We start from the raw sequence: 144,179 nt of genomic DNA, 5'->3' as shown, positions 1-144,179 counted from the left end.
CAGACTTCGTCGAAAGAGACCACTGTATAAGAGAAGGCTTACTTGTATGGGCTGGATAGCAACGAACGGCCGTATTGATCTCTACGTGATTTCGAGTGGTTCTGTCACACCTGTTCAATTCTACACCCTCTTGTGCGTTCTTTTATCGTTACAATGGGTCTTCACTGGACCTAAATCCCATAGAGCATGTATTGGACATGTTAAGAGGAAGGCTAGCAGGCTGCAATATGCTCTCAGGCACCCTCCGTGAGTTCAAACAGGCATTACTACAGGAATGGGTCCTACTGTAATAATAAGCAATCAGCAAAACTACTGCCAGTTTTCTGCGCCATTATCAAGCATGCATTTCAGTTAGAGAGTATCATACCCGTTATTAGCGAGATATTTCCATTTCAGACTCTTCCTCCTCATCTAGTCTTTTACAATGTGATGCTCGTAATACATATGTTTTTGGTTCTTTGCTTTATTGTTTGCTGTGCGGTCTAGTAATGCTCACCAACCTATTGGATGAGTTTCAGGCAAATCATTAAATGTTTTTTTGTTTTATTCTATATTTTGTCTTTGTTGCTTATTTTTGAAGCAGGAGCCAAATTTTGAAATTAGAATATATCCATTATTATAATAAACATGCATGCGTAAATTAATTTTATCAGTTTCATTGGATGGCAGCAGATTTCATTGGATGGAAAGTTCAAGTCACATTGGTGTACCACCTTCAAAGATTTACTTTTGTATAATAATTAAAATGACTAATGCTCAGAAATCTCTGTTTATAAATAAGAAAACTCGAAATGTATTTCCAAAGGTTTAAATGAACTTTCTTTATCATTGTTACTAATCAAGAAATTTAAATAAAGAAAGCTCGTTTTGTCATTTTACTGAAATATAAAAATCTGATATGGACACCACATGACTTATTTACATAGACACATGTACGACTTATTAAATTATGCAACATTTTTGTTTCAGTTGACTTAAACTCTATTCCTGAATTATTCTAACTTAGTTAATCGATCCATCAATGCAAATTGAAAATGATCTCAAAAACGGCAAATTTTGGAATAAAATATCCCGGCCAGTTTTTTCCGTGCGAGAATCATTATAATTTTATTTTTTCATACCGAGTATGAAATTTTCCTAAATATGAATACAGAAACTGCGAGATTGCATAAAAATTAGATTTCGTTATTTGTAGAAAATTCATTTCTTTTTAAATTTAGCATTGCCAGAACTTAAATATTTTCGTCAGTTAAAACACTTCTGTAACTGGAAGTGTATGACTACTACCGACGATTGCAAAAATAAAGGTTAGGCACTTTTAACCTCGACAAGAATTTGGGTATATTTCTTTATATATATAATGTTTGGTACTGCCGAATGCAATAAAGAAAGGAAGGTGCACAGCTAGATGTTATTGCAGTCCCATATATAAAATTTCAATGTTCTACGACTAATCGTTTTTTAATTATGCGAGATACGTACATACATATATGCATGCAGACAGACGTCCATGGAAATAAAGAATCGTTTATTCTGTTCGTACGTGCAAGTGTCACCAAAAAACTCATCTATATGGATTCGGTGAATGTCAAAATGGATATTTCCATTAAAGTGTGATGCCGAAATTTTCCGCGACTATAATACTTCCTTTGCATAGTAAAGAAAGTAAAGAGTGAACGAATAATTACCATTTAATATTATTTTTATATTTTGCCAAACTTACTTTCGAATTAATAAATAGTTTAAATTAAACATTATTATAAAATAATGCTTTACTCCAAATTTAAAAGCAGAATCTGTTTTCAATGCCTGTAAATTTTTTTTTCTGTTATTTTTAGACATTTAGACTCTTTTGGCTAGAAGTTAGACAAAAGTCGAGAGTTCGTATCTCGTATTAATAAAACTATGTTTAAATAATTACATCGTTAAAAATTTTAAGCACTTTCTAGTTTCAGTTATTGATTTTTAACTTCTAAAGTTTTATTTTCTAAAGGTTGTTTTCATAATAAAGGTTACATTTATTTCGCTATTGACGTATTTCGTTATGACTGTTACTGATTGCATTAATATTTTCGATTCATCGATATGTATCGGTCCATATGATTTGTTAATAAATGAATCTGAAAAGCAATTTGATTGGAGCATATTTAGCAGGATATTTTTTCCCTTTCTCTTGGAGAGCTGTAGTGTTTAAGTGATTAACTCGACATTTTGATTATTGCTGTTCTTCCCTACAATTGCTGTTAATAATTCATGAAAGGTTTAAGACAGCTCATAGCAGAAGAAGATATATATTTACTATTTCAAGTTAAATATAATATTCTGTTATTATTAATGACTAACACCAAAAATAAGAAACAAAGTCTTTGTATTTCACTTTATATAGGAAAAGGTATTATGAATTAAAATCTATATACATTCTTAAAGGAACGTTTAAAAGGAACCTCAAAAGAAAATCTAGAGGAAATTAAAAATTCCCTTTTGATGAATGACTCGTAGCATAGCGCATGAGTGTTTCTGATAATAAAAATTTAGGAGTTTTATAAGGCTAATAAATAAACTGCGTTATCACCATTTGCCTTCCTTCCAAATTGCGATATATACTATATTTTTTTCAGATAGCGATCTGAAGTGATACCTTATGATATTTCCTATTATAGCTATTTAAATATTCTATGGTTAGGTATAATGAACTTTTACCAAAGAAAAAACATTATGACCACTTTTTGCGACTAGCTCACATATAATTTATTTAAAAACAAATTTAAAACTTTCATTGAAGAAAATTTGCCTTCCTAGCAAATGTAAAGTGAAAAACATATTCATGGTAGAATCAATGAAATGAAAGAAAGTAGCGTTATTACTGAATTGATATGAGAATAGGGCAAAACAAATGAGAGTTTATGAGTGCAGTATCCCATTTTAAAATTTCTGAGGTAAATATCTTTTGTTCATTTTATTGCCTTCAGAGGTTTTTTAAAGAAGTAAACTATACGAAACGAAAAATGTATTAAAAGACATTTTAATTGATGTTTTCAGACTTAGTGTTGTCATCATTAATTAAGTATCAATGTAATCAATTGCAATGATAACTAAATGTGCAAACTATTAACGATTTTCTGTTCATTCTATTGCCTTCAGAGATTTTTTAATGAATTAAACTAACAATGTAATCAATTATATGGATAACTAAATGTGCAAAATATTAAAACTATTAAGACTCTTTATTCATTCTATTGCCTTCTTCTTTAATGAGATTATTTAATGAAGTAAACTATACGGAAAGAACTACGTATTAAATTTAAAGATTCTTTTTTATTTACGTTCGCAAGCTTAGCGTTGTTATCATTAACTAAGTAACAATGTAATCACTAATAATGATAACTAAATGTAACTACGAACTACTAAAACTAGATACACGAAACAACATCTAGATTCATACGCTTTCATTAAATTAATGAAATGTAATATTTTCTTTTTTTTTATTAATGCTATATTCGTATGATGTCGCTCTTTCAATACTCAAAATTTACTTAAGAAGGAAGCCGTACAAAAAGTCTTTGAATCATTTCAAAATTACATATTTATGGCTTGTTAAATTTTTATTGCTTTCAAAGTTAGAGGCAAAAAGTTTGTAGGGCACTGGAATTAAAAAAACCTTTTAAAATATACTTCTTATTAAAAATTTAATTAACGTACCAAATGTTTTATCCATAAATAGAACATCAAACAATGGATATTTCTTGCTCCTTTACTCATAGAGTCAAAGTAGAGACATTTCGCTTGAATTCACTCTATGAATAAACATTTTAGTTTTTAATTCATTTAAAACATGTTTCAAAAGGGTAAATTATTAAAAAATAGAAAACAGCATTTTAACCAGATTTTTTTTATGCCCAAAACTTCTGGTGTTGTATTAAGATTGATTGAACATTTAAGAAATCACCAGAAGTAATATTAAAAACAGATCAATCATTGTTATTTTCTGTAACAAAATTCTATTAAAATATTGCTCTACTCGGAATTTCAATCAGTTAGTATTACAAATATTAATTGATTTTTAAGCTCTTCAATATTTTTAAGTGTTTGGCAATGGAAACAGAGACGTCGCTAATGGCAACCTCTCATGGAAGCAATACTTGCAAAAAGCTTATATTAGAGCTTCGTGCAGGCTATCAAGTATAAATTAAATTTCAGAGTAAAAGGGACATATGCTCTTCACAACAATCGATTTAGTATTTAAAATTACTGTCTGTGATTTCATATGATACAAAGTGTTGATGATCTGGAAATTTATAAAATACATATGTTGTTTAATGGTAAGATTTGAAAACTAGATACATTTACCAACATTTCACGCTTATCACACTGTTCGAAATGCATTGTTAGTACCGATGTTAATTCAAAGAAAGCAGTGAAATTTTATCATTAATACTGTATTGTGAAACTTCTAAGGCCAAAATTGTGCTGTGAGATTTCCAAATCCAATGCGTGTTAAAGTTACACAGAATGTGTAACAAAGATTCAAACTGGTTTCAAAAGAAATTTTAAACGTATGCCAAATGAAAATTTTAATTAATTGAATAATAGATCTTATGGTTTAGTGTTTTCGAATAACAAGACTATTTAAAACTTGTAACATTCATTAAGCAAATTTAAATTATTTCGCAACTGCTTGATTTGATTATAGCCACGACTCAATCTGTTTTCAGTAAAATGTTATCATTTTTCTTTTGTAAACTTTACAACTTTTATGTGGAACTTAGTTTCTTAATTTAGAAGTGAACGAAGTCAACTATAGATTGAAAATAGGCAAGATATTTCAGTCACTTTTCTGTATGTAGCTTGCAATATGTTATTTCAAAATTTAAATATTTAAAAAATTGGTGGCAATATTTTCCTTGAAGCAAATATAAAGTGAGGATACGCGATAACGAAGGCCACGAAAACAGCATAAAAGTAGCCTCATGAGCAATAAATTATATTTTGAAACTTCTTGGTAAATTCGTTATTTCTTTCCTTCAAATATTCTAGCATCACACAAAAATTAACTGAAAGCAAGAAAAATATTTATTTTGAAATACCTTTGTAGTACTAAGAAGAAAGCATAGAAAACGACCATACATGGTATGATAATAAAGTTTACCGTTCAGAAGCGAATTAATTTGTTTTGACATAATGGAAATGCTTAATCACGGTAATGAATTTTGTCACGATTTTGATGTAATAACAAGATTACTTTGGCAACATACTTTTCTACTAAAAATACTAAGAATTTTAGGAGTTGACGTTCAAAGAACTGTTTCAATGAAATGCTTAAAGAGAAAAGTACAGCCAGTAAGTGTTTATTTACACTTCGTTTTCTTGTATGGCACATTGCTTTTCTTACGCGCAGTATTTTTCAGCCGTTCTGAAGTTACCAAATCCACTCTTTCAGGAATTACCTATAATTGCCTTTCATTGTTTCTGCTGTACGCTATGAGATCGAGATCTAAATTCTTGCGCAGACTACTTCGAAGATTAAATTATTTGAATTATACATATAAAGGACAGAATATTGTGAGATATCGTTTAATTAATATAAGTCTGCTTGTTACTGTGGCAGTACCATTGATTTTTACTGCTTCTTTGATAGTTTTTCACCATTTGGAAAGACATTCAAGAACGAGTTATTTTTGGTTGCTTGGATATAGTTTTTCTTCAAATACAGTTCTGGAGAAAATGCTGATATCTTTAAGCGCGGTGTTGTATTATAGTATTTACTGTAACATATAATGTTTTTTGCTGCATATTAAGCAAGAGCATAGAGTTTCATCTGAACATTATATCGTTAACTCCCCAAGATCTGGTTAATAGAATAAAATCATATAATGAAATATTACAGAGTTGTAGGCAACTGGAGGAATGTTGCTCATTCCCTCTCTTCTTAGTTTTATCTCTTTTCTTTATGACTATATTCACTGCTCTCAATTTGGCTCTTGGATATGTAAACCTTCCTTTACTTATTAGCTTCCAAGAATCAGTTTTAATGTTAACTATGTGCATAGTTAACATTTCTACAATATTTGTCAATGCATCTAAAATTCCAGAGTCTCTTGAAAAAGAGAAAGTCAAATATAAATGCACGTATCGTATTCTTTGCATGGAGAATTACTTAGGAAATCCTGTTCAGAAAAATATACTTCATCCTTTGAAGATTTTATCAGAAATACCAATAGCGCATCTTACAGTTTTCAATATAGTTCGAATTAATAGAAGTTTAATACTTAGTACAGTCGGATGTATCTTGACTTACGGTTTATTGATGATACAGTTTCATTCAGGTAAGAATTAATCGCCTTGAAATTTGTCGATGAAGGCTGGACGGAATATAATCTGCGATAGTAAAACTGTTCCATTTCTCTTTAAACTTGAAGAAAAGCTAAAAATGAGGTGTTTATTTCCTTAAGTATGTACAGATAAAATTCTTATACATTCAAATGACTGCACCAAAACGGAATTTTATCTTCAGTTCACGACTTAAGACTGCTGCACGGTTTGTAGTTTTTCCTTTTGAACACATTTCAAGATCATTGATGTGAATGATTATGCGAAGCTTAAGCTGCAGTTTATACAATAATCTATATTAAGTGATATATAATAGTCAGAAGTGTGCTGTTCACTTATACTGAATGGTGGATGAGTACTCTTTCTAATTTTATAATTTTAAACATTAAATTTGCTGAAAACTCAGCATAAGTAAGCTTAATTACGTTAAAAAGCAAAAAGAAAGCTAAGAGTGAAAATGTGGCTTTTGATATTGTCAGAAAACTTTTATTAGTCTTCAAATGTATCTGGTATTGAACAAAATCTTAAACCTATTGCGTTGTAGTTATTTAACACTGGAAAAAATAGCAAAAGCTCACAGTCATGTTCTACATAACGTATAATATTAAAACTATTACCTTAAAATTGTTTAAATACATTACACCTTCAGTGTTATATTCTCATCATTTAAGGAGTTAATTTCCAAAAATCTGTAGAATGTCTACCAATAGATAACCAAGATGTGGCTTTTAATGACGAAATAAACAACGAAATCTTTGAAAATACCTGATATGTTAACTCTTACGAGATCGACAAACTAGGTATTAAAATAATTTGAAATAAAAAAGTAGCTAAAATATTCAGACGATTAGATTTTTAAAAATTGAGAGACTTCGAGTTTAAATTCCAAGAAACGTACCTGATCCGAGAGAAATAGCTATCAGTTTTATCTTCAAATACTAAATATATGGACATTGTGGAGTCTTATACCATTAATACACATAAGCTGGGACTAAGTTATATATAAAAATAAGGAGATGGAATGTGAAAGTTCAAAACAAAGCCCATCCTGAGATTTAAAAAAACTTAACTTCGCACTTAGAAGTTACGATTTCGAGTGTAAAAAGAAAAGGAAAAATTTAAACATGATTTTTAAGTCGGCATATTCTTCTAATTGTTTGCAATATTGTTATATCTCATTTATTTCACTTACGGTTTACATAAAATAAAAACGTTGAGCTTTCTTTTATACACTTTTATTTTATTATGTATAACTGTTAAGTATGTAAGAAGAACACTTTTGTGAATTGGCTTATGCTTTTCTATAACTATAAAAAACTTCAGAAAAATTATTCCATTTGAAAGGTACATTTAGTGTTCATTCTGTTTCTAATTTATTGCAATGCGTGTTTCATGTTTATTACATTAGTTATTTTTAATTTGGTAGTATTACGGTTATAGAATCATTAAGTTTTTTGAAGCAGAAGACATGAAAAATTAATTACGCTTTCGCTGGGACTCGAGCCTCGAACTTTCCGTTTGTCAGCCGGACAGGCTTACTAGTAGTTATATCACAAATGCATTAGGTAAAGAAGGAGAAAAACTTTATATTCTCCCTCTCCGCCCATCTTTCAGTTTGGAAACCACTTGTAAAGTCAAGTTATCAGCCCAAATGGCGTTAACCCAGAAGAGCTGTTAATTTCCTGTTGGCATTTTGTGGCGTTTCACTTTTCAGATTGATGAGAAAAAGATTAATTAAAAAAATATTTTACGCATAAAGAGACGAAACAAAACAGAAAACTTATAAAATATAAATTCTTTTAGCAACTGCAAAATTTCATACTACTCTATTCATCCAATCAAGTTTGTCTGCTTGGTTTTGTCTTTTATTTAATGACTTCTTTTTGTAAAAGAAGAATGATCATAAATGATCATCTCATAGACTTGCGAGTAATATTGGTAATCTGTGACATTTCTCATTTATTAAAGAAAATTTGCCTAATCTCCGCGTCCTTGTTGAGTAAACTTATAGCTGTTATTTTTCACTGTGTAATTTTGTTAACTGCATTAAATTATCAGTTTTATTCATTTGAATAATTACTTGAATGAGATTTCAGCTAGCAAGTAGCTTGCAAAAGTATGGTTTGCTCAGTTTTTTTCGAAGCTTTGGGAAAAAATCGTTCCTAGAAATTCAAAAAAATGCATTTCCCCGAAGCCTCAAAAATATCACCCAGTTGAAAAAAAAAAAAAAAAAAAAAAAAAAAAAAAAAAAAACATCATGTATTGATAATTTGGCTATGAAAATTGTCATTAAGGCTTGGTAAAACGGTTTCTGCTGGCTAAGATTCCATTGGAGCTATTTTCACAATTTAATCTTTGCTGAATACTGTATCGCGATATCTATAATTCTGTACAAGAAATAAGCTCATATATACAAAATAAATGATATATACACTGAAATAAAATGGATAAAATATTTATAGAATTTTACAATATCGGTGCCTCTTTAGGGAACTGCACGTCGTGGGAGTGGAGTCTCCAAGACCTAAGACCAGTAACACTCATTATCATAAATAAGCGAAAATTTATCGTAGAATGCTACTTTAAAAGAGAGAGAGTTATTTGTATACGCATCATCTAGTCGTCCAGTTTCTGGATGACACAAAAGGAAGAGTAGAAAAATATAAGAAAGAAATTGATTAGAAAAAGGATCAGTAACGCCGTAAAAGTAGAAGATTTTTATTTACTTCACTGATTTTCCAATACTTCTGGCTTTAGAAATAACTATTGCTCTAACAATATCAAAGAAACATTTGGAAAAACACCAAAAGTAAAACACATTATAAGGTATTAACATAGTTTCACCTCACAGTAAGTTTTGCATATTTATATTATTAATGAAGAAAAATATAGAAAGAGATTTCATTGAATGTAGGCTGAATCCGCATACTTTTGTGGGAGAAGTCTGAGCTACATCAGGCGGAGCTATCTATACGTAGAATCGAAGATTATTCCAAAGTCACGAACGGAGGAAATTGTAATTCTCTGACAGTTATTTTCAACATTGCAGAATTCTGACTTCTTAATTAAAAATCTCTCAAATATGAAATTCAAAGGTGTTGCTCAGAATGGATGTAACCACTATTTGATTTCGGTTTGAGTTAAAATATATTGCTCAAGTTTTAGAGATCTGTGAATGGATTATGAAAGTATGAAAAAAAAATGAAAATAAATTTGATCAAATATCATTGAGAAAAAAAATGTATGCAAAACGAAATTTCTAGCACCATACAAAAGTTTCTGCTTATGATCCCTCAAGATATTTACTTAAATTCCGATATCTGATCATCCACAGCGTCGGGCCAAAGATATAATATGATATATCATTTATATAGTGATAAATGTAAGAAGTAGTTTTTTAAATGTTCGATCTAATAACCTTTTTCTAGACTATAAATTCTCATCGTGATTTCCATGACAGAAAGGGCTTTTCATAAAATTTCTAAGGATCTCCATTCCTCTTCCACTACTTACAACAGTCCATCAGTCGTGGTGGGTGTGCGCTTAGAAATAGCTTAAAGAGCTCTTTTCAAGAATTCAAAGACATAATAGTCCATAGGTGAAACTTCTAAAGTACTTCGTAAGAGCACGTTGAAAAGGTATACATGAAGTACCTATATCATTCTTTATTTTTTCAAGGAGTGCAGGGATACTTTACGAAGTACGTCTTATTGCTTTGTCTTGATAAAGTTTTCAGTCTTTGAATTGGACGAAACCGTTGGGACAAATCCGTCGGGATAACGAAATCGAATTTCTTCTATAACGTAAAACATTCTCTTGAGTTGATTTTGAACACTTCCTTTCCCCTCTCTTCTTATTTTTAATTTCCCGTTATAAGAGAATCATAAACCCCTTACTGAAATCAATTACTGCGACAATCATAAACCCCTTACTGAAGCTTTCTTTGCATTGACGGAAACAGGTTTCTACAGTTTTTATCTTGGGTTTCGATGATAAATGGACCTTTTGATGTTACAGTCATTTAGGTAAACTTATGTTTTATCAAGAATCATAATACTATACCAATTTATATTCTCCTAAATAGTTTCATACAAGGTGCTACAAATTGTTCTGAGTTGCCTTGGCAAAAACTAGTGAACATTACGTTTTTAGCGTTCATTATTTGTAAACTCTGGTTTATTATTTTATTCATTGTTAGTTCAGAAATATTTGAAGACTTTGAAACTGATTTGAGTAGGAGAGTTTTCTTTTGTTATCAACGCTTTAAATTTATAAACATCAGAAACAACAGGTACCTTTTTTGGGTATTCCTTTTTCGTATTTTCTTAGTCTTCTTTCTGCTTGGAAGAAATGAATGACGGTTTCTTCCTTTCCAATTAATATTATTGCTAATTTTGTGCTTAAAAATTTTAATACCATGCATTTCACAACATTTTTATCTATGGAATAGGAATATTGCTGTTGGAAAGTTAAAAAAATATCCTTCAACACACGGCTTGTTTAGATATGACATTTTCAAAGAAGAATACATTTAAAAATAGCAGAAGATATTTCCCATTTCGAATAATAGGCTGTTGACAGAAGTTTTTATTCCAGAACATTTGCTTTTTTAAAATTCTTAATTAAAATCGTTCTTAAAGAGTGTAAACACCATTAAAAAAATCTACAAATTTAGTAATAAAGAGTAAAAATGTAAGCGAAAGAATTAAATCTATTAAGATATATTCATCAATAAAAATTATTTCATTATTTTATTTTAGTGGATAGAATACTTTGTTAAAAAACATGTTCCTTTTCATACTATAAAAGATAATTCTTTGCCTTTTAAGGTAAGTGGGCGAGTGTGTAAAGGGGAAAATTTGCTTGAAGTTGAATACTTAGATATTGAATAGGATTGCTGCATACAGATTTGTCATATGCAACATAAATACATTGCAGATTTACTTAAAATGTCTTCCATGCAGACATCTTTCTTCACACGTTGATAGTTCTAGTGCGTTTTGAGCAATTAACACGTTGAACCCGGGGGACTGGCAGTGAACTTTCAGTGTGGCCGGCGTCGGTCCCTGGGGATCGGCAGTGAATTTTCCGTGTGGCCGGCGTCGGTCCCTGGAGACCGGCACTGGAATTTTCGTTTGGCTGGCGTCGGTCCGAGGGACCGACAGTATTAACATTCGCGACCACGAGCTTTATCACTCACAAACAGGGCTCGTATGTCGGTAGCCGGCAAAGCTCACCAACAGATAAGCTCTACTCAGTGCATGAAGTCGCGGATCACCCTGCAACATTGCACCGCTTCATCACTCGCGCCGGCTGAACGGAAAGGACAGCAAATTCGGCCCGGACTCAACGTGTTAAATAATCCATTAGAGATAAGTAAAAGTCTTGGAGAAAAGCCAATATTTCTTGCTTCCTTTCAAACAAAAAGAAGTTACTTGATGTTTAATGTTTCAGTATTAGTAAATTATGTATTTTGCAGTAACCAGACAATTACTTTTTAATTAAATCCTGCTCTAAAGAGATTATTTACTAAAATCTTACTACTTAAAACTGGTACTAAATTTGATATATCTTTTCATGCTTGCGAAAGTGTTTTTTTTTTTATCAAACTTAACATCTATTAAGAAAAATACAGCTACCAGTAGAAGTTCTTAACAGTAATCATTCATATTCATAAAATAGACAAATAATCCGGATCTTTCATTGTGATGTTTAAACGGTAATAATGCTTTGCTCTGAAGTGCATGTACTTTTTCTTGAACAAAAATTTCTAAATTTACAAATTTGCTTTTAGGTTCCTGGCAATGAAAACAGAGATTGCTGCTATTGACACGAATTCTAGAAGAGACTGATGCTTGCAGAACTTCGCTTTTAATTCTATGACATAGTGCTAAAGTGCGGTTAAGTCTCCAGGAGGAAAACCTTACCTATTCTGAACCTAGCTGACATTTAACTGTTGAGAAGGGAAAACAACTGAGATCCATATCTTGCTGGGAAGAAAGAAATAATCTATTTGCCCTTGAAACTAAATTATGACAGCACTTTGTTTAGACAAGGATCAGTATCCCCTTCGTGATATTATTAACATATCAGTTGTAAGATCTCATCTGCAGCACACTTGGTTATTGAAAGCATTGAGAATTTTAGAAATTAATGTGCAAATGAAAAATACATCAAAATGGTGCCTGAAACAACACATACAACCCGCTTGTATTTACCTGCACCTTATCTTCTTTCACATTTTATTGCTTTTAACAGTAGCTCGGGAAATTTCCAAAAGCATTGTTTCAGGCATTATCTGTAACTGTCTTTCATTATACTTATGGTACATCATTAAGCTAAGATCTAAATTCCTCTGTAGACTACTTCATAACTTGAACGACTTGAGCTATTCCATAGCAGGGCACAATTTCCTAAGGTACAAATTGATTAATGTAAGTCTGTTTGTTGTTTTCGTTATACCGTTAATATTTTCAGTACAGTTGATAACATTTCACTATTATGGTAGATATCTAGATCATATTCAATTTTGGTTGATGGGACATAGTTTACCATCAAATCAAATTCTGGAAAAAACTCTTATATTCATAAGTGCCGCGTTGTATTACAGCGTTCATATAGTACCTTGTATATTTGTAGTGACATATAGCGTCCTTTGCTGCATATTGAACAAGATCATACTATTTCATTTCAGGAAAATAAAAGTTACTTCTAAAGATCTGATTCATCAACTGAAGTCATACAATGCAATATTAAACTGCTGCAAATTATTTGAAAAGTGTTACTCCTTCCCTCTCTTATTAGACTTATGCTATTTCTTGATGACTACCTTTACAGCTCTAACATTGGCTCTTGGATACGCAAGCTTTTCTAGGCATATTAGGATACAAGAGTCAATTTTGATATTACTTGTCTCTGCAATTTCAATTTTCAGCATATTTGTGTGCGCTTCTAAAATTCCGGAATCTCTTGAAAATGTGAAAGCCAGATATCAATATATTTACCGAATTCTTTCAATAGAAAATTGTCAAGGAAAACTGTATGAGAAAAATATTCTTCGTCTTCTGAAAATTCTTTGCGAAATAGAAACTGTGCATCTTACAGTTTATAACGTGATTCGAGTTAATAGAAATTTAATGCTTAGTACAGTTGGTTGCATTTTGACTTACAGTTTATTGGTATTACAGTTGCAGTTAAATGATAAGTAGTCACGTTGAAGGTTTCGCTATAGATTAAACCTTGCTTTTGTTATTTAGACCTAACGACAGTAAAATATATTCATTTAATTTCGAGAAAAGAGTAAACTCCGCTGTAATATTTTTAAATAGTGCGTATCAGACTGGAGGCCTGCAAGTTACAGGATTTTTGCGGTTTCACATTGAGGCTAAAAAAGCGTTATTTTCATTACTGATTATGGATTATCTAATGTGTGTATTTTTATAGCTTTCTTCTGAGAGTATACACATTGCACACTTAGATTTCTGACAATAGCTAAAAAGTGATTTTAACTGCAGATTGCTGCTATTTGATGCTGTTGTTTGATTTACTGCTTTGTATGTGTGCCTACAGTGTTCTCATTAATTTAAATATCATTCTTTAATTCTAACACTCTCATTAACTTATACTAGGAAATCAGGAAATGTTACGAGGAAATATGTTAAAATAGCATTTACATTTTCTCATGTGCGTTACGTAAATGTTTCTGGGTGCTGTTTCATCTATAATATCAAAGGTAATTCATATTAAATGTTATAATTATTTTGAAACAATCCATGTCCGTTTACTGTTGAAGAAAACAATTTTTGCTATAAGTGGTATAAATAAACACCCTAAACTGGTCCTATTATGTACCGAAGCCGATCTATACTGTTTCAAAAAATATACAGAATGTGTATAAAATATTAAAAAGAACCCGACTTAGAAAACGTAATTTTTTTCTTCTCAGAAAATGTTTAAAAGCACTCACCAAATATTTTGAGTAATTCCAATACTTATAATTTGTAAAAGTATGTTTGAATACATTCTAACTCGAGATGCACAAAATGTAGCTCAACGAGAAGACAAAATGAAGGATCTTCTAGAGCTCCTGAAAAGGCAAATTGTAAGCGTCCAGCTAATTGGTGGCCGGTGACATCAGCTGCAATGTTATAGTGAGTTTAGAGAGATATTAGCTGAAATCATGGTAGCATTCATATTTGACAAAGCATTGTTTTAGAGGCTAAATTGTAGAAGGAAAACGAATGTCGTTGGTAATTAAGGAAACTATTAAAGAGAATTATTATCTCAAACAGAAAGATCAGTGTGATAAATATAGCAGCTAACCTTAATATGTATCTACAGAATTCTCTTTCAATTTAAGCATTCTGAAAGAAACTTCATAAGCGAAATATTAAAGCATGATGGCTACAACAAGATCTCTGTGTCAGAAATAACAGCAAAACTGGATATATATGTTTATGACAAATCACAAAAATAAGAATGTTAATCAATAAAAACTATATCAATGAAATGAAATATACGAAAATATATGAAATAAACTTTAGATCACTTTCCCCCTTAAGACGTGTATATATACTTGTACGTAGAAAGATAACACGAACAAGAGAGACCTTCGTGGTAAAAAATTTTGCGCATTGTGCTGCAAAATTTTAAATTACTTGCAAAGAAGAGGAAAGTTCAAAAGCTAGAGAGAGAAAGAGAGCTATTATGTTTACTATAAATTATGTTTATTATTATATTATATTCTTTAATTATTATACTTTATAATATTAGATAACATTATTATGGAATGTAATATTTAGTGTGCTATTCTTTTGCCTAAAAAGCGCGACCAAGCAAAGAGATAATCTTTAGCAATTAAACTGGACTGCTGATTTATCACGTGAGTAATGAAAAACTGGCCCGCGTTTCTTAAAATGACTTCTTGGAATATACCTCACAGTCAGATTATCTTAATGCATTTGCCATAATTATGTAGTTAAGAACGTACAGAAGAAGTAACCATTCAATCTAGGCGAACTGGATGTTACTTGTTATATTAATAATGAAAGAAGTTTAAATATTTGGACATATTGCTAAATGTTACATATATTTTCAGTATTTGGTAAATTACATCTTACGGATAAACTGTTTGTAGTTCTACTGTTCTAATAAAACACATCCACTTTTAATAAAACAATTTTTAAAATTTTTGCATGATTAATCCATATAATAAAATAACTGCGTAATAAAAACTTGCAGTATAACGCTGTTTCAGGTAGATCATCTGGTAAGTTTAGTAAATCCTCTACAGCTAGCTTAAATTTTAATAGTAAACAAAGATATCAGTAGACATTATCAAATGAAACGCTTTCTTTATATCTTTTTTTATCAAACACTGATGACAGAATTGTTTTGTTGGAGAATTTCAAGCATGTTACTAATTTAATAATTTAATAACGATTTTCTTATTATATACATTTGATTTGAAGTATCTAGCAAGGGAAAGAAAGGTTGCTAATGGTAGCCTCCACTCCGAATTCCTTGACACTTTGAACTCAGAGGAACGGAATTCATTTTCACCGAGACTATGCAAGAAGCCTTGAAAGAGACTGTTCAAATAATTGCTAGTGTCGTAATTTTGCATACCTCAAAGTATACTCCATAACCTTATCAATCTCAAAATTATCCTGAAAAACCAAGCTCAGTTGAAATCCCAGCACTCAATGAAGTCAGTCCTGTATCCCAGAACCTTCGGAACAGAATTTTAATCGAAACACAAGTTCAAGGTAAATTAATGAATTTACTTTCACAAAGTTAAATAAATTAGTTCAAAATAAATTAGTGAATTTACTTTGAACAGGTGCCACGAAGTGATTTATGATCAGTCCCTATGTCGTATGCCTATGTTAAGAAAGAAACGTGAGCTCCCAACATTACTTATCTACTCAAAGAAGTTGGAAAAGTTGCTTTCAGACAACTTGGAAACTGCAATCCCCGCTCTACAAAATAAGAACTAAAATTAAGAAGATCTCACCAATTTGGAATTAAGGACTTGCCGTAACATGCTAAACAGCAAAAGACCTAGAGTCCCTCACAAAATCCCTTAAGGAGTCAAAGCAAATCAACAAAAATATAGACTTGAAATTTTCAACAAAAAGAACCCCGAAATCATAATTGATAAAGTTTCAGGTTACTTGTTCGAAGATGACATAAAACAAAAACTAATGACAATTTTTTAGCTTTCCAAAATGACATAGGAACAAAATTCCGCCTATCGAATAAAACCAAAGACCTTGTGGGATGGATTATTGAATGCTCGCCACAAACATTCAAAAATATATTGAGACAATATCCTTAAACATGGGCTGAAGAACACATTCAGAGAAGGAATTCACAGAAATTCGTCCCTGCTTTATCAGTACTTTACCCACCAGCACAAACAGTGTCGAAACAAACATTACTGTGCTTTTTGTGGTCCATGGCACTCGGCTGAGGAATGACGTGCAGAATGTAGTCGTGTAGCCCTGTATTAACTGATGCCTTCACAACAACATCAACAAGATCAACCTGAATACAGTACATCCTGCATTGTCATCGCAATGCCCTTGTTGTCAAAAAGAGGTAGCTAAGGTCTAGACTCGAACAGACTATGGATCTGACTAAGAACTCAGTGCCACGGAATGATTCTATAATACTTACAAAAATGCATTCCAAGTCAGACTCAAATAAAATTTCACAAATATATCTGCAACGAGCATATGTATCTAATGTTATATTAGAAATATTCCTGTCAAAGAACCCAACATGTATTCTGCTACTCCAAGAACCATATTGTGTCCAGGGAAAAATAGGCACCATTCCAAGCAACTGGAACATTTTCCAACATACGGAAGCTCGACAAAATACAGTAAACGCGGCAATTATATGCCGCAACGATAACTGGTCCTCAGTAATCATCTTTTTCTCCAAAGACATTATAAAAATCGCTCCTTACACAAGAGAGAAAATTCTTTTCATATCATTTTACTCCTCCCCCAACTAAGAGATCTTTCAAAACCTTGACTTCTGTGCGAAATTTTGCAAAAAATTCCCAGTTCTCCCCATATGATTAGCGGGGATTTCAACGCACATAACTCAGTCTGAGGCTACTCTCGCACAGATTCAAGAGGCACAGAAGTCGAAGATCTTATCAACAGCTTCAACCTAATTGTAATCAAAGATAACACCACTGCTCCGACCTTTCAAACAATTAACGGATCAGGATGGCCAGATATTACTCTTGTAAAAAATCCAATATCCCAAAAAATAAATCAGTGGACTGTCCTACAAGATGAGAATATATCAGCTTATAAAATTATCTCATTTGAGATCGATTTTTTGCCTTCAACAGCAAAATTCAAGTAACAAAATCTTAGAATCTGCACTCGGCGTTACTCTGCGTCGATCTTAAAATCATTTGATTCTCTGCGGTGGCCTGAAGTCTTAGGCACACTTAGGGACATCAAATGCCCGAAAAATATCTACGAAACCTTACTTTGGAAAGTTTCGTAAATATTAAAAAAAGCAGGAAAAAAAGATTATTATTTTCAAAAATAAGACTATTTAAAAAGAAGTAAGAAAGAGCTCGTCCGTAGGGCTTTTGTTTTAGCGCGGACTTCTGGAATCTAGCATTCGAAAACATTATCCAACACAAATGGGCATCACACACCAAATGCATCGCCTTCGCCGATGATACGCCCTTTGTTAATGGCAGAAATCGAGACGTGCTTGAAAATAATGTAAACAGCATATTAAACATCTTTAACGAATTATACAAGCAGCAAATATTAATCATATTTCATGAAAAGTCACAAAGATCTGTTTTCACAAACTTTCACAGAAAATTTCTAGCCTCCCAAAATTCCATATAGAAAATAAAAAGGTCAGAATTGTCAAATTTATAAAATATCTTGGCATTTGGATTATCTTGGCACTTAACTTTTTTGGCTATCTAGATTATGTCAAAAACAAAATATCTAAAACAGCAACAAACGTACGGAGAATTCAGGAAATTGGATGTGGCATAAACACGAAAATACAAAACGCGATTTATTTTTCTGTCATCGAAAAATCGCTCTATACGGGAGCAAACGTTTGAGCAAACCCAATGTCTACCTTAAACGAAAAAACTGCAAGCAATTCAAAGGGCTTTTCTTCTCAATTACACCAGAGGATAAAAGACAACATAGAACGCTGCATTGTCCTAGATTTTTTAAATTTCCATACCCTTCATAGCAGCAGAAAAAGAGTGTACAAAAGCACCCGTACTGCACTTCAGAAAGAATTTCACCCATAATGGAAAAAAATTAAAAGCAGAATGATACTCAACTCCCTCACATCTGTATGAGCAACATCCTACAGTAAAGAACAATATAACTCTCCGCGTCAACAAGGAGACAATCATGAACGAATTCCTACAAATTTACACAGATGGCTCCGGCCTGGAATGTAGAAAGGAATGTGCACTAAAAATATATTTCAACAGACAGACAACAGAAGAGCGAAAGTTTCAACTAAATGTAGAAAATAGTGTTTTTCAAAGAAATTGCAATATTAGAAGCCATCAAATACAATATTAACCATTCCGTCAAAATCTTTCATTTTTTTTTTTCAAATAGCTTATCCGCTATACTCGCAAAAGCTTTCTCAACGAATAAATCCTCAATAATACAGGAAATCCTCAACAGTGCCTCTAAAACAACAAAACAGTATTTCATAATATTATGTAGGGCAACAAGGAAACAAATGCCCTAGCAAAAGAAGCAGCTAGAGGCATTAATGTAACGAAACTGACCGTTCTATGGACAGGCTCTCTCACCTTAAGGTGCAACTCAAAAATACATTATAAAACGCATGGAAACACTGGTAGATACCGATGAAGAGTAAAAGCGCACATACGACCAATATTAAAAAAAAAAAAAAAGAAAAGAAAAAAAAAACACCATCTTAGACATCATAAATAGAAAAATAACATGGCTGATCTCAGGGCCACGGCCCTACCCTAACATACTTCTATAGCAGGTTGATTTGGTTGAGTGTATTATGGTAAAGCATACTAGGGATATGGAGGTAAAGCATACTAAGGCATACTAGGGCTAGGAGTGATGCGCTCGTGGAGAAATTCTAAGAGAAACTGGCTCGTATATATGATACGCATGGGAAAAACCACGAAAACGCCCATGCAGACAGCCAGTTCGCCTGGATCTGAACCCAAGTCGGAATTACCAGCGTTCAGCTATTTTACCGCTCAGCCGCTGGTGGGCATTCTACAAGAAGAATCTCCCACTTTCAGATCTATGCTCATGTGAGAACAGGGACAAACCAGAGCATTACTTTTTCATATGCATCATAACAAAAAGTCTGCACCTGAGAAGTCTAAGACTAAAACAAGATGTAAATCCGTACCTCAGTGTGCATTCAATAATATACACATAAGGAAGCGTATAACCCAAATAAGGGAAATAAGGGATATTCTAGCATCAAGGGGTCTAGATATGTGCAACACAGAGTGATCCCGCCCAAATCAACATGCAAAGAAAAGCCCCAATGATTGTTGTGTAAATTCCTAGTTAAAAGCGGTCACATCAGATAATGAAAGCATTTCAAATCACGCCTAGTCTCCATATAAATGGTATGAAGCACTTAAGCCCACCAGCAAGTCAATGAATCAATATGTAAATTGCATTTTCTCTAAAAAGTATCAAAGTGCTCATTAATAACCAAAGTGTGTAAAGGAACTAAGTACATGGATTGTATCTGTAAGCAATGAATCCTTAGGTATGCTGAACATGCAAGATATCGCATGCAATCAAATACCTCACCAGCCAAAGTAGGTCCAGATATAAGACGGGACAACCGGTGACACCGTCAGTGGTGGCAGAGCTTGCGATGCCGGTTGCACCAGACAATAGTTGCCCCTCGGTACCAGAACGTTAACGTGGGGTCCAGGAAGGCGTTGCTAATCTGGATAGCTAGTATAAAGGGCCGTAGCCCCTGGACTTGCACCTCCCTCCCTAACTCCCATTCTAGAGAAGCCTTTTTTTTATTTGCGTGCATATATGTTTGAAGTTCTGTATTTTTTCATGCTCCTTCTAATTTTAATATTACTGATAATGACATTTTTAATAGAGGAAATTAAAATTAAATTTATAAATGGTAATATTTATAAATTATCAAAGAAATAGAAATAGAGGTAGGTAGATAATTAGATATCTTAATTGCTTTTGTAAATTTGTCAACTAATAAATTTGATTCTGTATACGTTTAATTTAAAAACTGAATTTCAGCTTAAATAAATTTATTGAAAAAAGATTGTATCTATATTCATAAATATATTCATAAATATATTCATAAATATAATTTCATAAATATATTCTACGCATTTTTTGATGTAATAAACATTTAAATTTCTTTCTTTAATTATTATTTGATAAATATATTCTTTACAAATTTTACATTAAATACATTCTTCACAAATTTTCTTTCATTTTAATATTTGACCTGATATTTGCACGATATAAACCTCAGTACTTTCCATCCTTCTATTATTTACAGTAAAATAGCGACTATCCGCAGAACTCGGACAATTTGGATAAGTGAAAATTTTGAATAGCAGAGTGTATAGAAAGCGCAACTCACTGTAGAAAAGAAAACTTATTGAAAAACCCGTTTCTAATCTAAAAATCAATAAAGCATCCTATTTGCTATTAATTGGAATTCAAAACCCCTAATCTAAAATTTGGAACATACGGCATACAGAACATGCCATAAATAGGAAATGTGTTCAATTTAATATGTCTAACATTAAATATTTTTGAATTAATTTTATGTGGATATTACATTAAATTTCTTTATTTTCTTTCTTCTTCTATCCAAGTCTTTTGTAGTGGGCTGTAGTTGGTAATGTACTATAACAGAGCAGTAATATTTTTTAATCAAAAGCAAGGATTTATTAATGATTAAATAAAATACGAGCTATTTGAAATTTAGTAGTATGATTTAATACCTGTCATTTATTACAAATTTATTTGAAGAAATTATTTTAGCATTACGCTTGGACTGTTTAATGATTTTAGATTTGTCTGTTATAGGCTTAGGTAACGCAGTCGCATGGAAACAGGCAAATAGACAAAAGTCCCATCCTGCGAATAGGAAGATAATTTCTGTTTCTCATAACATCATAGCACTGATGTTATGAGATTGTACCAGAAAACCACGAAATGGAGCTCCTATTACTTCAGCGGCATTATGACGTGAGAATGTACGAAGTCAAGAAGCGCTGTGCTTGGCTGGCAGATGATCCAAAATTGGGGGTTGGAAGAGAAGGTTAGTGAATATGCAACATAAATCAGGCTTAGAGGTGGGGAGGAAGCTCTGAAATTCAGAACTATAACTAAATCAGAAGGGTAAAACAAAACAGAAATCAGGGAGATAGGGAGATGACTAGGAAAGATTATTGTTACTATAAATAGGTAATGTTTAACCTAACAAAATTATGTGAAGTTATGCACGATAGAAATTAAAAATAAAACACATATGAAATAACTAGGTCAGGTATAGTGAGTAAGGTAAAGCTGCAAAAGAGAATAATCAAATTATAAAATTAATTAAGTCTGAGGAGTACAGTTCCCCGCCTTCTACTGTGAGAACTGGAGTTATAGAGTAGTCTAAGCTTTGAATAGACGGACGTTTGATAATGCTGATATAATTAAATAATTTTTTTGGTTTGCCATATACTTTTTAGTGTTATGAATTTTAAATTCTCATGAATTGAAATGTTGCTATGAACCACTTGCATATAGTGATTTGCCTCAGAGTGGTGTTTTGCAGCATTTGCAATATTTTAACATGAGTTTCACAACGTAAACTCAGGCAGTCCCAACGCGTTATCCTAGCCGGTGTACCTCAGGGATCGCTTTTGTGACCTGCAGTTTCCAATTTGTACGTGAACGACATTCCGCAGGAAGCCAGCACCACACTAGCGCCTTACGTTGACGACACTGAGATCTCCTCACTAAATGCTTTTTCGTCGTCTAGCATTACAAAACTACATCCATGCACTTATGGCTTAGGTAATTAGATGGAAAGTGGAAATCAATATAGGCAAATCTACAACGCTTCTCTTTGCAAAGAAAAAGGAAGATTAATGGAAATATAAAACTGTATGATTTCTCTTTGCACTAGGTTAAGCGTGTCGCCTATCTCGAGATAATCGTAGACAAAAATTTCACATGGTTCCCACACATACAATCTATTATCCAGAAGTTTCAAATCCATAAAGCTCAAATTTTCTCCTTATTACTGGTACTTATAAACAAAGCTGTAATCACTCTTGTGCTGCCGCTTTGAAAGGGTCAAAAAACGATCCTCATTCATCGTTGTGGATTTTGGTAGACCTTCTCTATATGGGTCTAGTGTCCTGAAACTGTTTCCAAAAATTGCAGATGACACTTAGCTTACACTGAGCTTTGTAGCCAAGTGCGCTCGTTATTGGCCTGCCTCCAATATACCGACAATTCTTCATCTCATTCCGTCATTCGCACGTTCGTGGCTACTCATTTTACCTCATACCTCGTAAAATTTACCCAGCTCTTGGGAGAAACAAGGAGAATGTCATAAGGGGCTACGAGCTGCAAGTTTTCGGCTTTGTGGTTTCTTACTGCCAACACTTTAACGTCTGACGTTCCGGTCGAGTTAATCAGTCAACTTCTAGTAGTATTTAATTGTATAGTCCTTAACGATTGCTTAACATTTAATTTAAATTCGACTGTTCAGTTCATTTGCATCATCACAATTTGTGGAAATTGTATCAGAAGAGATTGCTGTTATGTTCTAAATTCTGTTTAAATAAAAAGGGTTATTTTAACCTTCTCGAGACTTTGTCATTGTTTTCAGACATAGCGATAATTCGCTTCATGTTTGTTATAGTTATTGGACTAAATTAGCATTACCAGATCAATTATAATCCTATCAGCTAAGCAAACAATCAAATTCAAAATGATACATAAAGTGATCGGTAATACTCTTTTGATTTTAGTTTTGCATTCAGTGTCTAGCAAATGTCAGCTTAATGCAGAAAAAACAGCAAAATGTGATCGGGGGAAAAAACATTCCTTTTACAACAATGAGGATAACAAATTTCACATTCATTGCAAGTATACTGTGCATCTGCACATTAGGAATATAATTTTATGCACCATACAGAACTTTGTACCTCGTGTCGGAATACAGCCTAAGTCATTACCAACTAAATTGGAAGATTATTTTAGAGATGTTCTCGTATGAGATATGCTTGATTTTAAATGAAAATTTATCACCTAAAATTATGTTTTTACTAAATAAGTGTGATACATCTTTCATAACTGATCTTTTGTTGATTTAAGAAATTTGGGAAGCAGAAGAATCCTCATTTGAAGACAATTTGTGAAGCAACATGATGTGCATTCTTAGTAGAAAAAAATTGCTCATGAATTAAAAAGTGTTCATCTGTCAAAAGTGACTGCCACTAGAAGAACCATTTATCAAATAAATAACTATAAAATGACAGATTCTAGTTTTCATTAACTCTGAAGAAATTTGTTGATGAAACACTTATAAGTTTATTAATCGCTCAACTTCTAACTATATCCACGATTTTGCTATTAAAGAGCGATGCGTTAGTGACGCTGCATAATTTAACTTAAAGCCCCGATATTTATGATGGAGTTATGAGAGTTTCAAAAACTGAAGAATTTTTGAGCTATTGCAGAATATGGTGTAAAATGAGTGACTGGAACTAAAATAGTTTTAATTGGTTTACTATGAAAACCTGGAGTCAGTTGTGGGTAACTGAAATGTACAGTACTGCACTGCATCTCCTATTAAGAAACTCTTTGCGGCAACTTATTTAAACATGGATAACGTTATGAAAAACAAATATAGCTTCTGCAAAAAATTATTTAAGGAAGGAATATATGATCGACTCCTCAACAGTTTCTTTCTTTTCTGATATAAGTGGCTGAAGGATATGAAAATATAATGTAATATAAACTATACTGGAGAGGCATATAGGACTGTTTGAAAGGAGTTTTATTTTTAAGTTAAGAAGTAGCAGAATTTCTTGATGATCTCGAGAAGTATAGAAAAATCATCTGGTTTCCATTTTAACAAATCACTTATTTTTCTAACGAATATTTCTCTCATGTGAATCAGATGATAGAAATCAGTTTCAGGTTCTGAAATAATATCAAATTATCGCAAATCCGACGTTCACAAACCGTATAAATATTTTTAAATCCAGTTGGCAGTGGAAACGTTTTAAGTCTTCTTTTGCTTGCAGAGAATTAATGAAGATAAGTTGTAACTTAATGATTTTAACTCCCATGAGTCAATATTGAACGTGTTTCGGAAACAATTCCAAGAATGATTTTCTAATTTAAATATCATACACCACAACTGATGGTGGGCGTCATTTCAAAGTAATGAAGTGGAAAACTATACATTTGAGAACATGCGACGTACGTGAATTTATTTTCAATCAAAACTTGAGTCGAGCATTAATTTTTTAAAAATGATAACACCCCAAAATTTACTGAATTAAATAATATTAACAGATGACGTGTAGATATGTTTGTAAACAAATACATGCTGGTTGAATGAATTTTCGATTGCGAGTGCATTAAAATTGTTGCAGAGAAATTGGCTAACGCCCATCTATCAGAAACTCGTTGAAAATAACAGTACTTTCACTGAATTATTTCCTTTAATGAGCTTACTGCTTCTTAAAAATGAACACAGAGTTCTCAATAAAATGAATATATTTAAAGGTATTTAATCTAAATTAAAATTTTACATTACAAGTGTGGTATAAATATTAAATGGTTCCTTTGTTTTGACTTTGGTCCTATTATGGAGCGAAATATTATGGGAGAATGGATGATTTCCATAAAGACCTTCTTAAAGAAAACTGGTTCTGTTCATGTCACACATGCGGAAACCCGGATAAAGCCCTCTAGTAGCACGTTCGTCAAGATTTGAACACATGGAACTAACTGTATTCCACGATCTTATCCGCTCGGCCACATTTGATCCTAAAATGTTAAATATTTAACTGAAAATACATCAAATTGAAGGTTTGATTTTTATGTCTGTAATTTAACATATAATGTTTGCGTTTTTAATGAAAGAAATTGCTTAAGATCATTTGATATAACTATAATGAATATATTGATAACTCAGATATATATAATATATGTAACAAATTATTATATACACATTGGGATAATCAGCACATCCAAATAATTCCATATACATTAATAAAACTTGAATTAACTAGAACGTGTCAGAGCACTATATGTTCAGAATAAATATAATTTCAGGGCATATCTTCAGTATTGACATATCTTCAAAGTACATTGTTCGATCACTGGAGCCAGGCTGCATTTTCAATTCACGTTGTAAATGCCCACATCGGCCGTCACTGAATTAAATGAACGAAACTTCTTCTGTGTTAATGTTTAAGATAATAAATGTATTTCATGATGAAATCGATGATCTATTTAATCAAGATTTTCAAGAATCTTCTGGTTTCGGAAGTCTTTGCAAAATACCCTTGTTGCCATCCAATAATACGTAGTCACCTGAAAAACAAATTTCATTTGCATTCCGTTATTTTTATTAGTTACAAAAGACGATATTTCTAATAATTAAAACAACAGGAATGAAATCTGACCTGTTCTGAACTCTCTTGTTGCACCATGAAGCCCAGCAATGCAAGGTAGACCATATTCTCGACTAACTACAGCACCTGCATGAAAAACATTAACATTGGATCATAGAGTTTATCTTTAGTGAACATTGGATCATTGACCTTAGAGTTTATCTTTAGTGAATTCATAAATTTCTGACTGAAATTCCGCTACTAATCTCAGAAAAAATGACAATCTTTCTGATACTGTTACATTAAGTAATAATGAAAATAATGAACTGTAATAATGAAAGCTCGTATAATAGATTACATTTTCTTTTTACGTTAATGAAATCAAACAATGAATGTTCAAGTATTTTAGCATTAATGTTTAATAATACTAAAACAGTAACATATCTTAAAACTTCTTACTATATTATTTTAATATAAAGAATCTGTATGTGAATTCATCGTAAAGTGCAGAGACAAAATAATTTGCAACATGTTTCTCGAGCAATAAATTTGTAGGCCTAAAGCATTTTTTTATTTTACAAAATTGCATTTACCTTTTTTATGTTGGAACGGTCTTCTGCTGATTTTTTACAAGCAAACGAACAAATTAAAATTCTTAGAATGTTATGTTTTCAGTCATCGGATAGAATAGAGGAAATATTTTAAGCAAAGATTAAATTAAGCAAAGATTAATATTTTAAGCAAAATAATAATCTTTGCTTAATATAATATTTTAATATAATATTTTAAGCAAAGATTAAATTAAATTAAAATTTTAACTTAATTTATTAATTTTTACGACTTTTTGAAAATCATTCTGCTTTTTTATGAAGCTTTCGTGTGCATTATGTTAAAATTCCAATATTGAGAAATGCACCAGTTATAAAGTTTTTACAGGCTATAAACCTAACTCTGCGCCCTGTTTTAAAACGTTTTTCTAATATGCTACAATATGACTTTAAATCAGAAAAGGAAATTATCATTCTTTCTTTGACATCATGCGATTTCCCTTGGATACATGATTTGGAGAATATGGCATCATTATACATCACAGTATATTTTCCTAATTTCGTATATACTTATTTAGTACCTTACTTCTTTATGTAAAGTGCGTATAGAGAGAGACAGATAGATAAGTAGATAGAATTTGCATTTAGTACTCATTTTCTTTTATTTTAATCTGAAGTTTTCTTTCAGATTTATTATATAAAACATTATCAGTGGTATTTAAAATTACTTGTAAAGAAATTCGTTGCGTCATTTATAATATTTTCAATTCACACACATTTTTCTTTGCGTTTCATTTCGCTAAAATTAATATTTAAAACGAAATAAACATTTCGTTTTAAATATTAATTTTCTTAATTTCATTGTGAGATGTAATAATACATCCTAGATCAGAAAATTTAAGGTTTCCAAACATGTATCTATTATGTAGTATTCAAATTTTCATTAGTTATATAAACTCTTTTCTAAACACGAATAATCAAAATGCATTAATTAAGCGATTTCATAAAATTTTCCAACCTATCCGTTTGTGAAGCCAAACTTCAGTCTGGCATGCATAACTTGCGACACCAAACCTGAACACGCAAGTGTTTAATTTAAAAATTCATAAAAATGAGACATTCTGAAATAACTGAAAATGTGCAGAATTCAATTACCGTGTGATATTAGACCACCCAGTTCTGTGACGACTCCAACTAATGCTGGGAAATAAGGAGTCCAGCCTATATCTGTACTATAAGTCAAGAGAATCTCTCCAGGCTGAAATGAAAAGTTTTACAGTAAGTAAAAGTGAACTGAAAAACTACAGAACTGCTATTAGCTTTTCCATATTCCAGTTTTAAAATGGAAATTTAAACAGAACATTACCGCTCTATAACTTTCTAAATTTGAAGCAGTGCCAAATCAGGGGGACAGAATGTAGTTAAAACTAACTGGTTCGCTACTAAGTGAGTTCTAGGAATTCTTAAGAAAGGCAAAATGAAAAGAACTTGTGGCTTCACCATGATAATACTCCATCTCATTCAGCAAAGATTTAAAATCGAATTTCTTGAGCAAAAGTATATTAAAAGAATAGAATTATCAAGCGTGCTATTTCTTCTAATTGCCTTTGCAAACATAACTGGAGTCTTGAGTAGGAACAGTGAGTTTACTAAAAACTATGTTCGTGCGTGTGGGGGTAGAAGATACGACACAAAAAGGAAGGGTTGAATTACCCTTTATTCTTCACAATTTACAGCCGTTCCCGCACTTCGGGATTCAAAGACCAGCACTTTTGCTCTCAAACGTAAAAAAATAAGAAATAAACTAACTAAACTCAGATACTTTACAAAGACTAGTAACGCGAAGATTGGACATTTAAACTTTACGTATATAGTGAGCAGATTGCGAGAAACTACAATACGTCTTCAAGTATCAAAGAGAACTAAGTTTTGGACTTAAAGGCAGACAGGAACTGACTGAAAAGCGCGCGCGAGGTAAGGTAGCGAGAAATCTCTCTCTAACTCTTGGCTAAAACTTTCACAACTGAAATACTTAACAGTTTGCATAACCAAAACTAACCTCGCTTATTCTGGCTGGAAGTGGAAAATAAGAGATGACAGCAAAGTTTTAAAATAAAATAAACGTTAGTAAATCTTACAATCCTTACAGAACATCCACCTTATTCTTCTGATCTTGCTATGTGTGATATTTGACTGTTTTTTAATCTAAAACAAAATTTACTTGACAGTCGTTTTTATTCAGAAGATGATATTGAGAAGGCTATTAAAACATATCTTTCATCCATTCAAGGAAAAGAATGGCTTGAAGTACTTAATCTTTGGAATGTTCTCCTACGAAAGAGCACTGGAGAACTCAAGTACTATGGAAACTTCTATGATTCGGTAAGTTTAACTTGTACCGTTTGGTTGTATCTCAAATATTTCAGAGTGATACTCGTATAAAGATAAGACTTCATCAAATAAAGCATATTAAAATCCATAATGATTTCTATAATAAATAACAAATGCTAGCCCTGAAATATTATTTCCGCTGTAGAAAGAAAAGGCAAGTAAAAAGACATACACAGAGACGGGAAAATATTGTACCTTTAATTTCGATGCTTCTTCTAATGTTAACGCAACTCGGACAAATCCCTTAGTGACGCCTTGGCTAACAGGTATACCTGGTGACAAAAAGAATTTTTATTAATTCTTAAAATTATTTGCTTAAAATACACTATAAATAAAAAATATTCAAGAATGAATACAAGCTAAGATATTATCTAAATGAATCTTGTAATCAGGGTATAATATACTATATAAGGAGAAAATATTCTTCTTTATATCTTGTAGAAATACCTTGTAGAAAAAGACTGGGTGAAATAAAGTCAAATATATTTGGGCTAAGATATACGAGAAAGCTTCGTGGTGCAGCAAGAGCGAGATAGTGCGTTATTCGTGAAGAAAATGTCAGAATTATCTCCCTAAGACAAAAGCGAGCATAATTCGTTACTCATCAAATATACACCTATAATAAGACTTGAATCGATATGGAAATCCTTATAATTGTAAAAAACTAAAAGAAAAATACAATCTAATTATTTGAAGCTTTCAGAAATAACTAACTTTTCTTTCAGTATGATTAAAAATCTCACCTTTCATTGAAAAACCTTCACCGCTAGATGATTCTGTTGGAGAACTGTCCAAATTTACCTGAAAATTTAGATGGTAATGAATGCAGCAATTTAAAATAAACGTTTTAATAATTAAGAAATGCATTTAAAAGCGAAATTATAAAAACCAATTTCATCAATAAATTTATTCTCTACAGTTATAAGTTACTACAATCTGATAACATCAATAAACCCACGCATTAAAATTTATTTCTAAGGGTAACACATGCAGAATACTTTTAATTAAATTTACTGTCCTATAATAATTCAAATAGGTTTGAAATACATAAGCATTATGATAATCTCCTCAAATTTAGCTTCACTATATAGAAACGAAAAGGGATAGGATAACATGGTTAACGGTAATAGAAAACAATGCTTAAATTCTTAAAGTGAGAAAATTCTCTCTTTCCTTCTCGCGCAGATACTTGTCTTATAATTAGGAAAATACGTCCTTACCCTATATTCCATTTGTACCTATGCTTATTCCACTGTCGCCAGATCAGTTTGATTAATAGTTGTATTAATGCTTCACTTCCGTTAAATATTCCAGCAATTAGATCCAACTCCAATTCATTTTCAAGCAAGAGTTTCTCTTTCTCAGTGAGAAATAACGTAACAGTTGAATTGGCAGTTCAGTGGCCGAACTGTGGGCAATATATTAACTGGCCGGCATTCGATCGCCAAACTTAATGCCGTATGATAAGTACGCCATCTTTATCGAGTAATTCCTTTTTCTTTAACGTTTTATTGAACACATTTATATCACTACAATTAAATTAAACTCCTGTTATTTCAGACTGTTTGATCAGTTTACATACCCTTAATATTAATAATAACCTTTAGATATAAGATACTACTCCACTATCAGAATAAAAAAAGTCTATACTTCTTATGCTATGGAAAAAAGGCATCAGAAAAATACAATAGTCGCAAATAGCTCTGCTGCCTGTAGCATAACAAACATGCAAAGATGTACGTTAAATTTTTAAAACAACACATCATTAAATACTTCCAAACTCTTCTTTCAATTTGAGCCATAAAAAACAATCCAGCGAAAATTTGTCTTTTGTTGCTGTTGTGTTGTGACTTGTTCTCACTTGTTTGAAGAACAAGCCCACGAAATTCATCATGGCAAGAAGTGCAAGATTGGGCCTGTCACTGGCAGGAACTTGAGTCCCATACAGGTGATGGTAATACTTTGCTGAGTTACTCCCCGAATTTTGATGGAAAGCATCCCGGAAGAACGGGTCCGAGGTTCTTACACCCCTTCTCCCCTACCAGGACCTACTTCTACCTCTCGACAGGACATTCGGCTCGCCACATATTTAGAATGTCCCCCATGCCGCACAGGTACTATACATTTACGAACATCCATACCATTCCCAGGATTCCAATCCGGGCCCGATGGTAGGGTAATCAGCGTCGCTAACCACTACTCCGGTTGGGCGGCATCTAGTCTTTTCTTCTGGCAAAGGATATTACTTACGTTGGAAGTATTCCAAAGCAGTGTTTTCTCAACAAAAATAAAAATATGTTGATGTTGTAATTTAAAATTTCATTAAATCATATTCGGATATTAATAAACATTATTATGAGATTACAGTTGTATGATTATTAATACGGCTATCCATAAGCTCTATCTTTGATAGAGCAGTATCTAACAGAACCGCCAAAAAGAAATTTCGCCAAAATATATGTTTTAAATATTTTACATCAATTATATAATAAATGAAATTCTTTGGAAGAAACTACTACTATAATGTTCAGATAGAATTCGTAATTGTCAAATTCAGTCAGTCCTACCAAATGCTTGGAAAACGTTTTCTAAGAATAATCCTAAACTTTTCAGTTTGAATGATCAATATAATCTGATCCGAGTTTAAATGAACAAACCACACAATTTAATTTTTGCAGAAAATTTTGGGTTTTACATCCCATCAAGTGTTAAGATCGTAGAATTTATCAATGATTATTAAACCATAAAAATTATGGCAGACATCTTCCTTAACACCTAACTGACGTAAATGGTTAAAACACTGTAACTGACTGAAAAAAAAAGGCGGAGAAACACTCATATGTCTCCCGTTCTATTTGGCAGACTAACAAAATTCAAGTTTGGGTTTCAGGCTTCGAAAGCGCCACTTGGGATACTGTAACGAATTTTGTATACATGTAATGGTATTTTTAAATCAATTTATTAAATTAAATTCTAATCATATTGCTTAATAATGTGTTGGCCATTCTCTACCTAAATTGCATCCCTGTTCCTAAATTTTGGCAAAATCCTTTCCTTATTATAAATTATATTAACCTGTTGGCGCCCGACAAATCGCCAAACTCATAAATCTGTCATATTACATAAAGTCCTTAAGAACACTCCTGATGAGAAGATAGCGTCACCTCGTGATTTTAATTAATATCGCTGATTGGATGAGCACCATGACGCACACATATCTATAAATAGGGCTTCTCTCCCTCGAGGTACAGAAGGAACGCTTGTGAGATAGTAGATGCTAAAATAAACGTATCACTTTATTATATTCCAAAATTTGTCTCAGTCCTGTTGCCCCGGCTGCACAATGTATGGGATTCTACATTTCATACACGTATATAATTCCAGCACTATATGTAAAATTGTAGCCGCATTTTTGCAATATAATAGAAAAGGCGTGAAGAGAGTTTGGCTCTCCGCCAAACAGGCGATGGTTTCGGCGATTAATTTTTGTCCCCAAATTTGGCGAGAAATCGCGAAACTTAGTTACCATTTGACGACATTTAGTTCGATCCCTGCATAATTGCAATCGATTCTATCCATATATAACTGTAACTGCATCCGGCCGTGTGTAACTACAACTATGTATGCAGTACAACTTTCAACAATTTCAAGAAATGAAGGTGCTGGAAATTTCTCGGTGGTCGCGGTTAAAACTATATAACTATATAACACTGGTTAAAACTATATAACACTGGCGGGAGCATGAGTTCTCAGTTCAGTTCAGGGTTGAGTTCCAATTTTATTTTAGGGTACTGAGTGATTGTTCTGCGAGCAATGAGACTTTTTTATATTTTGTTGTGTTTAAAATTCTTAGTAGTTTCAAGTGGTGGTAACTACTCTTTATTCTCTGTCATACTGAAAACAGATGCACGAGTACTTTTGTGAAAAGTTCCAGAACTGTAAAGTGTTTCTTTTGGGAAAACAAATTTTATCAAGTTGTTATGGGTTCTGTGTGTATTCAAACTTTTAAGAACCTGTACGCAAGTAACAATATTTTATGTCAGATATGGGACTGAATGCTGATGACAAGAGCGTTGGAAGAACAACTAAGGTAATTTGTGGCAGTGTTCGCCGCATTTAAAAAAAGAGACCAAAGAGCACCAAGGAAAGAGGAAAGGGGCCGTCAAGTTCGTTGATGAAGTACTGGAGACTCAGTTAAAGAGTTGAACAGCCGTTATGACTTTTCAGCTTTATTGCTTAACTGAGGGAACCATCTGCCATCCGCTACATTTATTAATGAATTTTGAAAAATATACATGAATAACAAGTACATAAAGTTGTAACATAGTAATAGCCTTAAAACAAAAAATTCGTAATTTTATAAAAGTAAAGATTAATTAAGAAATTAAAAATAATGACAATAGAGAAGTTTTAGGAAAATTTTGAAAAATCAAAAGTCAAACAGTCTTTAGTCTATAGTCAAGAGTTAATAATAAAAGGTATAGTCTGAATTTGAGGTATCTGATGAATGTAGTCTTTTAGTGTCAAATAACTGAAGTCTTTGATAATCGTAATTCTTGACAGTATTGGAGCTATGCATTGCTTGATGAAGAAGACGATGTAGAAGAAGGACTGAGAAGAGGAAAGGGAGTGATGTTGTAGACCAACAATAAAGGTAGATGGCAGTTGCTGATGATATACTATATATATGATATAGGAAATCCATGATGATGTAGATGATGGATGAAAAAAAAGACATGATTAATGAGGATGGGTGACATAGAAGTGATATGCAGGAAGATGGTAAGATAAGATATGAAGTGCTATGCAGGACGATGATAGATGATGAATGTGTTGATAAATAACGATGACAGAAGACTGATGAAGATGGATGATGATGATAGATGATGACAGAAGACAAAGATGGATGATGATAGTTTCTTGACATTATTGCATTGCATGATGATCAAGACGATGAAGAAGAAGGACTGAAAAGATGGTGAAGGGTAGCTGGATGATGATAGATGGTAATCGTTGACAAATAATGTTGATGGGTGATGATCGTTGAGAGAAGACAAACGTTGACAGATGATGTTGAAGGAGTATGACGATAATTAATTTTTGTGAAAGAATTAAGTAGCTTTTAGACCATCGCAATTAGTCGAAATATTATAACTGATGATTTTTAGCTTTATTTCGAAGCAAATAATTTTTAAGGAATTGTTGAAACCAAAACGTGGCTTGAAGTATATTTATAAAGTGAATATCTTTAGTTATTTCACAGTCAAACATATAATGGTAGATTGATCCTGTATTTACGCAGATGCATTGATATGTGTGATGAAGGCCAAATCTATGGAGATAGTCAATAAAAGGCCCATGTGCTGTAAGGAAGATATTTACTCATATATTTATAGATATTAGGTTTCTGGAAACTTTAGGAAAAAATTTTAAAGTTCCGCGACAGGTATTTTGCTTTTTCCAGCAATGCTGCCAGATGGAAAAAAGATCTTCTTCAAGTTTTCTCTTTAGAAGTGAAAGTGGTTTGGGAATCATAATAGATGGTAATGAAGAATCTGATGCTGCTGTTTTTGCCAAATTATTAGCTATTTCATTTCCAATGGTACAAATATGTGCTTCAGTCTATTGGAGGTGAGGAGGTGAATGAAAAGGGAAGGAAGAAAGAAGAGTAAGAATTTGTATAACTACTGGAGAGCGGCTATGAGCAACTATTGCTTAATACTAGATTCGCTGTCTGAGAATATTATGCTGCGTACTGGATGGCCTATTACAAATGCTGTTGCTTCCTTTATTGCAAGGAGTTCAGCCTGAAAGATTGAATTTGTGGAAGTGAGTCGAATGCTCTGTTGTTTAATTATAACATTATTTTGAAAGTCACAAAAGGCTGATTTAGAGCTGTCACTGTAGATTTTAAGGTCAAAATTACCTAAGTTAATGTTGCTATTAAGGAATTCGAAGTAAAAGATGAGGAATGAATGCTGAAGTCATGCAGTAATTCTTCATATTCTGACGGTTGATAAAGTTTATTGTTTAAAGAACATGAAGTGCGTAGTCTTGATCAAATACTTTAATTTTTAATTGCTTCTTTCTTCAAGGTTGGAGTAGTATAAGAGATGACTGGAAAATGAGGAGCTATAGAGTTAGTTGAAGAATCTATTTCAGCTGGGAAAAGATGCGTTAAGATCTTGAGGAAACAGCTCCCTATAATTAATTGCATATCAAATCTTAGCAATGACTGAAATCTCTTTGTTTATGATAAAATCTAAAATGCTTCTGTGTATACAATGCAACAGAAAAAATGTGTAGAGACTGAAAAATAAATGTTCTACTTTTGTCAGTACACATAGTCTCATTCATTAAGCCTTTACTTACTCATATATTTGGCGTCATTAACTGAAAACATCATATAAAAAAATATGATAGCTGTTTCAAAAAATAATTGGCGACTTCAAAATTAACATTCTAAATTTGGTAATCTGCCCCTAAATTCATCTCTTCTCACAGGTTCCAGAGTTTTCTATCATACGTAACGTTTTAATGCAGATGCCTCTTATCCAATCAAATTAATTGTAAACCAAAACTCCGAACTGAAATTTTTCCGACTCCCACCCTTCTTCCTCTGAAGATCTATGATACTTTCCCTTTTTCTCGCATAAGCTCTCCTACTAGCAAAATGCTTTTCATCTACGCTGTTGCCGCTTACATGCTTAAGATGACATCGTACTTCAAAATGCAACTTCTGTATTCAAATATAATCAGGAAATATCTTGTTTGAAAAAAGGGTGATTTGATATACGTAAAAAAAATAAAGATTGTGATTTTTCAAGATATGTTGTGCTTAATTGCGTCATCATGCTTCCCACTCTGCTATCTTCAACCCACTACGGTCTTCTCGGACATCTACGCAGTATCGTAAGCTGTTAAAAGTTCCACTGTTTTCATCTACACATTTTAAAATAATTACATATATATATATATAAAGAAGAATGTCTGTTTGTGTGTGTGTTTGTTTGTTCGCGATACACTCAGTCACTGATGTGCCTATCATTACCAAACATTCTGCAATTCTTTTCTAGGTCAGTTTTTTCCAAAAAAATTCAACATACATATATTTTACGCGAATTTAATGAACTTCTGGTTAAAAACTCAGCGATCTGAAAGCTTTGCATTGTCACTCTGCAAAAGCGTAGGATATATATGTTTCAAATTTAATCAGAATACTCGGCGATATAAAAACAAATTGTGTTGTCACTCGGGAAAATGCACTTATATTTATTTATTTAAAACTTAATAAAAAAAACTCAGCTATTTAAGAGAAATGTGCTGCAGTACCCAAATTAAAATATTTCAAAGTATGCAATCCTTCAGCAAAGATTAAAATATTTGATCTTTCACTCAATAACACGCAAGCATCAACATGCATGCTATTGCATCACACGCATTTTCTTTGCTTTTGAAAGTGAATTTGTAAAAGTCGTCACAAAGCGTTACTTTTGCTATGAAATCAATTATGCCACTATAGCGAAAATCGGTCGCTCGATTTGCACCTTAAGCACGACAACGGCGTGCTTACGAGAGCGGAACAGACTGAGAGACACTGAGAACCGACTGTGAGTTGCTGAGGCAGCGCAACAGATAATAATTAGAGAAGGATTAAAGCGGTATCGTACTCTCTGTTGTTAGATACATAACTCTCAAGCTAACTGGCATCGGTACACCCGCTAATATTGTACAAATCAAAGCCTTGAAAGACTAAAATACTTTTCCCTTTAAATTTTAGTCCAGAATCATTTGCAATGAAACTGAAAAATATAAGAAGTAAAATCCAATAATAACAATCAAGCAACATGCATGAATAATGGCATCTGAATGGGATATATGTAATAACTAAAATCTGAACTGGCATTTCATTGAAGTTAAATAGATTAGGAATGACTATGAATGGAAGATATCATAATATCCGTAATACAAGCTTCAACGGTCACAAATCATCCATATTGACAACATTCCAAATTCCATCATCCATATTCCAAAATTTCAGCGATTTAGGTCACTTTTACAATTCAAAGATTATTTGGAAACACAGAAACTATACCCATGGTGTTAGTTGTAAGTAATTTTGTAAGCATATCTGTAGAAACCAGATGGATGTCGTTACACGATGACGGCGAATTCAATGTAAGAAGACCATAATAATTCTGAAATTACCAAGTCCGAGGATACTTCAAAAGGGTATATTGAATTTTTAAAAGTAAATATGTTGACTTACCGGAACAGGAATTCCCTTTGAAATTTCCGGGAAAATATAACTATCCATTTCTGGATAGCGTCGTCGCCTGTGTGTCGCTCTAAAGGAAATGCAATTTTAAATTAGAATTTTCCTTAAAAGAGCATTCTTTATGTTAAATCAAGAATTAATGGTAAATGCGGTACTACAAGATGTCAAAAATGTTAAACACCCAGTGTCATTCGCAGGGTTAATCGTAATTACCTGGTTTCACTTCAAGACTATAATGAAATATACTGTCATAATGAAATAATTTATTCACGTGATACTACTTAGTAAAATTATGAATAGATTACATTTTATATTGGTCTCGAATTAAGGAAATTCCAGTTAGTTTTAATTCTGTTTCAGATATTTTAAGGGGGAAAAGTTATTCAAAATGGCCATAATATTGCTGGAAAAGAAATGTCAAAATTATGTAATTTTAACCATTTTTACCTAATCAAAAGGTTTAAGTTTTTGATTCAAAGAAAATTTATTAGATGTCATCAACATTTTATATCAATTCTATAACCAGTGTTTCCAAAATTTTATATTAAAATAATGTTTACATAAAAGGATCTTTTAGAAGCCTCTGTTCGGAAGGGTAACATTTTCGTAACTGTTAGTTACCTTTAACAGTGCTTGAAATGTTTTCCAAAATTTTAGACAATTTAGGTTTTTAGTTTTGGGCGCTCTTAATTGTTATGCGGAATTCCTTTTGATTGATTAGTCTCCTGAAAATTTAATTTTCGTTTCCCCTTGTTTTTTTATAAAGCCGGTAGATAAATATTTTGGTTTCAACGAAGTACCGTCAGAAAGAGTAATGAAAACATAGGAGCCATTAGAAAAATATGTGAAAGATATAATTTAAAATTTTAATATGGTTAATTTAAAAACAAAAATTATTTCTATTAGATTTCAAGTCTGAAATAATGCATCGCAGTTTTACACTGTTTATTTTTACATGATTTCTCAGAAAATCATTGAGCGCTTACAAATAAAATTGGATTTATTACTGATATCCAAAGAAAAAATTCATTCAGCCTCAAAGTACCATTTCTGTGTTATCTTCATATTATTTTCAGCACATTGCATAGATATGCTTAAGGATTAAAGTAAACGAAATAGAAAGTTATTAACCTTGAAATTATCTTCGCGTTTCTAGATTTTAGTAGCTCTTGAATTTCCTCGAGGGTCATAAAGTAAAGAAGTTCCTCTTCTGGTATTCTTCCTTCACAGACCATGAGACTTGCAAGCTTTTTGTACCCTTTTCTCCATGCATCTATTCCTTTGATAAGCAAAGACTGAGAGAAACAAAACAAAAAAGAAAGATCATTAGCTGATTATAAATTTTAACTTACTGGACTGCATAACTAATAATAGATTGAAGTTTTAGTTATCTATAATTTATGCCTTTAATTAGTCTTTCTGCTAATTCAAATCAATTAAAATTATTAATCAAATTCTAATTAATAAAAACTTTACGAAAAAATATGATAAAATTATATGTAATTTAAATTACAATAACTAACTCACTTCAATAAATTATTCTATGATTGCTTAGTGATTTGTTTCTGTTAATTACTCTTTCATTCTCTCTATTCAACTTCAGTGATTTACAAAGTAAAAGGCAACGAAGCTCTTGGTCTAAATATTAATCTTAAATTGATTAAAATCATCAGTAATCCTTACTTTGGAACTTTCTCTGTTTTGCACAGCATTTCTGCTTCTCGGTAAAAGGAACTTTAATATCATTCTATAAAAAACGCACTCAAGTTAGAATCTAGGAGCAGAATTTCACTATCAAAATTCGTCGGTACAAATAAAATGGAATAATGCAAATATCGTACATAAAATTTATTAATAATAATATAAATACGAACAAATTGTACCTTTCTCGGTATCCTAAGGGTATCGAAAGTTTGGATATCAGTTTATTGAAGTTGTCTGACTCTTCTTCTGTAGTATTCTTTACGTTTCCAGCAAGATTCTAAGAAAAATAACCATACACGTATCAAAGGATGAATTAACATAAGTAAAAATTAGAGTTTCAAACAGATACAAAACAGAGAAATTCTCTGCTGCACATTAGCACTTCATTCTTCCGTCAACGAAATTAATGACTAGTTTCATCAAAGAATCAACCATAATAATTCTGAACCTCATGTAGTGACACATAAGGCAAAATTCTATGTAAGTAACTGACTTAAATACAGTTTAATACCTTGATACCAAACTGAGACAATGATTTTAGGTTTAATTTTAGTTTTAAGTTATTATGTGGTTTATGCTAATCATTCTACTTTATATGTTATAAACGATTTGCACTAATCAATCATTAGAAATAGCAGTGAAGGAAAATATTCACCAGCACCACCTAAAATGTATTTAAACTAAGGTAAACAGAGCTATAAATCGGTGAACAAATCGCATTTTCGAATATATATTTTCCTGGACAAAAATGAACTACTGTAGAAACCTAATACATTTGATCATGCTGGGCATATAGATGAATCAATCTCTTTCTAAAATTGCAATCGCAGTTAAACCTATCACAGACACACCCATCAAACATTCAGTGATTAGAAGGCAGTCTCTCGTGTACTTTTGGTTTTTGCTGTCTACGATGGTTGATTAAGACTAGCTAATTTAAAGTGGCAGATCAGTTAAGATTATTACACATTACATTCCGAATCAACTTCCTGACACCAAAGGGAACGCAACTAAAGTCACAATGCTTAAAACGTTACGCACTGGAACACTTAAAAAAATAATGTCGAATAAGCTCAACAAAGATCGTTATAGAATGTTTCAACCGGAAGTAGAATTCTTATATTACTTGAGCTTTGTTGTATGAAACGAAATATAGTGGCGCGAAATTCTTATTTCATAAATAAAATATCAGTAAATTAATAAGCATTTGATATATAAAGATTGTTATATTAATATAATGCATGGATGGCGCATGCTGGGTTAAATGCAAAGGGTATGAGTTAGACAACTAGCAACAAGAATAGAAACAGTGATGGAAGGGAAGTGAGTTTGCACTTTATGTGCCTTTTAAAAGGGATGATATCTTTAAAGTTTTCCATTTCTCAGGCATACATCAAACGGCTGCAATATCTGGTAGGTTGCAATCGGCCGCCCAGACGGTATAGTGGTTAGGGGAGCTGACTACGATACCGAAAGACTCGGGTTCGAATCCCGGAGAAGGCATGGTTGTAACTGTCCGTCCCTTCATAGTAAGTAACAGTGGTCGCCTATTAGAGGCCTATATAATAAAATAAAATGGCCACCACTTCCGGCCTTAGGAGTGTCCAATGTCAAAAAAGACAAAATAGTGCCCGCCGTTAGAGAAAAAAAAAAAAAAAAAAAAAAAAAGTTGCAATCTCTGAAGTTTGCGGTCGTATGGAGCCGCTTTTTGAAAAGAAACATGAAGACTCTGTGACTTTCTTTACTAGTGTACTTTTAGATACTTTTCTGTAGACCTGTCATTAGCCATGATCTAATACTCACAGGAATGAGTTCTGAAATTACCCGAAGGAAAATTTGTACCAAGAGAAAGTGGTGAACTGCAGTTGTTGGGTCGAACAGAGTTGAATGTCAGATTATTTTTCAGTGAAGATATTTATTTTCTTGTATTACTACAGCATGCTATGAAATGATAGCTTCATGGATTTCCATAGCCCTTTTTATGAAAAACTCTGTGTTATGAGTGTAGAAAACTTTCATAGATAAGAAACTTCTTATATATCCGGAAGGAGTTATCTACAGATGTTATCGAGAAGGAAAAGGAAAGCGAATGGCTGGTCTATAGAAAACTAAAGCCTCTTCTGTTGATCAAAGACTGAACATTCGGATGTTTAATTCTTTCTCAAAGTTGTATAGTAAACGTAAGAGATCAAAATTTTCTCATTTTTGCAATAATAAAGATTTTGGAAGAAGCGCTTCCTTTACTCGTGTTATGTGAAGAAGTCCTGAAACTGAATTAGCAGCATCAATACCGGCATTGTTGCAACACCCGTGGATAGCAGTTCTTGCGGAATCAGGTAAGTTACATTTTTTGTGTTCTGAAAGTTGCTGTTGTTTCATTTTAGATGAGTATCATCTTATTTTAGAGGAGTATCATTTTTCAACTTAGAGGAGCAAGTCATTACGGAAGCAAATGCATCGTTTTAGCCACTTAGAACATAAGCGTGTGAACATAACCACTACGCTAAACATTTTTAAATAATTCTTGATAAAGAATCTTAAAATACCCTCAAGTTAGAGTTGCTTAATTTACCAAAAAAGCTACCTCTTTTGAACAAATATTTAAGTTTCTATAATATGTCAATTATTAACTTTTATATCACGCATAACATTATTTTCACAATCGATATCTCAGAGAAGAGCAAGTTCAGATTGTTTATCTTCACAGAAATACTCAGTTGGGATAGATAAAATAGGATCTTTGCTTTCGACAGAATATTTTTTTCCCATGGACTAGCTCAAAAGTTTGATCGAAAATACATGGAACGATGAACCTTTCTTAAAGTTAATGGATGAAAAAAGGGATTGAATTAAATAAATTTAGAAGCGTTTGATATTCCCATCTAAATGCAATAATAATATTTTAGGTTAATTTACTGTAAATTGCTCCCAAAAGCAAGGTAGTGACAAGAATTAAAAGTTTTTATTTTGCTCTAAAAATATAATATAAAAATACATTAAAGTTTGATCCTAAAACTAATATGTAATAAATTAATAAATAAATTCAATATGTAAATCACTTAATGTATCTATTAACATATCTCAACATGAGGCTAGAAAATTCTCTCTTTATCTGATTTCGTGATGCTCTCAACATGAAGAATAAAAAAGGTTTTACAGTATTATATATTACTCTGTACAGATAATAGTATTCAAATTTATCGATGCTGTATGCTCCTCAGCCTAAAGTTTCCAAAACCAGACACAAATTCCTTTTTATTTAATCTGAAATGCGCTGCTTTAATCAGTGAGGCCGAGTGCAAAAGTATTCGAAAGCATAAGCTTTAAAAGATTAGTTCCATCTAATACACTTATAAATTTATCGATGCAGGAGACGCGAAAAATGTACAATGACCTCTTTGAGATTCGAACCTCCGATGCTAGCTAGATATGCTATCAAGTTACATCACGAAAGCAGGCAGAAGAGAAAATATCTTAAATCAATTCGAAACCTTTAAATTTTAACTGTGCAAAAACGGTTTAGTTAATGTATACATAATCATTTATTCTTACGAAGCTCAGTGAATTTACGCATACAAAGAAAAAGTTTCTAAAGTGATAGATAGTTTTTCTCAAGTAAGCAGATATTTTAAAGGTTTAGAATAATTTTTGTTTCTGTTCTTGAAAACTTAAGCAATTATCTTACGATGCTAGTCGGTGTTTTCAAATTCCGATAAGGTTTGCTTTAATTTCTCACCCGGAATAGTTGTAATAACTAAATTTGAGACAAAATTTAAAATGAGTTAAAATTTTTTTTAACGTTCCGTTAAAAATTACACCCTGCTAATTCCTGTTGTAAAATAAGTTCTAGTTACCTATACTAGGCAATATTATACGTTTGAAGTATCATACATGTCTTGAACTATATTATATTTTATTTACCATTATTACACTACCAGCCAAGAAAACCGGCTTTTCAAGAAACTGTGTACAGTGATATCATATAAGTTTCTTTCAATTTTTAAACTTAAGTATTTCCTGAGACAGATTCAACATGTTCAGTTTATCATATTGCTGAGACGTTAATATAATTGCATTGCAACAAAAACTGAGAATAACTGATAAATAATAAGTTTGTTTCTGCAGTGGCCCACAGTGTTGACTATAAATGTTATTAAGAAAGTAATCGACATTTGTGTGCGCAGTTCATCATAAAAATGACCTAGCGAAATTTGCAACTGTATATCAACACTTGATTTTGCATGAAAATCAGAAGACGCGTAGCTGAAATTTCAGATTAAAAATGGCTGATATTGAAGATCTCATGAAAAAGAAATGTGTTTGAATGTTATGTGAAATTTAAAAAATGACAGAAAGTATGAGAAATGATTCTAGAAGCCGACAGCCGAAGCAGCAGTGACGGACGTTTATGGTTAAGATATTGCAAGATTCGACACAGTGCACCAGACAATTAAGGATGAGACTGATAGTTGAAGAATAATAGTTTAAGTGAAAAACTATAAGGCTAACTTTAACTGAAGAATGGCATATGAGAAGTTGCTATCTGCCACTAGCTGTCGTAATCTTTCTATGTGAAAGACTTTCGCCAGAAAGAAGATTATCCCCAATGTAATTCCCAATGGTTTCTCGCTATTTCTCAAACTAAAGCCTGTGCTGAAAGGCAACAATTTTCTAATACTTCTGATATCAAAGAAATGCTATACAACTTCTCAACAGCACTGTGGGAAACGAGATCCAGGCCTGCATCCAGAAAGGGATCTATTATCAGTGTTTTGGTTGGATTGGCTAGTTCTTCTTTTAGTTATATCGCTGGATTATGCCAGCTAGGTGGACCGGAGACTGCGCCTGTTAATACTAATACTAATACCTTATATACTCCTTCCCCTCATATGGCAGGCTTCGCCTGCTAGATGAGCTGAGGGCCAGTGCTTAGAACTAACCTTATATACTGACCTTTTTAAAGGGCGACTGGGGATTAGGGGACCCATTTGCCAAATCCTGGTGGAGTCATCATCCAGCACCTTTTAGTTCAGGCACCGCTGTAGAGACGTTAAGACTTTTTTTAAGCATGAAAGGTAAAAAATTAGCACCAGGGAAGTAGTTTGAAGCGAACTGCTAGTGTATAATTTGAGATGCATATTTTTAAAGGCGCGTTAAGGGAACGGAAAAGTCGCATTTTGTAATTCTGAGCATCCAAGTTGGGCGATTAGAACATTCTGTTATTTAGATGCATAAAGCTCGTATTCTAAAATTTACATAAGAATACTTTTATCTTACCTTTAAGTGAGTAATAAGAGATTCAGGATTTGTGCCCCATGTGGTTGAATGTATATCAAACTAAAAAAAAAAATAAATAAGTAAATCTTTTTAAGACCCATGAAATACTATTAACAGCAAATAATTATTCTTACATTGTGCTTAAAAGTAAATATGCCTAAGTGGAAAATTTTATGGCAGTTACTAATTTAATTGAACTAATAACACATGCGTACTAACTACTTTAAACTTACGTCTTCCTTTCGCTTTGTTTTAAACTATGTATTTCTGTTTTACTTATCTTTTCTTTCCTTTTCATTTACTTCCTTGCTCAGGATTATTTTGTAATAAATACATGGTAACATGAAAGAAGACATGGGATTGCTTCTTCTTGAATAATAAATTTAGTTCAGTTTTAGTGACTGGTTAGAATTTTTGTTTTCATAGGTAACTTCTCTACCTTTGAATCCAAATACACAAATTTAATATCGTTGAATGCGTACAGGTTCATAATAGATTGAATGCACATAGACCCAATGAGAGCTTCACAAAATTTATTTTACCAAAAGAATCACTTCACAGTTCTGGAACTTTCCACAAAAATAGTAGTACAGCTCTTCATACTGTGAAGAGCTGTACTAGTATTTTTTTTACTTAAGTACAATAAATAGTTACAATTCAAACTAAGTAAAACACAAAGCAGTGCAAAGTGCATCTAAACGGCGAAGCTGTCACAGATATCTTAGTGCTCCCAATTCTAAACTAAGAACTGAGAAACCAATGCTCTCTCCGGTCTTATAGAGTTTTCCTTCGACTGCGGAGAAATCTCTAGTGCTTCTCGATATTACTGGAAGACATTATGAGGGTTACAGCTAAATAGAGTATTAGTTACAGTTATTGAATTGCAATACCTATTACAGTTATACAGGACCGGATCAAAATGTCATCAAATGACTTTTGGTGATTTCTCGCAAAATTTAGCGACAAAAATTAGTCAACAAAACAATCATCAGCTTGGCGATATCTCCCCAATTTAGCGAGATAGCCATTTACTCAATGTTAAATAGATTTGCCCCTGTATTCTTATTTTTCTAGCAAAGCATCACTTCTCTATATTTTCATGTTACATAATAGAAAAAATATACTACAATTTTACATATACTTTCACTAAAATTGTACGTATATACATAGAAAATCCGTAATATCGTAATAAAATTCTGATTTTAATATTCGTAATAGAAGTTTTAATATCATCTCCTTCATTCTCTTTATTTTTAAGTAGATCTTTAATCTCATCATCTTTCCTGATATTCTTCAACTCATCATATTTACCTTTAATAATATAAGCCTCAATCTATTCACACCAGGCATCATATTGCTACGAAATGCCAAGCCGCGGTTCTCGCTTCCCAGCAAAGCGGGTTTAGGCTTGACAGAAATGGCAAGAAGATGCAGGGTTTTCAGATTTTGCGCGAAATCGCCCATTTGGTGACGAAACTGGCAATATGCCATAGACGGAGCGAGAACATTCTAGAAAGAATTCTTGCCGGTTTACCCTAGAATGTGCTCGAAGGCAGGTCAAAAGCTGCATAAACCCTGCCTGTTCTCAGACCAGCAGTGTATCTTCAGGGTACCATCGAGTGCACTGTGAGTTTTATCGTGGAAAGTATTTTGAGCTCCGAGAGCGATCGACCGAGTCGTACTTTAGTGCTTTGCCGTGAAGCTGTCTTCACCGTTGTAGCCTGAAGGGTATGCTGCTGATTGTTTCAGCGTGTTTGCCGTAGTTTTTCAAAGACTGTAAACATGTTTTTGGAATTGTCCTGAGTAATACTGGATAATAAATTGTGTTTTCATTTTTTATCAAGTGTTTTCATGAATCCCTCCAAATCTACGAACCCGTAGAACGCAACAATATCAGTAACAGAAATACTATCTGCAAGTCTTTTCCAAGATATTCGTTTTCAGTTATCCTTTTGAAGTATTACGTGAAGTATTGGTGTATTTTGTAGAATCAGGTTCATCTTTATTACTATTAACATTATATATTTATTTCATCTTTATTACTATTATTATTATTACTATATATATAGTGTGTGTGTGCGTATATATATATAAATTCCAAAGCTTCCGCTTGATATTCTTTCTGCTTATTTTGGTTTTCCGATCTTGAAGTCTGAGAGTTTAGATTTTTACAATGATTTCTTAAAAGAAACATTCTCAAGTATACAATAAACTATACTTTAATAAGTATGCTTTAATCTGCATTCCTCATAATTAATCTAGTCACCAATACAGTCTCTTCAATCTTCTGCCTCCTAATTCTAAACAGCTTAAGTAGAGTACTGTAGACAACTATAATTTAATTTTGTAACTTAATGAAGTTTTATTTAGCGTAAGGATTTTCAGTTATAAAGAAAAAGTTTTTAGATTAAGTCGTTGTTTTAATACTTTAAATTAATTGGTTGGATCCTAGCAGAGCCCACACCCTTGGCGCGAATGATTTTGGTTATGGCGCGTATCGATGTGTACATGGACAAAGTCAAGGGAGTGTGCAATGCCGAGTTTTTGCAATTCTCTGATGTTTTTGTTAAGTGAAAATAGGTCGATGTGTACATGAATATCGTGTTTGTACAATTCTTTGACTTGTTATTTTCAATTTGGCGATTTTGAGAAACCCTCGAAGCAGGGCGCAATTTCACAGTTTGTCACCAAGGATGGGCTCTCCTAGGAATTTACCAATTTATTTCATACTGCTTGTTAATTTCGATTTTAGTTTAAAATTAAACTTACCTCTTTCAGACATCTATGGCCATGTTTCTGAAGGAAATCCCTAAATTTAATGCCAGCGACAGAAGGTGACGTTTCCAACCAATGTGAGATCTCCTGTTGTACAAATGATATAAAGATATACCCAGAACTATGTAAAAGGTAACAAAAAGCGAAAACTGACACATTATATATCAATTAAAATTTAAAATGGTGACAATTAAAAATGATAACTTCACCTGATTACTCATATTCTTGAAGGCTTCAGGATTTATTTCATTCGCGATGTGAAACGCCAGGTTCTATTGAAATAAAATGATGTGTTAGTACCACCGAAAGCAAAGGAATGTTTTTCATAGCATTCACTTATCAGGGTATCAAAAAATACACATTTCTGAAAAATTTAATTAAACGCAAATATTTAGGTGATTGTATAGAATGTTTATAATAAAAATTATTCGATATAATTAAACTGCAGGTTAATTTATGTGTGGTTGGCCGTAACCCTGTTTAAATATGAAAAAACATACAGATATTCAAAGTTTCAGATGATGCATGTTAATATATTACAAATATATAATATATTACAGTAAATATGTTACAAATAAACAAAGCTAAGGTGTTACCACTGAGGAAACTATTGTCTAGATATAAATTTCTTCCGATAATATTTCCGAGAAATATTGAAGCTATCATAGCGTCCATTTGAAGGTATGAAAGCTAAAGTAGCTACTATAACAACAACCACAAAAAAAAAAAAAAAAAAAAAAAAAAAAACCTCCTAAAAGCAGTATCAATACATGTTTAGTTCAAATCGTTGCAGAATAAGAACTGTTTAAAGCAATTTTTCACATGATGTGAAACAGCCAATTACCACGCGTCACTTTGGGTTACTATGTAAAGGGGTAGCTGGTTTTCCATTACAAAGACAGAAACCAACAAAAAATTTCCATTCATTATTTTGATTCCATCCATTAGTTTGATGCTAATTGAGGGAAAGGAGGAACTGGTTTTCCATTACAAAGACAGAAGCCAACAAAGAACTTCCATTCAAGTTCTTTAGTTTGATGCTGATTAAGTGAAAACGTAGAATCTTCTACATTTTACGAAAGGGAGAAAACAATGGCGTATCCTTCTTTCAGTGATAAATCCAGTAGAAAAATACACTCATGTCCATAAATTAAGGATAATGCAAAATCAGGCAAAGGAAGAGTTAGAAACAAAACAAATTTGACAGATTTGTAAAGCTTATTTATTAAACAAAAGGTAAAGAAAAGAGCAAAAAAAGATGCTATATGTTTGCTATTATTAAAAAAATAGCGATTTTTTCTCCCTGGAGCAAATTACAAAAAACACCTAGTTACAAAAAACCAATATTACATGGTTGGTATGATTGTTAATACATTGTATGTCTCCCAGACGATGCAATACAGTCCGTACAACGCCTAGGCAAGCTGAGTATCAAATTATCGATCTGATCTTGGGGGACATTACACCACTCAAAAAGCAATGCTCTCCGAAGATCTGGTAGACATGTAGGAGGAAGTTGACGGGCTTCAACTCGTCTGCCAAGCATGTCCCACACGTGCTCTACTGGATTCAAGTCCGGTGAGAATGCTGGCCAGTCCATACGGGTGATATCCTCGATTGGAGGCATTCGCTTACGATGTTTGCACGGTGAGGACGGGCGTTGTCATCCATAAACACAAATCGTGCGCCCATGGCGCCCCGAAACAAACGTACATGTTGTTCCAGAATGACGTCCCGATAGATTTGGCTTGTCATGGTTCCAACTTGAACATGCAGGTCAGTTCTGGAACCCAGAATAATTCCACCCCAAACGAGCACTCCTGCACCACCGTAACGGTGTCGTTTAATGATGTTTTCTTGGTGGTAACGGGTACCTTGAGCTCTTCATATGAAAGTCCGACGAGAATCAGACTGAAAGCTAAACCTGGAAAACATCACACAAGCCCACTGTTACGGTGTCCACAATGCATGCTCTCTACTCCAGGCTAACCGCAGGCGACAGTGAGTTGCAGTACGTGGAACGCATCTGACAGGTCTACGAGCATATAGACCAATCTGCCCTAAGCGTCTGTACGGTCTGCCTTGCAATTGTCGTACCAGTGGCTGAAGAGAGCTGACGAGACAGGTCTGAGGCTGTGCTCTACCTGTTTCTTTTGGCAGTAACTGCCAAATACCGGTCCTCATTCGTCAACTCTGGGGCGACCTGTGCTGTAACGTCTACTCACATTACCATCATCTTGGAATCGTTGCCAAAGCCTCGAGATGACACTCTGGGCAATTCCAAGTTCGTCTGATACTTCCAGTTGGGTACGCCCACATTCCAGACGGCCGATAATTCTACCACGTAAAAAATCATCCAAATGCGTCCTTTGTGTCATAACTATTCGGTTATTGCGCTGAAATGCTTATAAAGCGTCTGCGAACAATTTGACTTCTTTGCCTGTATTCCTTATATATCACTCTTACACTCTCGTCATTGTGACGTACCATCGGTGTCATCTGGTTGCTTCCTGAAATTTGCGTATGATTCTTGAAGATGTGTATAATGATTTTACCGGTGATATATTTATTTTAGAGTTCGATTTCCGCGTGACTCCGAATTATACTTAATTTATGGACATGAGTGTAGTTTAAAACAATTGTTCGTCCGAAAAAGAAGGATGTGTAATACAGCCCTTACATTTACGTTCTGCTGAATAGTTTAAGTCACCGAAGTCGAATTAAAACTCCAGCGGAAGCCTGGCTAACGTACAGTAACAGTTAGTAGGAGCCCACTCGGTAGGAATGGATCCAGATCTCACACAAGTCACAGAGACGTTAAAGACAACGTTTCCTGCTTCAGTGTGTTACCATCTCATAGACGCTCCCTGCTTTAATGTGTTCACGATGTATCAACGCATCCGATTCCCAATTTATGGAAAAAATTTAAAGTGCCTGCCTATTAACTCTATCAATGGTCGTCTAAGTGGCTGCTTTCAGGATCATTTTACATTGACGCAATAACATCGACGACCTCAATGTTATTTCTTCATTTCTGAAGAACAAGAAAGTGAAACCTAAATTTTTCCGTGGTTATATATTCTCATGTTTCTAACAAAAAAATCATATCTTCCGTCTTTACAGATGAAGAACATACTATTTAAAGTTTAAAGGTAATTAAAATGTATGTTCCTTTTCTCCTGTGGACATCATACGGGCAGTCTGTCAGACAATCCCTAAAAATTTTTGCATCGTGCATATAGAGCTCTTTTAAATGAATTTATGAAAAACATAATCGAATAAAACTTAATTTTGCCTCACTCTTCAATGGTAGATGGACAAAAATTATTTTTTCTTCGAAAAAAATTATACTCTTCATTTTTCTATGTGCCGCAAAATTTATTCTTCCTGATTTTTAACTTTCTAATATGGCATATCTTTCAAGTGTTGTTTCTTTAAAAAGTAAGGTAATATACTTTTTAAGGTATTGCAATGGAAAGTTGAATAATGGATATTTCGAGTTATACCATTATGAAATGTGAAAACAAACTGCATATAATCTTAAGTATACAATGTCATAACATTTACTTCTTTGAAGCTGGAACAATGTGTACTTAGTAATTACTTGAAGCAAACATTAAACTCTTTCTAAAATTATTCCAAGTTTAAAATCAAAAATATATTACAACATTTTTGAGTTCGTTGAAATATTCTTCATTCTGTTACATTATTCACAGCGGTAAACTGATTGTTTTCTCTTACATGAATGTTCACCACGTTCAAAAATATCTCATTCAGCAATGCAACATTTTTCAACAAATTAATGAACGTGACTTTAATGGTCAAATGTATTTAAGAATTAAGCGAAGTTTACCTTCTTTAAATTCGACAAGCTATATATTTCTTTATGGAGTCAATGATATAATTTTCTTCAGTTTATAATGTTCAAACAACAATAACGTCAGATGTAAAAGACTGGATGACCATTTTAAAATTAGGTTCTTTTTATTTGCATTATTTTAAAGAGATAATTACGGAAAGAAATGATATGCGATTCTAACTTATTATCTTATTTTTTTCAATTCATCATTTAGCTAGCAGCGTTTTTAATTAGCAGTTTTTTACGTTTTTAGATTTGAGTTCACTAAAATTTGTTATATTCTGATACCTCAATCAAACGCATTTCAGTTTTCAAACACATTTCAGCAGTGAATATTCAGAATTTATTGCGAATGAACAAAAGTTTTGCTTGAGGTATAAGATAAGGTTAAGTATATTGAAAGATAAGGTAAGTATAAATATTTCTGAGATAAGTATTCACCTGTATGGCAGATGGAACATCGGCACTTTCAACATCTTTTCCACTTGTTGCTAAAAACTGAGCAAAATCGCAGTATACGTTAGCATTCAGTTCTGAAAACGAAAAACAAAAACTAATGTGTGCACCACATGACTTCCTAGTATTGGAATATTAAATTATACGCATTTTTCTTGCATTTCATTAACTTATTGGATTGAATTAAATCTACTTCGCCGACAGCGCATACACCACAATAGAATAAATGCATTCTTTAAAATTCACTCTACTATTTGTTTACCATAGTGATACTCTGGCGCTAGATTCACTTAACAGTATTAATAATTACATAACAGTTAACTTATATAATAATTATATAACGGAAACTAAGTTAACTGTTATATAATCCAATAATTATATAACAGTTAACGTATATATTTCGTTCATATCATAACTCATAATGCACAAAGTTTATATCATTTAAAGAATAGAATTTAAAGCTAGAATGCTGCATAAAAGAAATTAAGCAAACAAAACAAAAAATAAACAGTTTTTCACAGACGATTGAGTATTTCTCATTTAATTAATTCAGTTCTCACTTCGCGAGAAGGCAAAAATACATAAAAACTGAAAATATCTATATTAAAAATTACGAAGTAAATCTGAAACACTTATTTCCTTGAAAACATTACGGAAAGAATTAAGCATGATTTAATTGGCAATAATAAATGAATGCATTATCTTTGTTGTTGCGAAGCTAAGTTTCTGTAGATTGGCAACAAATTCACTAGTCTCCTGTTTCAAATGTAAACATCAATGGCCGCCATTAAAAACATGCTTAGCGGCAATTAAACAACTTTAAAATTGCTGATAATTCTAAAAATATTGCACACAGATTTGCTAAAGGCATAAAATCCATAACCGGATGATAAAAACAACATAATTCGATCATTTTTAAAGCAAAAATTGTACAATTTACAAACATATAAGAGTAAAGAAACTGAGATCACTGAGCCGGGTAACAGAATGGATATATATATAAATATATTTATATACGTTTGGTGCGGCCGATTGCAACCAAAATACGAGGTGCACATCTACATGTTATAGCAGTTCTATATACAAAATTTCAACGTTCTGAGGCTACTCGTTTTTGAGTTATGCGAGATACGTACGTACGCACGTACGTACATACGTTCGTACAGTCGCCACGAAAAATTCTCTTCAGAATTAATTTTAAGGAAGTTTTATAATTTTTTGAAGGAAAAGAGTATTTTATTCTGTCCTTACGTACAGATATCACGCAAAATCATCGTTAAATTGCATTTGAAAGAGGTCAAAATGGGATATTTTCGTTGAAATATGCTGCCTGAAACTTTTCGCGATTACAATACTTCCTTTTTATTTCGTACAAAGAAGTAAAAATGCTAAGTAATATCTAAATTCTTCAAGTCAGTATTGTAAATAATGCTGTGCTTTTGAATGCTGTGTTTTTGCTGTACTTTTGAATGTTGTGTCAAAATAATTTTCAATAGTTTCATATGCGATTAATGCATTTTTATGTTATTCCTTTTAGATTAAATTGATTAAATTACGACATCTAAGTTCCGCGATGGTAATAACGGTGAGCATATTTTGCAACGTAAAATTTTACGGCGGGCATGAGGATTAATTTTCTGAAGTTTGTGATAAATGAACAGATGTTAATAATTCTATAATCATTCGCCGTTTGATTTTGTTTACGAAACAGTGCAATTTCTTACTGAGACCTTCATATCTTATGCCGTTAACTACATATATCGGTATTATTTGAACAGAAATTCTAAAAAACTATAGAATATGCACCTCATGTTCTGCAGTTACTAATTTCATCCGTTTAATTAATTTAAATTATTTGTTCTTATAAGTGGCACGGGAGTTCACGTGGAATGACTTTCTTTCTCAATCCTGAGCGTTGTGTTAATAAGGATTTTTTTCTTTCTTAAAAATTTCGTTTAAATGGTCGATGGACCGTATGGACGTATGGCAAGCAACAAATGCAGAAAGTTTCATTTCAAATTTATTTAAGTTCGGCAAGTTTCGAATGCAACTTTTATACTACTCTAACAGAAGAATTGTTGAGAGTTTTGCTTATATTTTAAAGAAGTACTATGCTTCATAAAAGGAACTTCAGCAAACTAGGGCTGAAAACTATCTGGAAACTACTGTATGATCTCAGGATTGCCAGATGCCAGCTTCTATGTAAGCGTATTTTTTAAAAATTTAAATTTATAAATACATTGTTTTAACATATATTTACTATGTATTACGATGTTTACGGATATTATTTTAACTAAAGCGGTATGTCATCTTAAAGGAAAGGAGCTTATATGTTTGAAGTTTACAGTTTTTTATATCTGAGTTGTATTTTATACTAATAGCTAAACAGTACCAAGGACGAAATTTCAGCATTAGATTAAGTTCTTCTGAAAGTTCTTCCGTAGAAATTATAGTTCTGAGTGAAATTATAATTCAAAGTTCTGAGCTCTTCCATAGAAATTATAATTATTATTCATGGAATTATATTTTGCCAAACACGAGCAGCGTGTTAGACTCTTTGTATTTCACTTGTCTGATAGTAACATTAGAACAAGGCCACGAATTTTATCGTAGCTAGGCAGGACTGAATTTTCTTTGGCATAAGCCTTAGGTACAGGTAACAGTACGACTTTTATTAGGTCCATTTTAGTCCGAATTTTTAAGGATAATCGCTTCGGTGGATGGCCAACGATCTCCCTCTCCTCTTTCCCTACTACCAAACTACACGAGAGGACTTTCGGCACGCCGTCTATTTTAAGAGTCCTTTCCGCAAAGACATTGTACATTACAAATATCGAATCTTCGTCGGGATTCGAACCCAGACCAAAGATAACGCCAATCGGCAACGCTAACCACTACATAGACCATTACATATTTACAACAAAGCTGTAGTGATAAATCGAAATTCAGGTATTAGAAATTATAATTGCTTTTTATCGACTCATAGCAAGTCGATAAGAAGTCTTCAGTCTTTCGCGTCATTTAACTTCAGTACTCAACTTTGGCTGTCATGATAGTAATCATTTCTCTTACAGTCACTGAAGCATTCCTTTTTTCACTCATGGGTATTATACTTTATGGTGCTATGACCAATTATAATAACAGATTTGTAACTGGACTACAATAAAACCATTTGTTTCAGTAACTACAATTTTTCTGCTTTAAAACCTTTTTTCGCATAAAATGAAACATATTTTCAAAAACAGCTTTCATAAAGGATTTTAGCAAGGCATCTTTTTATTGCATTAACCCCTCACTTTTCTAACAAGTGTTTTGCTACAAAACAGGCTTATACGAACCTATCTTCTCTCTTCTCAGTTTCGAATAAGACAGCTGCACACTTTAAATAATAGAGAGTAAGAAAATAAGAGAGATGCACTATTAAACTTTAAATTATCCTGCATCATTTTCTTGTTATATACATAAAGCTAAGTTACATATAAAAATTTCCCATACAGTAAACTGAGCAATTTTTAGATACATTTTATGTTAATACCAATGCAACAACGTTGATAAGAATGCAATTATCTGATCAGAGGACGAAATTTATTAACTTATTTTCCTGCGTGTGCTATTGTTTTTATTGTTATTTCTAAAGCCCTCAAACATAATTACAAGAAAATAAGTTACAAGGATTTGGACCAAATCTATGCTTTATTTATAAAGGAACATCGTCCAGCCTTACCTCCAGCTGCTTTACGAAGGATTGAAAGGAGAAACATGTTCCACATTGATGAGGTCTGGGAACATATCATATGGGCTTGCATAGCCTTGGAAAAAACAACAAATTATTTAACTTTTAACGAAATTCAAATTAAGGAATTTTAATTTTGATAATGTTACAACAAAGGTTCATTCTCACTATGGCAAAATGTATTGCAATAATCATAAGCAAAATTATAAAGTTTCATATTGGCAAAAAATTTGAAGACTAAAAGCTTATTCTATGGCCATTCATGAAAAGCTACTTTCCAATTATTTGGTTGCTCCAATAATCTGTTATAAATCCTTTTAAAGATCTGGGAAAAAATCGTTCTTCATTTGATTTCGAATATTGGATCTTAGCCTTGCTTATTTCACTCTTCTTCTGGGGCTCTAGCATGACAGCAAAAACGTGCCGTTTTTTGGATTCACAGCAGACACCGCTCAATTTGATGGCGATTAATATTATCATTTGTGTACTGTTATCGAAATGGCGAAGTCTCGTCCGTTTGTATACGAAAACCTAAAAACTACAACTTTTAACGTCATTAACATTTTCGATAATATGTTCAAAATATTACAGATTAAATTTTTTAAACTGAAGCAATTCTCCAGAAACTGAAGTCTCCAGAAAACACAAAATGCACTGATGCACAATGAAGTTCCAACAGCAAAAAAGAGTACTGCCAGATAAACAAAATTCGGGAGGTGTGTTTTCATATTATCAATGATCAATGATTTCGAGGATTATGTCTATTTAATTTTCGTACCAGATAAATAAGAGTAGTACTAGTAGCGTCATTATGAACATCCAAATCACGCTTGCTTTTTAATACGCGATGGTTTTTAGTATTTCATGCGCTTTATTTATTTTTCAGGTGTTGTGACGGAGATTTGAGAATGCCTTAGAAAAAAGACGAAAAAGAAAGAGACGAAGAAAGCAGTATCAGCAGCTTACTGAGTTTTAACGAGCCATGTAATAGGGCTACAAGAGGGTAGATTTTCTTTTCGCAGGATTGCAGAAAGATTTTGTAGAGTTTAGTTTATTTCGAAGAAGGATACGTGAAAAAATGTGCAGTGCCCTCACAGGGATTCAAAGCTAAAGCTCTCGAATACACGCCGAAGGTTCTACCTCGGCGCGTATTCGAGAATACCATGCTACAACGAACGCATACTAGAAGGAGAGAGAAATGCTTTATATACTTCCCCTTTTAAAGGGATTAGGGGACCTAATCGCCAAATCCTGGTGGGGACGAATTATTGTTTGTATATTCATTAGGGTATTTCGAACTAGAAGACAATCAAAATTTGCAGTGCCCTCCCCATGACTCGAACTTGGACCTGTCCAGTTATTACGCATACACCACAAAGCATGCTGAAAGGATGGAGAAAACATTTTATAACTTGATAAGGATGTATCCACTATACAAGTATTCTGGCAGCAGCGGTCATGCGTAGATACTGTTTCGAAAAGGCTGGGGTTTGGCCGAACACGTACTACCACTCAAAGATAAGACCTCCTTATTCACCACATGTCTTTGTCGCATCTCACTGCATCTGCGGAAGACACTGGATCTGCAGAATTTGACAGTGAGTTGTTACAATGATCTGTGTCACCAAAGTAACACAGCAAACTGCAACAAACCGATTACTTGAGAGAGAGCTTCTAGCCAGACCCCCCCCCACCACCACCACCCATACCACTACCTCCAAAGCAAAACCTGCAGTGACTTCAGTGGTATCAAGATAAAGCTCATTAGTGGGTGGAGTGGAGGTTTCTCGCGTTCTCGGATAAGAGTGATTTCCGTCTTGGTGCCAATGATGGCCGAACTTTGGCTAGAAAGAGGCTATTGAGAGTTAGGTATTAAAGTGTCTGGGCTGCGTAGACACGTTAGACGTAGACCAGGAATTATGGTCTGGAGAGTAATATCCTATGACAATAGGAGCACTTTCTTCGTTATCCCACACACCTTGACAGCAAATTTATACACTAGATTGTTGATTACAGTGGTTGCACTGTAATTTTTGAGTAATATTCCAGGGGGCATCTTCCAACAAGATAACGCTCATACCGCTGCTGTCACTCGTCGTTCTTTACAAAGTGTTGACATGTTTTCTTGGCGTACGAAATTACCCGATCTTTCTCCCATCGAACATGAATGGACATGATTATGCGACAAATCCATCGTCATCCACAACCAGAACGGATCATTGCTGATTTGACTAAGTGCAGCAGGCATGAGACTTCATTCCAAAAATGACATACGGCATAGGCATGAGATGCGCGTTTGCATACTTGCATTTAAAACAGTGGTGACCACAGCAGTTATTAATGCCCTTCCACTTCATATTTCAAATGGCTCTTATCGCGTTTACCATGAAACAATTATCAAATAAATACAAGATAAGTGTTCTGCCTACATGTCGTCCCTTCAAACTCATTTCTGCTACGTGTTGGGATTTCACTTTCCATTAGCGTAGAATGTAAACGTTATCAAGTGACAGAGAAGTGTCCCAAGTAAACAATTAAGTCGCCAAACAGTTTGGTTTTGATTTCAGTTAACTATTTAAAATTAGGCAAAAAATCAACTTTAGCATGACGTAGATTTTGAATGACTCTATCGACTTTGAGGTCGATCAGACCCAGGTCCCTATTTTCAGGAGTAAACCCATTTCTGCAATTTTTTTTATCCTGAAAACCAAATTCGGTGAAATCATTTACCCCAAACTAATTTTGATGTTTTGCGTATTGCCAAATTTTAAAGGCATTTTTTTCCAATAAGGGATATCCTCCGAGTCTTAGAAGAATAGCAACGGTCAAGTCATTCCCAGAAACGTTATGAATAGTTCATAAATGGATTTTACATTAAATACATTGTATAAAGTTCATAAATAACATTTCCTAGTTTCCTTAATAAAATTCTGAAACCTACTTAGTTACATATTTTTAGTTATATTTATATTTAATTAGTAACATGTCATTGCTATTTTGAAAGCATTACGCATCATCACATTAAACGCCGCCTACGGTTTAATGAATGTGATTTTTGATCCAAAATATACTTTAAAATATACGCTTGGACTACCATTAGTTAGAAGTTTTACTGTGCCTTCTTATAGTTGACCGAAAGGTACTTAAAACATATTAAAAGTCACCTTTTTCTTAAAGCCCAAATTATTCAGTGTTTGCTTAGAGCATACTACTATAGCCTCTTTCTGTGATGGACGGCAAGTTAGTTAAGAATAATGAAAAATTTTAATCTGATTTTTGTGCAATTGTTGAATGATTAAATGCGTAAACAGGAGAAATTTCTGAAGGATTTCTCTCTGCACAGTGTATCGGATTCGTTCTAGATGTTCTGTTTCAAATATTAATTTTTGTATATTTTTGCCATCAAAAAAAGAGTGTTGTAATGTAACGTTAAGATATGAAAACTTTGAAACTCCTTCTCTGCAGGCAGCACGTTTACTTAACACCGATACAAACACTATTGTGTTTCACATATGCAGATGAAGGTGCAGCCCTCATTTATTTTGCTATGATTAATGTGTTCAGTAAATTAAAGAAAGCTTTTAATTTTACGAACTGGTATGAACCACAAAACCGTAAAAACCGTAAAATCTTAAATAGGAATGTCATTAAGGCATTAAAAACGTTTCAGAACCAATTGCATTGTTCATAAAAGCATATTGTTTATAAACTGGAAGATTGTAACAACTTGAATCCGCTGTCTTTCTATGCTCGTTCCAGTACATAGAGTATACGGTTCTTCAATGAAGTGCTAAATTTGCAAGAATAGTAAAGACAGTCAAATTACTTATTATTCCGACAACTATCTAACTACGGTAATTACAATATAAAGTGAAAATTTAAAATGAAATTTAGTTATTGGTAAGTCAGTCTGCTGTTATATCAAAATTAAAAGCGTAATATCACAAAAGCATAATGATTTCTCAGCTTTCGGAAAATTCAGAGCAACAATTCAAGTTACATTTGAATGTGAAATACAGATGAAATCCTCCTAATAAATCCTGGCTCGGTCATAAGTATTTGCGAAACAAAAGCGGCATGCCCAAGCTAAAGCCCATAAATTCATTTCAAACAGCAAGGAAGTATAATACAGTAGCGGTCAGCCCATGCTGCTCTTTCTCTAAATTCAAAAACTGTGTACTTATATTTGAATTTTAAGGCCACAGACGCCTAGAGTAGGGGTGTTCTGCCGAATAGTTGGCCAAGCAAAAAAATTGTGATACTCATGGCATAATGATAACGTACCTTCTTTAATTAAAATGTGAAATTATTAATGATTATAAATGGATTTCAAGACAAAACTTACACCACAGAGATCACTGCAAGAATATAAGAGAAAATCGAAAAGATCTTTGGAATTATTAAAATTTTCAACGGGTATTCTATATCCAACGTACGCTTTCTGATATTCCTTCAACCTTTTGCTAGCAGTTGTGAGAGTCTGCAAGAGAAAATAAGCTTTCATAAAACACAGTTGAGTACCATTTTTTTCTGAAGATAAGGAACAATAAGTAAAAGCTATTCTTACTAGAAATAATTTGAAGTTTTTCGCCAAGAAAGACTGTCTTTTTTTCTTTCCATATCTTATCATTGCCATCTCGAACATATCATCATCATCAATAATTCTTCCATAAAGTCCAATCATTGCGGCTTCAACAATGCCTCTCCCTTCACTAATATGTTCCATCAGCTAAAATGGGGAAAACATCTGGAAATTTTATAACTGAAATTTGAAAATTAGAGTGATATTAAAACAGCTGTTATATTCATTTGGAATTCTGCTATATTAATGAAATGGAGCTCGAACTCTTTTGCCTCAGTTCCATGCATTTCAAATTCGATATCTCTATAGTGGTATTTCCTTATTCTTTTCGTCTGTCACCTTTAAATATATTGGAAAGACTGGATTTCTTTTGTTTTTACAGAACAGAATCGTATCAAGCAGTTATTTCTTTTATATGAACAATAATTGCGTCTCTTAATTGAAGTAAAAGTGTCATATATCCACGATACTCTAACAAAAGATCTTACTGGAATCTATTAGAATAATTTAATAGCAATAGTTTTCACTTCCATTATAATTCTTAACTGAAGAGTAATAAAAATTAATCTAAATAATTTAAAAACTATTTTAATTAGAAAAATGAAAAATAATAAATGATTTAAAAGTTTAAGAGAAATAAAGTTTATATTGTTAGAAATTGTGGGTATCAAGACACTTCATTTATTATTATTATTACTATTTCATCACATTATAAGCATCCAAAGCTTAGCCTAACTTCATATTTGGAAACATTATAAGTAGCAGATAGAAAGAAATATAGTAAATTATGATAATTAAAGATTGTTTTCTTTGAAGTAAATTAAAGTTAGAAAGAATTTACAAAAAGAATCGCATCATTTAAAACTTCTTTATTTTAAAAAGAACTGAACTTGAATTATATTCTGATATTCTGTTTTTAATCTAGTTGCTCTTAATTCTGGTGTAGTCCTTAGGATATTTCATCACCTGTCCTGGTTATGAGCCTCTATTGTGAGTTGTATAGCTAATGGCCAGTGTTAGTCTATATTCAATCTGCATAAGACTCAGATGGCTTATATACAGGAATGTGAAATTCAGTGTTTTTAAAATTATTCTCGGTTTTAAATTAACTTTTAATTTTACCTCAAATTATTTAATTTTTCAACTTTTGACATAACTGAGTGTTTTTTGAAATACCTTGAGACTTTAATTTTGTATCTAATTATATCACAAATTACTTAAGTTTCAAGGATATTCCACTTATATCAGTTTCGTGCAGTGATTGTTTGAAATGTTTTGTACTTATTCCTTTTGGTTCTATTTGGCTATATGCGTAAACAATATTTAAATTTGCATTCAGTTCTTATTTAATTGTAAATTATTACCACTAAATTACTGCATCTTTCAACTCATCATTTTGCTTTCGGTTTATTTGAAACCCATTGACTCTGAACAAGACATCATCGTCAGAGCATCTTTTGCTCGTGGAGATGGAATATTCGTATTAGTGGTCCAGGAGGAAAACATATGAGAACATATGCGAGCTTTGAAGAGATACTAAGATAATTTTATATTATTCAGTTATTGGGACCGGATTCAGATATTGACAAAAGCTGACGATTTGGCGAAAAATTCGAAACATAAAAATAATCGCTAAAATGTTTGCAATACGGTTAAGTTGAAGAAAAATTCAAGGAAAATTTTAAAAAGTAACATATCTTCCTAAGTTAATAAATTTTTTGTGTAAATTAACCAACTTGCCAAAGAAATCGGGAAAAAAATTCAGTTAGCGAATAAAGATTAATGCTGAATCATGAAACTGCAGATATCATTTAAAATGCCTGAAAACATTTGTGTTTCAGGACGCTTTTGCAGCCACATAAACGCAGTTAAATAAAAATCTAACTGCTTACGGTCAGTGCTGCGTTGACATTTATTTCGCCATTTCGCACTGACCCGTAATCTTTCCATAGTTTAGTTTACGTATGACAATCAGCATCAAGTTCGATAAAATTATATTTATAGTTTATACCGTTTCCAACAGCCTTAGTACATTAATAATGAGCTGGCTGCATGTGTGTTTTCGTGGTTTTCCCTATGTGTAACGTGTATATGAGCCAGTCTCCGTTAGAAAGTCCTCCACGAAGGCATCCCTCCCCTTAGGCAGATAGCCCTCGAGGCTTTACCATGATCATACACATGGTAAGTAAAAAAATAATAATAATAACACAAGTTACCGTCACATGTTTAGTATTTGTATTCTCGTTGCCAACTTTGAAAAAATATTCTTTTATTTTTTAAAGTAAATATTGTAATAATTTTAAAAGTAAACCTTGGCGACTTGGTATGATCCAATCTCTTGGCCAGTTTAGCCAAAAATGCGGCGACGATTCTGGTCCCGATAATGGAACAATACCGTTAATTTTGAATACTGCTTTCACTTACACAGTCAGATGAACTTATTCTTCACATTAAATTGCTTGAAATGCAGTTAAACTGTTAATATTTTTCTGTTAACTGTATAAATTATCCATTTTTTAATTTTCTTTTAGCTTCTCTCAGATTAATCATAATTCTAAGTTAACAGTGGACTTCGCTCCTTATATTATTTCGGTTAATAGTGCGTTAAATCTATTATATCACTGATAATAAATAAAAAGCTAAATAAATAAAAAGATTCTTAATGAAATCTTACTTACATCGATTGCATAGAAAACTGTATGATTGTATAGGGATGCCATTCCTTTGGGGAAATACTTACTCTTCACTGCACTTTGCCATTCAATAAATGTTCTTCTCTAGAAACAATAACAGTAATTGCTATATTATGATATTTTACAAGAAAACATGGAATTAAAATGTTTATAAATGTAAAAAACATATTTTTAGGTTAGTTAGTTCATAAGCTAGATACTAAAATGACATGATGCACATTAAAAACATTTCTGTTGAGAATATATACCGAGTCCACAAGAGCACTTGCCCTTTATTGTCCCGTACCTATACTTATATTTAGAAAAGTTTTATACTCGTTATAGGAAATCAAATACAAAATGTTCAACTCCCGTACAAGAAAAATTATTCGAGATTTTGGATATTAAATTTGAGAATTTTATTCACGGATCACACACAAATTGAAAATCTAAATATTTGCATTTGTGCACTACTAAAAACAAAACACCATTAAATATTTTTCTAATATTAAGATAAAAAGCCATCAGCGACCGAGCGACAAAAACCGTTGAACACTGGTAGTTCGATCCGGGGTGCCAGTCCCAAAGATGGACTGGCTGCGCGGACGTTTCCGTGGTTTTTTTTCCATGTGTAGAACACAAGATACGAGCCACTTTTCCTTAAATAGTGGACAGTTGTCCTTAAAAAGTCCTCCATGCGACACCCCCTTCCCTTCCATGTAGCGCCTAATGGTGGAACAAGTAATAAATAAATTCTTTTGATGATGCGATGAACATTTTTAAAGAAAGGATAAAGTTTTTACTATTCCATTGGTATATATCCGTCTGCCTGTATATACCTGTTTTCTATGCAAATTATTGTGAAAAATATTGGTCAATGTAGCTTTTTTTTTTTCTTCAAAATCGTATTTTTATTCACAGAATGTTATAGAATTCGTATTCTAGAAAACACCGGCAGGCTTTTTTATTCAAAGGTCTTCTAATATTATTTGCATTAATTAAAAATGAAAAATATTTGTACTGGAATGAATTTTTGTACAATTACCAAGCTATGATTCTAATGAAATAAAATTTCATTATAATATTAATAAGGCATTTTTAGACTTTCAAAATATAAATATTTGTGTGAAAATTCTTTCGGAATACCAGATGTAATAAAACTATAAAGATACTAAGCGCCGCCTGAGATAACCCTGACCTGACTTTGTTGTAAAAGTCTTACAGATTAATAGTCATCCAGGCAGAAGGGATTATTTCTTCCGTATAAAAATATGAATATAAATATTACATGGGCATACAAGGCCTGTGTATAAGCACAAATAATTGTATAGAATTCATGGTTCAAAAATTTGATGGTGGTTTTTAACAAATAAAAGTACAGATTAAAAATCTTCACAATACGTTTTTCCTATTTTTTTATTGGTATATATCCATCTGTATATATATCTGTATATATCTGATGATTTTTTCATCCACAATAACTCGCATAACAAACTTCCAAAAATTCCTGTTCTCCATCTTTTAGCTTTCTGCATTCATATAAAATTCCTGTTCTCCATCTTTTAGCTTTCTGCATTCATATAAATAGTTGATTACATTTTGGGTAATGTCGGACAAACGGAAGTGAGACTTTACTGAAACAGTTTTGCAACAATCAACGTAATATATTGTTGCATATATAAACCATAATATACTGTTGCAAACTAATGAGTACTGTTTACTGATATCTAAATATCGCAGAGATATACGTTTAGCTCAAAAGAATTTAGATTTATCCATACTTCAGGAATAACACAGAAGAATATTAAATTACGATTTCATTTCAAAGTATTTATTTTAAATACTGTATTATAAACATTTAATTTTGTTTAATTAAAACCGATTAAAATTCAACTACGTTATTCAACTACCCCCAAAAAGTGTTAAAAAATAAATAAAGGGACAAGCATTTGATTATGTTGGCATATATATTTAGGAAAACGTTTTTACACATACCCAAATATATCTAATAAAATATAATCTAAAATTTCATATTATAGACTATGGACCTTTTTATTTATTGGAACTGTAGAGACATTAGGTTATTTTAAGCAGGAGACGTGAAAAATGAGTAATGCCCTCACCGGGACTTCAACCTCGGAGCTCTCGAATATACGCCAAGTGTACTGGCCAATTACACCACGAAGGCATGCTAAGAAGACAGGAGAAGTACCTTATATATTCTCCCTTTTTAGAGAGCCACTGTGGATTAGGGAACCCAATCGCCAAATCCAGTGGTGGAGAATCATCATCCACAACCTTTTTTTAATTCGGGCATCAATGTAGAGACATTAGGTATTTTTGAAGCAGGAGAGATGAAAAATGAGCAATGCCCTCTCCGGGAGTCGAACCACGGATCTCTCGAATACACGCCGAGTGTGCTGACCACTACACTACGAAAGCATGCTAAGGAAGCGGGGAAAATGCCTTATTAGAATAAAAAATAGGTTTTGTTTGCAAATGAACCAGTGGGATGCGTTACATTATGTAAAGCTCGTTGCTATTTAAAATATGGAGTTATTGGAGATCATGTTAGTCACATCATATTTTTTAAAGAATACGTCTATTGGAAACTAATCCCTTCAAAGATGTCGGTTAAAACTTGTAACGGGATTTTAGGTTAAGATTCAAAAGGAACGAAAACAGTACGAAGATTCGATTCAGGATTCGATTCTCCTGTTCCTATTTTTTATGTTTATTGTGGCATCTCCACATAAATTCCCACAAATAAGAATACAATGAAGAAATTAATTTTTTTTTTTTTTTTTTTTTTTTTTTTTTTTTTTTTTTGCTGGATGTTGACTTGTACCAAAAAAGACTGGAGTAGAATTTTGATTTCTCGAATTTCAGTAATTTGAAATTTTTGTTATATTGAACAGACTGTTACTCTCCTCAGACAGATGGAATGAAAAGAACACTAAAAATTTATTTTTTTCATTAAATCGAATATTTTTAACTAGAAATATTCAATAAAAAAAGAAACCTTTATTCGAATTATTAAGACGAAATTACTGCTTTTTTATTTTCTTTTTTCATAGAGTGAAAGTATAAATGATCCCTAAACAAAGGGGATTATATTTCATACATTCCGTTTTGTTGAATCTTTAATTGGGAAGTAACGTGAACTCCAATTGTCATCAGCTGTTAGAATCCAAACTAGCTATTGGGTTACAACTATGGAAACCAGGTAAAATGCAGGAGTTGCAAACTTAGGCTCAACAGGATTTTACGGCTGGTAAAAAATTAAAGCAGAAATTTTAAAGAAGTACGTGTATTGACTTTAAATCTCCCAGTTTGTTGCCCTGCATCCACATAATGTGAAGACAATTTAAAACAAGGTTTTAAAAGTGTACTTTTATGACTTTAAAAGTTCCGCCGATGACTAACAATAGCTCTCGAAACTGGTATCATCATAAAGTTAAGTCTCGAAACTTAACTTGATGATGTCATAATACCAATATGTAGAATAACATTAGCCGAAGAAATGGCAGTATTATTTGATTCCTAATGATAAAGAAACCTTTAACATATTTACTGTATTTTAAAAGTTTCAGGTATGCGCAGAAATAATAATTTCTATTTTTGTTAATTATATTATTTGAATTCGGCAAAGAACTCGAAGGCTATCTGCCTAAAGAGAGGTCAGCCTTTATGGAGGACTTAGAAAAGAAACTGGCTCGTAATCGCGTCACATATGGGGAAAGCCTACCATGCAGCCAACCTGTTTGCCTAAGCTCGAATCCGAAATGAACTAGTTAGTACTTAACCGCTCGGCCATTAATGAGTCTAAAGTTGGAGCAGGGCATCAAAAGTTAACATAAACAGACGTAAAAAGAAGCAGACAAAAAACATTATTGCAATGATGTTTTTTGTCTGTTTCTTCTTCTTTATGAACGACTTTCTTCTTTATAATAGAACGAAAAAAAAAAAAAAAAAGACATCCTATTCTAAAACATTTCTATTTATTTAATCCAGAAGGCTTATTCAAACAAGAAAGATTTTAATTACCTTAAAAACTATATTGAAAAATTTCATAAGCGTATCCATACCCAACGGTGTCATTGCTCCAGGCATGACCTCGCTGTAAAATTAAAATATAGGTTAAGTTAGGTTAGTTTTTTTTTAATTCTCATAAAGTACACGAAATCAAAAGCAAAAAAAAAAAAAAAATTAAGAAAAATAACACACAATGAAATCAGTGAAAATCTCTTATTCTATGCAAAAGCAACAACGACTTAAGACGATTATCCCAACTAGTATAACCTGTAGAAAACCGAAGCCTTCGCTAACCTGTATGATTCAAATATTTAAACGCATGTCCGTTTCCTCTACTCCCCGTCCATTAACTAGAAAGAGGTGTGAAGATTTCAAAAGACATCCTTTCTACTTCTTAACAAAGAAGCTTTCATTAGCCTTCTATGAACGACAAGCTATCTGCAATAAACTGAAACAATGCATTTGTGAGAACTGCACCTGCTATTTGATTGATACCTTAGGAAAAGGGAAGAAAACAACACCGCAATCTCGGCCGTTTCGTGTGGTTGGGGTAGATTAAATGAAAGGACATCTCTGGCGTTTTGGCCTTCAAAGGGTTAAGGTTGAGTATTTTACAGGACTTGCATGCTTAACCAATCTTAGGTCACCTTAGCATAAAAGGTACAGCGAGTTCACAAGGCAGTTTATTTTCCCCAGCTACAAACGTTTGTTAATCAGTATCTCAATCAATGCCATAACTGTCATTAGTTAAAGATGTTAGTTATAACCGCCCGGATATCTAAATACCACAAAAGCCACTTTTACAAATGAATTAATAGATATTGATTTAAGCCCATACCCATGTAGTGAAGTCAATAAAAATGCAAAGGCGGTTCCTTTAGGTTTTATTCTCACATTAGTTGCAGTTCTGAAATTAATGTGTTTTTGAAGTCTAGTATGTCTAAGGTTTTAGCATGCAGAATGTCGGTTAAATAGTAGCGTTAATGCACTTGCACAAGTGACACTTCTGGTACATTTCACACATTTTACTGCAGAACAACGGGGAATGAAAAACGTAACTCTAAAAAGCTGAAAACATATGAAAGTTTCTGAGAAATTTGAATTAAAAAAAAGATTCCGATAAAGTTATTTGAAAAGGAAAATGATGTAAAATGTGTTAAATTTTGTTGCTAAAATTTTTTTTTTCTTCCAGATGACTGGAAGAAGAGAAGTTGCTGTTTTGTATGAATATGTCAGATGAAGATTTGCAATGAGTAAAGGTGAAGACTCCCCTTAACTCTACCAAATCGTATAATATCATAAAGCTGTATAATATGTTTATAATCAAAATGAAACTAAATTAGGACTCAAATTAAATTTAAATCAACATTAAATTAAAGTAACTTACCCAACATTGCATACAGTGAAATATTCATTTTCTACACGCATTGGTGCATCAAATTCATGTTCGATTTCATAATCTGTTTCTCCTGTTCCGCTGGTAACAGGTCTGGACTAGAGAATTAAATAAATTATAAAATACAGTATTAACAGAGAAAAAATGCAAAAGAATAAATTCTACGAAGTGTTATGTTTTCGACATTTTTTTTCAGTTTAAGAAAGAGCTTTATGAGTCTAGTAAATAAGTCAACAGACAAAGGTTTGGTAACGAAGACCAAAAAACTATTCTTCAAAGAGAAAATATTCGCTGCATACTCTATTGACTATTTGGAATAAGGTTATAACACATTGTCACTCTAGACTTTATTTTTAGGAACTGTACAAGTTTTTCTTATATGCAACACGAATGAAGGCTATATCCTCTTAAGAAAATTCTCTTAAAGCTGCATAGCAGTACAGCGATATTACAAAGACCATAACTGCAATTAATGCTAACTTGTTAGAATTCCCAGGGCTGGAATTTGCTCTGAGCAGAATCACCAATTCGAGAGAGGACACTGTTCCAGGCTCTAAGAAACTGGTGTTATTAACCAAATGAGTAAACGACTGTGATTGCAATGAGATTTCTCTTTTAATTTGTAACTCAAAGCTGAAAACTGCGACTCTTCTGAGAAATAAAGCAAACTCATGATAAGGTTAGCATTAATAAGGAGAATAAGAAAAGGATTCCGAAAAAAATGCCCCTTAATGAAAATTTAACGAATTCTGTATTGAAAGATAACAGCTAGATTTTCTCATTGAAAAGAATAAACAAATTTGATATTAGTGATTCCATAGATCACTTAGATGAATTCCTTCAATTGGTTTACAGAAGCGACTGACGGTCTAGTGATTACGAAAGTAGGCGTGATTTGAATATTTCATAAAGAAGGATTCTAATCCATTATTTGTCCCATGTTATCAAAACACAAAGCTGAATCCTCTCACTGAAACATAGTTTAGGGCTGCTTATTCTTCTTTTTCCGATTTCGGATTTCTTTGTTAAGATTATTATCATCAATGAGCCATCAGGCAATTAACCATGTTTCAAGTAACCTCACTAAGAAATGTTGGTGGAAGAATGGTCCTACACTGATGCTGAGTACGTCCACAAAGTAGTCACAAACTCTAAGCATGCGGCCTCCCAAGAATTTTATGCGGTCCTTGAAGCGAATACTATATTCATAATTTTAGAGACAAAAAGATATAGACCTAGTTTATGCGCGAGGCTTATACTTAAAAGAAAAAAAAGGTAGGATGGTTAGGCTGTATTTGTATCTCCGTATGCTTGTACTCTCTTGTATACTTATTCTTTATTTTATTTTAATTTTATTTTGTTAAAAATGTTTAAAAAGTTTGTTAAAAATTGTTCTAGCTCGAGAGTTTCATATCAAATCAGATCAAGCATTCTTCTCCCATGAACTTTGAGTTTGAGACCAGTACATCAACACATTGTCCGATTACTTGCCATGTCAAATTCGAGCTAGCGTTTGGCTCAAGAATTAGGTTTTTAAACTTGTTTCATCTAAAAGTGACTAATATTTGTGCCCAGTAAACTTTTGGTTTAAATATCCTCCCTAATTGAAAATCAAATTTAATTTCTTACCTGGAATATATACAGATTCTTGTTCCAGAAACCCCACTCAATATCTCTGTGGGATCTGTAGTACTTTTCAATCTAAATTAAAAAAACAATACATTTTGTCAAAATATAGTTATTTGAAAGGACATTTCTGGAATGATGTTCGTAAATGTTTTTCCTCGTCTTTATTCATCACAAAAGTATGTACTTCACGATAAAAGAATAACAATTTCATTCTCAACTTTAAACTATATTGTAATAAATACTTTACATTTTGTAAACGTTACATACATGAATATAAATGAGCAAATATTCATGTATATATGTAAATATTCAATATATGCAATGCTTATATCATGTATTCATTACATAATACAACCAATTTTATGTATATATGTATACATATATACATGAATTTATTTATATTATGTAAATTATGTATTATATTGTATATTATGCTTATGTAACGCAAATTCATGAAATTCAAAAATAAGTGAAAATAATAAGCAAATTTAATGCAAGGCCATTAAATTTTTTATGTAATAGTAATAAAGACTACTATTACCTTAAGTTCAAATGTGTTTTTAATTTGTTATTATCATCAAGATATAATCTGTTCCAATGTGCCCTTAAGTACGTAATATTCTAGAATAATTAAACAGTATAAAATTTGAATTCTTGAAGTTATAAACCAGAATTATAATTAGGCAAATTAAATTCTGTGTAAATTAATATTTTTCCAATAAATGTTGAGCATAAGAAGAAAGTTAGCTCCTGAATTTTATGAGACTGTTTTAGGAGACTCTAAGAAAACGGATGTGAAGTGTTGAAACGATTTGAATAGTAGAATTGTAATTTGATAAAGTAAGAAAATAAAAATTCCAGAATTGCGTTTTGCGTTGCGTAATAGTCGTCTGCAAAAGTGAAAAATAAAAGTGGTAGAGAGCCGTAAAGGCTATGCTTAAGTTACATCTTATTGTAGGATCTAACTTGTGAAAATTAAAAACGAATTAAAAATTAAAATCAAAATTAAAAGTTAAATTATATTCTAAAATTGCTAAGTCTTTTGGAAGTTTGAAAGTCCAAGTTAGTAATTATTAGATAAATTTACGTGTGTGTGTGATTATGGCAAAACCTCGAGGGCTATCTGCCTAAGGTGAGAGATGCCTTCGTGAAGGACTTTCTAAGGGAAACTGGCTCGTATACATGTTACACATGGGGAAAAACACGAAAACGTCCATGCAGCCAGCCCGTTCGCGGGATTCGAACCTCGGACCGAACTACCAATGGTCAGCGACTTTACCGCTCGGCCGCTGGTGGGCTTAGATAAATTTATAGAAGCGTTTAACGGTATGCGGAATTGAATTTTAATAATTTGAAAAGAAATGTAGTTTTTATTTGATGGGAATATAAAAACTTGTGAAAATGAAAAAGGTGAGTAACATTAAAACGTTTTCATGTTTTCATCTATTTGGCGTATAATAGGACCAAAAAAGAGATGTCCATTTGTTAGTAACAAAGATCGAAAGACAACATACTTGCATGAATAGTTACAACTGTTATTCATTAGTAAATATCTTCTAATTTGGTTTAAGTAATTCCTATTAATAACAAGAAAAATTAATCGACCTAATGTGTAAATTCTGAGAAAGTAAGTTAATAAAATTAAGAGGAATTTTATTATTGATAAATATAACTCATTAGATATTGAATTTCTTGATGAATGTATTCAACATTAGCGCAAATATTTTTAATTCTCAGAATTTGGTAGGTAAATACATTAGCATTTTTTAAATATATTTAAATTTCATTGTATAAATTTAATGTTATGAAAGTTTATCCGGATTACTATTTCTTATAATTGCTTTGACAAACGTGTTGGAGTCCTGATTAAGAACAGGGAGTTTACTAAAAACTATGTTCCTAAAAGTGTAGAAGATACGACACGGTTTAACTACCCTTTATTCTTCATAGTTTTATAGCTGCGCTCCCGAACTTCGAGATACAAAGACCAGTACTTATGGTCCAAAACGTAAAGAACTACAAACTAACTAAATTTAAATAAGAGCTAAACTTAAATACTTTACAAATACTAGTAACGCTAAGATTGGCCTTTTAATCTTTACGTATGTAGTACGCAGAATGCGGGAAAACTACAATACGTCTTCAGTATCAAGAGGACTAAAGTTCTGGCCTTAAAGGCGGATAGCAACTGACTGAAAAGCGCCGTTAGATAAGGTAGCGAGAAGTGTCTCTCTCTCTAACTTTTTCTTGGCTTAAAGCCACAACTTAAATACTTAACAGTTTGCAAGCTCAATTTCCATACTAAAACTAACCGCGTTTATTCTGGCCGGAAGGAGAAAACAAGAGGGTACAGTAAAGTTTTAAAATAAAATAACGTTAGTAAAACTTAAAATCCTTACAAGTTAATCTAATAGTATGAAAGTAAATCTGTTATCTAAATTATCTAAATTTAATTTTTGCAAAAAAATTTAAGAATTATTCAGTATTATTACACTGCCCTCATTTTTTGTTCTCTTTTGCAGGGATAGAGGAAGGAACAGATAAATATGATATACCTATGTTACCACGAAAAACCGAAGTTAGAGAATGTCAGTTGTTTTTTTACCTATATTATTTACGTCGGTTAAAGAACGAATATTTGATTATATTCTCATACATTCGAAACAATGCTGGATATGTCGACAAGAACAGATAAGCTCTTGTTGGATTGAAAACGATAAGCAGAAAGAGAAGCGACAAAAAAAGCCAAATCGCGATTGAGGTCATGTGCCGAGAAGAAAGAGCATTTTTGATTTGTATTTTTTTTATCTTTTATCCTTCAGTTTTTTCTTTAAGCTACGTTCATTAATTGCGAGTAAACTAGAAGACAATTGTTTTTATTTTTTTCAAGAAAAGTGTCCAGATATTTCCTGAAATGGCAAAGTCCAAATCACATTATGTTTCAGCTACGCGGGACTTGACGTCGAAAGGGACAATTCTCACAATCCGAACAATTCCAGAAAACCCACTTAGCTAGGTTACCATTTTAACTTACTACAAAGACTTCAACGCCAAACACTAATCGATTATCGCTCAGATTGGGATCATGTGAGGCTTCAGATACGTATGCTTAGAGAACTGCAAGTTAAATACAAATATATTTCACATAAAGTTTAAAAAGATATCGCTGTGAAACCAATGGTCAATCCGGAGTTAAACTCCAGATTTCAGATTTACGTGATAAATCTGCAGTCATACAAGAATCAAGATCACTGATGGTGCATCACAATCTTTCTCAAGATGGTGTATCAATATCACTTAACAAAGTTTGTCTTGATACGACCTTTATAAGATCGCCGAAGAAATAGCATATCACCTCCAAATATTTTTTGCATTTGGTGCTAGGTATATTGGATTCAGGTTACTGTAGAGAACTGAGTGATCAAATCGTATTCGAACTATAAGCTATGTGGAAAGATGTTAAAATAATTCACGGAAAGCCTCGTCATTGTCGAACACAAGGCTCAGTTGAAAGGGTAAATCAGGATATACAGAATATGTTAACTACATGGATGAACAATAACGATACAAATAATTGATCAGATAGGCCAAGAACACAACATACCACGAAAGAATATGCCGAAGTTCTCTCTTTGGCATTAAACCGAAAAGAGACTTGGCATCGTCATCTTTGTCTGGCGAGTAAATGGCAAGTATTGAAACTAATAATAGTTTTGAAGAAAATACTGTGTAGTGACCGTACAGGGCATGGCCCATATGTCCATATATGTCCTATCTTCACAGATTCGCCTAAGAGACAGTGACCAATGTATTTGTGGCAATACTGGTGACCCAGATCACTATCTGTTTGACTGCTCGCACACTGAGAATTCACATTTAAAAAGACCAACTGCAATCAACATGTCGGCATGGTTTAAGAACACAATTAAGAATAAATATGCGCTCAGCTGCATTAGAGACTGCATTACCATTGCTAAAAGCATTGCTGACAGCCTGGAGTGACTTCTTATCTTGGACACCGTGTCGTCAGCAGCCTGCTCCGTACATATATTAATTTACTTAATGTCTTGTTTTTTTGTTTTTACTGTTTTTAATTATATTTAATATTATGATTAATCCAGAACTCATTTAATGTATTCAACAATTTGTAATGTATTTGATCATCTTTACATTTGTACCTGATTATTATAGCACATCCTTAATATAACTGTATGCGTAACATGTATGATAATAGTGAAAAATGTTCCGCTTAGTCTCAGCAGTCCCCACCATGCACCTTCTTTCCATGTTCTGGTCCTTATTTCAATGTTCCTCGTTTCGTGGCCAATCCCCAGAGGACACAGTACTAAGCTCTTTATTTATATTTATTCATGTATTTATTTTTAATTCCGTCAACGGGATCCAACAGGCTGAAAAGCACCTAACCCAGTGGGCCAGTTTTTCCGTTGATGGTGAAAAGAAAAGAAAGCAGTGACCATACTTTCTTTATTCCAGAGGAAAATACTGAAGAGCAGCAGCATCCTATCGCATCTTCATATAAAGTCCTGACCGAGTAGCATAAGTTTATTTCTTTCGTTTTAGCCTCTTCTGATTTTTTCTGCTACAGGACCAAACTGATTTTCCTTCAACGCTATGTTCCTTCGGGATATCTCTCATGCTACTGGGAAGTACTGCCGCAGTGCAATAGAAACCCAGTATATTACAACTAAGTATCTAAGTTTATTTCTATAAAAAGAGCGTCCTCGAAATAGAATCTTCTATTGCATGCAACGAAAATGTTACGAAGCTCAAAAAGAAAATTTCCTATTGTTCATATTAGGGATAACGTATGAATACAAATCCCTGATATCAACTGTGGTCGCATAGATGCCCAAACTGTATTGGCGGCAATTGATAGGCTGACAAAAATAGTCAGCAGAATTTGACCCTTAATCCGTTCGCAATTTGTAAAGAAAAGTTACTTTCCATAGATGAATTTTTTTTTTATCAAGAATGTCATCGAGAGAAGTAGTTGCAACTAATTCGAAAAGTGAAGGGTAAGGCTATACACACTGTAATTGCAAAAAAGAAGAGTTTCTCAACTAAATGCAGTTGTAAAAGCAAGAGACGCTTGTGAATTCAAAGCGTCATAACAGTTACAGTTGTTGCAATAAATAAGATTATATAACAGTAACCACATAATGAATGTTTAGGTTTAATACTGACATTATTTTTTCTGATTTAGAACGTACTATTCGTTTCAGATTTAATAATTTATTTACATATGCTGTTACTCAAGCTTTCTCCTATTTTAAGATATATCCAAATATTCTTTGATAATAAAGTATGATTCAAATAGTTGCATTTTTGTCTTATAATAACAAAAATATTTTTATTCGTCATAAACCATCACAGTATATACTTAATGTCGACATTTGCCGGTGTAAATTAGAATGAATGATATTTAGCAAATATTTCGAACATTCATCCAGCGGTTATCTGAATGCTGACATTCCTCGCAGAATATCGACATTTGCCAGATATCGGTATTGCACGGTAATATATATATATATAAGCTCTCTAATCATTTTTCATTTTTTTATTCAATGAACTTGAATACTAACTCATTTATTCGAGATAACCGGATGAGCAGAATTCAAAAATGAACGAAGAAGAATATAAAAATTTTACAAATAAAGGAAATTTATTGCAGTGAAATGATGTTTTTCCCACAAATATTGGTCAGGTACGACATTTTTTTATAATTAAGAAAAATTCACCTTTAAAACACATTCATAAAAGGTAATTACACGATTGCTCATATGATATACCAAAGAAACAAAATCTAGCGGAAAGCATGGTAGTTTCTATAGATTTAATTTATTTTTATAATCTGCATTGAGTTGAATGATAGATTTTTGCTACAATGTCAATTTTAACAGAGAAATCCTTGTTTGTAAAGCTTTTTCCCTCTATCAACTATGAATCAGCATCTAAAGTTTTGGAAAATGTTCTGTAGCAGAAAAATATGACAGAAAAAATCTTATTGTATGGAAGATTATGAGCGAAAAGGGATGGAGCCAAAACAGAGGCATCTGAAATGTATAAAGCAGCATTTCAGAGATGTACAAAAATAGCTATGCTTATACATAGACAAAAAAGTTGAATATTCCATTATCCCAGGTAAAGCATATTCTTTATTGTATTTTTCATGCTTATTCTTGTAAATTTCAATAGCTCTATTAAATTATATATGTAGATACTGCATAGAAGAAAATTATAATTTTGTTAAAAATTTCACAGAAAGCAGAACTGTGGACAAAAGAATCGCATTTTTCATTGCATAGAAATGTCAGCTTATGTATCTCTGGCATATCGGACATCACTGTCGTAAATGGGCGACTCATTTAAACGCACGTACAGTGTGGTTCCTTCACTCAAACATGACTGATAGTTCGGTGTAGTTTCACTATTTCTTCATCTTTTTCTCTGGAGGGGACTCTTTTAAATTTAATACATTTTCCAAAATTTAGCTGGGGCACTTGTGCAACGAAAGAGTAATTTCTTTTTCAGATTATCCTTTCCGTAACTTATGCAGTCTCTGTTAGAACTAAATGTGCTGCTTAAAATCGCATTTGTGCTGAATAGGGCATCAGCTCATATCAAGTCTATATGTCTGAAAAAATGGTCTGTGAAAATAAAGCTGAGCAAGTATTTTAATGTCCATTGTCCCGTTCGGTTTACAGATTTGACCCCAGTTTACTCGTGATTGTGAGGAGATATATGAAGTCTAAAATTTAATAAGAAAACTTTGTCTCATTATACGATTATGCTATTGAGCATTTCTGATACTACCAAATTTGAATTACCAAACTATCAAAGTAACCATAAAAGAAGTAATATAAAAAAATGTAAAGTCAATTTACATTCAATTCCTACTTAGGTCAACAAAGAAAACTGTTTAATAAATACATCAGCCTCACGATCAAACAAACGATGTTCAACATAAAAAAAGCTCCGTTAGCTTGTGAACATACAGACTGCTTTTAACTCAAGTTCATGCGAAATCAAATGTAGACTATAAAAATTTAAACAAATCCTAGCCTTTCCTATAAATATCCTTTCTTTTATTCCAAAATGTTCCATTTCTCTTTCGAACAATCATAATAAATATCCTTGATTTACCAATAGGAATGCTTTTTGAGCTTGAACATCCGAGCGCATCCCCGGCATTATTCAGAGCAGCTTCTTTGACTAACACATCGGCCCTCTCGTTGAATATAATACCAACATGGGCTTTCATCCAGTTCATTTCACTTCATATATTTCTTCAACTTTTACAAAGAGATCTTTTATTTGTGGGACCCAACTATTAGTATTATCAGCAAGCAGCATATGCTAGTGCTTCCAAACCAGAAAGGACGTCTATATATGTATATATATATATATTTAAACAAATTTAAATTCTTAACAAATACGTATAAAAGTAAAAAAGTAAAAAAGCAAATTTAAATTCTAAAGAAAAAGAAAAAAGCCAAAATAATTTAAAATAATTTAAAAATATGCAAACATGTAAAAGATTTAATTCTCGAACTAATCTACAATATCATTTAAATTCAGAAGCATAAGCAAATCAAGTGCAAAATCTATCCATGAAAATAAATCTTCTAATTTAATAAATTAAAATTAAATTAAACATTTTTTTTTTAAAAATGCATATGTGAATGATCGTATAGTAGGCAGGAGACAGACTTATCAAGGGGAGGTTGCTTCCAAACCTAACTCTCCAATCATTCAATTCGTATTTCGTCATTCATGCAGGCAAAGGTAAAGGTCAAAACCAAAAGTAATTCCAATAAAGTGGTACCCTTAGAAATTAACATTTAAGTATTAACATCTAAGAATTAAAGTTCAAAAAGGAAAATACGAATTAAGTCTTTTGAGAAACAAGCAAGTAAAGTCAAGAATTAAACTTTTTCTTAAAAAATTAAATTTTTTAAAAATTAATTCCTTAAAAAATAAAAAAATCTAGAAACCAATGTATTTTAGAAATCCTTGTCTACAGAAACTTCCCCTACTCGAATATGCATATCTATAAAAGAGCTATACATAATCCATATAAATCAATAAGAAATAAAAAACAAAAAGAAACAAAAAGAACTAATTCACAATTTTTAACAATAAATATATATTTAAAAATATAATTTCATATTTAGAAAATACTTAGATACTACATAAAAAATTTTTTAAAAAAATACTTAAAGCAAGTAAATAGTAAGTTTTAATTCTAACTTACCTACTATGTGAGTGTTGGGGTCTGAAAAAGTGTTGTGAAAGAGAAGTAAGTGTGTTCTTCAAATTATATAGATGGCGCTTATGTAGGTAAAGTTGAGTGTGAAGCTGCTATCTTTGTTATAGTAAAAAATTTTTGTAAATATTAATATTAATTAAATTAAATTAAATTAAAATTCCTAAAGGTAGAAATATCAATTATTTAGGGAGTTAAGTAACTGAGCCAATCAAGAGATGTATGTTTGCTTGAAGGAAATTAAAGTGAAGTGGTATGTGAAAAAAATGTAAACTGTTTGTAATTTGAAATGTGTGTTCTGTTGAAAAATTGTGAAAATTGTTAAAAAAATTAAGTGAAAGATATTTTGTGTGAAAATTGCAAAAAATTAAAGTAATTAATAAAAACTGAAATGTTTTAATATTAAAGTTTTAAAGTAAAATTTCCCAAAATTTTTTTGAAATGAAGTCCTTAAATAACCTTTAAAAATTACCAGAAATTTCTCAAAAATTTCTTTAGGAAGTTAAATAAAACTTAAATTTGATGAAAGAAAATATTAAAAGTTTAATGAACTTGATTTAATTGGTATATCAAAACTTAACTAAATACTGCCTAAAGTATGGAAAATTAGAAGAAGAAGATTATATATATATATATATATATATATATATATATATATATATACATATATAGACGTATATATATATGTAAATATATAGACGTATATATATATATATATAGACTACTATATATGTAATACTATATACTATATATATAATGTTGTATGATCTTAAATTCCCTTAGTTGCGAAATCAAGTTATTCTACTACTATATTACTTGCTTTTAATTTCTACTTCTATATTACTTGCTTTTAATAATTACTTGCTTTTAATTTAATTTCTTTTTACAATTGAAATTTTGTTATTCATGATTTAATTCAAGTCCCCGTCAAACATTCTTAACAATTTACATTCAAGTTACTTTAAAACAATTTTCGGAATTAAACTTACTAACTATGATTTCACTCTTTTTAGATAATTCTACTAAAATTAATCTTAGGAGATAATATAATCAATATTTCTTTAGTAAATAAATTATTATACTATATATATATATATATATATATACAGAAAGAAAAGAAATGGAAAATCAGAGACAAAATGTCTGCGCAGGAGAATAGGATATATTTACAGATGGTCCAGGTTTCGGCAACGGAATTGGTGATCTGTGGTATAAAAATTCACTAATTAAAATTAGGCTTGAATCTTACAAATTGGCAAAATTGGGCTTGAATCTTGCAAATTGGTTTATCAACCCAAACTGGTTGCTATCATATTTACGTTTAAATGGATTTAAACCTGACTGTAAACACATATATAGTATATCTGTGTGGTGTTTTAATCAGATAATCGACCATTAAAAGCAGGGTAGATAATATGGAAGCAGTGAGATGCGTAAATATTTCAAGATATACTTTCTATGTGTTATGGAAATAATTTCAGAACTCTAGACTAAAAAGGCCTTGGCTCAAGATCGTAAACGAATAGCAGCTACTTCTTTATATTAATGTTTTGGATGCCCATCTAATCCATAGGAATTCTACTGCTCAGCAGTTAAGTTCAGAGCTTGCAGCCGCCACTGGAACAGTTGTATCACAACAAACTGTATATAGAAGATTTGATAAAAAAAGGCCTTTATAACCAAAAAGCCAGCAGTATATGTTTCACAGTTTTCATAATAAAAGAAGGATTGCTTTAATTGGTGCAAAGAACATCAGAATGGAGTGAATACCAATGATCTCATGTCATGCGTTTTTTACTGATGAGTCAAGGTTTAATTTAACATCTGATTCTAAATGTGTTTACATCTGAAGTTAGTCAGGAACGTGAAATCCTCCACTGAGCATTATGGAAAGTGACGATTTGACATTTTAAGTAGGTTTACCCCATAATTTATATGAGAAGAAACTCTCAGACTTAAAGAATTAAGACTCAAGAACATATTTCTGAAATTAAACTAATTATTATTATTAAATTATACTTTTATTTGAAAGTGTTGCGTTGATAAGGGATTAAGTATTCCCATATTTTGTTGATTTAGCTTTTTTTTAACCTTAAGCAATATTTTTAAAAATATAGGCAATCTAAAGGGAAATATGTCTTGGATGTCTTACTTTTATCGCCAATCGGCCAAGTTTCAAAACCATTTCATCGGACAAACAGCAAGCCTGTCTTTCATTTTCAGGTACATCTTCTGTCTGTGTGCCTTCATCATCTATGGGAAAAATTGATTAAAAAGAAAATTAAACATATTTTTCCATAGAGGGTTACAGAAGAGGATTATAAATTTGTAGAGGGATATATAGGCAATAAAAGTTAATTTGTTCTGTGCTTTCTTTGTTGTGTAAAGTAGCAACAGTTAAAGAAAAGTAGTCACATCTGAAAAATGTAGATATGTAAAATGTACAAAAATAGTATAGAAGTAATTATTTAATTGCTTACTAAACTGCAGAGCTTAAAACACAAGACGGACTAAAAGTTTTGAAAGCTAAAATGAAAAGAACTTGAAAAGGAATGTCTAATGAAAGTAATATTTATTATTCTGTAACTTAGGGAGTAAAATAAACGAGTACAGACTTAGGTTGTCAATAAATAAGCTAAAAATCGTAACAAAAATGAAACTGCATAAAATACTTATATTGCAACCAGTTATATTTTTCCAGGCTGTCCCTGCTCCATACTGAGACTCGTATTCGATCGAATTATTAAAGTCACATAATTTACTGCATTCAAGCCTTTGGATGTTTAACACAGTAGAGTAGGGATCTCTTATTCAATGTTCAATGATTATCATTCAATGTTCAAGTAAAAAACATTCTGAACAATTTTTCTATTAGACTTTGTTGCGATTTTATATTATATATTGGAGTTATTTCTTCCATATGTATTATTCTATTTTACCTTCCACATTTATAGAGTCATTAAGTTTAATTTGGAGCAGGAACTGATAAAACCTCGATGCCCTCACTGGAACTGAACTCACATCCTCCCGACTGCCAGCGGGATATACTACCAATTACACTGAGATTCTAACCAAGGCATGCGGTAAGGAAGGATGCAGTTCCTTACATTCTGTTACCACCTTTACCAACACTTAAAGGAAGTCTGGGAAGGCGGAGACCCAGTCATCAAATCTAAGGGGTGATGAATTATCGTCCACCACACTTTTGTTTGAGCGCAATTTATACAGTCATTAGGGTTATTTTGAAGCAAGAAACATTTCAACATTATATGTTCTACTCTTGTTTATCTTAAGAATTATACATAGAACAGGGTTAAAATGTAATTTGCAGCCTTTGAGTAATCTGAGAGATTTCAGATATTATTTTAAGCTGATAGATATGGGCATAAGAAACAATGAAATATGTGATAGGGTAGAGTTAAACATATAGTTAGGCTGATAGTTTGGCTTACTAGAGGTATCTTTTAAAAGTGAAGTTTATGTTGCAATTTTCCACTTACTTTTTTTGATAAAAGAAATATAAACATTACATGATACATTACATATAAAGATGAGTCATAATGATCTCGAAAAACTAACAATGTTAATGTATCTTAATGGGAGAACACAAGTTCACATTTTAATGATTATAAAACAAGAAGTATTCAAAGTTATTTTTTTCATATCCTACAGGTTAATTTCACTGACTCCTATCATGGCACAAGAGGTATCTATTCTCTAATTCCATTTGGTTTCAGTGCAAGTATATGATACTTAGTTGTTAAATCAAATAAATAAATTACGAATCACCAATAATTTCAGATATAGTCAGCAGATTCACAGTTGATTAAATGTTTTAGAAGAACATTTTAAAAATTCATTTCCTCTGTTCACCAATTTTAATTAATTGGAGTTTATAATTGCAGTTACAAGTTTATAAGAGTATCCTTACCTTTTATAATTATTCGTCGACTTTTTGATCCAATGCTTTTGTTTTTTACAACCAGATTATCATCAGCATCTCTCTGAAGCTCGATCGTATCAGGCTCTTCTGAACCAGATACCACAGACTGTCGGGATTATTCATAAAAAATAAAATTAATTTTAGAGAAACCAAACTTGGATTTCATAAAATGTCTCAACTATAAGAAATTATTCATTTTATTCATTAATTGATCTTAATTTAATTTATTGAAGAGTTATATGCAATATGAAGGATGGTTTTGACAAAATGTTGGTTATTCGTTTTATTAAACTTCAAATTTTATTGAAATCAGGATAGTGTTCTTATAAAATGTTATGAAACTTGTAGAGACATTAGGTATTTTTGGAAGCAGAAGAATTGAAAAGTTAGCAAACGCCTTCTCCAGGAATCGAACCAGGACCTCTGAAATACCGGCCCAGCGTGCAGAACCACTACACCACGAAGGCACGCTAGGAAGATGTGAGAAATACCTTATATACTCCACATTTTAAAGGGCGACTGGGGGTTTTTAGGGAACACAATCGCCAAATCCCAGGTGTGGAAAGTCATCATCCACAACCTTTTAGTTCGGACGCCACTGTAGAGACATTCGGTATATTTTTGGAAGCAGGAAAGATAAAAAATAGCAAACGCTTTCGCCGGGAATCGAACAACGGACCTCTGGAATACCGGTTCAGCGTGCAGAACCACTACACCACGAAGGCAGGCTAGGAAGTTGGGAGAAATACCTTATAAACTGACATACTTTATTTATGTAAAACTGGGGAAAAGCAATTTTTAAGTTAAATACGACGAGCAAATATTATTCACAAACAAAATCATTTACGTAATATTATACCAAATAAAATAGTTAATTGCTTGCAGTTACTGAATTATTTATTATGTACAATTTATATCTTTAACTTCGGAAGGGAAGAAAAGCTATTAAATAACGGTATAAGTACTAAGGTGCTCAACTCAGAGGTTTATGTTTTGAGCAATTTGTGAAAACTGCTAAAAATTCTGCTTATATTAGAAGTTGCTTGCGATGTTTCCTCTTTATGTAAAGCAACTAGAAATAAGCTTTCTTTACATTTTCCTTCTCTAAAATAGAGAGGTGTTCGATTTAAAAGTAATCCCTTAATAAAAATAATAAGTTTCATAATAATAAATGTCTGTGAGACACATACTGCCTACAGTATATATTTGAAATAACGTCCTTTCATTTTCAATGCATTTTCCGTTTCCTATTAGCCCTACGAGACTTTTCTTTTATCAACACCCTGAATAGTAGCTGTGATGTTCATTTTCAACTCTTTCGAATCGCTGTGGTTTATTAATAGAGTTGGTTTTAAATGTTCCAACAAAAAGTAATCTCTATTGGTATTTATTTATACATTTATTATATATATAAATTTATATGTAAATAATCATATAAATAATAAATCATTTTTATATATAAATACTATATATTTATGAACTATTTCAGTCAGAGACACTAAAATATCATTTGACACGTAAGCTGGGAGCGGGGAAATAAGTCAAAAGAATGTTCAAAACCCCTGCTAAAAGCATTCCTGAATGCTTTCTATAATCTGCATGAAGTCCTTTTTTGAAAGTGGACGTGACATTGGGCCGCTTATTCACGCAAAATTCAAGCTCTAAAACTTGCCATGATGTTGAATAAAGTATTTCAAAATAAATAAATAATAAGGAATTATTCTTACTTCACCTAGTCCGTAGTTCGCTGTAATGCTCATACGAGCGGTATTGCCTGTAAGGGGATCACAAGTGAACAAGACCCCAGCCACATCGCAAGGTACCATTTCTTGAATCACCACTGCCATTGGAGAGTTGATCATCTGCCCATTCTGCCTGCAGTATTTTAAAATGGTTTTGTCAAAACTTAAGTTCACCACCCTGAAACAATTTTACATTATTTTGTTCTTAAGTGTTTCATGAAGGTGAGCGTTTTTTTAATCTTTTCAAAATTTTGACAAGTTAGAAATCATCACTTATTGCTTGAACATTTTTCGACTTATTTGCTTGGAAGTGGAACATCATGTAGTTTGATGAAATGTTTTGTAAGGTATGTATGGTTTTAAGGTGCGGTTGTATTTTATGCTTCTTTACTATGTCCTTTCGTGGTGTCATTGTAAAGAATATCAGGCTAGCAACTAGGAGATCCGGAGAGTCTCGAGTCTCAGAGACAGCATGACATTTTCACTTTTTTCTACTTCGGAATCTTCTGTCTAATGATAGCATCTACCGTTTACTTTGGGTTAAGCCGCCCAGCCGGGATACTGGTTAGCGCCGCTGACTGCTGTAACGAAGGGCCTGGGTTCAAATTTCGGAGAAGGCATGGATGTTTATAAAAGTAAAGTGTCTATGCATCATGGGGGCACTCTAAATATGCTGCGAGACAGAAGTCCACTCGAAAGGTTGATAGTAGGGAAAGAGGGGTGGGAGAACATCGAAAACGTCGTCCCGGGGTGCTCTTCATCAAAATCGGGGCCAGAACTGAGCAAAGTAGTACTGTCACCTGAGTGGTGTTCAAAGCTCTTGCCAACGACAGGCGCAATCTTGCACTCCTTACCACGATGAATTTCGTAGGCTCGTGCTGATGTTACTGTCAGACAAGTGAGATGTGTCACAATTTTTAAAATTGAATTCATCTGTTACCTAAGTTGCATCAACGTAAGTGCTTGGTTGATCTGCCAAGCACAAGACGTGAGTTTATGTTCCAATTCTGATTTAATAAAAATCTTTCTGATTTAATAAAAATCTTTCTTAAGACTCTGTAGTTCTATTCAAATATATCAATAATTTGCTGTACATCTATTAAGAGTTTGACACCAGTTTACGTTACCAAAGCCAAACAAACTCTATGAGGTACATCAAGTGAGATAAGTCACAACACGTTCTGGGTTAAAACAAATTTGCTCTAAACAGAAAAGAGTGATTTTTCAGAGACATACGCTACCAGACTGTGGAGCCAAATTCACAATTCACTAAGGTTCGTCATATCGCGCTCATCCGAATCTCATCTACGTAGTAACAAACATCTCATAGTAACAAATCGGATTAGTAAGAGAAGAGGAGTAGGGGAATCTTGGATTCAAAGTTCAATCGGAGATCAGATATTTTTAATAGATTTTTGAAATTAATAGTTGCTGAAGAAATTCGTCATTTGTGCATGAAACCTGACATACTAGAGTAGTCACATACCGTTTTTGATAAGATTTATCTTTCTCAAGATCTCGAAGAAAACATTTTCAAGGTATTTCGCATTCTGGTTTCCTTATCTGATATCTTTACTCTTAAATATAATCATAATAATTTTATCGTATTTTTGAGCTTTGCCATTATCATAAGATACAATAAGAGATTTTGCCTTCTATGTTTTAGTTACTGGAGGACTTATTATTTAACTTAGGGAGAGAGGGTTGTTATCGCAACTGCGCAGTCTAAATTTTTTTAAGTATTATACTAAAATCTCTCCACCAAGATTAGATTGAAATCTCTTTTTAAGCTTTAGATTTTTGGGTTTTTTAATTTCCTAATTTTTTAATGGTAAACTCTGTAAGATATCTTAATAATTTGGGATATCTTTTGCATCTATAAATCGGATTTTATTCACAACTTTGTTGTTTGTTATAAGAGCAAAGTTTCTAAATTATTTCTAAATACTAACTATATAATCGAACTTTGTTAAGCCGACACTAAGGATTTTAATTTTTAAACCCAAAAAATTCGATTTAACAAAATATGTTAATTTGAAATTCCGTGCTTCGACATTTAGTTCAGCTTTCCGAAGTTCTGTTCTAATAATAACACTGCCATTCATATTTGATTTAGCAGTTTAGATAAATAGGTATTATACGACCAAATTTTTAATAAGAAATTAGCTAAAGTTATAAAAAAAAAATTAAAAAAACAAGTGATTTAACATATGACGATAAAATAAAATATTGCTAGCAAATTATCTTCAACAAACAGATCAATGATTTTTTACCTTTTGTAGTGCACTGCGATGAAACTAAATTGGGATGCCCAACATTTCTTCACAGCAGAAAGAATCTTAAAATAAATATTAATTTATCAATTTTGATACATTTTGCATAATCTGTCTTCATTATTTTTAGCATTAGCATTTTCCGTTCAAAGCACTGCACTTATTCTACAAAATATTAATATTTTTAATAAATGAATACAGTTAATTCAAATAAATATTTTATTTATTAAAAGAGCTTAATTTGCTGATTACATTTCTGTGGCTTTAATAAAAGTCCCGCTGCATATACTTTTACATGTTGCTATTGTAAATATAAAATATGACTATAGGTATCAATTAATACAGCCGTTATGCTGAGAATTTCCATAATAATCACCCACGTAAGCCCTCTGTATACACAATGCCACTTATTATTATATACCTTTGAATGTAAACGTTATTTTTTCTGTGATCACTTAACAGCAAGAATTTGTCTATCTGTAGAACATTCCTTAAACTTTTTATCTGCCCGAAAATTTAAAATGAACATATTTTCTGTTATTTAACAACATGCTTAATTTTACTTGGCATAGAAAGAAAACAAACGATCCAATAAATTGGAGTTTCAGATTTCTAAATTCCAAGTAATTATGCTTTTGAATATCTGAAGTCCGATAACTAGAGTTATCTAAATTCCACATAACTGGAGTTCTGTGGCTCAATTATTGCACAGAACTAGCTAAAGAAGTCGATTGGTTTAAGTAACTTTTCCTTAAATTGGTTTAAATAACTCGTCCTTATAATATAAATAGGAAACACACTGAATGCAATCTCTCTGTATCATTCGATCAGAACTTTAAAGTTTATTAATAAGTTTATTACTTATGTGACTATTGGTTAATATGTGTTAAACAGCGACAAAAAATATTCAGGTTTTCGTCTTTATTTGAATTTTAATTATAGAGATATTTAAAAGCCTTTAATAGAAAATAGCATGAACATTTGTTTTAAAGTGTTGATAACAGCTAAAAAAATCAGGTCTAACCCCAATAAAATGAAAATCTATTTATGTAATGATACAGAAAGACAGTTATTGAAGACAATCCTGTCTTAGCAAGATTGTAGATACTATGAATATGCTGCAAGCGTTGAACTTTCGAACATCCAGTAAAAATACAACATTTTTTTTTTAATATTAAGCGAGATAACGCTTCCAATCAAATGGGGAAATATGGTCTTAAACCATCGATTCTCAAACCAAGGAATCAGAGGTCTTTTGCCATTGATTTTTGAAGTAAGGAAGAATGTGTTCCATCATTAAAAATGGTTTGGTTTATGTTATTACGACAAAGCCTCAAGGGCTATCTGCCTAAGAGGAGGTATGCATTCGTGGAAGACTCTCTGAGGGAAACTGGCTCGTATATACGTCACACAGGGAGAAAACCACGAAGGCGCCCATGCAGCCAGCCCGTTCGCGGGATTCGAACCTCGGACCTAATTACCGGTGTTCAGTGACTTTACCGCTCGGCTGCTGCTGGGCCCATTAAAAAAGAAATATAGCGAATAGCTTGCAGACGTGCATACTGTACTTCAGTTAGGATTGCTTTAATAATTTACGCACAAACATATGTGAGGTTTCCTTTTAGTTTAAATAACCAGTTATTTTATATTTTAAATCTTTACTGTCACTTCTCTCTTTCCTTTTTCTCGCCAGAATGCAAATTAGTTCGAGTGTACATAAATGGGGTTTGAGATCATTCAAGACAGAGCGTGTTCCGCCCCTTGAAAACCACGTTACTAGTTTTGTTATTCTATGATAAGAGTTCCCGTCTGAAGTTAAATTCACACTGGTACAGTCCGAACCACCTTCGCGATAAATTACTCTGCGTAAGGCTCTGGCTATAAGTATAGAAAAGTTACCTTTACATTTGAATTCTATTTTGAAATATCGTCGCTGGGGGATTTGTAAGCACCAGATGCTCCTTCTCTTCATCCATTTTAGTTTACAATAAAGGGTCTTTCAAACCATTTTCCAAGTTTTCTATTGTATTCTCAGACATAACGAGAAACCTTTTTATGTCTATTAAAGGTTTGGTCACAGTTTGCAGTCGTGAAAAATTTCAAACATTACACGCTCTTCATCATAACATAGCGACACATTCGAACTTAAAGTCATTGTAGTTTTCAAAAATGCATCACAACTGGTGAGTGATTGAAAGATTTTTCTTATTCACATAAATCATTATTTTGACTTCGTTTGGTAAAAATTTCTCTTGTTAAATTGGCCTAATCAAAACAAGTTAAAATTGCCTAACAGTCTGGAGAAACTGTATTGCGACTGTAGAAAAACAGCAACTATTTTTAGTCCAAAGGGATTTGAGTCCCTTCGTTTTGGCATTTTGCGTCGGGCTCCTATAAATGTCAGTTCATTTTTTAAACTGTTGCCACGAAATGTTAGAATCCTGCATTATATTTGAAAAAATTAAATAATGAAAAATCTGCATAAATGTATGTATATTTCTCGCACTGTGATAAAACAACGGTATCTAGAGCCATCCAATTGTGAATGACGTAATCCTACTGCGAATATAGGCATCTGAAATCCCAAATTTGAAATTTAGAATTTGTTTTATTACCGCTTTCATATTTCGTAAAACTTTGACGAATTTTTGAGTAACAAACTCAACGATTTAAAAGCGAGCAATGGCAACGCTCTACGGGAAAAAAAACCTTTTTATCTCCATCGCGTCGAACTGTGTATCGGAAATTCTAAAGATATGTTCATTTTAAAATTACATTGCGACAATTCTATTGAACTAAATTTTAAGGTTTAAGTGCAAAGAACATGATATTTAATAAATAAAGGTAACACACAAAACGTTAAAAAAAAAACGCCCCTTTGGACGTAAATTAAAATCTGAAACATTTCAGATTTTTTTTTATTATGTTGCAAATGCATTTGAACGAGATGCTATAGTTTCATTTTCAAACCTTACCTGAACCTTTACCTATTTGGTGCTACTTAAAATAAGGCATACAAACGCATTGTTACGCAGACGTTTGTATAATGTGATTAAATATAAAACTGAATAAATATTTCACTGACTATAAAAACTTTCAGAACATTTAACATTAACTATTTTCTGAAGCTTTATGCTCATTTCTAATACAGAAATCAAACTTTTACCTCTTTCAATCCAGTTACTCCAAGGAATGTTTCCATTTGACCAGCTGCTGACATTTGCTCCGTATCCTCCCCTGCAAAATTTGGAGAAAAATTCTAATTTGTGTAGTGTCAAATTTAATTTGCATAAAGTGTTATTCATAATATTATTCAAAACGTAAAATCAGCTAAATGGTACCAGTAGCAGACGATCGCACTGCAAATTTCAGAGTGTGCATATTATCTTGAAAAACTTTCTGAAGAGTCTTCACAATGGCTTGGAGTAATGTATCTGGTATATTAGTCTTGACAACTTCATCAATCACCCTTAAAAAAAGTATTTACGTATCAGTGAATTGTGCAAAGCAATTTATTTGATAATCTTGGAAATAAATTAATTGATTAAGACGTATTCATTCATTTTAAGAATATATTTCCAATAGAATTATTGAATAAAATTATTTTATTGTAGCAAAATATGCGAAGTATTTAAGAAGCATGAAAAGTAAAATTAATTTTAAATAACACGAAAACAAATTTAATTCTGTGTTTCCATGATGAATTGAATTTTTTTTCATTTACGGATATATATTAGATTTATATATAGCACTGTTCTAACATAGGTATTTGGACACAAAAATGAACGTTTTATGGGACGTGCAACGAAATAACGATATTTTTCTATATTTCTATTCTATGACTCAAATTATGTCAAAATGTCAATTTTTATAAAAATTGCTGATGCAGTTTCTAAAATATAGCTCTCAAAACTTTAGTTCCTGAGTGTTAATTGAATTTGGTATATATTTATTAATATCTCGTTTTTTTTAATTACACTTCCATGATTCCTTCTTTCCCAATTCGAAATTTAGATTCAATCCAAATAAAATTCGCAGATATTTTCTGATTTATTTTAAAAATTTGTATTTTTTGTAATTTTTATAAATTTTCGAAAATAATTTTTTAATTATATATCTATAATTTTTTTACCATCACCTTGAAGTAGATGTATTTCTAGGCAAGTCTTCAAAATATAGAGTCCATTTTTTCAAAATTTCTCAAGATATACGGAAATTTATGTATTGGTGAGTTTTGAAGTATGAGATATTTGTTAAAAGCTATAAATATTGCCAAATGTGGTTTGTGTACTTCGTTAAAATTAGTCGAAGTAATGAACGATGCACCTTTCTTCCGATGGAGCACAATGAAAGGGAAATGGGCTACTATAAATTAAGAATTTCGCCAAGGTTCTTCTTGGTGCAAACTGAAAAAAGTATGCCAAGATAAATTTTTAAATTCTTTATTTAATTTCTCCCCAAATTTTACAAATTTAAAATTTAGAATCAATTTCATTCGTAGAATCGAAATACAGAGAAAAATTGGTACGTCATTTCAGAAAAAGTCTGATTTTGTGTCAAGATACCTATATTAGAAAAATATAAATCTAATATATCTACTAAGTAGCACCTTCGAGGTATAAAAAACGCAAGTCCAATTTCGTCAATGGGCACTCATTGCTTTTGTTCTGTGTGCGCAGAGTGTACATTATAGTATTTATTAATCATGGCACGCATTTTTGGTAATATGGTACTAATCGTGTCGTATAAATATGAAGTTAAAAACTCTTTGGTGGTTTTATCTGAGTTTATACTACTTTGTATTTGTGAATACAATCTCGCATTTTAATTTCCCTCAATAAACCTAAAAGTGAGTTATCTGCCTAAGGGATTCCTTCGTGGAGAGCTGTCTAAGGAAAACTGAATTGTATACAAATTATATATGAGGACAATGCAGCCAGCCCGTTCCCTTGGAATCGAACCCCTGGCCAAACTAGAAGTGTTCAGCGATTTTTCCACTCTGCCGCTGGTGGATATTATCCAGACAGGAAACGCGAGGCATAAGCATAAAGATATTCTCGAAATCTTCACCACAGAACTGTGTTGTATGACTTATCTCACTTGTCTGATAAGTAACATCAGAACAAACCACGAAATTCATCGTGGCAAGAAGGCAAGATCGCGTTGAAAGTAAAATAAAGATTGCTTCTTGAAATGTTCGACCAAACGTTATCACTCTCAGATACGATAGTGATTGATAATAAGAAAAATCTAACTGTCACAAAATGTCAATCCAAAATTTCCTGCACTGCGAAAGCAGCTAAACCTTGGTGGACAGTTATTATAAAGTAGTATTTCTGCCAATAATCGAAGAACAACAGAACCAATAAGCATTTGAAATTATCACCTCAAACTGACACCAGATGTTTTCACATATGAATCTAACTTTCCATTTAGAAGTGATAACATCCAATGTATTAGATGATTTGCAAGTTCTAGACCTAACCCACAATATTATACGTCATGGGAAAAGCCCAGAGAAAGAAAGATACATGATAGTTTCATGATATTTTTCTGCACATAGAACTCCTTCTTTCGTAGAAATAAGGGATTGTGCGAATGATGTAGTTTTTAAAGAAGACAATGTTGCCTATGAATCGTTATTAATTTATTTTAAAGCCTGACAACAATTTAAAACGCAAAAACAGTAACACAGTCTAATCACGATCTAGTTAGAAATTCTTGGATTAGAAGTGTTTAATGTCACTGACAATCTGCAAATGAATATCAGTTCAAATAAAAATGAATTTTATTCATTTTTTTCCTAAAATATGTTAACTTCAATTCTTTAACAACAAATTTATTTATTGAAACTTTCGAGTTTAAATTAAAAAGGATATAAATTGTTGGAAGTTTCATTTATCTAATTTGCTGATGAAACTTATTATCTGTCAAAACTGATAGGCATGGACTATAGAACATTTCATAATAAAATTAAATTTTCATGATTTTGACAAATATCCTGAACCTGGAGGGCATACATAAATTACTTCTAATAAATTTATCAGCATACTATCTTCAGTAATTGTGTAGGATTTTCTTATTCCACATTTCTAAATTAGTGTATGTGGAAAAGAAGAGATAGATCTTACAATTGCTGCCTTACCTTTGACAAGCTTTTTTAGTATCTCCTGATGTTCTACCACTATTAAAAAGAAACAAACAATTATGTGGCTGCTATTGCATACATAATATGTAATGAAAATATATTACGAAGCGAAAAATTTTAGTCTAAATGTTAAAGAATTCTAAGACAGAAACGGTATGAGATACGAATAAGTTATGCAAAAGTAGAAACGTTTCGTAGAAAGACGTATGGTCCAAACGTTTAAAAATATCATTCTTATCGTTACATGTATTACCACATATTTAGATTATTCATTTTAGCATTTATTACTATCTCTAAGCTGCAAAACGCATTATAAAAATTCATGAAAATTACATTTTTATTCTTAATTTTATTATTTACTGAAGACGTCATATAAAATAAATATACAGTATAGATGTAATATTAGTACATTGTGATAGGTATCATCATACTTATATATAAACAGCTAAACCCTAAACAATGACGCACATTTCAAAACTGCTTTTGTCAAATGTCTGCTAATACATACCTTACTATTATTTTTTTAATTTACTCTCTCTTAACTAGAAATATAAATTTTTGTTATACGCTGATGGATATTTATTGCTACACCATAAAAAATTGCTACACCATAAAAAATGCAGTTAGTGCAATCATATATATTTCACAATATTTTATCACGAAAGGATGAAATAATTCTAAGTAAGTCTGAGATATAGAACATTCAGAAATCATCGTACCATTCTTCCTCCTCTTTAAATAATAACAGCTGTTATATGGCTGACATGGAATCGGACAGATTTTTGGATGGTAATTACGAGCACTGCAGTTAATGCGGCCAGAGTTCATCTTCATTCGTCGTATTAAGTAGCAAATGATGTTGAGTCAGTCTCTCTGCAAACGCTGACAGGATGTTTTCAGCTGGTAAGACATATGAATGCAACATGATTCAAGAAACATAGAGCAGCTTGGACAACATAGGGTTTCGCACTATCCTGTTAAAACTTGGGTCGACGGACATACCAAACACATGGCACAGCCACGCGCATTAAAATCTCATCAGTGTAGCAATGGATGCTCGGTGCACTGCATGTACGGGGTAGAAATGAACAGGATGTGTTTAAAATGGCATCTTATATCATCCACATGCTGAGCCAATCACCGATGATGAATGCCCAACCTTCCAAAGTTTGTTCTCTTCGATGCCTTTAAACATGGATTCGACAGCCAATAAGCTGTAAGTAAAGGTGGTATTCATCAGAAAAGATGTCGTTATTGGCATGTCCAGAATACGGGATATTGAACGCACTCTTGTATGTACTGATTCCTGTACTGTAAAGTCAATTAATTGGTTCCCTAGATGAAAATAGGTGGTGTTTGTGCGCAATGCTCTTTTATGCGCAGTTGTGACTAAAATAAATAACTCAGAAATAAGAATAATTATCTGAAGTTCTGTTTCATCCTGCAATATATTTATATTTTGAGAATACCAATATAAGGCCATTTAATACATTTTTAAAACATAATCCTCATCATTTAACTACAGCATTTTGTTTTCGGATTCTGCATATACAAACATGTTCTTCAAAAGACTTCGATTCTTTATGCACTTCTAGGTAGAAAATAATATTTATTTCAAACGCTCTTAAATATTAAGAGAATTAAAAGTGTGTTACGATAAAAGGCATTACATTAACAACATTCAAATATTTTACGAAGAATGTTATACTTACTATAATACATCTTCTAAATTCTTAATTTCTTTCAAAATATCTTTGGTAATAAAAGCTGCATAAGCAGATGTTGTCACAACAATACCATTTGGAACTATAAACTGAAAACGATAAATAAAACTTCAAAAATAGTTATAAGCAAAAAATACTGATATTTATATTCAGAAATATGACTATTCATTCGGAAACTAAAAATGTGAATCTGCGAAATATAATATGTTAATAGTGTGAGTATTTCCCTTTAACTTCAAATCTATTAAACTTTTTTATTAATTTGAAAGGTTATTTCCTTTTCTATGTTACAATATCGCAGTACGCTGAATTAGTTTTAAGTAATGGAGCTAATTTCGAACTTTGAGATAAAGCCTCTAAAATAATATTTTAAATCTTCCATCCATATGAATCATTGAACTGCATGTAATGACACATCCGTCTTAAATAACCAGTAATATCAACTCAATACTTTTAACTTTTTAAAGGTTGACTTACGTTAGGTTATTTGAATATAGTAAAGTCTCCAAGTCTACCTGCTTAAGAGCTTACCTGGATCGCACTTAGTTATACATAGGGAAAATCACAAAAACACAACTATTCAACCATCCGCCTGGATTCGAAGGTGATGGGTCAACGTTTTGCAAAAGAAAATCAGAATTGCTCGGAAGGTTAATTCATTACACTAAGGATCTCATTCTAATTTTAAAATATATAATTATTAATTTAATAGGGAGATCGGAAAGTAATGTCGTTTATGCGCATGTGGACAACAACATGCTAAGGGCAGAAGTGGAAGCAAATCCATGTCAAACATTCTTAACCAACTTTGGTCGACCATCCAAAAACATTTAAAGCAGAATGGAAAAATAAGCAAAGCAGGTGTTTGTGTCCCTCATAATCTGTCCGAAGAGAAGAAAGCCAACCGATCCATCACATGCAACGTATTGCTTCAACGGCACCATACAAAACGGTTTTTTGATCATTTGATTACTGGAGACGAAAAATGGGTTCTATATGATAATCCAAAACGCAAAAGGCAGTTTTAATAAGGGTTACAAAGGGTTTACATCCCAAAAAGGAGTTTCTGTGTGTTTGGTGGAGTATTCGCAAATTGTTCATTTTGAATTGCTGAAACCTGGACAAACTGTTAACGCAGATCTTTATTGTGAACAATTGGATCGAGTGAACCAATCTTTAATCGAAAAATATCGGGCGATTGTCAATAGAAAAGGCATCATTCTGCAACACGACAATGCAAGACCGCACTGTGCAAGACGGACACTGGAAAAAATGAATGAATTGGGATAGTAGGTGCTGCATCAACCACCATACTCGCCTGATATCGTACATTCGGATTTCCATTTATTCCGATCCCTACAACACTTTCTTAGTGCCAAAAAAGTTTAAAATTTGAATGATGTCCAAAATGCCATCTTGAGATATTTTACTAAAAAACCAATATCGGTCCGGGGTGTGCAAATCTGCACACTAGATGGCAAAAGGTTGTTGATAACGAGGGTGATTACATTATTGATTTAAAAAAAAACATGTTAAAATTTATTCGTATGAATTTAATGTAAGAAAGCGACATTACTTTCCGGTCTCCCTATTACAAGTATTAGGTCATAGCAACATGCAAAGAAATTTGCATATGCTTGTTATAGCAATGTGCATATGATATAGTAATATGCATATATTTGTTATAGCAAATATGCATAAAGTTGTTTACCGTACTATCATCTTGTCGCTGTTGGTGTCGTGCCTATCATAAAGGCTATTGAAATAATACCATGGGCGAAGTTGAGCCTGGCAACCTGCAAAATGTTATCGTCGTAAAATTTTGTCGTAGGTCTCTTAAACGACACTTCAATTTTTAACAACTCAGCAAGGATTTACGAGATCATCTTGTCTATAAACTAAAGTAAAAACACGCTTCTTCTGTATGGTTGTTTAAAAAAAACACTCTGTATCTAAGTCCTTAGTTGGGTGAGTATCTGTATATATGAAAAAAATAAACCCTGATGATATTAAGTAAAGGAAAAAGTATTAATTGCAAATTTTATTTTGGGAGAAGGCTTGCAATTCAACTGTACCGCTTTCTTCAACTACAAATAAATATCCTCAATTATCTAGTATTAATTAATTTCTTCTGTATGGTTGTTTTAAAAAAACACTCTGTATCTAAGTCCTTAGTTGGGTTAGTATTTGTCTATATGAAAAAAATAAACGCTGATGATATTAAGTAAAAGAAAAAATATTAATTGCAAATTTTATTTTGGGAAAACGCTTGCAATTCAACTGTACCGCTTTCTTCAACTACAACTAAATATCCTAAATTATCTAGTATTAATTAATTTCTTCTGTATGGCTTCTTCTGTATGGTTGTTTTAAAAAAACACTCTGTATCTAAGTCCTTAGTTGGGTTAGTATCTGTATATATGAAAAAAATAAACGCTGATGATATTAAGTAAAAGAAAAAGTATTAATCGCAAATTTTATTTTGGGAGAAGGCTTGCAATTCAACTGTACCGCTTTCTTCAACTACAACTAAATATCCTAAATTATCTAGTATTAATTAATTTCTTCTGTATGGCTTCTTCTGTATGGTTGTCTTAAAAAAACACTCTGTATCTAAGTCCTTAGTTGGGTTAGTATCTGTATATATGAAAAAAATAAACGCTGATGATATTAAGTAAAAGAAAAAATATTAATTGCAAATTTTATTTTGGGAAAAGGCTTGCAATTCAACTGTACCGCTTTCTTCAACTACAACTAAATATCCTAAATTATCTAGTATTAATTAATTTCTTCTGCATGGCTTCTTCTGTATAGTTGTTTTAAAAAAACACTCTGTATCTAAGTCCTTAGTTGGGTTAGTATCTGTATATATGAAAAAAATAAACGCTGATGATATTAAGTAAAAGAAAAAGTATTAATTGCAAATTTTATTTTAGGCAAAAGCTTGCAATTCTACTGTACCGCTTTCTTCAACTACAACTAAATATCCTAAATTATCTAGTATTAATTAATTTCTTCTGTATGGCTTCTTCTGTATGGTTGTTTTAAAAAAACACTCTGTATCTAAGTCCTTAGTTGGGTTAGTATCTGTATATATGAAAAAAATAAACGCTGATGATATTAAGTAAAAGAAAAAGTATTAATTGCAAATTTTATTTTGGGAGAAGGCTTGCAATTCTATTGTACCGCTTTCTTCAACTACAACTAAATATCCTAAATTATCTAGTATTAATTAATTTCTTCTGTATGGCTTCTTCTATATGGTTGTTTTAAAAAAACACTCTGTATCTAAGTCCTTAGTTGGGTTAGTATCTGTATATATGAAAAAAAATAAACGCTGATGATATTAAGTAAAAGAAAAAGTATTAATCGCAAATTTTATTTTGGGAGAAGGCTTGCAATTCTACTGTACCGCTTTCTTCAACTACAACTAAATATCCTAAATTATCTAGTATTAATTAATTTCTTCTGTACGGCTTCTTCTGTATGGTTGTTTTAAAAAAACACTCTGTATCAAAGTCCTTAGTTGGGTTAGTATCTGTATATATGAAAAAATAAACGCTGATGATATTAAGTAAAAGAAAAAATATTAATTGCAAATTTTATTTTGGGAAAAGGCTTGCAATTCAACTGTACCGCTTTCTTCAACTACAACTAAATATCCTAAATTATCTAGTATTAATTAATTTCTTCTGTATGGCTTCTTCTGTATGGTTGTTTTAAAAAAACACTCTGTATCTAAGTCCTTAGTTGGGTTAGTATCTGTATATATGAAAAAAATAAACGCTGATGATATTAAGTAAAAGAAAAAGTATTAATTGCAAATTTTATTTTGGGAGAAGGCTTGCAATTCTACTGTACCGCTTTCTTCAACTACAACTAAATATCCTAAATTATCTAGTATTAATTAATTTCTTCTGTACGGCTTCTTCTGTATGGTTGTTTTAAAAAAACACTCTGTATCAAAGTCCTTAGTTGGGTTAGTATCTGTATATATGAAAAAAATAAACGCTGATGATATTAAGTAAAAGAAAAAGTATTAATTGCAAATTTTATTTTGGGAGAAGGCTTGCAATTCTACTGTACCGCTTTCTTCAACTACAACTAAATATCCTAAATTATCTAGTATTAATTAATTTCTTCTGTATGGCTTCTTCTATATGGTTGTTTTAAAAAAACACTCTGTATCTAAGTCCTTAGTTGGGTTAGTATCTGTATATATGAAAAAAATAAACGCTGATGATATTAAGTAAAAGAAAAAGTATTAATCGCAAATTTTATTTTGGGAGAAGGCTTGCAATTCTACTGTACCGCTTTCTTCAACTACAACTAAATATCCTAAATTATCTAGTATTAATTAATTTCTTCTGTATGGTTGTTTTAAAAAAACACTCTGTATCAAAGTCCTTAGTTGGGTTAGTATCTGTATATATGAAAAAAATAAACGCTGATGATATTAAGTAAAAGAAAAAATATTAATTGCAAATTTTATTTTGGGAAAAGGCTTGCAATTCAACTGTACCGCTTTCTTCAACTACAACTAAATATCCTAAATTATCTAGTATTAATTAATTTCTTCTGTATGGCTTCTTCTGTATGGTTGTTTTAAAAAAACACTCTGTATCTAAGTCCTTAGTTGGGTTAGTATCTGTATATATGAAAAAAATAAACGCTGATGATATTAAGTAAAAGAAAAAGTATTAATTGCAAATTTTATTTTGGGAGAAGGCTTGCAATTCTACTGTACCGCTTTCTTCAACTACAACTAAATATCCTAAATTATCTAGTATTAATTAATTTCTTCTGTACGGCTTCTTCTGTATGGTTGTTTTAAAAAAACACTCTGTATCTAAGTCCTTAGTTGGGTTAGTATCTGTATATATGAAAAAAATAAACGCTGATGATATTAAGTAAAAGAAAAAATATTAATCGCAAATTTTATTTTGGGAGAAGGCTTGCAATTCTACTGTACCGCTTTCTTCAACTACAACTATATATCCTAAATTATCTAGTATTAATTAATTTCTTCTGTACGGCTTCTTCTGTATGGTTGTTTTAAAAAAACACTCTGTATCAAAGTCCTTAGTTGGGTTAGTATCTGTATATATGAAAAAAATAAACGCTGATGATATTAAGTAAAAGAAAAAATATTAATTGCAAATTTTATTTTGGGAAAACGCTTGCAATTCTACTGTACCGCTTTCTTCAACTACAACTAAATATCCTAAATTATCTAGTATTAATTAATTTCTTCTGTACGGCTTCTTCTGTATGGTTGTTTTAAAAAAACACTCTGTATCAAAGTCCTTAGTTGGGTTAGTATCTGTATATATGAAAAAAATAAACGCTGATGATATTAAGTAAAAGAAAAAGTATTAATTGCAAATTTTATTTTGGGAGAAGGCTTGCAATTCTACTGTACCGCTTTCTTCAACTACAACTAAATATCCTAAATTATCTAATATTAATTAATTTCTTCGGTATGGCTTCTTCTATATGGTTGTTTTAAAAAAACACTCTGTATCTAAGTCTTTAGTTGGGTTAGTATCTGTATATATGAAAAAAATAAACGCTGATGATATTAAGTAAAAGAAAAAGTATTAATCGCAAATTTTATTTTGGGAGAAGGCTTGCAATTCTACTGTACCGCTTTCTTCAACTACAACTAAATATCCTAAATTATCTAGTATTAATTAATTTCTTCTGTACGGCTTCTTCTGTATGGTTGTTTTAAAAAAACACTCTGTATCAAAGTCCTTAGTTGGGTTAGTATCTGTATATATGAAAAAAATAAACGCTGATGATATTAAGTAAAAGAAAAAATATTAATTGCAAATTTTATTTTGGGAAAACGCTTGCAATTCAACTGTACCGCTTTCTTCAACTACAACTAAATATCCTAAATTATCTAGTATTAATTAATTTCTTCTGTATGGCTTCTTCTGTATGGTTGTTTTAAAAAAACACTCTGTATCTAAGTCCTTAGTTGGGTTAGTATCTGTATATATGAAAAAAATAAACGCTGATGATATTAAGTAAAAGAAAAAGTATTAATTGCAAATTTTATTTTCGGAGAAGGCTTGCAATTCTACTGTACCGCTTTCTTCAACTACAACTAAATATCCTAAATTATCTAGTATTAATTAATTTCTTCTGTATGGCTTCTTCTATATGGTTGTTTTAAAAAAACACTCTGTATCAAAGTCCTTAGTTGGGTTAGTATCTGTATATATGAAAAAAATAAACGCTGATGATATTAAGTAAAAGAAAAAATATTAATCGCAAATTTTATTTTGGGAGAAGGCTTGCAATTCTACTGTACCGCTTTCTTCAACTACAACTAAATATCCTAAATTATCTAGTATTAATTAATTTCTTCTGTACGGCTTCTTCTGTATGGTTGTTTTAAAAAAACACTCTGTATCAAAGTCCTTAGTTGGGTTAGTATCTGTATATATGAAAAAAATAAACGCTGATGATATTAAGTAAAAGAAAAAGTATTAATTGCAAATTTTATTTTGGGAGAAGGCTTGCAATTCTACTGTACCGCTTTCTTCAACTACAACTAAATATCCTAAATTATCTAATATTAATTAATTTCTTCGGTATGGCTTCTTCTATATGGTTGTTTTAAAAAAACACTCTGTATCTAAGTCTTTAGTTGGGTTAGTATCTGTATATATGAAAAAAATAAACGCTGATGATATTAAGTAAAAGAAAAAGTATTAATCGCAAATTTTATTTTGGGAGAAGGCTTGCAATTCTACTGTACCGCTTTCTTCAACTACAACTAAATATCCTAAATTATCTAGTATTAATTAATTTCTTCTGTACGGCTTCTTCTGTATGGTTGTTTTAAAAAAACACTCTGTATCAAAGTCCTTAGTTGGGTTAGTATCTGTATATATGAAAAAAATAAACGCTGATGATATTAAGTAAAAGAAAAAATATTAATTGCAAATTTTATTTTGGGAAAACGCTTGCAATTCAACTGTACCGCTTTCTTCAACTACAACTAAATATCCTAAATTATCTAGTATTAATTAATTTCTTCTGTATGGCTTCTTCTGTATGGTTGTTTTAAAAAAACACTCTGTATCTAAGTCCTTAGTTGGGTTAGTATCTGTATATATGAAAAAAATAAACGCTGATGATATTAAGTAAAAGAAAAAGTATTAATTGCAAATTTTATTTTCGGAGAAGGCTTGCAATTCTACTGTACCGCTTTCTTCAACTACAACTAAATATCCTAAATTATCTAGTATTAATTAATTTCTTCTGTATGGCTTCTTCTATATGGTTGTTTTAAAAAAACACTCTGTATCAAAGTCCTTAGTTGGGTTAGTATCTGTATATATGAAAAAAATAAACGCTGATGATATTAAGTAAAAGAAAAAATATTAATCGCAAATTTTATTTTGGGAGAAGGCTTGCAATTCTACTTTACCGCTTTCTTCAACTACAACTAAATATCCTAAATTATCTAGTATTAATTAATTTCTTCTGTACGGCTTCTTCTGTATGGTTGTTTTAAAAAGCACTCTGTATCAAAGTCCTTAGTTGGGTTAGTATCTGTATATATGAAAAAAATAAACGCTGATGATATTAAGTAAAAGAAAAAGTATTAATTGCAAATTTTATTTTGGGCGAAGGCTTGCAATTCTACTGTACCGCTTTCTTCAACTACAACTAAATATCCTAAGTTATCTAGTATTAATTAATTTCTTCTGTATGGCTTCTTCTGTATGGTTGTTTTAAAAAAACACTCTGTATCTAAGTCCTTAGTTGGGTTAGTATCTGTATATATGAAAAAAATAAACGCTGATGATATTAAGTAAAAGAAAAAGTATTAATTGCAAATTTTATTTTGGGAGAAGGCTTGCAATTCTACTGTACCGCTTTCTTCAACTACAACTAAATATCCTAAATTATCTAGTATTAATTAATTTCTTCTGTTCGGCTTCTTCTGTATGGTTGTTTTAAAAAAACACTCTGTATCAAAGTCCTTAGTTGGGTTAGTATCTGTATATATGAAAAAAATAAACGCTGATGATATTAAGTAAAAGAAAAAATATTAATTGCAAATTTTATTTTGGGAAAAGGCTTGCAATTCAACTGTACCGCTTTCTTCAACTACAACTAAATATCCTAAATTATCTAATATTAATTAATTTCTTCTGTATGGCTTCTTCTATATGGTTGTTTTAAAAAAACACTCTGTATCTAAGTCCTTATTTGGGTTAGTATCTGTATATATGAAAAAAATAAACGCTGATGATATTAAGTAAAAGAAAAAGTATTAATCGCAAATTTTATTTTGGGAGATGGCTTGCAATTCTACTGTACCGCTTTCTTCAACTACAACTAAATATCCTAAATTATCTAGTATTAATTAATTTCTTCTGTACGGCTTCTTCTGTATGGTTGTTTTAAAAAAACACTCTGTATCAAAGTCCTTAGTTGGGTTAGTATCTGTATATATGAAAAAAATAAACGCTGATGATATTAAGTAAAAGAAAAAATATTAATTGCAAATTTTATTTTGGGAGAAGGCTTGCAATTCTACTGTACCGCTTTCTTCAACTACAACTAAATATCCTAAATTATCTAGTATTAATTAATTTCTTCTGTACGGCTTCTTCTGTATGGTTGTTTTAAAAAAACACTCTGTATCAAAGTCCTTAGTTGGGTTAGTATCTGTATATATGAAAAAAATAAACGCTGATGATATTAAGTAAAAGAAAAAATATTAATCGCAAATTTTATTTTGGGAGAAGGCTTGCAATTCTACTGTACCGCTTTCTTCAACTACAACTAAATATCCTAAATTATCTAGTATTAATTAATTTCTTCTGTACGGCTTCTTCTGTATGGTTGTTTTAAAAAAACACTCTGTATCAAAGTCCTTAGTTGGGTTAGTATCTGTATATATGAAAAAAATAAACGCTGATGATATTAAGTAAAAGAAAAAATATTAATTGCAAATTTTATTTTGGGAAAACGCTTGCAATTCAACTGTACCGCTTTCTTCAACTACAACTAAATATCCTAAATTATCTAGTATTAATTAATTTCTTCTGTATGGCTTCTTCTATATGGTTGTTTTAAAAAAACACTCTGTATCAAAGTCCTTAGTTGGGTTAGTATCTGTATATATGAAAAAAATAAACGCTGATGATATTAAGTAAAAGAAAAAGTATTAATCGCAAATTTTATTTTGGGAGATGGCTTGCAATTCTACTGTACCGCTTTCTTCAACTACAACTAAATATCCTAAATTATCTAGTATTAATTAATTTCTTCTGTACGGCTTCTTCTGTATGGTTGTTTTAAAAAAACACTCTGTATCAAAGTCCTTAGTTGGGTTAGTATCTGTATATATGAAAAAAATAAACGCTGATGATATTAAGTAAAAGAAAAAATATTAATTGCAAATTTTATTTTGGGAGAAGGCTTGCAATTCTACTGTACCGCTTTCTTCAACTACAACTAAATATCCTAAATTATCTAGTATTAATTAATTTCTTCTGTACGGCTTCTTCTGTATGGTTGTTTTAAAAAAACACTCTGTATCAAAGTCCTTAGTTGGGTTAGTATCTGTATATATGAAAAAAATAAACGCTGATGATATTAAGTAAAAGAAAAAATATTAATCGCAAATTTTATTTTGGGAGAAGGCTTGCAATTCTACTGTACCGCTTTCTTCAACTACAACTAAATATCCTAAATTATCTAGTATTAATTAATTTCTTCTGTACGGCTTCTTCTGTATGGTTGTTTTAAAAAAACACTCTGTATCAAAGTCCTTAGTTGGGTTAGTATCTGTATATATGAAAAAAATAAACGCTGATGATATTAAGTAAAAGAAAAAATATTAATTGCAAATTTTATTTTGGGAAAACGCTTGCAATTCAACTGTACCGCTTTCTTCAACTACAACTAAATATCCTAAATTATCTAGTATTAATTAATTTCTTCTGTATGGCTTCTTCTATATGGTTGTTTTAAAAAAACACTCTGTATCAAAGTCCTTAGTTGGGTTAGTATCTGTATATATGAAAAAAATAAACGCTGATGATATTAAGTAAAAGAAAAAATATGAAAAAATATTAATCGCAAATTTTATTTTGGGAGAAGGCTTGCAATTCTACTTTACCGCTTTCTTCAACTACAACTAAATATCCTAAATTATCTAGTATTAATTAATTTCTTCTGTACGGCTTCTTCTGTATGGTTGTTTTAAAAAGCACTCTGTATCAAAGTCCTTAGTTGGGTTAGTATCTGTATATATGAAAAAAATAAACGCTGATGATATTAAGTAAAAGAAAAAGTATTAATTGCAAATTTTATTTTGGGCGAAGGCTTGCAATTCTACTGTACCGCTTTCTTCAACTACAACTAAATATCCTAAGTTATCTAGTATTAATTAATTTCTTCTGTATGGCTTCTTCTGTATGGTTGTTTTAAAAAAACACTCTGTATCTAAGTCCTTAGTTGGGTTAGTATCTGTATATATGAAAAAAATAAACGCTGATGATATTAAGTAAAAGAAAAAGTATTAATTGCAAATTTTATTTTGGGAGAAGGCTTGCAATTCTACTGTACCGCTTTCTTCAACTACAACTAAATATCCTAAATTATCTAGTATTAATTAATTTCTTCTGTACGGCTTCTTCTGTATGGTTGTTTTAAAAAAACACTCTGTATCAAAGTCCTTAGTTGGGTTAGTATCTGTATATATGAAAAAAATAAACGCTGATGATATTAAGTAAAAGAAAAAATATTAATTGCAAATTTTATTTTGGGAAAAGGCTTGCAATTCAACTGTACCGCTTTCTTCAACTACAACTAAATATCCTAAATTATCTAGTATTAATTAATTTCTTCTGTATGGCTTCTTCTGTATGGTTGTTTTAAAAAAACACTCTGTATCTAAGTCCTTAGTTGGGTTAGTATCTGTATATATGAAAAAAATAAACGCTGATGATATTAAGTAAAAGAAAAAGTATTAATTGCAAATTTTATTTTGGGAGAAGGTTTGCAATTCTACTGTACCGCTTTCTTCAACTACAACTAAATATCCTAAATTATCTAGTATTAATTAATTTCTTCTGTACGGCTTCTTCTGTATGGTTGTTTTAAAAAAACACTCTGTATCAAAGTCCTTAGTTGGGTTAGTATCTGTATATATGAAAAAAATAAACGCTGATGATATTAAGTAAAAGAAAAAATATTAATCGCAAATTTTATTTTGGGAGAAGGCTTGCAATTCTACTGTACCGCTTTCTTCAACTACAACTAAATATCCTAAATTATCTAGTATTAATTAATTTCTTCTGTACGGCTTCTTCTGTATGGTTGTTTTAAAAAAACACTCTGTATCAAAGTCCTTAGTTGGGTTAGTATCTGTATATATGAAAAAAATAAACACTGATGATATTAAGTAAAAGAAAAAGTATTAATTGCAAATTTTATTTTGGGATAAGGCTTGCAATTCAACTGTACCGCTTTCTTCAACTACAACTAAATATCCTAAATTATCTAGTATTAATTTATTTCTTGTTCTATTACATTCTCTTTTTATTTTATTTCTTGTTCTATTACATTCTCTTTTTATTTTATTTCTTGCTCTATTAGTTGCTTTATTTATTTTATCACTTGCTTTACATCTTTCGCTATTTCATTCAGTTTCAACAGAGGTGCCGCCCAAACGGGATAATGGCTAGTGACTTTGATTGCCATACCGAAGGGGCTGGTTCGAATCCCTAAGAAGGCACAGATGTTTAGAAACGCATAGTGTCCTTACGGCATGGAAGCACTCAAAATATATGGCGAGGCGAACGTCCTCTTGTGTGATTTGGTGGTAGGGAAAGCGGGGTGGGAGACTGTTGGATCCAATCCTCCGAGAAGCTGTCCCTCAAAACTGGGGTGAAACTAGGGAAAATCGTACTATCGCCTCTATGGAGTTCAAGGCTTTTGCCAACGACAGGCGTAATCTTGTGCTACTTGCCACGATGAATTTCGTGGCATGTTCGATAAGATCAGACTAGTGAGATCAGGCATGACAAGAACAACAATTTAAACAAAAAGCAAATAAAAGAAATTTCGTCAAATCTTCTTCAAGTTTCTCACCTTCTTCAAGATCAGCTTAAGTTTCCTAACGTTAAAGATATTAGAAATGAGTGAGGCTTTAAAGAATATCGAATTCATATTTGAAGAAAATTTCACTTTTATTCACAAATGAATATCTTAAATTTTGTCAGAAATGTTGTCGTTGTTACTGTTAGGGTGAATGCATTGCTTTCGAAAATCTGTAATTTCTCTATCTGTTTTTGGTACTTGCATTTCATTTGGTTACAGCAGAAGAAGGCGGTAGCACTGAATGTCTGAGAGTGCATACAGAAATGGAAATCAATGAATTTTCGAGAACTCACTAGTAGTTATCACAAGCAGTCTATACTGGAGGAAGGATAACAAAAAGAAGCGAAGTAGGTTGTGCCTTGTAGTAGGTTGTGACCATTTAATGCTAACTGAAGAAAACAACGTTGAATTACCGAGAGCGCTTTTGTGAAAATCAAATCTCGTTCAATTAACGTCCAATACCTTGTGCTCAATCCTACCGATTTTCGCTTAATATGCCATTCTTTCCCACTTTAAAAGCATAATTTCTTTCCTCAATTACAAAGCCGTTTTGCTCTGGATTATATGTTTAATAAGATTTTAACAGTAACAATAAAGATTTTCTTACAGTGTTCGGATTCTTAATCTAATACAATGTATGCATTGTAATAGACTGAGCACTTAAAAAGCATTATGTTACACAGCACTTACAAAACATTTCTCATTGCATTTTAAATATATAAGCTTCAAAAATCTATAACGAATGAAAAAAATTAGTATATGTTTTTTGAAAAGTTTTCTCTTACTTACATTCTGAAGATCTTTGCTTAATTGAGTAAGCTTTCCTAAGGAAGAACCTTTACCTCCACTGACATCTGGTTCCTGACATATTTCATCGGAAAAATGTACAACTGGAGGTACAACTGCGAAATAATATGTGCCTTACTAATCATAAGCATTAAAATCTGCACAAACACACACAGACGCAATATATAGATATATATATATCACAAATTTAACTTGCGTTTTTCATATCTTGAAAGCTAACTTACGATATGTATTAGATATACAAAGAGAAAGAATTTTTGATACAAAATCGAACGTTTTCTGAAATGACATACGGAGTTCTTTCCGTATTCCGATTCTTCGATTCAAATTATGCCTAAATATCAAATTTTGTAAAATTTGGTGAGAACATTACCGAAAAATTCAAAAATTGATCTTGGCGCACTTTGCTTAGTTTGTGCCAAGAGGAGGGATGCCTTGGCGAAATTTTTAATTTATGGTAACCTACTTCCCTTTCCCTTTCATTCTACACGAGCGAAAAAAAGTACGTCGTTCATTCTTTCAAATAACTTTCTTTATGTTACATTTTATTATTTTTATATCCGTAAACCATAAATACCCGTAGATCATAATTATTATTTTTATATCCGTAAACCACATTTGGCGTTATTATTGCATTAAACAAAGAAGTTAAATTTAAAAATGAGATAATATGTAAATTCTCGCATATCTTAGAAAAATTTTGAACAAAAAACTCTTGTTTTGCCGATATACATGGGAATACATCTACTTTAAGATGATTGTAAAATTTTATCGGTTATAATTCAAAACGTTTTTCCAAAATTTATAAAAATTACTAAAAAATACAACTTAAAAAAAATAAATCAGAAAATATCAGCGAATTTTATTTGGAATGAGATAAATTTCGAACTGTGAAAGAATGAATTAAATGAGTTTAATAAAGAAAGATATATTAAAAATTATGTACTAAATTTAATTAACATTGAGGAGTTAAAATTTTGAGAGCTAATTTCTTAAAACTATTCTAGCGACTTTTACAAAATTTGGCACTATGGCATAACTTGAGGCGTAAAATCCAAAAATGGAAAAAAACTGGTATGTCATTTCAGAAAAAGTCTTAATATTGTGTCAAAGTACCTATGTGTAGAACAATGCTATATATGTAAATGTAATATAATTCGCGTTTTCGAGGCATGAAAAACGCAAATTAAATCAGTCGTCCCAATAGAATGGGAGATATAGAACTGCTTCCCTTCATGGTGAGTGTGTGCAGAGTATATGTATTATTATTTAGATTCTTCATTTTAGATTTCATTTCACATTTATGCAATGAATAATTATTATTAAAATTAAAAAAGATTTGCAATTATTCAAAAATAATTCAACGCAGGCATTTGAATAAATTAATTCAATTATTATACTGTCTCTGAATTACTTTAAAGATTGATATACGTATCGATTTAAAAGACAACGAAGTTTTAAATATCTGCTAAATATCTAAAGCGTTCTTGTATAATCCTTTTTAACAATTTTCCGTATTCCGTTAGCTTATATCAGAAAAATAGCTGTTTTCGAAAAACAACAGGTACTCTCTTTAAAATGATAACAATTTTTGTTACTAAATAATGAAGAATCTGTGTTATGAATGTATGTATGTTATGGGAAAATGGTGGCACATGTAAGCACCAAATTTTTAAGCGAAGAAGTAGAGTATTCCTCTGTCCTAATATGTGCACCTAAAAAGACAGAATTTTGTCACTAATGATGATTTTTATTGAAGTTGAATTAATGATTAAGAACTATAAGCACGCGCTTATACACACACTGACCAATGAATTAGAAACATTTGAGATTTTCATTTGAATGCGTGCTAAGGATGAAATATGCGATTTTTTTATGACGTGGTTTACGCTTGGCTATAACGCTAGTATAAGCAAGGTTTAAGAGTGTTTTTCACAATGAATGAAGTAAAATGAGAAAAACGACAGCTTTATCACCATTTGAAAAGGGGCTTATTGTTGCTGCCCGTTTAACAGGGGCTGCGACTTCGAAGACCGCAACTCTCATTGGATTCTCAAAAGCAGCCATAGGGTTTCAAAAGTTGGAATCAGAACCCACAGTCCTTCTCTGGAAGACATAACTGCGCTTTGAGCACTGTTTTCCAAGAGAGTGATCGGAGTCGTCTCCGAAGAATTTCACGGCAGGACATGGGCTCTACTGTGCTTCAACTGACACAGATCGTCAACTAAGGCATTTCCCAACAGATTTCAGCTCGAACGACGCGCAAAGAATTGCAGAGGATAGGAATGCATAGTTGGTTGCCTGTGAGAAAAACCACTCGTTTCTGCCCTATATGCAAGAATTCGTTTGCAGTGGTGTCGGAAAAGAAGATACTGAACATCTGAGGATTGGAAAAGGGTAATGTGGTCGGATCAGTCGCGCTACACTTTATTTTCCACTGATGGAAGACGTAGAGTTTGGCGAAAATGCCATGAAGCCATGAATCTATCTTGCCTTCCTCGCGCTGTGCAAGGGTCTGGTAGGAGTATCACGATATGGGACATGTTCTGCTGGCATGAAAGCGTTGCCTTGTGTTCCTCGAAGGTAAACAAACAGCCCTGAGATACCTAGATATACTGGCATATCAAGTGCACCCTGCAGTCTTCCATTTTTTCCCTGATGGCGACGGATACTTCAGAGAGAATAATGCACTTATACAACTGTCCAGAACTGTTCAAAATTGGTTCACTGAACATCAATCTGACTTCCAACATCTTTCCTTGCCACAGCATAGCATGGATCATAACCCCATAGAAAATGTCTGAGATATTGTGGAAAAACGCAATATCCCAGACATTTTTGCGTCTTTCCACATTTAATATTGCGTCTTTCCACATTTTCCACAATATCGACATTGTGGAAAGACTCTCCTCCTCCATCTAATTTACAGGGTATAAAAAGCTGCATAGCCAATGAATGGTATTCTCTGGGCGTAGAAGTATGTAGACTCGATGACCAAACGAATTACAGCAGTTATCTGTGCAAAATAAATAATAATAAAAAAATAAATATTGATATTGGGTTTCCAATTCATTCACCAGTGTGTGATACCAAAGTGGAAAACGCATAATGGAATTTTTTTACATAAAGAAAATTTATGATGATGATTTATAAAAATGAAATAAAAAGTTTTCCATTTATAGAACTTGCATTTCATTATGAGAGCATTTGACATTATGATTTTTCATTAATTTAAAAATACCAAACTTTGATTTCAAATTAACATTAACTATGCAGTCAATTAATTACTAAATAAAATTCGCTAAATATTTATGAATATTACCCAAAGTAAAGAAACTAATGCTAATTTCTTCTAAGCTACAGCGCGTATGCAAAACATCTAAAGCAATTAAAATATTGCAAAAACGTAATATATTAGATTTAAGAAAAAATTTCTTAGGTTTGCTTATGTTTTAAGAAAACCTACAATATTAACTTATATAGCTGATTTTTTAACGCTTATAATGGCCGCAGATTTTAAAGTCCTCTTCTTGTTTGTTACGGCAGGTCGTTATAACGATTATCATTGCCTTTAAAATTGTAAAAATATATTTACCTCGATTGCTGATTATCTTAACATATCGAATAAGATGTCGTAATGATTAAAAAAACTATAGGCAAAGAAATTAGTTAATTTTTAATTAAATATATTTAAATAACTATTGCAATTACTATACATCACTTAATTTCTTTTTTTAGCTATGTTTTTAATTGAAAAACGGCGCAAAACTAACTAATCGGTTATCCTAGCAATTAGGGGAAGCAGAAAAATGTAAAAAAGAGAAATTAGAATTTTAAATATAAAAAGGGGGATTTTAAACGTGTTATTTTTTTAATATTATTCATTATTACACTACATGACAGCAACGTTAAATAATTTAATTATCTAATACTATATTTAAAAGCCAGTCATAGATATGCAGCCAGCAGTGCCCTAATATCATTGCTAATCTTTACCCTAAGCTAACTAACCGCTTCACATGTATGAGAAAACATCTAACTTGCGGTAATAATGCAAAAAACTATTCTTGGATCTCCTTACCTAGATATCTAATGAATTACAGAAGGTTATAATATCCCTTCTCTTTGCATAAGCAGCCTTTGTTACTGCTTACCTAGGTGTTATCACAAACTATCTTTACTTTCGATGTTTAACACATGAGAAATATCTCTTCATCAGCTGAGATGCACATCTGGACCCTTGTTAGAACTTCATGCCGCACACTGTAGCATAGCGTGTGACACGTTTGCACAAGCACTTGTAATACGTCGTTGAAGGCTCTGCAATGTTTGTGGAGGGGTCACATACATCTATTATTTGAGGTATCCGCCAATAAAACGTCCATTGGAGTAGGGTCAGTTGAATGAGGAGATCACTCTTCGAAACCACCGTACCCAATTATCCGTTTTCCGAATTCCTGCTTTCCTTGCGACGTCATGTTGGACCCATCTATTCAGGATTTGAAACAACGACAGGTTCTTAAAATATCCGGTATTATGTCTTGCAGAAGTTCTAAATATTGTGCGGCGGTTAACGTACACTGGTAAAATATTCAGCCGATAAGCCTGTTATAATAAATTTCATATCAAACATTAATTGAAAACCGATGTCAAATGTCGGCAGAACATGATGGAGTTTCCAATTCACAGTAAAGGGTGTTCTGATAATTTCATATTTCATTCCGCGAAACGCTTGCCTCATCCGTCCACACTATACTTACCAAGATTGTTGGCTGGACCTCTATCTGGTTACTGAAAACGTTACACCATACAAAGCATCTCTCGGCATTCCCGTCCAGTAATTCCTGGTTGGGTGTTGGTCGGTATGGATGAGCACCTAATTTATTTAGGATTTTCCAAGAGCGACTTTTTGAGAGGTCACAGTTTTCAGTTCTATCTCTTGTTGCTGCTGTTTGGATATGTGAGGCCGTATGATAAGACATCTTCCGTTTGCACTTTCCGCCCTACCTTAGCTGATCTGCCGGATCGAAGTCGGCTAGTCACGCTGCCGATTTAAACGTTTCACAACCTATAGGATGGTTTTGTATGAAGGATACGGGCCTGCAGGAAAACGTTGCCGATGCAACCGCGCTGCCGATAGAATCCTTCTTAAAAACGAAATAGAAACATGAAGGTGCTTTAGACCGCAAAGAGATGAGAAAATCGTGTGTACGGTCTCCGCAAGTCGCTTATATTCCAAGCTTTTATGATGTGCCAGACGACATAGTCTGAAATCGCAGACGCAATAATTCTTTCCAGTTGACTGTTCAAGAGACATAACTTCATGACTAGTGTCAAGATATTTTAGCGTTCTAGCACTGTGTCTGGAACACCAAAGTCTCTCGATTTCACGAGGGCTGACGAACCAATGATCTTGTTTTTCCTTTGATATTGTTCCAGATATAACGAATCAGTGGATTTAAAATACTTCTGAAAATTATTTAAGCATATCTAATTCAGTCTTTCGTTTATTTCCATCGGAATAAGACATCAGAATGTTCTTGAATTCTCGACTAGAGAGACCCTAGTTAGCAGGTTCCTCAAGACACGGAGACTATACTTTACCGTCATAATTGTTCTACTCTGTCCGTATATATATAAAGAGCTTCTCGTAATTGTAATAAATATATTTTTAAGTTCAGAAATGTACTAAGTATTGCGCACCCTTACAAAAGTACTGATCATTATACGGAGTCAGATCTATTACCTGCCACCAGCCATACCACAAAGGATAAAGAAAAGAATGCTGTAGGACAACAAAGTTGTATTAAAAGTTTAGAATAAAGAAAGGTACAGCTACAGCTTATAAATAGTGACTATTTTTTCAAATTTTTATTTCATTCTGTTTAATTCGATAAGATTATAATAGGCTTCTAATATTATAATAATACTTAAATTGTATTAATAATTTTTTTGTTATAGCAATACTTAAATAATGAAAAATTGCTTATTAATAAATTCTAAGAAAATAAAACTTACTTTCTGAAGCTAAGAATATGTTCAATACTCAAATAGTGAAATTTTGTATTTAGAAAAATGCAATATTTCTACCTTTAACAAACGACATCTTTTCCTTTCCTGATTGCTTCGTGAAACTTCGTCTTTTAGACGGTCGTAGTACAGTCCTACGTAAAAAAAGATAAACAAAATGAATCAATCTATATATATATACATGTATGTGCATACTTATCTTTCAAAATAACAACGGCTTTTATAATTAGAAATAATCTTTGTAGTGAGTTATGAAACTTTATAATTTAATATTACTTGCAAAACTGCATGAGGGGATGAATATGAATTAATGCTAACCATTTCAGTGCTATTAGCAACCTTAACTGCTAATGTTTTTGAAAACTTATATACGAATCTATTTGCTTGAAAATATACAGTGGTAAAAAATTTAGCCGAGCCTCTGATAGACAGGCAAATCAAATAAATATTCTGAAAGTACCCATAATCGGCTACACAACAGAATTTTATAACTTTCCGAAATTCCATCATTCTATACCCCAAGCCCTAAAAAGATCACTTATTGGAAAGAAACTATAAAATGATAGATGAGCAGATGTATATTGAATCTTACTCTGCAAGTACTCGTTCTTTTATAGATTTCATTTATTATTTACTTGTGAATATCAATATATTTATTTTCAGTTATTGCTTGCTGCAGTTTCTTACAATAGCTCATGAAAAAAAGATACATATATCCTTTTTTCATCCTTTTTTTGTTTTAAACTAGACAAACAATTAATAATAATCCCTAGACTACGTTTCTTTCTTTGAATATCAAGCAAATACTCACCCTTTAATGACAACACCACTTGCTCTGTTTGGTTCAGCTACCAAAACTGGATTTGATACCACTGTCCATCGATTTATCTTGTGAATATTGATTGATAGAAATCCATCCCAACCTTTCTTGCTCTCGAAGTGGGATTTTCTGCTGACGATTTGTCCTTTTAAATTATACTGTTCATCTGTAAAGAAGATGCTACAAATAAGACTGGTTTGAGCTATTAGCGGATTTTTTTTTGTCGCAATACGGGGTTTAAATATTTATTGTTTACATAATCCCCTTGAATATTTTACTGAAATCTTAAACAAAGTGATAACTATGTTAATGACCACTAAATAGAATTGTTTTTTAGACATTTTATAGGTCTGTTTTCACGTTTCCTTCCAAATTTTCAACATAACATTAGTTAAAGAAATAAACGAAAATGAATGCAAAGTATTGAAATCAGAAACTGAATGTAGTTCTAGATGCAGAGGTCAAAGCATTGCAGCAATGGGGGAGGGGGGCTATCACTTCCTATTCGTGAAGAACTCTGCTTTCGCTAAATGACTGACAGTTTGTCACTTTTAAAGTGACCCTTCTCTGATCTGAGAACCGAAAATGTGAGAATCATCATTTCTAAATTCCGCTTCACTGCTCCGTCTTTGGTGCAAGAAACTTGACAAATCAACTATTGTCTTATCTGAGGATTGACCGATGATCTTCTAGTTACTAACTAAATGTGTCAACCATTATAGTACAACAGCTCGCCCGGGAAAAAATAACATTACTCAAAACACCACCAAACCGGCCGTGAGACTAAGTTACCATCCACCATATTTTGACTTGGTTTCACTATATAGACTTCCGGATTTTCGGAGTGGAAAACATGAAAGCTCAACTATATCTTCTCCGGAAACCCAGCCAGCTTGATGTGCTCTAGTGTACCGATCCCGAACCATGTCACTGAGTATACCATAGCGCTTGCTGACGGTTAATGTGATCCCGCTGTTGTGCGACCTCGGTAAAAAAGTATTTAAGTTTTCAATAAAATGTTCTGTAAAAATTTTTATAATTGATTAGAGAAATATAAGAGTATTTATTAGTCTAGAACGGCTATTAATTTCGTTTTGGCATTTTGCATCGAAAACTTAAAATGTTTAACTTTTCAAATTGTTGCCACCAAATATTATTGCTCTTTATTATATTTAAAGAAATTAAATAATGAAGAATCTGCATTAATGTATGTATATTTCTCGCATTATAATAAAACAACGGTACCTAGAGCCATCAAAATTTGAATAACGTAATCTTCCATAAAATATGGGCATCTGGAAGCCCAAATTTGAAATTTGGAGTTTGTTTTATTATCGATTTCATATTTTGTAAATCTTTAACGAATTTTTGATTAACAAACTCAACGATTTAAAAGCGAGCAATGGCAACACTATTTTATTTTATTATATACGGGATGGGACACATTTTTATCTCCACTGCGCGAGACTGTGTATCGGAAAATCTAAATATATGCTCATTTTAAAATTATTTGGCGATATTTGTTGTAGGATTAAATTTTATGGTTTAAGTTCAAAGTACATGATATTTAATAAAGGTAACACACAAAATACTTACCATCCACTTGAAATACTGCTTTTATGTCATTTTCCCTCTCTTCGGAAAAAATTTGTAAATCAATGTTGGAAACAATGGACATTTGACCATTAGGTTGAACAAAGAATCCAAATTTCAGGCTGAAAAATGCATTCAACACCACTAAAGTAAAAACATGAAACTTACAGTAGTTTAATCTTAAACACAAAAGAAAGAAAAATCAATAGCTCAGGTGGTTTTGAATAGTTTTATATTAGACGTTAAGAATAAGAAGTGAATTATAGTGTCATAAATGCCTCTCCCATTAAAGGCAGCTGTTGAAAAGTAATTTAGTTATATTTTGAAAGTTTTATTTCTACATGAAAAACATACATTTTCGAATTTCCCATTTTTCTTCAAAACTATACTTCCGAGAATATTAATTTACGAGTATAATGACATTTAAAAAAAATTCTTTACATTACATTTTTATCAGCATTAATTCTACAAATTCTGCAATAATTTCCCTGTAAATCAGCTAGAAATTAGACTACAAAATTAAACAACTTTCGCAATTAGGTACAATGGTCTGAGTCAGGGCTGTCCAACTGACGGACCACGGGCCGTATAAAGACCGCAAAATTATTTTTACGGCGCGCGAGTACATTTTACTATGAATAAATTTATGTTACTAAATTATTATTATTAATATTAAAATTATTTTACTATGTGAAAAATTAAATCTAATTTGAATTTAAAGTAGGTACTATTTAGTTTGCGTAACTTCACTTAACCTGGCTGAATACAGCAGCAATCCGTTTAACGTCTGATGATGGTTGGCTCTACTTTGGCGCCACATATTATATTTGTGGCTGGTCGTTGTTTATCTATGGTTGGCGCACGTGATGCGCACACTATCCTGCGGTATTTGGTTGATTCACACAATTGTGCGAGTGCAGTCTTGTCTAGGATTTGTTGAGGGGTGACTGTGTTATAATATTATTAACTTAATTTCCTATTTATTTATTAATAAAAATAATTATTGAATACGAGTGCTATTAATAAAAGAAAAATAGACCTCGAAAATCGAGAATTTCAAGATAGCTAGGAGATTTAATTATTTATTCTGAACAAGAATGGTAAACCACAGTGTTTGGAAGGTTTACAAATCATAGTTGTGTGTAAAGAATATAATTTGAAGCGCCATTATCTTTCCATGCATGAAAAAAGTATCATTCGTACACGCGAAACATGAAAATACCACTAGTGAAAAAAATGAAAGAGCAGCTGGATCATCAAACGATTTATTTTAATCAAGAACCAAAATTTCAAGAAGTAGCTGCACCGTTTGAGGTTTGTTTAGAAATAGTAAAGGCAAAGAAAACATTTTTGGATGGAGAATTCATTAAAAAACGTGCCATAAAAATGGCTCAAGCATTTAATGACAACGAAATGGTAAGAAAATTTCAAACAGTATCACTTTCTCACCAGACTGTAAGCCGATGTGTAAACGAGATTAGCATGCATGTCACTAATAAATTAGAAAACCTAATTAATAGTTCCTGCTATTTTTCGGTAGCATTGGATGAAAGCACAGACATTTCCGATACAAGTCAAATGCTTATCTTTATAAGAACTGTATTATTCAGAACAACTTTTAAAATTACAATTATTGCACGGAACAACAAAAGGTGAAGATATTTACAAACAATTAAAATGTTCAATAGAGCAGTATGGCGGATTTGACAAGTGCACTGCTATTGTAACCGATGGTGCTAGAGCTATGACGGGCAAAAATATTGGGCTCGCGGGACTTTTGCAAAAGAAGGAATAACATGTCGTATGTTACACTGTATTATCCATCAGGAGGCATTATGTGGTTTATCCCTACAACTAAAAGACGTAATGGACAAGGTTTGCAAAATCACTAATTTAATTCGCGGCGAAAATCGTTCTCTTACACACCGAAAATTTAAAACATTTTTGGATGAATTTTAAAATGAGTATGGAGATCTGCTTTCACAAAGTAAAGTTCGTTGGTTAAGTGCTGGAAAGTGTTTGAAGAGATCCTTTACACTTGAAAAAGAAGTTTATCTTTTTTTCACAAAAAATTGCCGTCGATTAAAATTTGACAGCAAATTTAGTTGATAAAAATTTTATTTATTCACTTGCTTTCCTAACGGACATTAGAAATTATTTAAATATTTTCAATAAGTCCTTGCAAGGACAGGATCAAAATGTGTGTTGCCTTTATAAATATGTTACTGGATTTAGAAACAAATTTAAATTGTTAAGGTTTAATTTGGAGCAAAATAATTAATTTCGTTTTGAATCTTGCAAAGAGATCTATGAAGAAATGAAGGAATGTGATACAGAAGCGAATTTTAAAATATTTCTACAAAAATTGGATATGCTAATTACAGATTTCAGTGAAAGATTTTCTCAATTTGATGATCTTAAACCGTCTATTGATTTATTTTGTGATCCAATTAATATTGATATCAACTCCGTTGATCTTAAAGATCAAATTGAATTATGCGACCTGCAGACTGACCCATTTTTTACATCTCGTAGAGTAACTGGAATAGAAATATTCAAATTTTTAGATAAAGAGAAATATCCAAAATTGAGAGATTTTGGACTTCAAATTGTATCAATGTTCTTAAGTACATATATCTGCGAGCGTGCATACTCCGATATGAAATATATAAAGTCAAAATATAGAAACAGTTTGAAAGATTCCACTCTTGAAGGTATAATTAGACTTACCGCAACAAATGTTGATGTGGACATAAAAGATATTGTTGCTAAACAATTACGGCCACAATGTTCTCATTAATATATTACGAATATTTTAAAGTTTTCTTTTTAGTATAAATAAAATATTTTTTTAATTAACACAAACTGACCTTTCATTTATCAACCTTCTTGGCCCCCGAAATGTTTGGAGAAGAAAATATGGCCCGTGGGCTATGATAAGTTGGACAGCGCTGGTCTGAGTAAATTTGGATTAAAGCTTCTACCCCTTTCTCCCCTAGTAAGAGCACTGGTCGTAACAAAATTTCATCTTCTTCCCTAGAGATCCTTGGTGAAAAGTTAATGGAAGTGTTATTAAAAATCATTAACTTTTACTAGTACAAACGTGCTTCTCAGTAAATGATAAAAAGCTTAATTTAACCCAGTCCTCAAGCACAGTAAATTTCCTTCTGTATTGTCAAGTCTGTATAAATTACCAGAACTTGTCGTTAATAGACTAATTTTTATCTAGAGGGGATTAGGGATTATTCAGTTATGGCAAAACACACGAGGCTATCTGCCTAAAGGGAGGGATGCCTTCGTGGAGGACTTTCTAAGGGAAACTGGCTCGTATACACGTTACACAGAACAGACAAAAGAGCCTTTACTACTGACTGGCGTAAATATGTCAAAGCTCTAAGCAACATTCAATACACACTTCCAACTACACAGTCAGGGAATGACATTGACAGTTTAGTAAAGAGTTTTACGGAACAAATTCAAGTTGCATATAGCGGAGCAAAAAAAGAAATTAAAACCAGAAACAAAGGTCGCACCAAGGAAATAACTGAACTCCTTAAACAATGAAATGCAATCGGAGAAAATTTCAACGCACCAGAAATCCTGTAGACAAAACTAGATTTAACCAATTGTGTAACTTAGTCAAATCTCAGACTAACGTACAAGCACAACTCGACTGGTCCAAATACCTTACATCACAGTCTACCGATGATAATTCGCTGTGTAAAGCTCTCAAAAGTTATAAGAAATGCTACAACAACATTCCGCCCCTTAAAGGCTACAATAGGATACATTACACTGAAACTAAGAAAGCAAAACTTATTGCTCAGCATCCAGAATCCCAGTTTCAACTTCACAACATACATGACACAACTACAGAAAATATGATCACTAGCTTTCAGAACAATTATTCTCCCAATCCACGCACTGACAACATACCCTCAGTCATGCCATCGGAAATCCTTGAAGACATTCAACAACTCAAGAAGAAGAAAGACTTAGGGTACGACAAGATCTCAAACTATAAAACTACATAATTCAAAAATTCCCAAAAAAGACTGTGTTCATCTTCGTCAAAATCATTAACCTGATCATGAAATGACAATATTTTCATCAAGACTGGAAGCTTGCTACAATAACCCGATATTAATGCCTAGAAAACCATCAAATAAACCAGATTCTTACAGTTCCATCAGCCTAAGCAAAATTACCTCCTGCCATGCCTAATGAAAATTACCGAAGTAGTCATTCTTCAAAAGTGAACAAGCATCTGGAAGATAATAATATCCTCATCCCTTTCTAGTTTGGATTCCGAAAGAATCTAGGCACAACAAACCAACTGTATAGAGTTGTTGAAACGATTACTGAAGGAATAGAAATCAAGAACATCACAGGTGAAATTTTCTTAGACATTTTCAAGACTTTCGATTGAGTATGGCTGGAAGCACTCCCCTACAAAATACACAATCTGAGTTTCCCAGATTACATAACAAAGAAAATTAAATCCTATTTGACCGGTAGATACTTCGTCGTTCATGTTTTCAGCTCGTATTGTACACAACGTTCCATATTAGCAGGCATAGCCCAGGGGTCCCTCTTGGCACCTCCTTCCATGCACACTTTTTAATATTTATATGAAAAAACATTCCTACAACAATGGTTACAAGATCACATAAACGTATTTGAGATTTGGCTGCAAAAATGGAAAATCCTTGTTAATGTAGACAAGACGCATGCCATCTTGTTTACCAAGAAAAAGAAAATTGATAAAAACTTGCATTTCTATGGAGCATATATCCCCTGTGCTAAGAAGGTCCCTTATCTCGAGGTGATCCTCAGATTCTCTTACATGAACCCCACACATAATATCTCTCTTACAGAAGCTTCGAGCTCGTAAAGCAACGCTACTCCCTTTAATTGCTCTAAACAGCGTTCTATCTATAGACAACAAGTTACTCATTTACAAATTCGTATTTCGTCCCATGCTCTATTATGTCTGCCCAGTACGGGGATATTCTTGCAAATCGGATAGAAAAAGACTCCAAACAGCCCAAAACTGTATATTACGTCAAATTTCAAACTCACCCTGGTACATTCGTAATAACCGTATCCATTTTGAGCTCAAAATGGACCAGGTTAAAAACTATATATTGTAAATTAGCAAGGAAGTTCTTCGAAAGCCAAAAAAATATTCAAAACCCTGCCATTAGAATATGTAATTACGACATTAATGATCCTGCTAACTGCAAACGCTCTATGGCCATACTTAATGTAAATATTGATTGATGTTTTCTTACTGTTACCTGCATTATTATTCAGCACTTGCATTATATATGGTAACTATGCTTATTGTATTATGTACTCGTATATATCTCCTCTCATATATGCACATATTTTGTATCATGTTATCGTACTTTGTATTTTGTTTGACAGCACCAGTCTCAATTTAATATTTCAAATTGCTCAAACTTATTCATTATTTACCCGCCTTTTTATTCTCTTGCCCTTTTAAATTTTTCACCGAAGGAGTTGCACCCACTTCTTGTTTATTCTTCCAATTGTTGTATATCTTGCTTTCAGGATGTTTGCCATGGGCTCAAAAAGCTTTCACCAGATGCTTCCTTCATTAGTCGACTCTGTTTCACTACACCTTTTAAATTCTTATCTCATATTCACTTGTTACTAATAATTTAATGTTAATATCTTGCTTAACTTTATTACCTTTGTATTATAATATAACGATTTACCCTAAAGTTATTTGTGACAAAATTTATTATGTAACTTCTCACTTAAATCTCTTCATATAGCTCAATTTTTAAATTAAATTTTTTTGTGATAATGCACACATAATTAGTAATTTCTAATATTGTTCAATAAGGGTAGGGCCTTAGACCCAGATGCCCAGATGTATACACCATTCCCCTCTGAAACAAAGATCGCGGAAAAAACCTCGTGGACTAAAACAACGCAAAGCGAAAACGTCGTGGTACAAAACATCGTGGGAGAAAAGAAAGCAAAGAGAAAACAAAGCAGGTCCTGAAACGTGATACAAAATATCTAATTCTAAATATATATTCTAAATCATCTAAACATATATCTAAATATCAAATATATAAATATATGTTCTCAATCATCGTGGTTCAAAAACTTTGCAGTTTGAAAATAGCATCATCGAAAATATCATGGTAAAAAAATAAAACATGACGATAACATAACACACATGCATTTTTCAGGCTTTAATAACTGTAAATGGATATTCGCATAATGATTTGTGAATACAAGATGGAAAGAAGGATAATTTTCACTTTCATATTTTTTATTAATTAATAAATGTTTGCTGAAAAAGTAAGAAGGAAGCTTAAGCATAAAATTAATGCAACTTATAGCACATAATGGAATTTAACTAACAAAAGTCAGTAATAATTTTTTTTTAAGTTTTACTGGTAATTTTTTATGAAAAATATCGTCTAAAAAAGATTAGAAAAATTAATAAAAGTAATTGCATGACCTTGTCTATAAAACATTGCTTAATTAATTACCAAATTATTTTCTTTCACTTTTGTTAACCTGATACTCTTACACTGAAAATTATTTCTTGTTTTGTTTCAGTTTATTCTTAAACTAGCATTAAAATTTTCATGCACAGCTTGCAGTCAGTTACTTGGATGTCGATTTGTCAGATTATGTCAACGCATATATAGCTATCTACTTATGGAATTCCTCGGTGGAGTACTTCTCAGGAAATGGTTCATATGCGCATTACACTTTAGGAAAATCACGAAAATCTCATGCAAATTTTTTTTTTTTTTTTTTTAGAAATAATACACACTTGCAGTAAACCCCCTTGGTTACTATTTCCCTAACAGTGTTTTTGAGAACACTAAACATAGATTTTAATCATTATGTAAGTTGACCACATCCACAACTAGACAAAAAAGATATAGAATTTTGAGTAGACGCTTTAACTAGGATTGCTTACATTTTCCTTTAGATTTATACATTTCTTATAATCTCTTTAAATGTATTATTTAATTTTTCATATACTTTTTATTTGAAATTTTTGTAGTTATTTATTGAACTTACAGTGAACCATCTTCCTAAGAAAATTTTAAATGTTTTTAATTATATTTTTCATGAAGAATATTATTAAGTTTCCTTTCCTTCTTACTTTTTTAGCAAAATTTTATTAGTTTTTAGAGACATTAGGTTGTTTTTAGGAAGCAGAAAATATGAAAAATTAACAGCGCCTTTGCTGGGAAACGAACCGCGGACTTCTGGAATACCGGCCCAGCGTGCAGAACCACTACACCACGAAGGCACGCTATGAAGGCGGGAGAAATACCTTATAAGTTAATAGAAAATATGAATGTAAAAATTATCATTCTTTCCATCTTGCGCTCATAAATCATTATGCGAATATCCATTTACAATTATTAAAGCCTGAAAAACGCATGTCTGTGATGCTATCGTCATGCGATCATTTGTAGGTACTTTATTTTATACCACCATATTTTCGACGACGATGTCTTTAAACTGCAAAGTTTTTGAATCGCTTTATTTTCGACGACGGTATTTTGTACCACGATGTTTTATACCACGACGTTTTCGCCTTGCGTTGTTTTCTCCGCAACGTTTTCGTCCGTGATGTTTTCGGCGGACACCGTTAAACCCAGTCCTCCTGAGCATCATGATCAACGATGTGTTAGCAGAATTATAAATACAGAACTAAAATACAAGAGTCGCTTTTGTTCACAGATGATCTGGTACTACGGTCCACTGCGACTCGCTTAATGAGGTCCTATGACAGCCTTTTATTGTAATCAAAAGAGGATGAAATAATTACAGATATTAATAAGACAATTCTCGAGTGCTTACCTTGAGTAGAAATCCTCAACATGTTACATTTGTATGGAATATTATGTGAAGAAACCACTTATTCATAATTTCAGTTTCTTTTAAGCAGCTTAACTAATTTTCGAGAGTATTTGAGAAGTTTATAATACTAAGCAAGTCAATAAACTGGCCGTAAGTGGACACGAAAAATTAGTAAAAGCAAATCAGATGATAAAATTTTGTGTTTTATTGCTATTATTTTACTCAAAAAGCTGTGCCCAAAATTTTGAGTTCTTCAGTTACTGAAGCCGCATTGGATTTGTTACTTATGGTTTTATTATTTTAGTTGGTTTTTAGGTAAAAATAATGAAGATAAATATACTTACTCTTTAACAATATTTGCAACGGAGACTTTTCCAAGGTGCACAAACTTTCCATCCTGTAAAATAAGAAGAAAGAGTATATAGCTGAATTTCTTTACTCGCGCTACCGATGACTGTTTTTCTGAAATATAAGTGCAGATTCATGAAATCATTTGCCAACCTTTTCACGTTGTTATCAAGCGGCCTTGTTGTTTTAAGATTTCAAAAAGACAACTTATCGTACTGAAAATATTTTATATTTTATTGAATGTATAAATTTCTGTATTTTTAATCGTTGATCCTATGCAGAGATAAAAATTTAAGAAAAATTATCAGTTTTGAAGATTTCTATATTTACATATTTTATATATCTTCAGTACTGTCATATTATCTCATATATACTTGTTATAGACATTATTCGTGTATATTATTCTGCACATATATGACGAAATCTGGGTCTGACGTTGTAGATGATGGTGCTGGAACTAGAGCAAGATCTACACATCTAATGTCATGGCTGTTGATACGGTTCTAAACAAAGCCAGCCTTCAAATTTCGTACCTGATGTAGATATTAGATTCCTTGGAGCCATTTCACATTCGTAAAAAATCTTTCGGTTCTGGTAAGTAATCTCGATTCTAAAAAAACTCTCTTTAAAATATCTTTTCAGGAATTGTTTTCTTCAGTTGTTTTTACATTAGATCAATCCGATGGCACCAATGGCTTTATCTTCTTTCTGTTTGCTGTCACGGACTCATATGTTCCTTTACCGTCACTTTCACTCCCGCAATTGACGAAGAAGATTCTGTTTACATTTCGTACTACAATCTCGCTAATTTATTCACATTATGCCGATCCTTGTTGGCTTAGCATTTTGTCTTTTTGGTGCGTCCTTTTTCTTACATTTAAGAAAGTTGCAGCTGTCTTATCTCATCTAGCTTTACACTAAAAGTAAATCAATATGTTATTTTTCCTTTGTTGTCTATCCAGATGACGGACGAATATGTTAAGTCGAGAAATACAGAGGGAGAAATCTAGTAAAAGGTATTTAGAAAACTTACTTACTTTCCAATCATGACCCAAGACGTGACAGAACTCAGCTCCAGTAACTAAAGTTGTATCACCTGAACATAAAACAAAAATCTGATGTGAAAACCACATGACTTTCTCGTACGGCCTATTAAGTTATACACATTTTTGCTGCACTTCATTTTAAACTTATTTCCTCGAATTACATTAGAGATATATTGCTAATTTAATCAATTCAGTTCTCATTTTGCAGCAAAGCAAAAATACATAAAAACTCAATTTTCATTAAAAACTGAAAATACAGTAAATCCTAAAATACCAAATACAGTTCAAAATAGTTTAAAAAGCAATTTTTACACTTAAAATTAGAGTTTCTACGCAAAAACGAGCAAATCTGGCAGCGGGCAGGTTGAAAAACTTTTCGGTGCGCAAAACTGAAAGTTAAGTTTTGGTCACACTGGTGGGTAACAAAGACCAGATATGGTGTGTGTGTATATATATATATATATATATATATACACCATATATATATATATATATATATATATATACGTTTGGTAAGGCCGCTGCAACGAAAAAGGAAGGTGCACAGTTTCATGTTATAAGAGACTCATATACAAAATTTCAACGTTCTACAGCTACTCGTTTTTGACTTATTCGAGATGTATATCACGAAAACTAAATCTTTTTGAATCCATTTTAAATCAGTTTTACAATTCGTTTTTGATTTTAAAAAAAAGTCCTTTTTTATTCTGTCCGTACGTACAGATGTCAGAGAAACGTCGCTCAAATTCTTTCGAGAGCGGTCAAAATGGATACTTTAGTTGAACTATGATACCTCAGATTCTTTGCCACTACAATACTTCCTTTACTTCGTACAAGGAACTAAAAAAAGATTTAAAATATTGAAAATAGTTTTCCTTTATTTCTCTCCGTATTTCACTAATAAATATATTTTAGTAGCTTCCAGCAAGACACAAATAAAAGAAAATTAACAAATCCTTATAGTAATAGCAAAAGCGAACTATTACGGGTCACCATTCTCGTAACTTTCTTAATGAAATTCTCTTGAATTTTTATTATTACAACAGGTCCACTTTAAATAATATCACCTTACATTAGGTACATGGTTTAAAATTTTGTAAACACATGGCCTGTTATTTTTCTAGTCTTCGGTGGCTGTTATTCTTTCCTTCCAAAGAAAAACCAAGCAAATATCCTTTAATTTTGCTGCGTATGAAGCTTTGTGCATTCTGTAAGAAAACTGAGGAAATCAAGCATTGATGCTGTTGATAGTATTGGAAGCAAGTGATTTTAGAAAAAAAAATGTGAAAATGGATGTTGTTGGAAGAAAAACCAGGAACCACAGGAGAGATTTGCTAGAAAACTAATGTCCAGATCTGCAGTATACAGGAATTGCTGTAGCATGAAGCGTCATGTATTGCAGTATTAATCGATATTTGATCATACAAATTCTGTAATTTTATATATTATTATTACTAAAGAGGCGGAAAAGACTTCGGTCGAGTATAAGGTGCCTGCTGTCAACTTTCATCCAAGCAAGGATCTGTAACGGAACGTCTCTCGTGCACTTTCGTTAGGAAAAAATTTTTTTTTAAACATGTGCAATTTTAGAGAAACAGAGGTCCCCCCCTTTTAGATCATATTTACAACCCGCTTTGCACTATCGGTTTCAGCAATTAATGTGGCCAAACTGTTTTTAATAAATATGATGTAGATTTCTTTAGAAAAACCTTCCACGAAAATATGTCTTCCCTTTAGAAATATAATCTCTGCGCGATTTAGCGTATTTCGATAAGCAAACAAAAAATGCACAATTCTTCAGTATAGCCGCTGTAGCTTCCGATATTGACTGCTTATAGACTGACTGTAGTCCACTGCCACGTTTGCTATACAAAGAATAAGTATTTTTTGGTCTTAAAATTTATTTTGAGTAAACCATTTGTATATCCTGAAACAGATAAGACTTTCAATATTTGGAACTTCGGCATAGCTGCTGTGGGCAGAGGTAATAAAGAATTCAACGTTATTTTTGATTCAAACAGCTTCTCGAGTATGTAGCGATTTTATATAATTATTGCAATCCAAAAAACCGATGTTAACCTGCCCTAAAAGAAATAAACTCCTTTTTTTAAAAACATACGCATTTAAATCATATATAATTTTGCATATTTTGAAAATGACGGAGGGAGCTACAGATAACCAACTAGTGGCATATTTTTTACATAATGTATTTTCTCTCGTCGTAACAATTTAATATTTCCTCAAGGATATGTTGTGTTGTTACCAATCTCACTCACCTGACAATGGTTAACAGCACACAATATTTATTGTGGGAAGGAGTCAAATGTGCCTGCCGTTGGCTAAGCTTTGTGCCATATAGGTGACAAATCCACTTTGGCTCAGTTCTGTCCCCAATTTTGAAGGAGAGACGGCAGGCGAACGAGAACGAAGGTCTCACACCCTTTTTCCTTTACCACTAACCTATCGCGAGGACCTTTGGCTCGCCAGATACTTGGAGTGCTCCATGCCGCACATGCACTATACATTTAAGAGGTTATCACATCTAGCGACAGTCCCTGCTAGACGGGACTTTTTTAGAAACGAAATTCCGGTAGCACTGGTTTAAGCGGGAGGATTTCTAGAAAAAAACAGGTCCGCTGGAAGAAAAGTTCCGCCTAGCGCCACAGAAACGATGTACCGGCTACGCGGGATTTTTTGAATCCTCACGAAAATGTTTTGGCTGGAGCTTCATCCCGCGTAGAGAACAACCAATCAGACGAATGTTTTGCTTCTGAAGGATCACGTGATCCCAATCTGAACGATAATCGAGTACTGTTTGGCATTCAAGTCTTTGCAGTAAGTGAAAACGGTAACCTAGCTACGTGGGTTTCCTGGAAATGTGCAGGTTCTGAAAATTGTCCCTTTCGATGTCCAGGACCGCGTAGCGGAAACCTAATGTGATAATGGTTTTACAAACATCAGTGCCTTCTCCGGGATTCGAGCCCGGCTCTTCAGTATAGCAGGCAAAGTCACTAACCACTATATCGGTTGGGCGGCGCCACAGTGATATTCACACACAATTTGAAGCTGTTGTGATCAACAGTTTCTCCTTCAAAGCTTTAAAGCCCAGTACATATAATGGGATTAAAACTATATCATCTTAACTTTTGCTTGTAATTTGTATACATGCTAAAGATGCATCAAAATCATTGCTTTTCGAGAATACAATGAATAAAGAAATTAGCAGCATCAATTAAAAAATATTCAAAATTTACTTAAAAATCGCAGTCTTTCTCCAAAAAGATACAAATTGCTGTCATATATGCCTTCGCCTTCACAGAGAGGATCAACTTCTATTGTTCCCATGATGGTACCAGTTTGTGCATAAAAATTCAAAGCATCATAAAGTCTATATAAAGAAGAATCAACTCGCATTATATTGAAATCCAGAAGTACTTAAACATTTATACAACAGATAATTAAGAATTGAAATACAAATTAGAACTTCCGATGAGAATCTAAAACTAGAAGCTGTAAAACGAAATGTAAATAAAAATGCATGCAATTAATATAATATTTAGTGCAATATATTTATTGTAATTGTTTAATTCAATGACTTTGAAGAAGATATCCAATAAATATTTAACTGTTGAAATGTTAAGCATTGGATGAATCAATTAAGAGCACTGTAAATTAAATTCTATTTCAGTTTTTTTACTGTAGAATGTGCATAAAGAATTTTACTAATAAAGATAATTGGTAAAATTGAAAAAGTATTTGAAATGAAACTAATAAGCGTATTTAATTTGTAAGAAAATCAGCATCCCTAAAGCATATTATATTACTTATTTGAAATTCAGCTGTAAAATTACTGTTCGCAATAGATGTTATTACCTTTTCCAACCTTGAAATATATTTTAAGGTGGCATTTTACTAACTGTTTCAAAGTTTTGTTTTCAGAGAAAATTTAGTAATAACGCAAGTTTAAATTACTCAGTCGTTTTAATTTTATACCTGGGTTCACAACATAGAAAATATACTTCGACTTATGCCACTCTGATCCGTATAATTGTTAATGCTGTCGGTTGCCGTATTATTAGAACCATGTTCGAATCCCGCAGAAAGCAAATACTGGAAGGCTTGGTTGTGTATTTAGAATTTTAATCTTATTGTTAAGAAAGAAAACAAGAACTCGTCGTAAGAACGGTGATTAAAATTTAATTAATTTTTTGAAATTTGTATTGTAATTCATAATATTTATCTGAGTTGCACGAAAACCTAAACATTACCAAGCTAAATTATGTTGCTATATAGAAAGCCAGGCGATTTTTCGAGGTAGTGAAATAACTATAACTTAGATGAAGTTTTAAAATAAACCTTTACATTATAACTTAATTAAATAATCTTGAGAATTTAGAAAGCAATTCCTTCTAGCTTTTGGCAAGCTTTTTCCGATTTTTTGCCTCAAATTTCTAAGTATGCGACCAACCTGGCTAGCGAAAGGCTGAAGACGGCATATCTAGTTTTAATATTAGGTTAAGTTATTTGAATACGGCAAAATACGCAAGAGCTATGCCTTAGTGGAAAACATTTGAGGGAAACTGGTTCGTATTCATGTTACATAAGGGGAAAACCACGAAAAACCAAACATGCAGCCAGCCTATTCACCTGGATTTAAACCCAGTCGAATTATCAGCATTCAGCGGTCTTAAATACTCGGCCATTGGTGGGGCCTCCTAACAATTGGAGAAGAAATAAAAACGACGGTAAAATCTCTGATAAAAGCTCACAGCCTAAATTTTAAAAAATTCTTTTATTATTTACATGTTAACTAATTTACATCTTAGTGCGAACCAACGAGAGTGGCAGTAAGGATAAAAATATTATGATTATGGATTCATAAATATGAAACCTTACAAATTTCTGCAACATCATAGAAATTAGAAAATAGCATAATTCGTAATATCAACTTACTCAGAAATTGGAGGCAAAATATGCTTCCATTTCGCTTTTGCGAGACCTCTAGACAATTCAGCTGTGTTTACATCTGTCGTGAAATCGAAAATGTCAGAAGAAGCTCTCCACCTATTACGATAAAAGCTAATTTGTGATCGATGAATTTAAATACAACAGGTAGTCCCTTATAAGTAAATAAATATTATTTAGGATAAAATAAATGCATGGAAAATGTACATATGTAACATATTCGAAGTTGTTTGAAATTAAATATGTTTGTTGCATATTTCTAGTTTGGGAATAAAGGAAAAGGATTATAGAAAAATGACTTTATAGAGAATAACAATAGTCTTAAAAATAAATTTAGCATCCTCAAGGTTATCACTTCAGTAGTTTAGAAATATTCATACAAAAAAAGAAAAAAGAAAACGGAAAATTAATTCGATTATTCTTTTGCACGAAATCGATTTATCTGTACTCTTCTTAAAAGTATATTTGCGATGACAAGTAAAATATCTATAAGTGATAAGCATTGCGTCCATTTTTCGTTATAATTTATTGAAAGATAATTTTATATTCTCGTTACAAGAGTTAAGATTTTTCTGGTAACTCAAATAATATTCTCGCAGAGAAATATTTCTTTTGAGGCTTTGATTAAGAAATATTTCAAATATTACAAAAATTTGTTTAAGAAACTCTTTATTTAAATAAACAAATTACTGATATCTTTTATCACAGGAATTCGTACGAATTTAGTTAACAGCTACGAAGTAAATATTAATACTTACCGTAATGCGAATTTAACATGCACCATTTTATCCACTGATGAATCATTCTCAGATGTCTGTCTAAAATGAATTGGGGAATTACTTTCACTTTTTAATTTTAAGCATATCAAAAACTTGAGTACTATAAATTTGTAAAATTCTAACTATAATAATTTCAATTTCTATCAATATATATTTTAATTAACTATAATAATTTCAATTAAATTAGTATTCCTAAACGTCTAAAAATGCATAGAAAATTTATAATTTTAAATATAAAATTAATGAAAATTTTACTTTTACATTGTAAAATACTTCAAGCAATGATCCAGTTCCATACTAAATTTAAAATACTTTATTTGAGTTACAAAATGTCACTTTATTAAATTTACAAATGTCACTATTATTTAAATGATGAAGTATCCGTTTTGTATGTATGTATTCATGTTTCTCCACTCTGGTAGAAAAACAACGGCGGCACCTAGAATCACCTTATTTCGAACATACATAGTCCTCTACCCGAACGTGTACACTTCGAAGCTCTAACTTCGCTTTTCGATTTTTTAAAATTAGTTTATCTATTTTTAACGAACTTGATGAAGTTTTGATTACCAAACTCAGTAATTTAAAAGCAATGTGTTGCCACTCGGAGGAGCGTGAGAAAAGTATATTTTAAATTTAATCAGCTAGACCACGGTTTCTTAATCAGAGGAGAGATTATGATCTCTTAAGGGGATAATGCGATCAGCCTTTTATTTAGCTGTTAAGTATTTTAGTTAATTGTTAAGAAAGCTACTTTTTTAAACTTCTGGTATTTATTAACATTTTCTATACCATTTTGTCGTTTAAAGTCGTTTTTTTTTAAAGATGTGTTAAAATTATTCTAAATCGAAATAAAAGTATATGCATATTTGCATATTTAGGCTTTTGGAAAGGATAGAGAAATAGTCTTATAAGCAATGATGAAAGAGGTGCGTTAAGAAAAACAGGTGGAGAACCAATAAACTAGCCCCTTGTGAGGCTAGCTGACTAAATAGCTATTATATATATATATATATGTGTGTGTGTGTGTGTGAACACATAAAAGATTTCAACCAAGAACTGAAACTTTTACCGCTTCTTTTGAATGCGCAACCCATTTTCCGTTGCCGTTACTCTTGCTAACACACGGCTTTCGTTTCTCTGTATCATTCATTGTTGAAGATCCGCTAAACTTTCAAAATTGTGAAGTGTTCTATTTTAAACTGTTAATAATAATTTTTTTCTGGACTGCGTCTTTCCAAATTAATCCGTTCCATGCTGGCTTATGTAATCCTGCAACACGACCCTTCTTATCCAATCAGAAGAAATTTTTGACTATTTTTTCCTACTTTGCTTGCCTCCGTTGCCAATGTACCACTAGTATGAATTATCTCAAAATACTCATTCAGATTACATCAATATTTTTAAATAATGCCGTAAGTAAATAATATATAATGTGAAAGAAACAGAAAAGATTAAATGTAATAATACCTAAGTAAACCATTAAAAAATATTCTCCATCTTCTCATCGGTGATACATGATACACTTGAAGTCCTCCACAAGTAAAAGCTCTTTTGTCACAGCACGATTGTTGATAACTCGATGTTTCTTTCAGTTCAAAAATTTTATCATCGGCTAGCTTTAAGTAAATCCAAGCTTCGGATTCGTGGTTACTACCTCTGGCAATGCGAACGACCAAGCGTTGAGTATGTGAATTCACACCATAGAAAAATACTTCATCTGCGCCCTGTAAACAGTTCAAAAATTTCAGTTTTAAAAAGTAGCAGCATTCATTGAGAACAAAAATAGCAGTTTTATGCCTGCAATAAATCTGTATCATTAAAGAGTCTCAATTGGTACTTTGCACTGAAGATGTCTCTTATTTATGAAAATAATTATCTATTAAAATGGAAGCGAAATAATCCGAAATACCTTCCCATAAATTTTAAAACTTATTACTTTTCACTTTATTTTCCTAATAAGTTTCCTATTTACACTGTAGCTGTTTTAGTGAACAAGATGCTTGTATCTTAAGAAGTTCATCTAATATACAGAAAAGCCCTAATGCATCGAAAATATAATCAAGAATAAGTAATACATTCAATAATTAAAATAGTACATATAGAAAGTTTTTTCTTCGAGGGAATTCTCAGTAAAGTAAGTAAATAAATAAAATGTTTTACAAAATAAGCTTGTGTTCGAAACTCATAAAATTATTAACGAAATATATAAGTAGAAAAATAATTTTTTATGTAATTCAGTGGGAACAAAAGATATAATATTTATCTTTGCAAAATTCATCTATAGTTTTATATCACAAGTAATAAAAACATGGACACCTCAATAATAAATCTAATAATCGAATTACATTGCCAAAAGTATAAGCCATTAAATGTATCAAGGATTCCCTCCTTTTATTATTCTTGATATAAAACAGTAGGTGAGTTATATAGAAATAAACATTTATTTTTTGTTATCATTAAACTGCATAGTAAATTATTTTCTATTTCTCCTTCATGAAACATTTTATAAGTTTTAAATAAAACTTTATTTTACTCCCAGTGACAAATTATTTTATTGAAGAAACATTTTTCAACCATGAATAATCACTCTTTTACTTCCATATCTATTATTATGTCAAATGGTCAATACCATCCAGCGGTTTTGCTAAAACATCCGAAACTGCATTAAAATCTCGTGTAAGCGTCATTATGATTTGTTATTCGCTCTATCCGATGGTGTAAAAGCAAAATCCTGAGTCCTGAATTCTGAATTTTAGTTTGACAGTTAAAATATGCAAAAACTCGTCTCATCATGAAATTTAAAAAATATAAAATAAAATTTGAAAACTATTGAATTTTCACATTTAAGTTTTCACTCACAGACAGTGTGGGTACAAGATTTAAAATCGATAGCTTATCAAAAAGTAATTTAAAAATCGATGACAAAATTTTGATTATAAATGCAAACATCATGAGTAAGCTAAATAAAAGCTTAGAAAAATATTTCTGTCTGACGGATAGTAGGAGGCTAAATGATAGTGATTGGTTTCATGTATAGTCAGTCTACTTCATACTTTGCGAATTTTGCGTACTTTCGTGGATGTGAACCTATTTATTTGATTGCACAAACAGAAAAATTAATTTTTGATTTAAAGAATGGCCAAGGATTGGTCTATGGTATCGATATGACTGTAAATAGTATTTCAGATATTGAAACGTATTGTTTAAAAGATATAATTCATTCTGCTCTTTATTATAATTTATAATGGGATAAACAACTCCCAGAAAGAACCGGTTTTGAAATATTTACAAACGGTTCAAAAATTGATGGTAAAGTAGGATGTTCTTCTATAGATTTTTCTGATGATGTATGTATGTATAATACTTATGATTTTATAGGTATTTCTGTTGATTTCTGATGATGCAGAAGTATATGATATATTAAAATCTTTGGAATGGATTTCTACAACATCAAAAAAAAATCTGCATTAGAAGATATTGATATTTATTCAGATAGTCAAAGTGCCCTTCAGACAATTTTGTCTGTAATGCGTTGTACTGATTTGGTTTATAAAACACATAATATCTTATTTGAAATTTTGAGAAAAAGGAAAATTAAGTTTCGTTGGATAAAGTGTCATTCTGGTTATTATGGAAATAAATTAGTGGATATGAATGTTAAATTAGCTACAAAAAAAAAAAAAAGATTTAAATTGATGAGATTTTTCCTACTCCCTATGATTCCTTTATAATCTTATTGAAAAAAAAAAATATTGAAAGAATGATAAAACCTTTGGGACAATAATGCAAAAGGAAGGAAGATATACTTATAAGTATATCAAAAAATTGATAATAAAAGATGTATTGGAAATGGTTATTTAAACCAATTTTTAACCAATCATGCGCATGTACCTGCACACCATAACAGGCTCTCAATTAAAGCAATAAAATGTAAATGTGATATTATTGATGCTGATGTTGAACATGCTTTACTTTGTGTAAAGTTTAAAAATTTATGTCTTAAGTTTTTGCCAGTTTTGCAAAATACTTCTGACTTGGTTGATTTATCAAAAAGAAAAATCTAAATTAGGACTTTTTAAAATAATGAAAGTAATAACAGATACTGAAGATGTAATTTTTGAATAGCCTCTCTTGTAAAAATATATGAATTGATGCATTAAGTGATATGTATAAATAATCTAATGATTAGTCTAAAAATTGTTTATTTTATAACTGAAATGTATTAATTACAAATGATGTTAATTGCAAGAACTGTTGTTATATGACTTTGTAAATACAAGTTGTATTTGTTATTGTTTGGCTATTATTGTAACACTAAGTATGGACTGTTATTATTTTAATAATTTTATGTATTGTAATTGTTTCATATTATTAAGATAATTGCAAATTTTTTTGAGATTTTAATAAAGATATTTTTTGTTGGTTAAACCAACATATCTTTCACTCAGGGACAAGTACAGTATGGTAGTGCATTTAATTAGTAATAGTTCCAATAAACCTTGCATTTTCCGATCAGGTACGCAGGAGTAAAGATCTGTCTTACCTTTGTATTGAGGTGACCTTTCATTACACTGATAGCAATTTCAACAATTCTTCGGTTGTTATGTTGAAAAACAAATTTTTTCTGTAAGTTTTACCCACTAGTGTGTATTACGCTTTTTTTTTTTTTTTTTTTTTTTTTTTTTTTTTTTTTTTTTCTATTTTGAGCGGGAGATATTTTTTGCTGGACCCTATGCAATGTATCTTGATCCGTGGAAAAGATGTCATTTCTTCAATATCTTCACAGAAATGATTTCACAAATATATACTATAAAACTGGCTTGGAATTATGCTTACCATTAAAAGGTGAGATTCTGACATGGGAGATTCCAGATTCACTTCTTCTGGCGGAGCCAAGAATCCCACTTTGTAAGGTTCGTTGTTGAGCTCCATGTCGTAAACATCTAATCGTCCTTTTGTAACACGTTTCTGAACAGAAGCGTAAGTGTAAGAAGCGAGCCATTTACACCAAAAGACGATATCTGCAGGAAAAAAAAAAGAAAAGAAAGAAATACGTTACTTAGTACATACACACTGAGTATTTAGCACATTTCATTCATATCTAGAACATTAAGTCTCTGTATTCTATGCACTAATAAATCAGCGTCACAAGAGGAATAGAAGTTCATTGGTCCATTTTTGAAACCCCCTCCCTCAGTGGTGATACTGATGTGCACTTGTGAATTATTCAGCCGGGTAAGGATTTTTAAGTTGAATAAGAGGGGTGAGTATATACATTACCCTGGTGTGCAAAAATTAAGGACGAGACGGTTTTTTCAATATAACTTTGTACAAAAGCTTTCCAAATCAACACATTTAATACCGTAAGATTCCCAATACGTAAGGACATGAGTAATGTAAGCAACACTTACTAAAAGAGAAATCAGAGGGATAAAAAAAAAGCTTTATTGAAAAAGTAGCATGGAGCGCAATGCGACTGAAGGCCGAAACATCCCTGTGATGGGTGTCCAGCAAGAAACATCCGTTCTTTAATAGGGGATATCTCCCCTGACTGCTAGGCAGGTTTCACAGCGTCTGCCCATGCTGAGAATGAGGGTGTCAATGAGTTGTTGAGGCATTGCTGCCCATTCGTCTTGCAGCGCCAATCGAAGCTCCGGAATCGTTACTGGTGGTAAGGTACGAGCTGCCAAGCGTCTGCCTAGAAAATCCCATACATGCTCGATGGGATTGAGATCCGGAGATCGTGCCGGCCAATCCATACGTTCAATATCCTCACTCTGTAAGAGCTGTTCGGCAGCTACTGTGCGATGACATGGTGCATTGTCGTCCATGGAAAGGAACTTCGGACCCATAGCGCCTCTAAAAAGACGCACATATGGAAGAAGAATCTCGTTACAATAACGGGTCCCGTTGACTGAACCTGCGTCGAAGATGTGAAGGTCTGTACGACTACCAAGCATGATGCCTCTCCAAACGAGAACACCGCCACCTCCATACCTGTCCCTTTCAATGATGTTCGAGGGATGATTGCGGCTTCCCCGCTCTCTCCAGATGAGTATGCGATGAGAATCTCTACTCACACCAAATCTGCTCTCATCTGTAAAGAGTACTCGTCCCCATTCATTGTCTCTCCAATTCCGGTGTTCCCGGCACCACAGAGAACGCCTTCTCCGATGGGCAGGCGTTAGAGGTACACACCGTACAGGGCGTCGTGCAAACAGACCACCACCGTGCAGTCTTCTGGCCACGGTAAAACGCGATATCGGTCGTCCAGTCGCCTGCGTCGTGTGTCTAGCGATTTCTCCCGCTGTCTGCCGCCTGTTTCTTCTGGCCTGTCAGGCAATATACCGGTCATCTGTGGGTGTGGTTCCTCGTGGACGACCACTACTAAACCCCCGGATAGCTGTTCCTGTAGTTTGAAATTGTCTCCAAAGTCGTGAAACGATGCTGTGAGCTATTCCGAACTCTGCAGCCACACTTGTCACACTGCGGCCTTCTTCCAACTTCCCAATGATTCGACCTCGGGTAAAAGCATCCAGATGTCGTCTAACAGATTGATTATTCGCCATTTCTCGCTGAGGCAGCAACTCGGTGTGATTTTAACTGCTATACGGCGTGCAATCTCTTTGCCAGAAATACTGATCTTACACCGACAACATGCTTTATACTACTCAGACACTCCCCCATTACGTCTACCTGCATATCTGCGCATGTGCTACCGTACATCACCTTACTTAATCTCCTGATTGGTCTTTCTGTCCGCTCTGCCTCTTCGTTCAGCTGATATGCTAATTTTTCGACTTCGTCCTTAATTTTTGCACACCAGTGTATATATGTTGTTAAAATAAATTTGCCCCTGTCACCTTAATGTTACGAATTTTGTATATGTAACAGTATACAGGGTGAAGCTGAACAAGGGGACAAAACTTTACGGGGTGATAGAATGCAGCTATATAAGCAATATTTGTCATAGAATGTATGGCCGGAACGCAAACTGTGAGAAATTAAAAGGTAGTTTTTTACTGAAACATTTAAAGAATTAACACAAGAATGAGAGGAGATACTTCCGAAAACATTTTATTAACAGGAATGTAATTGATGTACGTGTTCAAAGAAATTGCTCAAACGACCTCCCACGTGGCGTAATGCAGGATTCACACTCGCGCGATAGGGAATAACGCACATTTGCGAAGACACCAGGCATTTCCCGAGTATCATCGGCAACAACGGCCAACCTGATGACTAGATTCGTTTCAACGGGGCATTATCGTAAATTAGGTTTTTCATGTGGCCCCCATAGGAAAAAGTCCAAACACGAGAGATCCGGTTGTCTTGCTGGATAAATCACCCTGAACATTTCGTGGTTCATATAACTAGCCATCGTCTCGGCAATCTACGATAGAAAAAGGCCGTTCGGTGCCTTTTTATACCATTTACAATACCACCATCACCGTTTACGTTCCGCCTAGACTTCAGATGACGAATATTGCTTGTATTGCTGCGGTCTGTCCCCGAGTAAAGTTTTGTCCCCGTGTTCAGATTCACCTTATACACTAGATATATATATATACTTTTGTTACTGCTATGGTGGAATTGCAAATAAAGCATTTATTTATTGTTAGTCATTTACTTCCGTATTTGTGGCCAAATTCCTTTTTCATGTAAATATTTGGTCCTCATCTTTAGTTGTTGATCCTTCGTTCGGACTGTGGCAATGTCTAAATTGTAAAAATAGCTTAAATAAAACGTTCGACGTAAGCAAATACGCTTCTCCGCTACCGATTGTTCTCGAAATTTTACGAAGCCCGTGTTACACTACAAATATAGTTCAGAGAGCTCGGACAAGTTGTTGTTCTTCGATATCAGGTTATTCCTGCAAACAATCTGATGCGGCCCTGTGCGACTCGTATTCTTAGAGACCACAATTTTGTGACCTGGTCATACAAACCTTAAGTATATATATTTAGTTTTACTTCCCGTTTTTTGCATCTGGGTTATTCTAAATACTTTGTACTATTCATTGCATAGTTTTGTATTTAAACCTTGTCCGTATCATAAATTTTGTATTTTCTATATTTGTTCTTTCTGAATGTTTTGTATTCGATTCGCAGAACGTGGTGTGCATCTCTTCGAGAATTAATTCTTACTTACCTGGTTTACTTCCACGAGACAAAGGTTTCTCTTCCCTTTTACCAACTTCGATTTTCCTCTAAGGAAATTTCGTTTCTACTCACTCAACGTTTAGAACCCACGGGCTTATTTGCTCGTTAGCTCATTGCGACCCACAAGGACAAATAAGCATATCCATTACGTATTGTTGCGTGCGTTTTATAATTCTACTAACATTAGCTATTTAAATGCCAAATCCGTAACAGTATCAACGGGTTATCATTTTTATTAGTTGTTATTCATTTGTGAGAATATTTAGCGTTAAGTGAATTGCGATCTTTTAATCTGTAAGTTTTGTTCTGTAAAGGATTTTTGCAATTGCACTATGGAAGAATTGCTTCATATACTCGTTCTCTTCGAACTATTAATCTGTACTGGATTCTGCTTGAAATTAAAATCATCGTCATTGTGAAGAGATAAATACAACTGAAAATTCCACTTTATTCATTCTTTATGCTTGTATTATGTTGCTAAGAAATGTATTTTTTTATCAATTCATAATATGATATGAAACTTGCACTTTTATTTGAGATAATTTAATCGCTTAAAACCTCTCCTCACACAAGCCTTTATTGTTTAAAATACTTTTATCTTTGTTGATTAGTATCCTTTAAACTTTTTATCTTCTCAGATGAATTATCTTGACCCATTTTTTTCTCTTTCTGCATTTTTTTATGAACATAAGGGACAGAATAGACGAATAATCTGGTGTAGTAAAATTTTACTTCGTTTTATTTTTAAAGTTAGACTTCTAAAATATTTCTGTTAGCTCACGTTCTTTAAAAAAATTTGAATAAAAACACTTAATTTGTTTTAAATTTTGTGTGAGAAATATTTTAAAATGTTTCAATAACTGCAGAGTTCTTTGTCCAATAGGAACAACACTCGAAAAATAAGTCCTCTAGAAAGACATATGTGATATGTTCGGCAAGAACATCCTCTTTCGTCATCAGATTATTTCTGCTGTTGAGCATTCTTTCTAAAGGAAAGATATTTATTTCTCAGATTAGGTATTTACGTATGCAAAGAACGAAATCGAATGATGTAGTTTAAAAAACCTTTTTCGGTACTTAACTTATTTGGCCCACCAGCGGCCGAGCGGTAAAGTCGCTGAACACTGGTAGTTCGGTCCGAGGTTCGAATCCATATTTGTGACTCGCCATATTTGTGACTCGTATTTGTTTATTATCTAATTAAGTGAAAAGGTATCTATGATTATCTAAGTGAAGAATATATTCCTTCAGACTTCCACCGGAATCGTTGGCGCAGTTTTGGAAGGATATCCGCTAGTTCTCAGGGCCGACAGGAAAACAGGTAAGTACGTCTCCCCTTTTCGGAGGGGTACGTCAGAAGGCATTATTGGTGCATATATCTTTCTGAACAGATCTGCTTACTGCATATTATCTTATGATGAGAAAGGCCCGACTGTTTTCACTGACGTAAAAGATAAAATGTATTGCACAAAATTTTCAATATTGCATTGTAACATGAGGGATAAAACTGCCGTCAGTCACAGAAAAACTAAAAGAAAAAAAATGAAAGATATTAAAATATTTTAAAACGCACAGACTTTAAAAACCAGGTTAAAAGTCATAATCAAATTGCAGAATTTTGATGCACGGCAATGCAGAAGACGGTTAACTCAATCACAATTAAATCGTTAAACTAAATACCTCAGGAAGAGGAGAAACCATGTTATAACTAGTACAGAAACATTTCTAATAATTCTCTTATATATTAAGCAATTTATTGTGGAGAATAAGTTCAGTTTTTTACGTAAATTAAATCATTATTCGAAACGAAAAGGAACATATTATAAATAATGGAAGAATAAATTTAATTAAATATGAAGAAACTATGTTATTAAATGATTGTAACATCATTTGCAGTTTTATTTTATGCTGATTATTTTGATAGTGAATTTTTCATCGTTCCGCTATACACAAACTTAGCCTTTTTATTTTTTAGGGAAGGATAGTTCACATGCCGCTTAATATACTCCTAGTTAATCAAGAGGTGACTGCATGTGGTCAATGACGGCAAGTTAATGTGATTCACAACTAGAAGGTCTCGTGAAGCATTTCTCAACAAAAAAGATAGATCAAACTCCAATAAATAATGGGATCTTACGGTCAAACAATAAATAAATAAATAAATAATGGAATTAGATTCTCCTTTTTAGCTGAAAGTTTCAGTTTTCCAGGCTGATAATTTATTTTCTCCATACTTTATTGATATATAAAAATTACTCTTAAATGCAATGCTACAAATATCCTATGAATGAAAATCTGCAAATTATTTTTATGAATAAGATTTCGAATTTCATTGTTTGAATAAATAATAGCTTAAATATAAGGAGAATTCTTCTCACAGTTTTATAGCAAATATAAGTAAAGGATAACAGCTAAGTCATGGTAAACAGTTCATTGGTTAACAACTTCTATTAAAACCAGCAAAATCTTTTAAAGCATAGTTTTAGCGACAACCAAAATAGTAAAGAAATAAAAAGTATTATAGCTTTTGTTACTTGGATAACTTGAAGAAAACTTTCTTCAATGTCAAGTGCTCTTAGATAATTAAATTTATAACTAATATCGACTTGTAAATAAAATCACTATAAGCTACACTCTAGAAAACAAAAATGTAAATATGTTTCTCAAAGTAGAAAATAATATTAGCGAATGGATACATTTAATCGTTAAAAAAAGAATTAGAAGTGTGTGGCATGTTTGTTAATTTCTCTGTCATTAGAAATTTTATCTTTTGTCTACGTCTCTTGAGGAGAATGGCACTTCACATCATTAACCTTTTGATCTCGTGGCTGTTTTCGCTGAGTCGAATAAGCAACTCAAGACGATTTTCTATATATTTGGTGAATTTCTTATAGCTAACTTATATTGATCTTGCAGAGACATTAGGTATTTTTTGGAAGCAGGTAAGATGAAAATTATGCAACACCTTCACCGTGAATCGAACCATGGAACTCTCAATTACGCGCTGAGCGTGCAGACCACCACACCACGAAGGCATGCCAAGAAGGCGGGAGAAATACCTTATAATCTCAGGGAGATAATGGGTCTTTTATATCTGAATATACTTGCGATCCTGGGGCTCTTTCGCCGGAAATAAATGATATTCTTCATGGTGTTTCTTCTAATTCTGTGCACTTTATATAAGTGCACAGAATTAGAAGTGCACATAATTTTCTGAATTTTCTGCGTAATGCCTGTCTCTTTCGCATCCACTATATATCACCTTGCATTCTTACACCTCTTATTTCATCGCTATCTTCATCACTGCTTTCCTTCTCTCCATTGTCAAATAGTTTACGCATAGACGTAATTTCGTTCTTCATCAATGAAACATCGAACTCAACCAAAACGGATTCCTTCATCATATTCCATACTTATTTGGTTCCATAACTAAGAAAATAATATTTCTGTTGCTACGAATGTCGAATTTGAAGGTTAAAATCGCATATATAACAATAAATCTAAAAACGTAATTAATATTAAAGATTGACAGTTGTTTTATACGCATGTATTGTTGAATACACTTAAGCTATACTGACCAAACCAAACCTAAATAAATATCTTTACTGCTCAATTAACGCGTGAAACCGAATGGTGATCGAGAATCCTTCTCAGTTACAGCATCAAATCGAGTGGTGACCGAGAGTCATCTGTCAAGTTACCGCGTCAACTCAAGTAGTGACCGAGAGTCACGTCTGGAGTGCAAGGGGTTAAGCTAGATAGTGAGTAACAGACAGTGCACTTTATTTTTCAGAGGTGTTTTCTGTATCACTTTGTAAAGACATTAAGTTATTTTTGAAGTAGGAGATGTGCAAAATGTGCAGCATTTTCGCCGGGACACGAAACTGGACCTCTCGAATATGCGCCGAGTGTGTTAACCGTTACGCCACAAAGACATGCTGGAAGGAGGGAGAAAATACTTTATAATGAATAAGAATAATGAATAAGATGCAGTACACTAAAAATCACAATAAAGTTCATAGTCTGGAAAGAGCATCATGTTCATATAAATTGCAGATCATTTCGATTCGGTAATAACAGTCCAAACCAGTAAAAAGGAACAGAATAATATCAACAGAAAAGGATTTAGCCTGAATACTTGTTCATTATTAAGAGAAGTTTTCATTATAAGTTAAGAAATTAAAGTTAATTGCATTCACTAGTTTTTACCAAGAGTTTAAGGTATATAATGACAAAAAAAAAAAAAAAAAAAAAGAAATATATATATATATATATATATATATATATATAATTTAAGAATCTATAAGTACGAAGACGAATTCACAATTTGCCTCAAACTCGAATCTGAGGTAGCTAAAGAGACTAGATTCATTACATTTTGCAAGTTTTCAACATATGTAATATACTATAAATAAGAGAAAATTTCTTATATAAAGTTCTTAACGAAAGCATCCGTTTTTTTTTGCACAGGTCTTACCATAATTAAGTTAACAATTAACAGGTAAAATGCATTTAATGATTATGATTGATTAATATAGCATATGCAATTATAAAACTAAACAAAATGCAATGCCGAAATGTGTAAACAATTGAGTGAACTTTAGTCTCAGGTTGAAAAAGCGGGGACTCAAAGTTGAAATTCAATATATTAAATGTTAATGTAAAAGTGATAAAATATTAATGTAATTAGGGAAAGGAACTAAGTAATTTGTATCAATTTATAAAATTTCGCAGCTTGAATCTGCCTAAAAATTGCTGTTTCCAAAGCAATACAATGAAAAACCCAAAGATCGCTAGGAAATAAAATTGTCCAGTTCTCCGTTTCACAAGACAGTAAATAACATTTTTGCATCTTCCATTTATTACTGTAACATATATACGTGGAATGCAAATCTTTCATTAACTGCAAATATTTATTCTAATATTTCAAACACAACACATAACATTTTGCGAATGGTTTTTAACAATTTATTATGTTTTATTTTCATACACATTTTACAACGTTAAATAAATATATAAAGGAAAACAAGTAACTACAACTGATACGAACATATTCATCTTCATTCAGTTTTTAAATATATATATATATATATATCAATCATCTATTTAAACTTTAAATTAGTTTAATAAGACTTAGTCCATCTCTCTCTATATATATATGAGAGAGAGAGAGATGTAGACTTATATATATATATAGACTTATATATGCAGAGAGAGAGAAATATTAAATATACTTGAACTGAAATAGCAATTGTATTTATTATTAAAAACAAGATTACTCGATTGATTTCAGTGAACATTCATTTTGAGAAAACATTAAATTAAATGATAATTTAACGTATTACATCAGCAAGAAATGTTTACCTGACGGTCTTGTTGAAACAAGGCTCACTAAAATAGTTATTGGCGTAGTTATTAGAGCTCCCATGTTACTTTACAAAACTTCGAATACAATAAAGAGCTGGAACATAACTGATTATATGATCAGCTGCTTATGAAAGCAGACGCTTTATTATTTTAAAACATGATAAGAATTTTCTACCTTGATAAGATTCATCTTTGGATTAGCGTAAAAGCAAATTTTTTCAACTTACGTTTTAAAACATGCGGAAGCACTATTTACTACTGAACAAATATTTATAAACGATAAATATTATCGAGACACACCCAATAATCTCTTTAGGAAATGTATCGCAGGCCAATGGACGATAGCATGCTCTGTATGTCAGATATAATTGAGCAGAAGAATGCTTTCTACAAGTTATCACAGACTTCAGTCATCCGAGTAATTTTATAAGGTATTTCTCTCGCCTTCCTAGAATGCCTTCGTGGTGTGGTGGTCTGCACGCTGGACGCGTATTCCAAATGTCCGTGGTTCGATTCCCGGTGAAGGCGGTTGCTAATTTTTCATCTCTCTTGCTTCCAAAAAAATACCTAATGTCTCTACAATTTACATGAGAAAAACATTATTGCTAATATTAATTTTTCATACCCTTTAGCTAACAGATTACTCATGTTTCATTATGTTAACAAATATAATAATCAATACAACACATTGCATTGAATACGTTAAAAGTAAGCTTTAGCAAAGTAACTAATGTTCATGATCTCTGTTTAATCAATAAGTGTTATGATTTATTCGGAAACAATACTTAATTTAAGATTTATCAATTCCGA

General features: G+C 32.3%; 1 protein-coding gene and 1 long non-coding RNA gene across 3 annotated transcripts; one reads left to right on the top strand and one right to left on the bottom strand.

Moving 5' to 3' along the window:
- Positions 1-25,527: 25,527 nt before the first annotated feature.
- On the bottom strand, positions 25,528-143,618 carry LOC118181831 (uncharacterized). Of its 2 annotated transcripts, XM_035351033.2 has the most exons (40): positions 143,367-143,593; positions 134,677-134,861; positions 131,308-131,564; positions 129,817-129,876; positions 129,047-129,157; positions 127,348-127,481; positions 124,085-124,143; positions 123,044-123,096; positions 114,831-114,949; positions 113,226-113,400; positions 112,475-112,548; positions 106,367-106,479; positions 93,425-93,525; positions 91,710-91,748; positions 88,906-89,033; positions 88,731-88,801; positions 85,565-85,629; positions 83,277-83,424; positions 81,538-81,655; positions 79,759-79,859; positions 69,320-69,391; positions 67,682-67,788; positions 66,307-66,379; positions 62,266-62,364; positions 59,573-59,734; positions 59,351-59,485; positions 54,997-55,081; positions 51,258-51,349; positions 47,167-47,229; positions 46,952-47,044; positions 44,183-44,242; positions 39,085-39,182; positions 38,885-38,948; positions 38,333-38,496; positions 37,193-37,271; positions 29,667-29,724; positions 29,119-29,195; positions 27,688-27,790; positions 26,057-26,131; positions 25,528-25,964 (listed from the first exon to the last, which is right to left on the bottom strand). In XM_035351033.2, exons 1-40 carry the CDS (start codon positions 143,428-143,430, stop codon positions 25,897-25,899), a joined length of 4,002 nt encoding a protein of 1,333 aa, XP_035206924.1. In that variant the 5' UTR covers positions 143,431-143,593; the 3' UTR covers positions 25,528-25,896. The 2 variants fall into 2 exon arrangements, 1 of the variants encoding a protein (XP_035206924.1); XR_015041803.1 differs by lacking the exons at positions 25,528-25,964; positions 26,057-26,131; positions 27,688-27,790; positions 37,193-37,271 and having other exon boundaries at positions 143,367-143,618.
- On the top strand, positions 46,957-74,655 carry LOC118181833 (uncharacterized). The gene is made up of 3 exons (XR_004756960.2): positions 46,957-47,089; positions 67,487-67,553; positions 71,842-74,655. It is a non-coding gene; the product is annotated as an uncharacterized LOC118181833 (long non-coding RNA).
- Positions 143,619-144,179: the final 561 nt, after the last annotated feature.

Source organism: Stegodyphus dumicola, chromosome 6, assembly GCF_044657685.1.
Source record: "Stegodyphus dumicola isolate Sdum_Otavi_A_Nest chromosome 6, ASM4465768v1".
In the NCBI taxonomy this organism is placed as follows: domain Eukaryota; kingdom Metazoa; phylum Arthropoda; class Arachnida; order Araneae; family Eresidae; genus Stegodyphus; species Stegodyphus dumicola.
This window is presented reverse-complemented; position numbering and strand designations above follow the sequence as displayed.

Excerpts from the sequence above, each read along its gene's own strand:
- LOC118181831 (XM_035351033.2), bottom strand. The coding sequence starts at position 143,430 with ATGGGAGCTCTAATAACTACGCCAATAACTATTTTAGTGAGCCTTGTT. Across the intron at positions 134,862-143,366 it reads TGTTTCAACAAGACCGTCAG|ATATCGTCTTTTGGTGTAAA; the intron begins GTAAACATTTCT and ends TTTTTCCTGCAG. Across the intron at positions 55,082-59,350 it reads CTTGCAGTGATCTCTGTGGT|GCTATGCAAGCCCATATGAT; the intron begins GTAAGTTTTGTC and ends GTTTTTTCCAAG.